A 120,255-nucleotide genomic window follows, 5' to 3' on the forward strand; every position below is an offset into this window, starting at 1 on the left:
CCTTTGGCCCTAAGCCTTTCAAATTCTTTGACATGTGGTCTTCCCATTCCCTTTTTCTTCCCTTTGTTCGTGAGGCTTGGTCCAAGCCTGTCCATTGTTTCTCTCTCCCTTTCCTTGCTTTTGTAAAAAAGCTTCGTAATACCAAAGCTGCTCTCAAAGTCTCCATCTTTGGTAATATTTCCTCCTGGCTTTCCTCCTGCCATTCCAAACTCTCTCTTGTCCAATCCCAAGTCCAATCGGGCATGCTCCACCCTTGGCTTGCTGAGGAAGAGAAAAGGCTCCCCTTTGAGCTATCCTCTCTCTCCTACCAAGAAGAGAGTTTTCTCCGCCAAAAATCCTGCATTAAATGGCTTGAGCTTGGAGACTCCAATTCGGCTTACTTCCATCATTCTTTGAAAGCCCGCTCCAACTCTAATTCCATTACCATGCTCTTGGGTTCGGATGGCTCCCCCATCACTGATGCCCTCAGCATTAAAAATCGAGTCATCTTCTTTTTCTCCTCTCTTCTGCCCCTCCTCTCTTCTCCTCCCCATCCCCCCTAATCTCATCAATAAATTTGTCCCCTCCTTTTTGGATCTCCTCCAATCCATTCCCTCGTATGATGAAATCCTTAAAGCGGTTCTCTCGCATAAATCCAATTGGGCTCCAGGTCCTGACAGGTTCAGTATGGGATTCTTCTCAGCTAGTTGGAACATCATTAAAGATGATCTCATTAAAGCCATCCACAGCTTCTTCTATAATCCCGGTCAGCTCCCCCGCATTAACCAAACATTCCTTTGCCTCATCCCCAAAATAGAGGGTGCCTCTTCCTTGTCGGACTTTAGGCCTATCTCCCTCTGCAATCTTCTTTACAAATTCATTGCCAAAATTCTGGCTAATCGGCTTCAGTTGGTGATTCCTTCTTTAGTTACCCCAAACCAATCGGCCTTCACCTCTGGTAGAAGCATTGCTGACAATCTCCTGTGTGCGGAGATTGTCCGGGGCTTTGACCACAAATCTATGGTGTCTTGCTGCAGACTTAGTTACAAAACAGAAAGCAGCAGATCCAATAAGGCAAGACATCTTAGTAAGCACCATGGCTTGAAAATGTAACTCGAATAATTGACTCGCTTAACAGCAATGAGATCAAGGGGTCCATCCCAGCTTGGACAGTAGCTGGGCAGTGCAATTCCTGCGCCTGTCTCTGCCATGTGGCATGTACAATTGGAAAAATTGGACCCATTTAATAGTACAGCATGTATTGGTCAGGTTTTAAATTTGGTGCCGTGATTCAATCATATGGCCCACCTTGTGTAATTTCATTCCACATTTTACTCTGTATTTTCAACAACCCAGAATTTTGCAAAGAATGTATTTTTCGCCAATTTTCTTTGCTTCAACCCTTTACAGTAGGAAATCCCAGATTGGACCAAACTTGGAGAATAAGTAAGGGACTGAAAAGCCACTAGAGCTGCACCAAGGTGCAAGTTCAGCAGTTCTGCACCTGTTTGACCTTGCAATAAAATAAAATGAAGTATGATTAACGATGACTTCATATGGCTTTGGAGAAAGTGGTAAATGCTTTGAGCACAACTTCCTGACTAAATTTCTGGATCTAAGGATACAAAAATGTATTAAGTCCCTACAACCCGTGCAAGAAAAAGACAAACCTTGATTAGGAAATGTGTTTACAATGCCTACAACTTCATCCCTGGATATCCCATCCTTCGCGTACATTTTATGGACAATATTTACAATATCTTCATGGGTTGGTAGCCTGCTTCACAAACAATATTTCAGGTAAGGAAGGTTATTGACCAAATAAACAATTTAGAATATCATGAAGGACATAATCGTGCCAAAAATCAGCAGTAAGAGAAGCATGAACATATGAAGAGGAAATTGGATACTTTCTACATATGACCAAATGGACATTTCTCCTTGAATGATAAGAAACTAAAAGGAGCGTACCCAGTGCACGAGGCTCCTACCATTGCAGGGTCTGGGGAGGGTCATAATGTATGCAGCTTTACCCCCGCTTCAAGGAGTGGCTGTTTCCTGACTTGAACTCGCGACCATTAGGTCACAATGGAGCAACCTTACCATTGAGCAGTTGCTAAAGGGCGTACCTAGTGCACGAGGCTGCCGCCACTGAGGGGTCTAGTGTAACGTCCCAAACCCAGGCAGGGTCTTAGGCACCACTCTCACGAGCTCCAACCCAGAAGGTTACAATCTTACATTAGTAGTAATAAATAAATCCCAGACTCGCTTACAACATAGCATAAGCTTTAGATATTAAATAACAGTTCAGTCAAATGTATACACTGGGGGCAATTATCAACAAAGTTCTACAACACCTCACCCACCCAAATGAGACCCTCTTCTCATACCAGTGTTTCTTCACAATCCTATCATTCAGCAGCATAAATACCCAAATCTCTCAATTGTTTTTATAACTTCACAGCAGCTCTCATCAAATCCCATTCTTTTTCTTTGATATCTAACCAGCAAATTACATGAAGAACCGAGAATACTTTTACCTTAATACCTCAGCCCAGGTGCACAGAACTCTAATTCAATCTTCAATTTCTCAAACAACCAACTAATCTCTCAGTTCCTCACTCAATTGGTAAACCCAGGATCAATTTCTTCTTATTTCTCCCATGATTTCAGCTATTAATTGTGAATTCCAGTCCCATTCTAATTCATACCCGAGAGGGTAAGCAAGCCAAGATTGAATCTGGAAGAGAATAGGTAGTATGAAAATAGATAGTTAGATTGTAGAGCTGGAGTCCCACCAGTCTACCAGCTGTAGGAGTCCCACCTGGGTTGCTGAGTCTCACAGCTCTTGTTTCTCATAAGGGTTCTCACAAGAGGAATTTTTTTTTTCTTCAAAATTCTGGGTTGCCTTTGAGAGCAGCCAGGACTTGCATTATATGGAGATGAAAATCTCGAGTACAACACAATGACATTAAGAGACTCTTAGAACCCCTGAACCCCTTTGGAATTCCCCATACATAGAGAACAATTCCTAGACATTTAAACTATCCCCAAGACCTAGAAAACTGTTCCTAGACATAGGAACTACAAATAAGATATAATAACTACTAAGCTAGGAAAACTAAAAGATTAATTAATACTACCTAGGAAAGTAAAACCCACTACATTAATTAACCTAGGAACATATAAAGACAAAATAAGAATACAAAAAGTCTTCTCCAGCAGTTGTTCCAAAATAATGGACTCAAGTGGACCCAAAAAGAACTATATTCAGCAGGGCCAGGTTGGGACAGCAAGGACCTGCCTGCGGCTTGGGTTGGTGCTGGCCTGTAGACCAGTATCTGGACCAGGTTCTGGAAAAGAACCTTTTGAGCCAATTTCTCCATGCATCAATTCTCCCCTTCTAGAAAAAACTCGAACTTGAGTTTTGGTCAAGGAAGAGATCAGCTTGAAGTGATGGAGATCAGACTTCAATCCAAAACAATGCTCTGGCAGCTCTCTGAAGTCGGGGATGTAGTCGTGCAATTGTGGTTCACATTCGCGGTTCGTCAAAACAGTTTGGCAGAAAAATAAAATCAATATTTTCAGTCTCCACCTTTGGTTCAATCTTAGTTACAAAGGAAGTAACCACATATTCTTTAGAAACTATTTCACTATTTTTTTTTTTTTTTTTGGGTTGAATAAAAGAATTCATTACCAAAGGGAGAAAAGAATTACAAGAACCCCCGAGGGAGAACAACAAAACAAAAACATAGCAAGCCAAGCCTCAGCTAAGAGGGGCTGGACCAACAAAAGAGACAGAAGAGAGACCCCAGGAGACAACAATGAGCCTATTCCTTGGGGTGTCAGAACAAGAAGAGGGAGGAGCTAACAAGAACTTTGCTTTAATTTCGAGAGAAATGGAATCCCAAATCTGCTGATAAGACCGAGAGTTGGAGGTCCATTTCTTGATATTACGCTCCATCCAAATATGGTTGAGAGTTGCACAAAAAGCCATATTTCTGACCGTATCAAAAATAGAGGAGCCAGCGAAAGTCATATCAATCCGAATCCTCTCTCTAGAGAAAGGAAGAATTCTTTTAGGGGCAGGGCAGCATTTGATCAAAATGCCTTTCCAATGGCAGCCGATGTAGGGCAGCCAAAAAATAGGTGATCAGAGTCTTCCATTGTTCTAGTAGAGGCAGCATGTGGGGGAGACTGAGATCTGGCGATTGCGAAGGAAGATCTGAGTTGGAAGACAATTGGTGAAGACCCTCCATGCCATGAAGCAATGGCGAGGAATGTGATGCTTGAACCAAAGAAGTTTCCTCCAAGTAACCATTTGGACTTTCTGACGAATGAAGTCCCAGGCTGCTTTAGAGGAGAAGGATCTTGAATTGTTTGACGACCAAGAAACACAATCACCTCTACCTGCAGGTCTTCTGGAGATGGAATGGAGATCATTCCAAATATGGTTAAGCACAGGGGTAGTAGAAGAGGGGGGGAGCCCAACCAGCCTGATCCATTATGTCAGCCACCAAAGAGAGCCTATGGAGGCCGGAAGCATAAATGATTCTACGGGTGACCGAGTGGAGGAGGATCCCCATTGGGTGCCAGTAATCTAGCTAAAGGAAAGAAGAGAGACCATCACCAATCTAAGAGTGAATGACCTGAAGCACCAACTGGTGGGTAGCAAGGATCTTGCGCCAAACCCAAGAAGCATCTGACAATGCTGAGGCAGTCCAAATGGAACCCTGACGAAGGAGGCCCGAGTAAATCCAATCAACCCAGATGCTTTTCTTTTTTGTAACAATCTTCCAGATTAGCTTGATGATGCCAGCGGAGTTCACTTCTTTGATTCTTCTAATACCCAAACCACCTTCCTTTTTAGGGAGACACACAACAGCCCAACTTAGAAGGTGACGAAATCTTGAAGATTTAGTACCCTTCCAAAGAAAGGAAGCCAAGAGGGATTCCAAGGATTTGATAAAAGGTTTGGGGGAGACCATAATTGCCAGACCAATAGATATAAGATGACTCCAAAACCGATTTGATAAAAACCAACCTGCCTGCATAAGAGAAGAGCTTACCTTTCCACAATTGAAGCCTTTTCCGAATAAGATCCAACATCGGGGTGCAATGGTGAGCTAAGAGTCTAGCAGGAATCAAAGGAAGCCCTAAGTATTGGACTAGCAGCTGCCCCTCTTGGAAACCTGATTTCTCTAAGAGAGCAACTTTGTCCAGCTCTGAGACCCCAACGAAGAATAAAGAGAATTAGATGAGTTGATGCGGAGACATGAAAGCTCATGGAAGATCTGGAAAAGAACCTTTTGAGGTAATTTCTCCATGCATCATATTCACTTCTTTCTTTCCTATTCTTCTTCTTCAAATGTTTGTGTGGAATTCTGTGAATACTGGCTCGATCCAAGTGATCACAGCCCAGCCTTTATTTATAATATTGAAATCATATGACAAGAATATAACTAAGTAATTTGGGACTAAAACCCATATTACAACACTCCCCCTCAAGTTGGTGCATACATATCAAACATGCCCAACTTGCTAATTATAGGAAAAAATAACTTAGGACTGATTCCTTTGGTGAGGATATCAGCCAGCTGATTACTAGACTGAATAAATGGGATACAGATTAGCCCTTGTTCCAACTTTTCTTTGATAAAATGCCGGTCAATCTCAACATGTTTGGTACGATCATGTTGAACCGGATCGTGTGCAATGCTGATTGCGGACTTGCTATCACAGTAGAGTCGCATAGGAAGATCAGTAGCCATCCCCAAATCTTGAAGCAGACCCTTGAGCCAAAGAAGTTCACAAATACCCTGGGCCATAGCTCGGAACTCAGCTTCAGCAGTAGATCGAGCTACAACAGCTTGCTTTTTGCTTCTCCAAGTAGTTAGGTTTCCTCCAACAAATGTGCAACACCTGGATGTGGATTTGCTATAATCAGGACAGCCAGCCCAATCTGCATCAGTGTATGCTTCTATCTGGAGGTGGCTATTAGGAGAGAATAAGATTCCTTTACCAGGAGATGACTTAAGGTAACGGAGAATTTTATACACTACTTCCAAGTGAGAAGAGTGAGGATCATACATGTATTGACTGACAAGGCTTACAACAAATGTGATATCCGGCCGAGTATGTGAGAGGTAGATCAATCGGCCAACTAACCTCTAATAACTGCCCTTATCCACCGGGTCACCATCCTTACTCTTCAAATGTGTGTTGGGCTCAAGGGGGGTATCTGCTAGTTTACACCCAAACATCCTGTCTCTTGTAACAAATCTAAGGTATATTTCCTTTGAGAGAGAGAGATCTGCCCTTAGCTGAATAGGCAACCTCAATCCCTAAGAAATACCTTAATCTACCCAATTCCTTGACTTCAAACTCAGTGCCCAAATAAGCCTTCAACTTCTGTATTTTTTGTGCATCACTGCCTGTGATCACTATATCATCAACAGAGACAATCAGCATTGTCACTTGCTGTCCTACATTCTTCACAAACAACGTATAATCAACATTGCTCTGCTTGTACCCATAAGCAATCATAGCCTTATGGAACTGGCCAAACCAAGCCCTAGGTGACTGTTTCAGACCATACAAGGCCTTCTTCAGTTTACATACCTTTCCCTGAGTTTTTGAAGAAGTAAAACCAGGAGGTATCTCCATGTAGACATCTTCTTCTAGATCTCCTTGCAAGAAGGCATTCTTCACATCAAGTTGCTGGAGTTCCCATCCTCGATTCACAGCACAAGAGATAATAACCCGTACAGGGTTCATCTTTGCTACAGGAGCAAAGGTCTTTTGGTAGTCAATACCTTGGGTTTGATTAAACCCTTTTGCAACAAGCCTCGCCTTGTATCTCTCTACTGAGCCATCAGCCTTGTGCTTCACTACAAAGACCCATTTACAACCAACAGGTCTTTTTCTAGGTGGAGGACTCACCAAATCCCAGGTCTGATTTTTTTCAAAGGTATGCATCTCTTCATTCATCGCATCCTTCCATTTCTGTTCGGCTATAGCCTCCTACCAGTTCTCAAGGACGGAAACAAAGGATAAAGAAGCTATGAAGGCATGGAAAGCAGGAGTTAGTGAGTTATATGACACAAAGCTGGAAATAGGATGCAATGAACAACTTCTCTTTGATTTCCGAATAGCAATGGGTAAATTAAGACTGGGATCAATAGGGGGCTTACAAGAAATCTGACTAGGAGCAAGACTCGGAGCAAGAGCAGATGCCGATTGAGTAGGATCAGTGGTGGTGGTCTCTTTGTATAGAGGGCCATCCATAGGAAAATCAGTTCCCCGAGTGTACAGAATTTTTTCTTGTTGTAGCTGTCCCACTTCTTGTTCTTGACTAGTAACCCCTTCTTCAAATTCAACAGAGGTATCCTCTATAGTAGGTATTTCAAAGTCTAGAGGAGCAATCAGCGGGACCTCTTCACCACTTATAATCTCCCCCTGCAGAGGTTCCGGCTGTTTAAAGTAAGCTTCAGACTCCCAGAACACTACATCCATAGTGACAAACGCTTTCTGGGTAGGAGGATGATAACATTTCTATCCTTTCTGGGTAGCAGAATAACCAAGAAATATGCATCGCAGTCCCTTGGGATCAAATTTTCCCTGTACACGATGATTCCTGGCAAACACGACACAGCCAAAGACTGTGGGAGACACAACAAAGGTTGATTTCCCACAGAGCACATCCAAGGGGCACCGACCATCCAAAACACGGGAGGAAGCCGATTGATAAGATATGTAGCTGTAAGAACAACATCAACCCAAAAGCAAGGAGGAACAGCCATAGTGAACATAAGAGAATGAGCAACCTCCAGAAGATGGCGGTTCTTGCGTTCAGCCACCCCATTTTGAGCAGGAATGTCAACGCAAGAGGTTTGGTGAATGATCCCATGGCTGTCCAAATAAGACCGAAAGGCACCGTCCATGTACTCCTTTCCATTATCGGACCTGAGAATCTTGACCGTGGCATCGAACTGTGTCTCGACCATCTAATGAAATAAAGTGAAACATGTAAAGACGTCACTCTTACTATGCATCAAATATACCCAAGTTGTCTGACTAAAACAATCAATGAAAGTGACAAACCACCGAAATCCAGAGCTAGACACACAACGGGCAGGGCCCCATACATCAACATATATCAAACCAAAAGGATGCAAGTTTCTATTGTCAGAAATGGGAAAAATACTTCGAGTTTACTTTGCCAAAGTGCAAGCATCACAAGAAAAATTATGTTTATTACATCTCTTCTCACCAAACTAGGAAATAAAGTAGACAAAACGCTAAACGGTGGATGGCCCAAATGACGATGCCAATTATTTAATTCAAAGAGTGCAGAATCAAAATCAAAAGATGCAAGCTGAGATGTCAAATCTGCCTGGGAACTGTCAAGCACGTACAGACCACCAACCACCTTACCACATGCAATCGTACTGTTCGTTTCCAAGTCCTGAAATAAACAATGGGTTGGAAAAAATGCTACTTTGCAGTTTAAATCCTTAGTTATGCTACTAATGGAAAGCAAATTAGTAGTAAACTTCGGAACATATAACACATATAAAAGGGTACGAGATGAAGAACACTGCACGGATCCCTTTCCCGAGGTAGGAGAAAGAGACCCATCAGTAACTCGAACCTTACTATGACCAGATAAAGGAAAATATGTGGAATAAAAAGAGGAAGAACCGGTCATATGGTCGGTTGCCCCTGAGTCAATTACTCAAGAATCAGGCATGACCGAGGTGCAATTCCCACCAAATCAAATACCTGTGGAAGAAGGTGTATTGGGATTAGTAGGCAAAGATAGAGCCGAGGCAGCCGCGGAAGGAAATACAGATGTCGAAGAAAGATGAGTCCAAACGAGTCACCATATCCCGCACATTTTGCAAATCCTCCATAACCTGTGACAGAGAATGGTCAGGCTGATCCTCAGTACTTGCCTGATGAGCACGGGTATTATTGGACCAATTGGAACCATCCCTACCACAGCCGCAAGTGTCTACAGCGCAACCATGACGTTTCCAACAGCGGTCCTTCGTATGCCATTCATTCCCACAGTAATCGCATTTAATGGGAGGCCGATCACCAGATGACCGATCAGTGCTAGCAGAACGGGAAGACCCCCCACGGGCAGACTATGACCCAGAAATAAGAGTAGATCTCTCCTGAGTAACTAGGTGAACCATGGCTGTTTGTCGACTGTCCTCAGCCGAAAGGATCGCATAGGCCTGTTCAAGAGTTGGGAGAGGTTCCCAATTCAAAATATTTGACCGAATATGATCAAACTCAATATTCAGCCCTGCCAAGAAATCAAATACGCGTAAAACATCTTCCCACTTGGTAGGCCGTGGCATCAACATCAGTGGTGGCAGTGAAGGTGCCCAGAAAATCCAACTGTTGCCACATCGTACACATGGTATTGTAATATAGAGAAAGTGTTAACTCCATCTGTTTGGTAAAATGAATTTTTTGACAAAGTTCATAGCATTGGGCAACATTCCCAACTTGAGAATAGGTATCTTTGCCTGTCTTCCATATTTTCTCGTAGCCGAGTCAAGAAGAAGATACCGCTCAGCAATGTCTTGGTCCATGGAATTAACCAAATATGGCATGACCAAGAAATTAAAATTCATCCAACGATCCTGTGTAGAACCAGTCTCTGTAGGCCTGACCGTGACACCCGTGATGTAGCCAAACAAGCCACGGGAACCAATCGCAAATAAATAGGAACGAGACCATATAAGATAATTGCTTTCCTTCAACTTGATGGTGTTCACAGGAAACGGAATAAAATCACGTTGCGACGAACCATCAGATCCAAAAGAAGCAGAGGTGATCTCCGAAGCGTCAAGCATGGTGGCTGGAAAAAATCGTAAAACTCAAAAAACAAGGCCTCAAAAATAATTAAATCATACAGAGGAAAAAAAGGACCCTTGGCGGGAGTCAACTCACCACCAAGGGTGGGAAAAAAATAACGGCAAGGTGAGGGAGATCCTCTCGCATCAAAGAAAGGAAGGCGAGAGGTGGGGGGGCTGGCAGTGGAGGCGGAAGAAGGGGGGTGGCCCTGGGAGGGCTGGCGGTAGTAGCGGAAGGGGTGGGAGGGCCGGCAGAGGTGGCGGAGGGTGGCTTGTGGTGGCGGAGGGCTGGCGGTGGTGGCTGGCCTTTGGGCAGAAACACGAAGGAGAAGAGAGAGAAAAAAAGAAAACAGGAAAAAAATTTTAATTCCCATATCCCCGGAATATTGTTGGCTCTGATGCCATGTGGAATTCCGTGAATACTAGCTTGATCCAAGTGATCGCAGCCCAGCCTTTATTTATAATATTGAAATCATATGACAAGAATATAACTAAGCAATATGGGACTAAAACCCATATTACAACAGTTTGATTCAGCAACTTCAAACCATGAATTTCTCATTGTCCCAGTACACACAGTTCATTTCTTAACATGGCTTGAATCCTCTATTCAGCAAGAATAGAACACCAGCAGCCTTTAACTCAATTCTCTTTTAAACTAGAACTTCAGCTCTTCAACATCCAATTTCATATTCCACATGGTGAAGTAACTCCTCAAGAACTCAAATCAGATTTTCATTCTAGCTCTTCATCTTCATTTTCATTTCCTTGAACCTAGATGCAAGCTCTCAATTTTCTTTCTTCAAATTCTGAAACCAGCAAAACACCCTTCCTCCAATTCCATATTCCTTTCATATTATATGATTCAGCCTCCAAAAACATCAATCTCTCATTAATTTCTACCATCTTCTTCTTCTTTTCTCTGTTTGAAACTCAGCAGTCTCCATTTCAGTTTCCATCGTCTCCTCTTCTTTTCCTTCTTCTTCTTTCTTCCTTATCTTCTCTTGTCTCAGCACTTCAGTAAACCCAGCAAGCTTAGACTGACTTAACCGAATGAACCTTTGCTCAATTAGAAAACCTACTTAGTCTAAATGCTAATCTAATGACTAACCCAATTTAGGATTTAATTGTTTTTGATTAACCAAGCAACTAATTGGTAAATAGACCAAGTTAACCTAATTAGCATAACTAACTCCCTTTCCTTCTTAGGACAGCTTATCCTTGCATGTGCTATGTGGCTGGTCTCTCCATTCCACCTCCTAGTAACCATACTAAGTGGCTGGCCCAGCCCTTGCCACTAGCTTCAAAGCCAGCAGCACCTTAGGCCACCACCACCTTGACAGGCCATATGGCTGGTCTCCCATTGCCACATCCTCCATACATAATCTACCTCCTACTTGTCTAAACATGTGGCTGGTTAAGCCTTGCCACCTCCACTTCTCCCATGCACATGGTGGCTGCCTCTATAGCCACCATGTGGTCCTATAGTAACTTGCCACCTCTAGGATCCCATTAGCACTAATCAGCCCAATTAACAATGATTGATGCTAATTAATATGACTACAACTAATCACGCCACCACCTACTTCACTATTCACATAGGACATAGCTATATATATACATACCATAGTATATAAAAATATATAACCTTAGTGTATTATAATGTAATCAAATCTTATAATATGTAGGGGTTACATGGAAAATAGTAGAATAATATGCCTTACATTATACTGATATAAATATCATGTTTCTCAATATAAAATATATAAACTGATAAAAACAGAAATAATTTTATTAAAATAATTCACATTCCCATACCATTGACCATGATTGAAATTACGATGATACCACTGCTCATTTAAATTATTAAAATAATAACAAGATCATATAATATAACATTAAATAGCGGTAAAGCAGACCCACTGTAATGCAAATATTATTAAAATATTTACAAAGACATTAAAATAATCAAGGACATCTAATATAATAATAAAGGGTGTTACATCTAGGGAGGGTCATAATGTATGCAGTCTTACCCCTGCTTTCACAAAGAGCTGTTTCCAGACTCAAACCCATGACCACTTTCTGTTTTTTTTTGTTAACCCGAATATTATCTGAGACCTGGGCCAGCCCCTAAAGCTTTATTAAATCCAGAAATAATCAAAGAATACAAGGGGGGGACATTCCACCTTACCCCTACCCACGGAACTCAGCCATACTAGGCCTCACAACAAAAGACCATGCCCCACCCAATAAATATGAGGGAACACATAGAATCCATCTCCTCAGCATAGGCACCCCAGCCTTGTCCTCCCGTAGGATACCCTGAATCGCACCCCTGGGCAGACCGTCCTGCTGAAAAGTATTAGAGGATCCAGAATCGCAAGCGAGATTTGCCAACTAATCAGCCGCCCTGTTGCTTTCACGATAAGCAAAGGACACATAAGCCCGGGTGGATGAGATGAGGTCCAAGACTTCCTGAAACCAATACCAACCCTTCCAAAGGTTACACCTCTTGTGGTTAACCACTTCGACAATGGCAGCAGAGTCTGAGTTAACCACTAGATCAAGGAAACCTAGTTCCTGGCAAAGATGCAAACCATCACTCAGAGCCCAGCTATCGAGTTGGTGCAAACACCATAAAAGTTACCAAAGGCCGCCAGAGCCACACCATTCGAGTCCCTAATGATCCCTCCACCACCTCAACAGCCAGAATTACCCGTACACACCCCATCCACATTAAGCTTTACAGTGGCGAACGGAGGACACCAATACACCGGAACAGGCCGAGCTGGCTTGGAAGCTGGAGCCACAAGGCCAAACACTGTAGTATTAGGGTTTCCCTAGAGGACTCCTTCCGACCCACCTTGGTTGGCAAGGGGGTCTCTTTCACCCAGACTTTAATGCGCTCAACTATTGTCATGGCAGTACGCCTGGCTTCCCCATGCCTTCTGTTGTTTCTCTCCTTCCACAACTCCCAAACTATCGAAGAGGGTAGGATTCCAGTGATATAGGCACTAAAGCTGTTCCAGCTAGCTGAATCCTTCCAGAGAGTAATTCGGCCTTTGACATCCTGTGAGGGAATAGAAACGACATAACAAATGCGAGTGAAATAGCCCCACACCTTGGAAGCTGTACCGCCAGAGATCAGGCAATGATCAGTAGTCTCTCTCCTTGGACTCCCACAGCAGCTACATTTAGAAGCCAAAGGGATGCCAACCACCATCAAAGAGTCATCAGTAGGGATTCTCCCATTGAGGAGCTGCCACGAAAAAAAGGCCACCTTCAGCGGCACCGACTGGTTCCAGATCCACTTAGCATAAGATACTACAGCGGAGCCATCCCGCACAACATTCCAAGCTGATCTAGTTGTGAAAGGACCATCACTAGAAGGGGCCCAAACTAACACAACTTCTCTGGCAGCAAGGGTAAAGTTACCCTGAGTAATGCTGTCTCTAATCACGACTGAATCAATGTGATTAAGAATGTCTTGCCTCCAAGTGCCATCCTCCTTCAAAGCATCCTTGACACACTACGTATCAACCAGAAGACCGTTATCAACACAGTCAAGCAGGGTCCCACCCCAGTCCAGTTATCAAGCAGAAGGAAATATTGCCAGAGCCAAGCAACCATCTAGAATTTTCCATCAACAACCCCTTGTAAGCCAGAGTGTTATGCCAGGATTTGGATCCAACCACAATCGGCCCAGCTAGAGCCACATGTAGCTTTTTGAAGAACTTAGCCCTGAAGTAGTCGCTCCAAAGGGAGCGATCAGAGAAAACTCGCCAAAGTCCCTTAAGCCCAAGTGAGAGGTCAACATCCTCCAGAAGCCTAGTCCCCAAGCCCCCTTCATCAATCGGCCTGCAAACCTTCCTCCAACACACCCAGTGCCTGCATTTTCCCCATTCCGAACTTCCCCAAAGGAAATCAGCAAGAATCCCATATAACCTCCTAATGACTGCCTTAGGTGGGTCCAGCGTTGAGAGAACATGAATGGGGATCGAAGAGAGAACATGTTTTAGCAGCGTAATCCATCCCCCTGAGGATAGGAGCCGGCCCTTCCAACCTGCAACCTTGTTTCTTATTTTATCAACTAGATCATCAAAGAAACAAATCCTGAGCCTTCCTGAGTGGAGCAGGGCCCCTAGATAGGTGATTGGTAGAGACTTCCTGGTGAAACCAGTAATCACCTCTACCATACGGGCTCTAGCCAATGACATCTTGTCGCCCAACACAAAGCAGCTTTTCTACCTATTAACCAGCTGCCCTGAAAAGCCTTCATATCTGCCAATGAACCCCATTATTTGTTTAAGCAAGCTCTTCAAACCCCTGGTGAAGATAATGGTGTCGTCTGCAAAGAGGCAGTGAGAGATCCCAGGGCAACCTCTCGGGAGCCTGAAAAAAGACGCATGCCCCTCCACAAAAAGCCTTTTGATGCCCCTGCTAAGCACCTCCTCTGCCAGAATAAAAAGTGCAGGAGATGGGGGATTCCCCTGCCTCACTCCCCTAGAAGACTTAAAGAAGCCAGATATGTTGCCACCCAACACAATTGAGAATCAACAATTCTCCACAGTCTTCCTGATCAAAGTAATCCAAGCCTCATAAAAACCGAACTTGGAGAAGACTAACCAAAGGAACTTCCATTCCAAGCGGTCATAAGCCTTCACCATGTCCAACTTGAGAATCACATTGCCCCCCTGGTCTTCTTGTTCAAGTCTAGAGCAACCTCTTAGACAATGGATATGTTGTCATGAATACACCTGCCCTGCACAAAAGCGCCTTGCTCCTCTATCACTAAGGATGGGAGCATCCCCGCAAGCCTAGACACAATGATCTTGGCAATACTTTTGTAAGAAAAGTTTCAAAGGCTAATAGGCCGGAGATCAGACATTACCTTAGGGTTGTCCTTCTTAGGAATGAGCACCAGATTGGCCGAGGTGAAGCTTCTAGGGAGGTCACCACCCTCAAAGAAGTCCTTTACCGCTGCCCAGACATCATTAAACACCACCTCCCAGCATGTCGTAAAGAAGTACCCCGAGAACCCATCAGGGTCAGGCGCACTGTCACAAGATAAGGCAAAGACCGCCTCCTTCACCTCCTCTAAAGAGGGAACTAATAGGAGAGAAGAATTCTCAGAATCAGTTACCACCTTGGGAATCAGAGATAGAAGCTCCTCATAAACTAAACAGCCCTGGGTAGCAAATATTCCAGAAAAATGGCGCACCGCCTCAGCCTGCACCCCCTCAGGGTCAGAGATCCATTCTCCATCCCCTCCTTTAATTCTTTGCACACTGGCCTGTCGTCTTCTAAGGTTGACCATAGAACGGAAGAACCTCGTGTTGTGATCCCCCTCTTTTAACCAAGTGACTCTGGACTTTTGCTTCCAGAATATTTCCTCCTGTAGCAACACCCCTTGCAATATATTCCTGGCTCCCACTAAAGCCTCTCTGGACTCATCAGTGGCGCAATGGTCAAAGTCCACCTCCGCCCTGCTGACCGAATCCTCTGCATCCCTAAACTTTTGATGTAGATTGCCAAAAGCCTCCTTGTTCCACTTCCGAAGCGCACAATGAAGACCTTTCAACTTCAGAAACAACACAACGAGGGGCGAGCCAAACACCGGTTCTTCCCACTGACCTTTAATAAAACCAAGAAACCCTGGGTGCAACAACCACATCTGCTGAAACTTAAAGGCTGAAAAGGAGAGGTAGTAAGCAACAGAGAACGATAGCCAAATAGGCGTATGATCAGAGTAGGTCCGATTAAAATGGGTGACCTCACACCTGGGAAAAGCACCAATCCATGCGGCGTTCACCAAAAACCGGTCCAACCTAGCCATGACCCTGTCCCAAACAGCCTGATTGTTCGACCAGGTAAACATATTACCTACATAACCCGCATCGATAAGGCCAGCACCACTCACAAAGCTTCTAAAATCCTCCAGCAACATCAAGCAAGCAAGCCTACCCCCCGCTTTTTCCAGAGGGGAGACAACAGCATTGAAGTCACCTCCTACTCTACTTGATCATCCAAAGCATTGAAGTGTGATTCTTCATCAAGCATTCAAGCACATTCCCTCACTAGCTCCTTCATCACACTTGGCATTAAGCTTCAAGTTGAAAGGTAGCAAACACTACTAAAGTTGAGGTAACTCTAATCTTTAGTACCCTTTATTTTAAATGGTAGTTTGAGTCCTCTTGCTCAGAATCAAGATTGGATGAGTCCTCTTGCTCAGAATCAAGAGTAGTTGGTTGTGTGAGTCCTCTTGCTCTCAATCAAGAGTAGTTGAGATAGACCTGGAGAAGAGTTCAAGCCTCTCCCACACCTCCCTCTTCTCACCCACCGAGCACAGTCCATGGACAAAGGTGATAAAAAACCTACCCACAGTGGCATCCACACATTCGAGCGTAACAAACTGCCGATGTTCCTCCTCCACTTTGACCTGTACCGCTGCCCTCCAGAACACCCAAATCCTCTTCAATGTATGCACCGACTACAAACCAATCCGTCTCCTTACCATATGCACCTTTGTAACTTGCGCTTTTGGCTCAGCAACAGCAGCAATGTCAACTTTATGCAAATTTACTAAGGTCTTCAAACGCCTAGATGTAGGCTTGTTGCCAATACCCCGAGCATTCCAAAACAAGCAACTCATTTGGAACCGTTAGGGGTAAAGTCCAGCGATCTCATAAACCTCGTAACACGCCGTAGAGTACCCTCCCTAGCAAGTCTTCCACACTTGGCCTTCATAATCTTCTTTCTCTTATAGACCTGAGCAGCACTAAAAAACACAGGCTGAGTAAACCGCCGGTTCCCTGCTCGATGACCTGTACGCACAGGGCCACTTATTTTCTCCCCCCGTTTCTCAAAGGTCCTGCGGATCCTTCCCTCAATCGAGGCACTAAAGGATTTAATATTCTCCAACATGGCCTTCCGGCCTAAAGTATGTGTGTCGGTCACACCTGCCACATGGCCGTCGTCTTTGGTCATGGGCCCAGCCCTGTCCTCAAAAAAAGAAGAGTAAGGCTCACTCACAGATTGCGAGCAATCTTTCCCTACACTACAACCAGCCACCGAACCATCTTCTTCAATAATCGGCTCCAGCCTTGACCCATCAAGCGTCTCCAACGTAACTTCCCTGCAGGCCACCCTTGGAACAAACACCCTATCACTGTTCCTGTTCCCAGCCTCCTTGTCCACCCTTGCGGTCCCTGAATCCGCAACTTCTTGAGCATTCTCCTCATCGGCATGGTCCGAGAACTAGCGAGATCTCGCCGAGATCTCACCGAGATTCTCGGTTTTTCGAAATACCGAGTCGAGATGGGCATCGAAACACAAAAGGGCAATATCTCGGCGAGATCTCAGGTCATGGGGCATAACTCGGGTCTCGGTTATGGGTTTTACCCATTTAACTTAATACATAAGGAGCCATCTCGACAGAACTCGTTAATCTCGACGAAATCTGTCAAGAAGCCCTCTGTTACCTCTCTTCTACTCTTCATTTCTTTCTTGGATTGAAAGCTTTAGAAGGTGATTTTGCTGCCAAACTGAAGATTGAAGTTCACTTTTGCAAGATTCATCAAGTTTTTGAAGGATTTTTGAAAGGTAAGCCATTTTTCCTAAATCTATTTTTTTGAAAAAAAATTGATGAAACCTTGGTAGATTCATGTGATTTTAAGTTATGTTACACAACTTTGGCCGATCTATCACTTGATGGGGGGTCTAAATTTTTTTCGGTTATTAATTTTTTTATTATAATTTCTGAAGAAAAAAATGAATTTTTCCAAAAAAAAAATTTGAAAAAAATAGGATAAATACTTATTGTTTGGATGTGATTTTCATACATGTTAGACAAGTTTGGATGATCTACAGCCTCATGGAGTCATTTTTTTTTTCACCCATTAAAAAAAAAAAATTTATTTTTCAGATTTAATAATAATATTATTAAACTATTTAAAAAATATATAAAATTAAGGAAACATATCCTGTTTGTGTTGGAAAATTATGCACAACATATGTACATAATGTCCAACTTCAAATGGTATCAAATACATCATTATATTATAATATTTTATACTTTAAGGTATAATTATTTTTAATAAAAATTATAAATATTATTTTTAATTAAGAAATAAATACTAGAGTTAGGGAATAAATAAGAGATAGGTATTCGATTGTTCTAGTAGCTTCACATTATGTTTAATAATTATGAATATAATACTTTAAGTGTTTAATACTTTATTTTAAGTCTGTAATAGTTACTAATACATGTTTTTTTATGTAACAGTGTAAAAAATAAGATATTTCTTACACAATGGAGGATATAGCATGGCTACATGGAGTCCCGATGTCCGAGGACAAAAAGAAGTCAAAGTGTAACTACTGTGGAAAGATTCTAAATTCTGGAGGAACAACTAGGTTAAAACAACATTTGTCTGGTACAGGTAAGGATGTTGCCTCATGCCGAAATGTTCCAAACCAAGTGAAACTGGCTATGGCACAAAACTTGAGAGGAGTACGAACAAAGAAAGCTGAGAGGGAAAGACAACAAATAGCTTTTGATGAGGCAGTTCTAGAGAGGCCTGGTGTACAGATTTGTGGAGGAGATGATACTGAATATAGGCCTACACCTGGTGAGTTCGAATCAGAGGCTGAATGGAGGATTTACCAACAAACTTTGGCAGAGAGTAGACAAAGTTTTTAGAATATGAGTGCATATGAGCAAGCAAGAGCAGCTGGTGGATCTGGCTCAGCTGCACCAGTGCAAGAAGCTGAGAGGAGGAGAAGCACTGGCACAAGAGATATCCCACGGCCCCAAGCCCGACCATGAGCACGTTCCCCAGATCCCATTTTTTAGCAGGATCCATCTACCTTTAGGCAACAAGATGCCTACCAGCCAACCATCCCGCAAGTGTTTGGTGGTAAACAAGAGGAAGCACGGAAAGCCTTCAGCAAGTTCATGCTATACAATGGCATTCCAGCTAATGTAGCACAAGAAACATACTATAATGCATTCCTTGATGCTGCAGGGAGGGCTGGCCCAAGATGGAAGGGGCCTTCACCATATGAGTTATATAATGTATATTTGCCTCATGAGGTAGAAGAGCTGAAAGAGTACATCGAGGGTCTGAAGCCAAGGTGGGACACATAAGGGGTTACTCTTATGGCTGATGGTTAGACTGGACCTACTAGACAATCCATTATAAATATCATGGTGAGTTATAATGGGAAGACTGTATTCTTGAAGTCTGTTGATGCATCAAAGCATGTAAAGGATGCATCATACTTGTATAAGCTACTGAAGCAAGTGGTAGAGGAAGATATAGGAGCAAAGAAAGTTATTCAAATTGTGACGGATAACGGTTCTAATTTTAAGATGGCTGGAGAGAAGTTGATGAACAAGAAGAGTAAGAGGATCCACCTCTTTTAGACTCCATGTGCAGCACATTCCATTGATTTAATGTTGAAAGACATGGGGAAAAAAGCTTTGGTGGCTAGTGTGGTCAATAGGGCAAGGCAAGTGACCAACTTTGTGTATAACCATAGTTATGCTTTAGCCATTATGAGGGAAAAATGCAACGGGGATTTAGTGAGGCATGGTGTCACTCGATTTGCCACCAATTACATTGCATTGAAGAGCTTTCAGACGAAGGTGATAGGTCTGAGGTCTATGTTTGCAAGTGAACAATGGTTTGGTTGGCAAGGTTCTAGGTCAGAAGAAGGGAAGGGAGCACAACAGACCATTGCAAGTGATCAATTTTGGAAGGACTTGCATAAAGTTGTTGCCATATTAGAGCTAGTGGTAGCAGTACTAAGGATGGTTGACACAGAGAAGAAGCCTACCTTGCCCTACATATATGCTGCCATTGAAGATGAAGCAAATGGTCCGAGCTGCAATACCCCGAAGTGCTCAGTCATACATTAACATCATTGATGAGCGGTGGGAGAAACACTTGAGTCATCAATTGCATAAAGCTGGTGAGCTCAACACTTCAACATACTTTAAACTTTATATGAGTTTTTACATTTACATATTCAAAACTCAAAAGTATTAAGTCACTAACAAGTTATATTTGTGGTTTCCCCTTTACTATCATTCTATTTGAATCCAAAGTACCAGTACTCGCATGATCTGGGGCTAGACACAGATTTGTTAGTGGTAGTTCAAACTGTTATTGAGAAGTTGGAGCCCAATGCCAAGACACAAGCTGACTGCAATGACGAGGTGAGAGTATGGGACTTTGGTACTTTTGTAGTAAGTAAAGGAATGTAATTACTAAATAGCAAATACTAATGCCTCTAACAATGTTTGAAATTTAAAATGAAAATAGATCAAATTCTTCAGAGAGGCCTCAGCAAGTCTCAGTCGAAAAGCTGCAGTGGAGGGTAGACAAAAGTCAGACCCTGGTAGGTGGCATAACAATACATTTATGAATTATAATTTTATCCCTTTAGAATGCACATAATCTTAATATTCTATGTTTATTATGCAGCTGACTGGTAGGTGCTTTATAGTACAAGTTCACCCAACCTGAAGAAGCTAGCAGTGAAAGTGCTCTCACAAACTTGTTCATCTTCTGGGTGCGAGCGGAACTGGAGTACAATCGCATTGATACACTCAAAGAGGTTGAACAGATTAGATAGTCAATGACTGGAGCAATTGGTGTATGTGCATTATAATATGAGACTAAGGATGAGGCACAAACGTGAAGAATTTGAGACCAATGACAAAGATCCCATCGAACTAGCCAACATATTCCAAGAGGACTGATGATGATGAGGATCCCCTATTCCAGTGGGTGAGGGATCGGGGTGCACCAGATATGGATGAGCCTGGAGGTAGGCCCGACTCCACCATTGCGTCCATAACCGATACAGATGTTGAGGATTATATGTCGCATGAGGGGCGTGCACATTTAAAGTCACAGAGACCTTTTGAGGCTGCAACAGGAACTGCTCCTGATAATGATGATGATGATGGTGATGATGATGACCCTGCTGGTGGTGATGACCTTGCTGGTGGTGATGCTGGTGGTAGTGCTGGTGGTGGTGGCATGCAGAGTGGTGGTTATTATGATGATCGTCATAAGAGGATGCGCGAGCAAAATCAACATGAAGTGGGAACGCAGGAGGACCCTGTGCGTTACACAGGTGAGTCTCAGTTTACACATGCCACACAAGATCAAGACCATTGTGGCCACAGTAAAACGTACAAGAGAAAGACGGATCGCAAACACAACCAACCTCAGCATGATGACAAGAGTATGAATACCATGCTAGCAAGTTTTGGAAGCATGAGTATGGGTACTGGAAGTGAGCATCAGTCGTGGCATTCATCTCAGCCTCATCATCACTATGATTATGGCCAAGAGAGCACCGGTTCTGAATATAGTACCTATGGTCAATTTGGCCAGTCAACACATGAGTATGACAACCAAAGCACTGGGTCTGGTATTGGGCCCAGATTCCCAGTCCCATACATGCCTCAATATGACAGTAGCAGAAGCAGTAGATCTCACACTTCATGGCAACCGTCTCACGCCACATGGCAACAGCTATACCCTAGGATAAGGGCCTTGCTATATGTGGATAACAACTCTTATATGAATGCTGTGGAGAACTATATGCAACAGTGGAGCAACAATATGTCATGGGAAGACTATGTGGGACAAGTGGGGAATGAATATGTGATTCAATCTCATTTTATGTGATGATAGTTGTAACTTGTAACGTTGTTAAACTTAAGCAATTTGATGTATCACTTTAACATTTGTAATGCTTATTAAGTTGTTTTACTATTAATTGAATGTTTTGCTAGCTTTCTATTACTAAATTATGTCTTTATGTATAGAGTATGGTATTTTAGTACGTCGTCGCCTACCAACTTAGGGTCCGATGTAAAAGTCCTATTTGGACTTTGTTTTTGCAAAATTTGACAATGCCATTGTGTTTAAATGGCCTAAAATAGACTGAATACCAACTTTCAGACCCAAAATAGGTCTAAAACCCACAGAGATGGGGTTTCGAGTAGGAAAAAAAAATGCGAAAACTCGGCGAGATCTCGATTCGACCTGATTTTTAGTTGGGCCGAGATGGCTCCGAGACCAAGTTTTCGAACCTTGCTCATCGGCAGACACTGGAATTTGATCGATACCCTTTCTCCTTAGAGGTCTACGACAGGCCTCCATTGAATGACCAAGTTTCGAGCAGTCCACGCAATAAGGGGGAAGCTTCTCATAGCTAACCCTCGGGTAAAAACCTTCTACTCCATAACCGATCCAAACCTTCGTCGGAAGCGTGGCTCTTAGATCAACCTCAACGCACAATCTGGCCTCCACAATACGTGTGCAGTTGGCCGTTGCTCCATCCACCTTCAGAAAACGCCCAATCCTGCCAGCAATAGACACCAAATAGTTCCCTTGATAGAAGTTTACTGGCAGCCCTGGTAGGGAAACCCAAACTGGCGCAAAGGGGGATTCCCAACCCGAGACAAACTCTGAAGTCCATTTCATGAAACGCAAAAGGAAACCCTGGACAAAAGTCTGCTCTTTCAACCAAACCTTCACGAAATCTGATTGAGAAGTAAATCGAAGGAGCACATGTCCCGGGTCCAGAGTTGAAACAATCACATCCCCTTGTAGGAATAAGGACTTTTGGAGGTAATTCTTGATCACAGAAAGAGAAGGCTTTCCATAGCTGCATTTTGCGATCAGCGCAGTCGAGAAAGCCTTCTCTGAAAGTTCCACCTCCTCCTTAGTAAAGAAAACCGCGGGCTCTCCAATCAGAAGGGGACAGAATCTGAAAGCAAATTGTTAGCTGTTCCACAGAAGGAGTTTGAGCACACCAGCCATGATTCAAGCTTGGTCCTTGCCATGGTGACTCAGGAAGTTGCTGCCCAACAAGAAGCACACTTAGCACAACCCATTAAGGATATGTTACACGATTTCTCTGATGTAGTACCAGAGGAATTGCCCAATGAGTTACCCCCATTGAGAGACATTCAACATGCAATAGACTTGGTGCATGGTTCTACCTTGCCAAATCTGTCCACCTACAGAATGAGTCCTACGGAGCATGAAGAGCTCAAGAAGCAAGTTGGAGAGCTGCTCCAAAAGGGATTCATTGAAGAGAATCTCAGCCCTTGTGCTGTTCCAGCTCTGTTGACTCCAAAGAATGATGGTTCATGGCGCATGTGCGTGGACAACAGAACCATAAACAAGATTACCATCAAGTATAGGTTCCCAATTCCTAGGCTTGATGATATGTTGGACATGTTGTCCAGCTCTATGATCTTCTCTAAGATCGATCTTCGTAGTGGTTATCACCAGATTCGCATCCGGCCTGGAGATCAATGGAAGACAGCTTTCAAGACCAAGGATGGACTGTTCGAATGGAAGGTGCCCTTTGGTCTGATGAATGCACCTAGCACATTCATGAGAGTAATGACACAGGTACTTCGTCCCTTTATTGAAAAATTTCTGGTTGTTATTTTGATGACATTTTGGTGTACAGCAAGCATCCAGATGACCATATTGACCATTTGAAACAAGTTCTAAGAGTACTCAGGCAAGAGAAGTTGTTTGTCAACTTGAAGAAGTGCTCCTTCATGCAGCCCAAGGTTGTTTTCCTTGGTTTTATTACATCTTCGAAGGGTGTTGAATCTGATCCGGAAAAGGTCAAAAGTATTGTTGATTAGCCCACTCCGAAGACATTCATTGAGGTACGAAGCTTCCACGGTTTGGTATCCTTCTATAGGCAATTTGTTGGCAATTTTATTGCCATAATGGCACCCATCACCGAATACACCAAGTAGAGCAAGGGAAAGTTTGAATGGATAGCAGTAGCCCATAAAGCTTTCCAAGTGATTAAGAAGAGGATGACTGAAGCTTGCTACGCCTGCCCAATTTTGACCATTTATTTGAAGTGGCTACTGATGCTTCCCATATTGGTCATAGTTATCAAGGCATCGCCATGGCGTCGCCTTGGCGTCCTGGAGGTTTTCAAGAGTCAAGGCGTTTAGGCGCCTTAGTGGAAAGGCGTTATTTTATTATTTTTATTATTCTATTTGCATTTTATTTTATTTCCTATATTTTTATTGGTTTTTTGTATATTATTTTCATACACTGCAATACACCGAATCATTTAAAAACAAAACAAAAATTAAAATATGTAGAATTTTATTCTATTTCTTATATTTTCATAGGTTTGTATAAATTATTTCTATACATTACGTTACATGGAATCACCTAAGCCAAACAAAAACGAAACAAAAACGAAAGTCTTAGACAAAATGAAACTCTCGACTTCCTGCTCCAGACTCTCCTGCTCTTGCTCAACGACTCCAATGCCTTCGATGATGATGTTTCACGACCATGACGGACTGCGACCTCGAATCTTCTCCCACTAAGTTTCTGCGACCTTGAATCTTCTCCCTAAGTTTCTGTTTCTTCTTGGTCTTTAAAGGAGAAAATAAAACCCTCGACTTCCTTCTTGTTTTCTTTATTCTGATTGTTTCATTTATTTTTCTGCTCAAGCTTCAGCTCCTGCTACTCTGGCGAAGATGAAGTCGAAGAGAAAGAAGAACTTAAAGGGGAACTCGATGGAGCATGACGCTGTTGCAACCGACGAAGATGACGCAGATGCCGCTGTTGAGTAGATTCTTTCAGGTATGTTTCTTCCTCCACCTCCTTTTTTTCCTTCTTCTTCGTCTGCTTTTCCTCCTGCTCCTCCTCTGTTTCCGGCTTCTATTTTTTTGTTTCTTTTTCTTCTACTTCTTCTTCCGGCCTACTCCTCGTATTTAGTTGTTCCCTTTTTTTCTTCTTCCGGTGTCCTCCTCTTCTTCTCCTTCTGGTTCCTGGTTTCTTTGTTTTTTTTTTTCTAATGCTTCTTCGGATACTTGAGTGGCTCCTCCCTACCACATATCCTCCTTGAAACCCCCTCTTCATCTTTTCTTTTTCTTCGGACAAGGAAACCCTCTTTCTCCCTGAACGTCTGAAGCTTCTTCTCCTCTACCTTCTTCTTCTAGCTTTGGCTGCTGCTGGAGTGGCTACTGCTGTAATTTCTGCGATTCAATGTAAATTGTGCATTTCTTAGTTTAATTTATGAAATGCATCTGTTATTATAAGTTATGCAATCTGTGATCAAGTAACTATTTATTTTGTGATTATGTGAGTCTGTAATTCTATCATTATGTGAGTAAGTAATTATGTGATTCATTGATTTTGTAATTATGTGATTCAATGATTTTGTAATTCTGTGATTATGCTATTTTGCAATTCCCTTGATTGTGTAGTTCAATTCTTTCATATTTATTTAGTATATAAGTAGCATAATACAAAAATTAATATGCTATTTGTGCCTAATAAAATGGTTACATAAAAAAAATAACACTAGAACGCCTTGTTCGCCAAGGCGACGCCTTGCAGCCGCCCTATCGCCAAGGTGCTTAGGAAGCCCCTCAAACACCATGGTCGCCTTGCTCCTTGATAACTATGGTCTAGGAGGAGTTCTTATGCAGAATGGGCACCCTATTGCCTTCTACAGTGAAAAGCTTAATGATGCCAAAACTAGGTATTCTACCTATGACATCAAGCTTTATGCTTTTGTTCAGGTATTGCAACATTGGAGGCATTATATTATTGGCAAAGAATTTGTCATGTACACTAATCATGAGGCACTCAAGCACCTCCACTCTCAGAAGTCCATTAGCACCAGGCATGCTAAATGGGTTGCTTAACTACAGGAGTTTAATTTTGCCCTCAAATATAAGTCAGTAAAGGAGAATATAGTGGCTGATGCACTGAGCAGAAAAGTCCTGACTTTAAACACGTTCTCAGCCCATGCACTTAGCATCGAGCAGATCAGAGAAGAGTATGCTAGTGACAAGGACTTTCAGGTCCTATATGCTGATTTGAAGCAGGGTGGACAGCACCCTAAGTATTCTTTACATGATGGTTACCTGTTCTTAGGAACACGACTCTGCATTCCCGACTCGTCCCTACGGCACCACATTATAAGGGAGTTACATGGAGGAGGCCTACGAGGACACTTTGGGAGGATAAAACCATCTTGCAGATAACTGATCGGTATTATTGGCCTTACTTGGCTAAGGATGTAGAGCATGTAATCAGGAGATGTCGAGTTTGCCAACTAGCTAAGGGTGCCAAGCAGAACACAGGTCTCTATTCACCATCGTTGATCCCTCACCAACCTTGGGTTGACATTAGTATGCATTTTGTACTTGGCCTGCCCCTACTAGAGAGAGATTCGATTCCATCATGGTGGTTGTTGACAGATTCACCAAGATGGCTTACTTTATTCCCTGCCGAAAAACACTTGATGCTTCCCACATCGCCAAGTTGTTTTTCAAAGAGATAGTTTGCATCCATGGGCTGCCGAGTACTATAGTCTTTGATCGAGATGTGAAGTTTATGAGCTACTTCTAGAAGACTTTATGGCTGAAGACAAACAACAAGCTTCTGTTCTCTACTACATTCCACTCACAGACTGATGGGCAAACAGAGGTGGTCAACAGGAGCCTTGGTAATCTATTGAGATATTTGGTTAGAGATTATGAGAAGACATAGTCCTCCATCCTTGACATTGCTGAGTTTGCTTACAATAGCTTGGTGAACAGGACCACTGGACGTACCCCTTTCGAGATTCTTCTTAGGATACAGCCCAAATGTCCCGTTGATCTTGTTCCTTTACCCCCTTAAGCTAGGGTAAGTGTGGAAGCAGATGAGTTCCTCCGCCACATCACCGTGGTACACGCTGATGTTCGAAGGAAGATAGCACTCAATACTGAACATTATAAAGCCACTGCTAACAAGCATCGCCGGTTCATTGAGTTCAAGCCTGGAGACATGGTCATGGTCAGAGTGAACCAGTAATAGAAGAAAATAATCTCCAAAAAGGAACAATCGATCTTCAAGGATAGAGGAGATCTGCCGGCAGAATTAGGTCACACCAATAGTCTTCAGTCTTCAATGAGGTAGGATTGAGGGCAGCATCTAAATCTTCATCAGATCACCTCATAGTTGCTAACCTGAATGAGAGAGAAGAGCCCAGAGTGATGGAGAAGAGAAAAACCAGAAACCGTGGAGAGGGGAAAGTGAAAAAAACCAGAAAAAAACTGAGAAAGCTGCTCTTAGATCAGAATTGGCTCTGATGCCATGTTAGCAGCCCTTAGAACTGAATGCTTGAGTGATCAATAGGATCACTAAGCCCTTTATTTATAATAAAAGAGAGTTACAAAATATTCAGACTATAACTAGGAATGCCCCCTTAGCCGACTCTAATCAGCAATACACTAATGAGCCGGCTATAGGGGAAAAAACCCTATAATGCCCCTATCGGGCTTACATAATTCAACAAGGTGAAATGTTAGTATCCATATAGATAGAGAACCTAACATCATTTTCTTGTACAATCCAAATAAGAACCAATTTCTAATTACTTCCACAACAAACTGGAAATCCATAGACCAACACAAGGTTTCTCAGCGTGTAAATACTCAGTATAGCCCATGCCAAAGAAATTGTTTTTGACCAGAAGCTTGATGATTCTAAATGCCATATTACCCATATCCTAAAGATTGCTCTCCATATCGTTATGCTCATGATAGTTGGAATTCTATAGAAAGATAATAAGTTAGTGAGAGAAAGAGTGATGTGGCTGTAAGTGCTATAATAGCTTCATAACATACTACAGTAATTTGTCATAGGAACCATCCAGTAAAATAAGATAGCATAGTAAAGAAATCCAAATTTTCCACTCACCAATAAAATTTTTCCATTCTTCCATCACGAATCAGAGGAGCATAAATGACAGAAAAATCATTCCCTGTTACGATGACAGGAATTCTATGTGTCACATCCGATTCTCTCCAGTCCTGTCCAATACTAACTCTTGTAGGATTATCTGCCAAATTCATCAGAGTCCCAACAACAATTTGGTTGTTGACGGTCATTTGAGTATTTCCTACATTAACATGAATATATTTAATAAAAGAATCAATAAATAAAATAGGCAAAAAGGATCCAGGTCCAGCAGTATAGATGTGGAATTGTGGATAGCTGTACCAGCACCTCAATTTTTTCCACAATGGCATGATAACTGCAAAAATCAGAAGTACTGAATAGGAAGAGGGATCATATATTTCTGTGTCAAATTTGGCCCCTAATTAAATCCTAAGGCCTACTTTTATCGGACATGTTCCCTTCTATTTTGAGAATTTCTGACTTGCTTAGAGTTTTGTCTTTCCACAACTTTTCTTTATTTAAAATATGGAAGAGTCGAATTGTGCTCAAACTTGGCACACAAGTAGATAGGGGAGGGTGGGGCCCATCTGCCACTAACTCTGAGATGCAGTGGTGAGCAGGCCTGCACCTGCTCACCCAATAAATAAATTTTTGCTTGCTGCTATTGCCTAAGATCACTAGATGAAGAGACACCAGAGAAAAAAGAGACCACAAACTTCACTTTTATAAAAACTTGTAGGTCAGGGTACGTAAGACAATGGAATATTTCTTTCTATTCATAATTTAATTCAAATTCTCCAAACCAAACCCGAGTAGCACTCACCAAATCTTCCTAGCCCAGCATCAATATCATTGATCATCAAACAACTGACTTTCCCCTGCATCAATCAAGGGAAATAAAACAAAACAGCATGAAAATCTAACAAACAGAAGACAACATTTCTTTCTAGCTGTCAAAAAGTTTAATTTATCATATCATATGAAAGAAGGATCGAACGGAAGATATAGATGATACTAGGATTAGAAAAATACCAAAGAAACAAAAAGAAAGGAGGACTGTATTCCTTTTGGGGCTTCGAAAGAGCTTCTGCATGTGTGGTCCTCTCACTCAACCTAAGGCAGAAGGCCTATTCAGGGTTTTAAGTATTGGTAAGTATTGTATCGTATCGTAATGGACGATACATATCAGTATCGGTGGGTATCAATATGATACTAACTTTTCAAAAAAATTGTATCAACCGATACGGGTTGATACAATTCGATACAGGACTGACACGGACCGATACAGGACCAATACAGTCCGATATGATCCGATACAAGTAAGATCATTTGTTACACCTCCTTTAAACCTTAAACACAGAAACTGTGAGATACAAAACTGAGAGCAACCAAAGGCCTTGGAAACTTGTTTTTCTCTTTGATATGAGTTGGAGGAAATCATCTAACATAAAAAAACAACCCTAATCTTCACTTCAACAAATTCTGGGGATTCACAGTGCTCAAATTACAGATTGAAACAGATTTTGGTGAAAAGTGATAAAGTTGCAGATCGTTTTTTCTTTTTTTCTTTTTTTTTTTTTTTTTTTTGTCTTTTTCATTTTATTTTATTTTATTGGTTCTTGAAACTCTCTTTTTTCTTTTAATGCATCACTAGATTAGGGAAAAACGAGTCAAATCCTTGGATCAATCTGATGCATATTTAGATATTGCATAATAAGGTGTTTATGCTTTAACAATGGATTTTACACATATCATAGGCACATCTATGCTCATGACAGAGTCCTTAGAGAGTTAATCTGGCAAGTACTAGAGAAGAAAAGTGTTTCAAGCATGTAGACATAATAATTAAAGATATGTATGATGGTGCGATGACAAGTGTAAGACCTGTGGGTGGGCCAAGGTGGTGAATTCCTAATGTAATCCTGGATTGGTAGAGGACCAACTAGGAGCCAATCAACCAGGATCTGTTATGAACAGGTGAATTGGCTAGGTCAAAACAAGACTTTTGGTGAAATTAGGGTAGGGTTTGTTTAGGGTTAGGTTTTGATGTATGGGTTATGTCAAGTGGAGGTAGGGGAATCTATCAGTGAAGGTACTGAGATGTTTAAATGGATGGAAGTGTGTAAACGTGATTGGGCAACAACTTAGGTTTAGTGTTTCAGGTTTTGGAAAAGAGGAAAAGAGGGGAATCTAGGGTTTAGAGTGGGAGGATGGAGCAAGGGTTTGGATCGAGTGCTATAGGGGCAGAGATGGTAATTCAGCTCTGGTTTGGTGTGGTTTTGATGGTTGGATTTGTCTGTGAAGAATTTGGGTAATGTGATGATCTCCAGAACTAGGTGGGATATTGTGGTTTGAATGGGGTAATGAGAAAACAGTTTGGTTCGAGTATTCCAATTGGGCAGGAGAATACTCGATCCAATTATGGGAAGGTGTTGTTAGCTGAATGTTTTGTTAAGAATTTTGGGAGATAGGTGGGAAAATTAGGGTTTTGGGGTGGTTTGGAGGATTAGGAGAAGAATGGGTATTGATGGGATGGATCAAACTTACTGTTGTAGCAGAGAAATCTTGGCAGCAACTTGTTGGTTGATGTTCTAGAATAAAGATTGAATCTTGATCTTGAACTTCAAGGTGATCTTCAAAGAACTGAAAAAAAGCTTCAAAAGAACCACTCAGGCTTCACATTGCAAGGTGCCGATTGGATCAAACACCAATTGTAACGTCCCCAAACCCAGTCAGGGTAAAAGGCACTGCTGCCCTTACGTGCGGCAGTCAAATGACCATCCATCATCCATACAATTAACACAACTCTCTTAGAACATACGTGTTGAGAATTAGGGGTATTTTAGTCTTACAACTTTGGGTTTTGGGTTTTTTATGTTTTTTCAGTTATTTCTTGTCCTTAGTTGTAAGGGTGTAATGTGTAATAGGTTATGGGTAATTTTGTACACCTCTAACTTATTTACACTTCTTTTTCATATTGAAGATATATATATTTGAGAGGAGGGCCTGCGATAGCTAATTCCAACCATTCTATCTTAGGCTGCCTTCTCCCTTCTTCCATCGGCAGTGTGTGTTCCCCCTTTCTCTTCTTCTACTTCTTCTTTCTTCTCTTTTCTGCTGATTAGTTAGGTTGTGTTTGTATCATGGTATCAGAAGATTCAGAACCATACTAATCAGTAGAAGAGATTCCTCAATCCTCTTCTGCTGATTCTCCTTTTTTGTTTCCCAGTGTTTTTTTTTTTTTTGCTTTGTGGTGTGCAGCCACTGTTGCTGTGGTTTTGTTCTGATGGATTAAAGACTCCTGTATTGATGAATGGAATACTAAATTAATCCTTGCCTGTGTTCCTGTTGCTGCTATGAGAATTCTGGTTGAAGCATGGAGGGTCTTTTCTTCACTGGAGATCGATTATTTTTTCTGCCCTATTTTTTTCTCGATTGTTGCTGCTGCCATGAGGGGTGCTGCTCGTATGCTTGATAATTGCTGCTAGTTCTAGTGCTGTTGAAGGAGTTTCTCATGCCTGATTAATGGTGACTTCAACTCAGGCCAAATTCAAGTGTTGTTTCCCAAAGTTTGTGAAATCGATTATTGTCAGGATTTTCTAAAACCCTGTAATCGATTTTTTTTGTGGTGTTAATCAAGTGTTGCTGCTTGTGGGTGGTTTGTGGAAGTCTTTCCTTCTGTGTTTACAATCCTAGGATTGGTGGTGGTTTCTTTCCTGAGGATTATTGGTTGCTGATTTGGTGGTGTTCTACCTGTGCCATTCTTCTTGATTTGGATCCTTTCAGTACAGTGAACAAATCGATTTACTTTGTGTTGGGATTATTTTTTTTGGTGATTGTTGGAAGACTATTAGTATTTTTTTTGCTGCTGGTTTTGATATTGTTACTATGCCTGGGGATAAAGATAAAGTTTCCACTGTAGCTACCACTTCAGCTACTCCTTCGACTGATACTGTGAATGTCACCATTACCTCCATCAAACTCAAGGGCAGTTCCAATTATTTGTTGTGGGCTCAGGCTGTGAAGGTGTATATCATTGCTAAAAAGAAGCTTAAATATATTACCATTGATCCTCTTGCCTCTGATTCTCGTGATTATGAAGATTGGATGCAAGAAAATGCAGTGATTTTGATATTGTTGTGGAACAGCATGGAACATGATATTGCTGCGAATGTGAAGTTTCATACTACAGACAAGGGTGTTTGGGATGATCTGAAGGACAACTATTCCCAAGAGAAAAGTATGAATCGGGCATATGATCTGATGGAATAATTGGCTGGCTTGTCAATATGACAGTACCCACATGATTTATTTATAATAGCTATGAAGAAGGTTCCATAATAGGAACAATAACAATAATGCCCTTAGGCAGAAACTAAAATAAGGAATAGAGAAAAGCCCCATTGGTCGACCTTATAACATGGTCGACCCATGTTACATTAATACCCATATTTCGACACTCCCCCTCAAGTTGGTGCATAGATGTCAGTCATGCCCAGCTTGCACACTAGAGGTTGAAAAGCTTTTCCACTTAACCCTTTGGTGAACATATCAGCCAACTGTTCCCCAGATTGAACATAAGGAACACAAACTGTCACATTATCCAGATTCTCTTTGATAAAATGACGATCAATTTCTATGTGTTTCGTCCGATCATGTTGAACTGAGTTATGGGCAATACTTATTGCTGATTTACTGTGGTAGTAGAGTTGTATTGGCAGAGTGATAGGAATATTCAAATCATGCAACAAGGTTTTGAGCCACAACAACTCACAAATTCCAAGAGCCATAGCTCTAAATTCAGCCTCTGCACTAGAACGGGCCACCAATGTTTGCTTCTTGCTACGCCACGTAACACAATTTCCACTCACAAATGTACAGTAACCTGTGGTGGATTTATGATCATGAGAACCAGCCCAATCTGAGTCAATGTAGGCCTCAATGTGCAGATGGTCATGAGGAGACAATAAAACCCCTTTACCAGGGGCTGACTTCAAGTATCTCAAATTCTAAATACGGCTTCCAGATGAGACAAATGAGGATCATGCATAAATTGACTAATGAGACTCACAACATAGGCAATGTCAGGCCTAGTGTGAGAGAGATAAATTAGTCGCCTTACTAACCTCTAATATCTCCCCTTGTCAACTAGTTCACCATCATTGCTCCGAAAAGAGTATTGGCCTCAATAGGAGTAGCCGCAGGAGAACATCCTAACATGCCTGTTTCCGAAAGAAGATCTAGAGTATACTTGGATTGAGATAAGAAGAGTCCCTTAGAGGAATGGGCCACTTCAATCCCGAGAAAGTATCGAAGTATTCCTAGATCCTTGGTCTCAAATTCCTTGGCCAAATAGGTCTTCAATTTGGAAATTTCAGCCGAGTTATTTCCAGTTACAACTATATCCTCCACATAAACGATGAGGAGAGTAATAATGCTGCCCGTCTTCTTGATGAACAAAGTGTGATTTGCGTTGCTTTGTTTATAACCAAATGTCTCCATTACCTTCTGAAAACGGCAAAACCATGCACGAGGTGCAAAACCATTCCTTCGCGTCCTCTTTTCTTTGGAAAGGCTCTGAGTCCTCCAGATTTCTTCGCCCAATCAGCTGAACTTCAGTTTGTCTTCCTCTGAAAGGAGGCTTGCGTATTAGGAGAATCAAAGAGGTGAACTTGGCTGGAATTATTAAGCTGATCTGGAAGATTGCCTCCAAAAAGGAGAAGTATCTGGGTTGATTGGATTTACTCGGGGTTGCTTCGCTCGGATTCCATTTGGTCAGTCCCTATCCCATCCGATGCCTCTTGGGTTTGGCGCAAAATAAATCCTTGCTCATCTTGTTAGCTCTAGAACTATTTACAGCTCTGGTCTTCCAAGGCAAGCTTTGGTGGCTGATATCTTAGATCCTGCTGGTTGGTCTCCTCCAACCTCTCTCATTCCTACGCTCACCAATATTTGGAGTGTCTTGCCTTCTATCGCTAGAAGACCCTTTGGGAGTGAAGATTGCGTTATCTGGTCTCCAAGCTCATTTCGTTCCTTTACATCCAAGCCGCTTGGGAATTTATCCGTTCTAGAGGCCCCTTGGCTCCTTGGAGGAACATTCTTTGGTTCAAGCATCACATCGCTAGGCACTGCTTCACCGCCTGGAGAGCTCTCTCTAACTGCTTTCCAACGCAGTCCTTTCTCCGTCACCTCCAGATCGCTGTTTCCCTTTTGTGTGGTCTGGGTTGGAATGCAGTGGAAGATACTGACCATCTCTTTTTTGTTTGCCCTCTCTCTGCTTCTATCTGGAAAAGCATCCTAGCAAAATGCTGGCCTAGAAGTAGGAGAATTCTCTCTTTTAACAGAGAATGGATCTGGATTGATATGACTTTAGCCGGTTTTACTCTATGCAACTTGGTTGGCAAGTTGGCTTTTTGTGCGATTATCAATCATATTTGGATGGAGCGTAATATCAGGAAATGGACTTCCAACTCCAGGACTTTGGTCCAGATCCGTGAGTCCATTTCTTTTGAAATTAAAGTCAAGCTCTCTTTGGCTGCCCCCTCTATTTGTAAAGACACCGCAAGGAACAGGATTATTGTTGCTTCTTGGGGTATCTCTTCTATCTATCTTCGAACCTCTGCCTCCTCTGTTTGAGGCTTTGGTCTTTTGTGTTTTTTATTCTTTTCTCTCCCCCTTTTTCTGGGGCTGTTGTTTTTTCTTCTTCTCTTTGGTAATGAATTATTCTATTAACAGAATTATTTCTCATACCAATCACAAAAAATGCCATCCTACACATTTTCAGTATTTCTGAACTGAGAACAGTGGTGCCTGAATTCTTGGATCGATTATTTGTATAATGTTGATTGTTTCTACAGCTGATATTCCTACAGTGAAGCTTCTATGGTATGAAACTTAATGGAGAATGGAACTTCAAATGTTGCATGACCATGCTGAAAGCTGTAATGATGTCGTCGATCTTTCACCTCTGCAGAAAATTTTTATAGCCATGAAGAAAGGCTGTTTGAAATTGGAATTCTGTTCCGCCGAGTGAACATAGGCCAGTAGCTTTATTATTGCTGTCACATGACAATAGTTGTAATTTTCCTAATGAAAGAAAACCTTTTCCCCCCCTGGTACTACTGGGTTACAAGAAACACCCTCCCAAGGTATTGGCTGGATTTAATCCCAAGATCATAGGACATGGCAAGTTCTATGAATGTCAAACAAGATTGGGTTGCATCAAGCTTTCTAGAGAGCCACCAGTTAGAAATGAGCTAGGATTGATTCAAGATAAAAAGTAAGAGGGTAAAGGCTGAGGAGAAGGAGAAGAGAAATGAACACAACCATATGGGAGAGAGAATTGATTTCTCTCCCCTATATTCTTTATTAATCAACTGCTGGAATTACATACACTTCCCTTGGGAGGTAAAAGGAAAAAGAAGAAAAACGAGACAAAAAACAACTTAAGGCACAATACAATAACCAGTTACAGAAATACCCCCAAAACATAAACTCTAACACACACCCCCTCAAGCTGGAGAATAAATGTCGTACATTCCCGGCTTGCATAGAAGAGTACTGAACTAGTGAGGAATGAGTCCTTTGGTGAAGATGTCTGCCAATTGATCACCGGTCTTCACAAAGGGAGTACAAATGTACCCAAAGTCAATCTTTTCTTTGATGAAGTGTTTGTCAACTTCAATGTGCTTTGTTCTGTCACGTTGCACAAGGTTGTGTGCTATGCTAATGGCAGCCTTGTTATCACAATAGAGTCTCATAGGTGCCTCAGTATCAAATCCCAACTCTTGGACCAGCCGTCTCAACTATAGGAGTTCACATACTCCATGAGTCATAGCTCTAAATTCTGCCTCTGCACTTGACCGAGCCACAACTAGTTTCTTTTTACTCCTCCATGTGACCATATTACCACCCACAAAAGTACAATAGTCAGATGTAGATCGCCTGTCAAAAACTGAACCGTCCCAATCAGCATCAGTGTAGCCTTCAATTCTCAAATGGTTGTACTTGGCATATAGGAGACTTTTTCCTAGAGAGGACTTCAAGTATTTGAGGATCTGGTAAACAGCATCCAAGTGCCCACTCTTGGGGGCAAGCATAAACGGACTCATCACCCCAACTGCATAGGTGATATCTGGGCGAGTCAAAGAGAGTTAAATCAACTTCCCTACAAGCCTCTGGTATTTCCCGCCATCAACAAGGGAAGGTCCACAGTCTTCTCCTAGCTTATGATTCTTATCAATAGGAGAGTTTGTTGGTTTGCAACCCAACATCTCTGTCTCTTTCAACAAGTCTAGGGCAAACTTCCTTTGACATATAATTATTCGCTTCTTAGACCTTGATACTTCAATCCCCAAGAAGTACTTTAAGAGACCCAAATCTTTAATCTCAAACTATTGAGCCAAGTAGGTCTTCAGCCTAGCTATCGCAGCCCTATCATCTCCAATCACTACAATATCATCAATACAGACAATAAGGGTTGTGATGGTACCATTACCTCGCCGGATAAATAAAATGTGGTTAGCTTGGCTCTGGGAATAACCATTTTTCAAAATGGCTTGTCTAAACCTCTCAAACCAAGCCTTCGGGGACTGCTTGAGACCATGTAGTGCCTTCTTGAGCAAGTACACTTTCCCTTCAGCTGAGGGACACTTGAAGCCAGGTGGAGTCTGCATGTACACTTCCTCTTTAAGATCACCATGGAGGAAAGCGTTCTCCACATCCAACAGATACAATGGCCAATCTTTATTAGCAACCAAAGATAAAATAACTCTTACTAAATTGTGCTTCGCCATAGGAGAAAATGTCTCCTGATAATCGATCCCATACACCTAACTGTAGCCTTGAGCCACCAACCGGGCTTTGTATCTCTCAACTGTACCATCTAATCGGTACTTGACTGTATAGACCCATCTGCATCCAATTGGAACCCTCCCCCTGAGAAGATCCAGCAATTTCCAAGCATAGTTCTTTTCAAGGGCCATCATTTCCTCAGACATGGCTTGCTTCCACTTTGGGTCAGACATGGCCTCAATGACATTTTTGGGAATGGAAATAGAAGAGAGAGTGGCAGTGAAGGCAACACCTGTAGGAGAGAGAGCATCATAGGAAACAAACTGGGCTACAGGATTAGTGCAAGCTCTCTTTCCTTTTCTAGCAGCAATAGGAAGGTTTAAATCAGAAGGAAGAGAAGGAATGTTACCTGACTGAGGAGGATGTATCTCAGGATGTGGATCCAAAGAGGTCTCTTAGCAGGTCTTCTTTCCTTTACTCTTCAAGTATTCACCTTTTTTGTACTAAATATGGTAATCTTTCTCATTACCTTTCTCATGACCAGGACCACTTTCAACAACAACCCCTTCTTTAGGTTTCCCAATATCAAACAAAAATGGGGAAGTAGGCAAAGGTGGGAGGAAAGGGATAGAAACAGCCTCTTCATTTCCACTATTCTCCCCCTGAAGAGGATGTTGGGAGGAGGTGAAGAAAGGTATAGATTCAAAGAAGGTAACATCTTTGGAGAGAAGTTGCCTTCGGGAAGAGGGATGATAGCACTTATACCCCTTGGTAGAGGAGGAATATCCAAGGAAAATACATTTGAGTGCCTTGGGGTCAAACTTAGTCTAAGCACATTTATTGACATAAACGTAGCAAACACACCCAAACACCTTGGGAGGAAGAGAAAGTAGAAGTCTGAGGAGACAACAAGCCTAAAGGAGAGCTGGAGCCAAGAAGTTTAGAGGGCTTGCGATTGATTAAAAAGGCAGCGGTAAGAAGGGCTTCAGACCAAAAGGTCTTGGGAGTTGGGAACATGCATGCCAAATAGAAGACTCCTAGTGAAGTCCAACAAATGGTGATTTTTCTGTTCAACCACCCCATTCTATTGAGAGGTGTCAACACAAGCAACTTGATGGATAATGCCATGATCAATAAACAATTGTTGGAGCCCCACATACATATACTCCCCCCCCCCTTTATCAAAACACACAATTTGAATTCGAGTACGAAACTGGGTATGAATGAGCAGATAAAAATTTTTAAAGACATCATAAACATCACTCTTTTGTTTCATCAAAAAGATCCAAGTTGACCGGGAATAGTCATCAACAAAAGAAACAAAATAACGATATCCAAACAAAGAAGTAGTGGGAGAAGGCCTTCAAACATCAGAGTGCACAATATGGAAAAGAGCATTGGATCTATTACCATGATAAGGATAAGAAGAATGACAATGTTTGGCAAACAAACAGGGTTCACACTGAAACACATGGGAAGACAGAATGTAAGAAAACAAGTGGGGCAATTTTGTCCTCATAACACCGAAAGAAGGGTGGCCCAAACGTTGATGCCATAACATCATAGAGTCAACAATACTATTGTCATCACGCCCACATGCGTAGGACTGAGCAGTAGGTAGAGGGGATGTTCCTTGATCAAGAAGGTAGAGTCCCTTTTCCTCACATCCTCAGCCAATTACCTTCTTTGTCATCAAATCCTGAAAAACACAATGAGATGGAAAAAAAAGTAACAGAACAATTCAAGGATTTGGTTAGGTGGTTCACAAATAAGAGGTTAGTATGAAACTGAGGAACATGAAAAACAAAGTCAAGGGAGATAAAAGAAGTAACATGAACACTACCTCTACCAAAAATAGAGGAAAGGGAAACCATCAACAACTCTAACCTTTTCCTTACCAGAATAGATAGAGTAGGAGTCATAACACTGAGATATGTCGGTCATATAGTTAGTAGCTCCAGAGTCAATGACCCACATAGAGGTAGTGGAAGGGCCAGATGTAGAGGCCTGTAAAGTGAAGTCTGAAGAATCTGGCGTTGTAGGTGTAGAAGTAGTAGGGCTATCCAGCTATGACAAAACCCTGCAAAATGCTGCAATATCATCCTAAGTAAGGGATGTGGTGTCTATCTGTAGTCCATATGGAGATCCCATAGGTGCAACCTTAGTCATCACAAAGCATGCTTTGGCTCCCCCTCTCATGCTGCCGTGCATACCAGGGGGACAGCCATAAAGTATCCAACATCTTTCTCTCGTGTGTCCAGACTTCCCACAATGGTCACAGCGGAACCTATCTCTATCATTTCCTTGGGGTGGACCCTAGCCTCTTCCTCCAAGAGCTGACATAATGTAGGAATACACAAAAAAAAGAAATGATACTCAAATCCAATGGGGAGTACACACTCTACCCAAACAGAGACAATTCTTATCAGGGAAGACTTCTCCAAACAACCTCTGTCGATTAACTTCTCCAAAGAACAGACTTACAAAAAGGGAATAATACCCAAAGTCAAATGGGGAGTATATTCTCTACCCAAAATGAACACAGTCCAACAGCCAAACAAGGCGAACAGCTCAAAGAAATTCAATACCACAACTGGAGAAGCTCAAACCACTTTCCTCATTAACACCAAGCAGTCCCACTTCGAAAAAGAAATAGCTTCATCACACAACCATTAGAGAAGCTCAAACAACATTCCTCACCAACACCAAGCTGGCCCTCTTCAAAAACAAAAAATTCTAGATGTGAAGAGCTCCACTCAAATAAACCTTTCGAAGGGTAGCAACATCTTAAGACAACTCAAGGATCCATATGAGCCATTCCACAACCATTTCATAACTGAAAAGCACGCTACCCAAAGAAACAAACCAGCAAACTAATACACCACTAGCACACAGATGAACAACAGTTTCTTAAAAAACAAATCAAGGACACCTTTGACAATGTAGCCTCATTCCATAGCAACAAATAACCCTCACAAAATCCAACTCTCCAATCAACAACAACCATTTAACAAACCACAAGGCATTTTAGACAAAACAGAGGAGAAACACTGAATCTGGTGGGTACCTGTGAGTATGTGAGGAAATGAGTTGTGCTCCCATAGCACATTATTCCAGCAACTGAGACTTGGTGGGTGAGAAACCCAACCTCAGGTCGATTCTAGAAAGCCTATCCACTTTTCATATGGTGGCTTGATGAGAGAGAGAGACACACATGAAAGAGGAGCTGGCGGTAACACTGTCTAGGGCTTTTTGTTCTTCAATCGAGCTTCACAGCTCCAAATCTTCCTCCATAATGTCTAGGGCTTGATGAGAGAGATACACACACATGAAAGAGGAGCTGGCGATAACACTGTCTAGGGCTTCTTGTTCTTCAAACGAGCTTCACAGCTCCAAATCTTCCTCCATAATGTCTTGTAGTTGATGGTAGAACTCCAATAGATCCTCTAAGAGTATTATCTTACATGGTATAGCCTCTATTGGAACCCTTCACTTTTCTAGGGTTCCAAAGAGAGGTAAAAAAGGAGATGCAAGCTTGGTCGACTCTCAAACCAACCTGGCTCTGATACCAAGTTAGAAATGAGCTAGGATTGATTCAAGATAAGACGTAAGAGGGTAAAGGCTGAGAAGAGAAGAAGAAGAGAAATGAACACAACCATATGGGAGAGAGAATCGATTTCTCTCCCCTATATTCTTCATTAATCAACTGCTGGAATTACATACACCTCCCTAGGGAGGTAAAAGGAAAAAGAAGAAAAAAGAGACAAAATACAACTTAAGACACAATACAATAACCAGTTACAAAAATACCCCCATAACATAAACTCTAACACCACCACCATGCTTACCATCCTTTCTCCCATTCTTGTTTTACCCCTCTCCCCATTAGTTCAAGCAAAAAATTGAAATTTAACAAGCTGGAGCCATCCACAGGGACCTCTAAGAGCTCAAACCCATCCAAGTGTACCCAATATAGATGAGGTGCATCACCAGTACCCCCAATATTCAAGCAAAAAATTCAAATTGAGGTTCAGCAGGAGCCATCCACAAGCAACCTAAGCGCTCAAACCCATCTAGAAGAAATGACCCCAAGTGAACAATCCAAACTAATCATCTCAGAAGATCAAACATGACGCAAGGGTCTCCAACTCACGCAGTCAAGTTTCAGTATGGAACAAAGCAAAGAGAAAACCCCAAGAATCTATACCTGTCCCACTAACTTTTGTGTAATGTACCAAATTAAACGGCTGTTTTGGACTGCATTTGAGGAACCCAACAATACCTACTGTACTTCGGTGCATAGTTCAAAATCTCGCGAAATCTCGATCGAGATTTCGGAAATTTCGGATATTTCGACCTCCTCGAAACGAAATGCCACCTCGAATCAAAAAAATACAAAAATTCGATCGAAATTCTCAAAATTTTGAGATATCTCGAGATTTTTTCAAAATATCGTGAGATTTCGAATTTCTCGAGAAATTACTTTATATAAATGAACATGTTTCGTCAGTCTCGGTTCGACTGAGACTGAGAAACAGCTCTGGTTTTACACTTTTGCTTGGTTTTCGAATTTCTTTTCCTACCCTGGCTACCCAACCCATCAGCCGCAGCCGTACAACCCGTACATGCTCTCAGAGCCGTCTTATGACTCATATCATAGTGGATCAGTGGGTAGTACTTCTTCACAGTTTGGTGACCTATATCCTAGGATAGGTTACCTTCAGCATGTTGATGATACAGTTTACATGGCCACTGTGGATGACTACACTCGTTTCTTCTCCCAGACTATGATGTGGCATGCATTTGTCCTATAGTCGGAGAGCAATACACGTCGGCTCCAGCGGACCATGAGTGGGGTTGATCCTGGACAGCAAAGTAGTTATTATTAGCAAATTTGTAACCATTTGAGATGAATGATGACTAGTTGACTACTTGACTTGTAGCCTTGTAGGGGACAATTGGGGATATTGTGATTTGGAATGTTTGATATCATCTTCTTAAATCTTAACTCTTAAGTTGTTATTTGTTAACTTGTTATTGACTTGATGTTTTATGTACTTAATATTATGATTTATGACTTAACTTATGAGTCATTATGTTTCCAACTTAGTTCCAAGTCAATTTACTTATTTAATGTACAATGTGTATGTGTAAATGTGTAATTAACTAAGTTATACAATATGGTTCGACCGTACGTTGCCAATCAATGGTGCACATCCAAAACACCATTTTGGGTGATTATTTTTGCAATTTGAACATTTAAATGTGTTTATATAGCCTAAAATAGGGTTTCCATGAAGTTTCAGGCCTTAACTTGGCCTAAAACCCACCGAAATGACCTATCGAAACATACCAGAAAAAATACAATATTTCTACCGAAATATCTGAAATTTCGAATATTTCGGATATTTCGATCAGCCCGAAATACCGAAACGAAACGAGTTCTTGAACTATGCTTCGGTGCAATGGTTAAGGTTGCTCTATTGTAACCAACTGGTGTTGGGTTTGAGTCTTTTTATATTTTACTTTTCATGAGTTCAACTCTCCTTGGGGCTCAACTATCAAAAAAAAAATCAACATTAAAATAAAAATCAATAACCAGAGACAAAACCCAGGAGTGATGTTAGAAGAAATCAGCAATCAAATAAACCCTAGGTACAGAAATTCTCTGTGAATGTCAAAAATTGAAACAAAAAACAGAATTTTCTGTCTCAAATTGTATGAGCAGCGACCAAATAAAACCTAGGTACCTGGGATTTGGTTGCTATGAGCAGTGACTTCAATTGGCGGACAAAAAAACAGAAGTTTTCATTTCAAATTGCAAAGACAGAACTCCATGGTTGCAGAGAGGGCTTCTTGTTGAACAAGGTTAAACAAGAAGATATATATAGAGAGTACTTTGTTCACTTGGCTTGAAGAAGAAGAGAGCTACAAAGATGGAGTTCTTCGCTTAACTTGGAGAAGAAGAAGAGGTAGCAGGAGTTGCAGAGCAAGCTTCAATGGAGTTCTACAGTTGAGGTCCTGTGTGTTCCCTTGCTATTGAGGTAACATCGAGTGAGGATAGATAGTCGAGTACCATCAAGCGTTGGGTTTTGTTTTAAGTTGTTAGCTGAACAGAGAATGGGAGAATGGCTTGAGTGTTTTTTCTTCACTCACAGTCTTTTCATTTATATCTTTTTACTAATGAGCAGAATTACAATACTGCCCCTGTATAGCCAACATGCTTATATCAAGGGAATAAACAAAGAACCAAAATACCCTTATCGGGTTACATAACTCAACACTCCCCCTCAAGTTGGTGCATAAATATCACACATGCCCAACTTAACTAGACTAGGGTGAAATAACTTTCCACTTAACCCTTTAGTGAATACATCTGTAAGTTGATTGTCGGATTTCACAAAGGGTATACAACTCTGCCCACTTTCTAAATTCTCCTTGATGAAGTGTCTGTCGATCTCCACATGCTTGGTACGGTCATGTTGCACTGGATTGTGCGCAATGCTGATTGCTGCTTTGTTGTCACAGTACAACATCATTGGACGACGAACCGAACAACCAATTTCCTGGAGTAAACTTTGAAGCCACAATAGTTCACATATGACGTGGGCCATGGCACGGAATTCCGCTTCAGCACTAGACCTAGCCACCACATTTTGCTTTTTACTTTGCCATATGACAAGGTTACTGTTAAATTATTTATCCACCTGTGTCCCCCTTTGGATAGTCCGCCATGTTAGATCTCCTGTACGATATACATATTGTTTCCTACCTTTCCTACAAGGTCGGCCTTTATCAAAGCAAGCAAGGGTCACAGTATCGAGTTACCCTGGGAGCGGGCAGGTGTTAAATTATTTATCCACCCGTGTCCCCCTTTAGATAGTCCGTCGTGTTAGAGCTCCTGTATGATATATGTATTGTTTCCTCCCTTTCCTATAAGGTCGGCCTTTTAGAGGAAGCGGTTTCTATAGTTACCTCCTACAAAGGTACAATAACCTGCAGTGGATTTTCTGTCTGGGTTACCACCCCAGTCAACATCTGTGTACGCCTCAATGCGAAGGTGATCATGCGGAGACAAGAGAATCCCTTTCCATGGAGCTGACTTCAAATAGTGGAGAATATGAAGAACATCGACCATATGGGTGGAGTAGGGATCATGCATGAACTGACTGACCAAACTAACAGCAAATGCAATGCCTGGTCTGGTGTGGGAGAGATACATTAGTTTTCCCACCAACCTTTGATAACGCCCCTTATCAACAGGATCACCGTCCTTCTCTTGTAGACGAGTAGTAGCCTCCAAAGGGGTGTCACATGGATGACATCCTAAGTCTTAACAAACCAGTCTCTGAAAGTAAAGCTAGAACATATTTCCTTTGGGAGAAAAAGATGCCTTTAGGAGAACGAGCAACTTCAACAAGAAAATACCTGAGCTGTCCTAGATCCTTTATTTCAAACTCTCATCCCAAGAAAGTCTTTAAGTGAGAGACAACATCTATATCATTGCCAGTCACCACTATGTCATTGACATAGACTATGAGAAGAGTAACTTTACCTCCATTCCGCTTGATGAACAAGGTGTGATTAGCATTGCTCTGTTTGTACCCCATAGAGATCATTGCCTTATAGAACCTGCCAAACCAAGCCCGAGGAGATTGCTTCAGCCCATATAATGCCCTCTTCAGTCTGTAAACCTTTCTATGAGTCTTGTCACAAGAAAAACCTAGAGGGATCTCCAATTGCTGCAAATCCCAGCCAAGATTGATAGCATATGATAATAAGACCCGAATAGTGTTCAACTTTACCACTGGAGCAAATGTTTCTTGATAATCAATTCCATAGGTCTGTAAATCCCTTGGCCACCAGTCTAGCCTTATATCTATCCACTGTTCCATTAGGCTTTTGCTTGACAACAAACACCCATTTGCAGCCAACTGTTTTCTTGCCTGAAGGAAGAGCCACCAGCTCCCATGTCTCATTCTTGGATAAGGCCATCAGTTCTTCCAACATGGCTGCTTTCCACTTTGGATCAGCCATTGCCTCCTGCCATTTCTGAGGAATAGAAACAAGGGAAAGAGAGGACATAAATGCATGGTAGGAAGGAGACAACGCATCATAGGAAACAAAATTGGTGATGGCATGTTGGGTGCAAGATCTAATGCCTTTATGGACAGCAATAGGTAAATCAAGAGAGGGATCCTTACCAGGAAATGCAGCGGAATCTGGATCTGGATCAAGTGCTGACGGTTGAAGAGATGGTATAGTAGAGGTAGTCTCAACCTGCTCTTTGTGCTTCTTGGTGTAGGTTTGATCAACAAGAACTTGACTCATGGGTCTGCGCTCCCCCTGATTAGGACAAGACCGAGAGGCTCAAGTTGTCTTATCCTGAATAGGAGCCGGAAGAGTAGAAGAAGGCTCCCCCTGAATAGAGGTTGGTAAAAGATCAGGCACATCTTCAAATACTAAGCCATGCTCCCCCCTGAAGAGGTGACTGAGAGTACTATACCAGGGATTCATGGAAGACAACATCCATGGTAACAAATGTACGCCAAGAAGGTGGATGATAACATTTGTATTCTTTCTGGGTAGGAGAGTAGCCCAAAAAGATACAGTGAATGCTCTGAGGATCAAGCTTACCATGAAGATGATGATTGCGAGCATAGCATACACAACCAAAGATTTTTGGAGGAACCACAAAAGAGGAGGAACTTTGAAGGAGGTCAACAGGAGTACGACCATCAAGGACCAAGGTAGGCATACGGTTGATGAGGTAGGTAGCGGTAAGAATAGCATCACTCCAATATTGTGGAGGAACCTGTCGTGCAAACATTATGGCCCGAGCAACTTCTAAAAGGTGCAGATTTTTTCTTTCGGCGACTCCATTCTGGGCAGGGGTGTCTACACAGCTAGTTTGATGGAGGATGCCATTCTCAGCCAGGTAGGATTGGAACTGACCCTCCATGTATTCTTTGCCATTAACACTCCATAGAATTTTCAATGTGGCATTGAATTGGGTCTGAATCATACAATGGAAGACCTGGAAACATCGAAAAACCTCACTTTTGTGTTGTATCATATACACCCAAGTGGTGCGAGTAAAGCAATCAATGAATGAAACAAACCATCTATAGCCAAAAATAGAAACACAACGAGCAGCGCCCCACACATCAGTATGAACTAAAGGAAAAGGAAAAATACTTCTTTTATTAACTGAAGAGTAAGTAGAACGAGTCTGCTTAGCCAAGACACAGGCTTCACATAAAAACTCATCCTTGTTACAACTTTGAACTAACTGAGGAAACAAGAAAGCTAAAGTTCGAAGAGGAGGGTGACCAAGCCGACAATGCCATAGATGAAGATCCGAGTAGGTGGCTGAATGTAACTGATAAGCCGAAGAAGAAGCTAATGGTGGAGTGGACGAACCCGTGTCAAGAAGATAGAGACCACCACATACCTTACCACCCCCAATCAGCCTTTCACCAGATCCTGTATGACACAATGAGAGGGAAAGAAAGTTATTTCGCAGCTCAAATCTCGGGTTAAACTACTAATGGAAAGAAGATTTGTAGGAAATGAAGGAACATGCAAAACAGAATTTAGGGTAAGGGTAGGAGAGCAATGAATGGAACCCTTTCTACATTGGCTACTCGAACAGTATATTTTTCAGAACAAGGGAAATAATAATGAAATGCAGGAGAAGAACCAGTCATGTGGTTAGCGGCTACCGGAGCCGATTATCCAAGGACTGGAGACAACCGATCCACACTGACGACCGACCGAAATATTTGAGGCAAAGTAAGAACCAGATGGGGGTAGCAGGCATAGGTGTAATGGAAGGTGCCGCGGAAGATGGCCGGAGCATGCTACGGAGGGCTAGTAGCTCATCTGGAGTAAAACCAGTGTCGGCAAAGGGGACTGTAGCAGTAGGAGCACCAGCTTCAGTCAGATTTGCCTTCGGTTTGGGCTTCCCCTGGCCTCGTTTAACCTCAAAATCAGCAGGTTTCCCATGTAACTTCCAACACTGGGCCTTGGTGCGATAGGGCCTATGGCAGTGCTCACACTTGACAGGCTCTCTAGAGGCAGCATTACCACTGTCAGTAGTGGCAATAGGAGTGGGGCTGGAAGTAGTCTGTAGGGCAGACCTAGTAATAGTACGGGCATGCAGCATAGCAGCCCGACGAGTCTCCTCAGTATGAATCATAGCAAAGGCCTGCTCTAGTGTAGGAAAGGGGGACTGGTTCAACACTTGCATCTGAATAGGGTCATACTCTACATTTAGACAAGCTAGGAAATCGTACACATAGTCACTGTTGAGGTGTTTACGGTAGGCACCAACATCAGTCGGTGTAGAGGGCTGATAAGTGGAGTAATGATCCAATTGCTGCCACAAGCTTTTGAGGGCAGCATAGTATGTAGAATCAGACAACACCTTCTGAGTGAGATAATGAGCCTTCTTGCGAATCTCATACCCTTGGGTAGCATTCCCAACACGCCCATAAGTCTTCTTGGCAGTAAATCTGATTGGCTGTGTCCAGAAGCATGAAATTGTCTGATAGATCTGGATTTATCGATTGCAACAAGTAAGACATGACCATGGCATCATTGGACAGCCACTTCTCTTGCAAAGACCCAGCTGTAGGCATGGGAATAGTCCCAAGTATGTGATCAGTCAGTCCTCGACCAGCAATGGTCAAATAGGTGGTCCGAGACCACTTAAGATTGTTGGAGCCATCTAGCTTGATTGGAGCTGAAAGTGGAAGAAGATCTGTTCGGTGCTGTCCATCTTGCACAGAGAGTGCAGAAGATGCATCTGAGTCTGCCATTGAAGCAGCCCAACAAGGAAGGAAGACCCTATGCAATCAGCCAAGAGAAACCAGGAACCTTGATTGATTAGGAAGACAATCGATCTCGATAGAGGGAAAAGAGAATCTCCAAGAAAAAACTCAGAAGTTGAGGCTGAAACTATGGACGAAGGAGGCCTTTGATGATAGAAATCAACTCTGAAAAAATCAACCTCAATCTAAGGAGGAGAGCTGAAAGAGGCAATTTATCAAACACTTGGTAGGTACTCATGAAAAAGCACAGAATCTGAGGCCGAAATTAAGGTCCAAGATGGCTCTTGATGGTAATAAGCAACTCCGAAAAAATCATCACCAACTAAAAGTCCAGCAGCTCCAATCAAGAAAAGTCGATTAGAGTTGAGGTTTTGAAAAAAAAAAAACTGAAAAAGAGGCTGAAAAGAGAAGATCGATTAGGGTAGGATCTTCAAGGGACTAATCAGAAAGGTTTTAAGGATGGACAGATGCAGCGAAGGAATTGCAGGTGAAGTTCCACTAAAGGGAAGAGGAGCCTATAAGGGAATGAAGGCGAAATCTTCAAGAATATGGAAGTTTTCAATACCGCGGGGAAGGAGCAGCATCTATCGAGAAAAAAAAAAATTCAAATCATTAGAAAGAAGGGAGGTAAGATTGAGGGCAGCAACTAGATCGAAAGATCACCTCATTAGTGCTGCCCTAAGGTGAAGAAGAGAAACCAAGAGAAGAAGGAGAGATGAGATCGAAGGTAGAAGGAGAAAGGAGAAAAGAAGAGAAGAGGTAATGAAATAACACAGTACCCAAACCCCCTATAAATAGCCCCTATCTTTGAATTTCATAGATAATCCTAATACTGTACCTATCCTAATGAATTGAGTAAACCTATTTTCTCAACCTGGACTAATTAGAAATCACCTAGCACTCTAACCTAAGTTCTCTAAACCCAGAATCCTGCTCTGTTAACTATAAACCCTTGGTGTCAGAAAATGCTACATCAACAATATTTGCTTCTGCTAGTTCAAGTTAGATTCTCATCATTTTGTTTTTAACAAAGAGAGCATTTTATGTCAGAAGCCAAAAACAACAGTTTTGTTTTCTATGTAAGCCTGTATGAATTTCATAGCAGCTGCAATATTGCCATCCTTGATGGCAAAAGTATTTTTTCCTTGTGCCTTTGTTTTGATATGAAATTTTAGGTCCCTTTCATTTGCCTACCTCAATGATAATCACTTTTGGCAGACCTTAATAAATAGAAGCACAGGACTGCTACTGTAAAATAAATCTTTTCTAAAGAATTATACAAATTGATGATTTCTTTCATTATTTTCCACCCAATAATTATAGCAGCCCGTACACACCATTGAGGTGTTGGTTACTACTTGGTTTACTACTTTATCATCTTTTTTTTCTTTTTTTTTTTTTGAATTCCACACTTCCACAGATATCTAATGAGGTCATCTTAGATTATTTGGATGCTTTCAAGAAGACAAGAAAGAGTAAAGAAAATAGAAGACCCTTGATGGTAAAATCACACAAAAGCTCCCTACAATCAATGATAATGTTTGTATGACTTCTTGAGCATACACAAATATTTATATGGTTAGATCAACTGAAACAAGTAATTAAGTCCTAAACTCATAATAGGAAGATATCAACAGAATATGAACAAGGTAAAAGGATTCAATGAATTAATTAAAGAAAAAATAAACATAAATTCAAAAACAAAATTCTGAAATAATCTAGACATACATATATCAATAATCAAAGAAGGAAGGCTTCTAACTTGGTTCTGGACTACTTGAGAAGCTGTCCTATACCGTTCACGTATGAGTTTTCCTGGTTCACCTGAAAAGTACAAGCAAACATCCAATAGAAAATAAACATTCCCCATGAAGTGTACAAAATAGACAGAATGAAGAACTAAATAACGGAAAAGGACAAACATGATATGTTTACAACGGATAGCTAGCAGAATATCAAGGTTTCGAGATTTCGATTTTGACCAGGGATTCAACCCTGGTCAAAACTGGAATGTATGGAGAAATGACTGAAATTTCGGTAAAAAAAAAAAAAAAAAGAAAATGGCCATTGTGGTGGTCAAACATTTGAGTTTTTCTCTAAAACTTCAGGGCAAACCTATTAAAGCATGATTATAAACATTCAAACCATTAGATTGGAAAACAAACACACCAAAAATGATAGTTTGGCTTCAGACCCAAGGTTGCTAGTGTACGTCATACCTTACTGTATCATTCCCCTTATATAACCTATTTTACATTTAATTTAGTTCTACAGCCATGGTTTAAAGTATCGGACTGTATCATATCGGCCGATATGTATTGGTATCGGTCGGTATCGACATGATACTGACCGATATGTCTCTTTTTTTTAAATGTATTGTATCGATATGTATCAACCGATACGTGTCGATACGAAACAATACGGTCGATACGTATTGATACACTCGATACGTACTAATATTACCATTTGTTTGGGTTTTTAAATGTATCGATACGTACCGATACGTATCAATACACATGCCTTTTTTCACATTTTATAGCAAGCACAAACTAAATCTCAACTTTTTCTCCCTTCGGGTTGCATCACAAAATATGTCGGGTCGGGTCGGATCCACATCACATTCGAATCCTTGGAATACAAGACATACTCAACACTTGAAGGGAAAGGTAGGTTTTTTTTCAAAAAACTTTATCTTTTGCTTCAAATCTTACATTTTAGTTCTTTTTTTTTGTTTTCTATGATTCAAGGAGAATAGGTTCAACTAACTATTAGATGCATGTTTTGTATACATTTGCAAAGATTTGAACTCAAATCCACCACTTTTCAACCAAAACCTAAAATGGCATCCTTAAGGGTCAGTATTGTGCTTATGTTCAGTCAGTACACAACATCATCCTAGTTGCTCTTATTCTTGAAGACCCTTACAGACATGAGTTTGATCCACCCCGACATTCTTCATGGCAATAGAGTGACTCTGCATGTAAGACATCTCATCTTTATAACAATTTCAAAGTGCCGCACTTGTATGGTTATACTTCACAATTCTTAGTGTATATCCATGATATATGTTAGTAAAACCGTGAGTTAGAAAGAGAGAATGAGAGAATAGAATGGCTTAATATCATTGATAGATAAAGCCCCTCTATTTATAATAGAGGGAAATATTACAAAGGGACATAAATAGACAAAAATACCCCTAACTAGCTGACTCAATAAGAACAGCAATCTAATCCTAATAACTTAACAACTAAGCAAGCCCAAAAGGACCAGAATACCCCCACGATATTCTAGATTACATATTCCAACACTCCCCCTCAAGCTGGATTACACATATAAGTAAAAAGAAGCTCTAGCTTGAACTAATAAGAATAAACTCCAACATTCTAACACTCCCCCTCAAGTTGGCACATATAAGGCACTAATGCCCAACTTGAATAAAATAAGAAGAATTGCAATAGAGTCCAGCTTGACAGATGAATGAAGCTCCCAAATAAACCTTCAAGAACTTGAAATAATTGATCTTCAAAACCAAGACAGGCATGATCAGCACACCGGGACTGGAATAGCTTCCAAAAAAGGCAGCTTATAGCTATCTTCAATAGCTATCCAGTGATGAATCTTAGATTGTCATAGTGACATAAAAACTTGAAGATAAACAACTAGGGCAGGTAAGCAACGGGAACAACTGAATCAGGCAGCGGAAAAAACAATCAACCCAATTGTAAGTCCTCAAATAGGCAAGCAACAACCAAATATCCAGTGATGATTTCTGGCAATAGATGTTGCCCTCAACTGCTTGAATGGATCTCCAATACGAACAACCAATCTCTTGTAGTGTTTGAGACTTGATCTTCAAGAGGGAGAAACACCAAAAAGTGTAGGAAAAAATAGGGCAACAGCTATCGTAGGTAAAAGTACTTCTTCAAGCCATGAATAGTTGAAGTAGATTGCTTCTCTTGATGGTAGAAAACACCCCCAAAAAACCACAGTAGCAGCAAACCTCCCTAACCCAATAATCGACTTGTGTCAAGGTTTTGGAAAACCCTGAAAAGTAGAGATCGATAGGGGTAGGGTCTTCAAAAAAAAACTTGGAAAGGTGCAATATTGAGGTCGAGTGGCCCTTGTAATGGAGGAAACCAACCCACAAAAAATCAGCATGAACAGAGAATAGTAACCCTAGTATCGATTAGAGTCAGGGTTTTGAAAAACCCTGAAAAGGTGAGATCGATTGGATGTACCAAGGCTGGAATGGTTAATGAAAGCTCGCGAAAAAAAAAAAAGGGAAAGAGAACAATGGAATAAGGTAGATAGGTGCTGGAAAAGAAGGCAGAGGGAGCTCTAATAATGGAAGATTAGCCTTCCATGGTGATAGGAATCTGATCTCCTAAGCTGGGAAACTCCAAATCGCAGAGATGGTTCCAGCAGTTTACGATTAGAAAATTGTAAAAAAGAGATAGGTAGGTTGTGGGAGGGCAGCCACTAAATCATTAGTTTAGGTTTTCCTCATTAGTGCTACCCTCTTACAAGGAAGAAAAGCTTAAAACCAGAAGAAGGAGAAACCGAGAGAGAAAGGAAGGCAAAGGTGATGGAGGAAAGAAAGGTTTTTTTTTTCTTCTTTCTAACCTAGATCAGAGTTGGCTCTGATACCATGTTAGCAAAATAGTGAGTTAAAACGAGAGAATGAGAGAATAGAATGGCTTAATATCATTGATAGGTAAGCCATAAATAGAGGGAAATATTACAAAGGGACATAAATAGACAAAAATACCCCTAACTAGCTGACTCAATATGAGCAGCAATCTAATCCTAATAATTTAAAAACTAAGCAATCCTCTATTCTGGATTACATATTCCAACACTCCCCCTCAAGCTGGATTATACATATAAGTAAAAAGAAGCTCCAGCTTGAGCTGATAAGAAAAAACTCCAACATTCTAACAATATATGACAAATTTTGCTTGTTTATATTGTTTTTTGTGTCCAAAAGCGTATTCCCATGTGTATTTTGATCATTGTCATGCATTTTTGCACCGATCGATACGTATCTCCGATACGATACTGTAGACGCTGAATTTTGTCACCACCCCCAACGATGACGACAACCAACCGTGAAAGACTGGCAATGCCCTTTGAAAACCCATTCAAAAACACCACCCTATTTCACCTTGAAAAACGCACCCAGCATTTGGCATGTGGCAATAGTGCTTGCACTGAGCCCCGCACACAAGCGGAAGACCTTGCGTAGGTCGACCCGCACGTGGCGGCGGCGCTTACGCGATGATCCCCCGCGATACGCAGCGGCCCCACGCGGCAGCCCAGTGTGCGCTGTGCGCACTGATGGCACTGCCACACGATGCTGCACGTGCTGCTCAACATGCCCCGTGGAGCTGCCGTGCAGCACTGCACGTTCTGTGCGGCGCTGCCACGCAGCATTGCGCGCGCCCAAAACCCCTTTTTTTGTTTTTTTCTCCCCTGCGGCGTTGTAGTACACCCCCGGCAGCGCTGCCAGGCGCAATTTTGCCTATAAATAGCCCCCCTCCACCCCTCACTTCCTTGTTTAGGGGCTTTTTCATAACCCGATTTCGGGCCTTCGCTCCAAGTCCCTCTGTCTGAAGTGCGGGCAACCCGAATCCGCCTTCCCCGACCACTTTCTGTCCAAGCCCCGGGAATCCCCCATAGCCTAGCCCCCTGTCCGACGTCCAAATACTCGTTTCCTAACGCCGTTATTCTGTCTGAGGTCCTAGCACCCGATATCCGTGAGCCGTTGCTCTGCCCGACACCCGAGTGTCTGGGTTTCGAAACTTTCCGACACCATTACTCTGTCTGAGGTCCTAGCATCTAACACCCGAGTGTCTGGACTCTGCAGCTATCCGATGCCATTACCCTGTCCGAGGTGCTAGCACTCGACACCCGTAAGCCGTTACTCTGCCCAACACCCGAGTGTCTTGACTCGGAAGCTATCCGACGTTGTTACTTTGTCCGAGGTCCTAGCACCGGACACCCGTAAGCCGTTAATCTGCCCGACAAAGGATAAAACCAGTCTTTTGCCTCTAGGGGACGCGATCCCTCTCGCATAATTGTGTTGGTTTAAAGCATACAGGTATTTACTTTCTTCATTAAACCTTAAATTTCGTAATAATGTGGACTTTAAACTATTCTCGTGTAGTGTACAGTAGTTAGTGTAAATTAGATTAATTTTAGTTAAGCTCTTTGTGCATCGTTTTAGCCATACATGTGGGAATAGGACATTCAAAAAGGGAGAATATTTGAAAACAAGCATCTAATAGAAGGACCAATTTACCGGGGAGATGTGGGTGCCTAACACTTTCCCACTCTCGTAACCTGATTACTTACCCCGAATCTCTGACCAGACCAAACGAAGTCCCGTAGCCCTTTACAGGGCTACACCAATGGGTACTAGGCCCTAATCCTAGGTGGCGACTCCATTTCATTTAATCACGACCCCCATCCCCTTAAAAATTGACATATATACCTGAGAAGACGCATTTCTTCTCTCTCCAATCGAGGAGCATAAAAACCACCCTCCGAACCGCCAAAAGCATCGGAAATGCGCAGGTTTCTCGGAACAGATCCTTACAATGGCGACTCCACTGGCGAAAGATGGTCAAGCTTTCAATACTAGATGCTACCGTTGGAAGCAAGAATATTCTCCCTTCTGCATTGTTTGATTGATAACATGTTTGGCTAACCCCTTTTGTTGTACTAACTGCATTATGCATCGTGTTCAAAGTGAAATCAAACGACGAGGGTACTCCCTATTGTGCCTCTAACCCCGGGGAGGTGGGGCACATCATACTAAGTACTCTGAGATCGGACGGTACCCGCTTCCGCCACCACTATCATGCACACACAACACTTTATGGGAACTCACAGCCCCGTGGTTAGTCGTTGGACCCCATGTGTAGTTATGGGTAATTTGTGGTGAAGCCACAGCCCTTGATATTTACTGTATGAGTTTAGAATCACCGACGAGAGTGTTCACTAGTGTGTCGTAGGGTACTCCGCTACTCAAAAAGGGCACTAGTTTGATTAGTCTGAGATCATGTGACCTACTCTCCAGGTATATCAAAAGAATCACGTACCTGCAAATCGCAAACACGAGCGATAGGTATATCGTTTTTGTCAAGGGTAACCTTATTCTGTCCTATCAACCTACCTATTGCATGCATCATGCAGGAAATTAGACTATATACGATTAGGATACACCACAAACTAACATAGTAGGGCTGAAAGCGAGATTCTCGGTGGTCTACCTTTCTTAATATGGATTGCCTGTCATAAGAAGGGGCTCTATCCGTCCCTTGATAGTCCCTCGTTAAAAATGACATATCCATCTGGGCTAGTGTTTTGGGAAAAAAAATGTTGCCTCGATTGTCCCTCGGAGTATGATACGCTATCCAGTATGGTAAGTTAATGATAGAGCTCTTATCGTCCCGCAATACGAGGCATCCAGTATTAGCAAAGGATAGACCGCTAAGGGATTCTCAATTAGGCCATTTTGTTTGCTACTGTGTAACGATTCCAATTTGACCTAAACCATCGAACAACAAAGGATTTATGGTGTCACTACATCAATTCTGAGATTATAAGGGCCTTCCCTGATTAATCCTGGGTGTTGGTATAAATACGCCATTAATTACCTAAGTAAGATGGAACCAAGAGGCCAAAGGTAAATTGTTGCACAGACTAACCTTGTTTGAATATATTTGTTTGTGTATATCTTCTAGTATAAATAAATAACAAAAATTTAAAAATATATATATAAAAAAAATCTTCTCAAGTCCTAAAATAAGTTTTATAAAGCACAATCCACGATAAGAAATATTCATGTTACTCGTGTGGGCCCGTCATGATAATGGGCTAACCAGAGTTGGTCCAATTTGATCCCCAGAGGTCTTAAGTACTTCCATTCCTCCACTTAGGCAAAGTCTAATAAGGTCATCACCCAGTGTGGGCACCATGGATCCGTAACGTCAACCTGTCAAATGAAGTATTGAATCAAGAAATGGTTAGCATGCTGAAGCAAATGACAGAGATGAAACAGTTGGTCACGTAGATGGTTCAGGCAATGCAACCTCAAGGAGACAATGCACAAACCCTTGGAGAACCCAGAGTAACACCGACACCCAAAGTGCAACCCGCAGTTGTGATAAAGGAGGAGGGAGTTGTGGTCATCAATACCCCACAAAATCCCCCTGAGACCGAAAGAGAAAGACAGATGAGAGAGAAGGTTGAAAAACTGGAGATCGCCGTGAAAGGCAAAGCGGTTGCATAGCCGGAAGATGATTTGGTCTTCTTTCCAACGGGAAAAATGCCCGAAGATTTCAAATGGAAGCTCGATAAGTTCGACGGGATAGGAGATCCCAAAGCCCACCTAAAGATCCTTATCACTGTGGCTAAGTCTTGGGAGCTTACCGGAAATCAAATGGGTCAGGCCTTCCTTTACTCACTGGCGGGATCGGCTCTGAGATGGCTCACCCTTAGTAAGAATGTCAGCTAACTGCTCACTAGACTGGGTAAACGGAACACAAATGACTCTTTGTTCCTTGATGAAGTGAGGATCAATCTCAACATACTTGGTGCAATCATGTTGAACTGGATTATGTGCAATACTTATTGCAGATTTATTGTCACAATAAAAACGCATGAGCAGATCAACCGCTACACAAAAGTCTTGAAGAAGCCCTTGAAGCCAGAGGAGTTCACATATCCCATGGGCCATAACCCCCAACTCAGCTTCAGCACGGAATCGAGCCATAATAGCTTGTTTCTTGCTTCGCCAAGTAACCAAGTTACCTCCAACAACAGAACAATAGCCTAATGTAGATCTTTTGTCATCTGGACTTCCTGCCAAGTCAACATCAGTAAAGGCCTCAACTTTAAGATGACTGTGAGGAGAGAAGAGTATGTCCTTTCCAGGTGATGATTTCAAATATCTCAAATATATGCTGCCTCCAAATGAGTAAAGCAAGGGTCATGCATATATTGGCTGACTACACTCACTGCAAAAGCTATGTCTGGTCGTGTATGGGATAGGTATATCAGATGCCCAACCAGTCTTTGACAGCTGTCCTTATCCACTAACTCTCCATCCTTACTCTTTAAATGAGTATTTGGTTCTAATGGTGTATCAGCAGGTTTACATCTCAACATGACAGTGTCAGATAAGAGATCAAGTGTATACTTTCTCTGAGAAAGTGAGATAACTTGTGCAAAATGAGCAACTCCGAAGCCTCCCTAGATCTTTTACTTCAAACTCAGTTCCCAAATAGGCCTTTAGTTTTCCTATTTCAACACTATCACTCCCAATGATGACTATGTCATCCACATAAACGACCAAGACTGTGATGTGCTGGCTCGTCTTCTTGATAAACAAAGTATGGTCAGCATTGCTCTGTTTATACCCAATGGACACCATAGCTTTATGAAACCGACCTAACCATACTCTAGGGGACTGTTTCAGACCATATAATGCTTTCTTCAACCAGCATACCTTTCCTTGTGTTTCTGGGTAAGCAAAGCCAGGAGGAATTTCCATGTACACTTCTTCTTTTAGCTCCCTGTGAAGAAATGCATTCTTTACCTCAGGTTGTTGAAGATCCCATCCTTGGTTAACCGCACAAGAAATGAAAATCCTAACAGTGTTCATCTTGGCAACTGGGGCAAACGTTTCCTGATAGTCAATCCCATAGGTTTGAGTAAAGCCTATAGCCACTGGATGTGCCTTGTATCTTTCCACAGATCCATCAGCCTTTAGTTGTACAACAAAGACCCATTTGCATCCAACGGGTTCTTTCCTGGAGGAAGGGACACTAAATCCCCAGTATCATTCTTTGTTAGGGCAGTCCTCTTCATTCATTGCTTCTTTCCACCTCAAGTTAGCTAATGCCTCTTGCCAGGTGTTAGGAATAGAAAAAGAAGACAAGGAGGAAACAAAGGAATGGAAAGCAGAGAGAATTATATATGAAACAAAGTTAGAAATAGGACTGTTAGAGAAGGGAATATCCCTCTCGGGATTAGTGTCAAACATTCTGGCGCTAATACCAAGAGAGGATTTCCTCTTTTTCTTTATTCTCTTTTTGTTTCCTATTTTGCCCCTGTACCCTATACTTATATATCATATTTTTCAGGCCCTCTCTTATTACGAGAGTGCTGCCCATCTTTGGCTCTCTTTCTCTTCTTCTTCCTCTTCTCCTTTGTCTTCTCTCTATCTATCTACCTAGTTCTATCCATTTACATGGTATCAAAGCAGTTTCATTGATTGGCGCACACTTCATTCCAGCTGTTCTTCGATTTGTTTTTTGTTCACTCACTCAGCAACAAGAGGTTCAAACTTCAAAGCTGTGATTGACTCATGAAGGCAATTCAGTTCATTCTCTGCAGTTGGGGGTGCTTTCACCCCAGTTTTTAAGTCTTCAAAAGTTTCTGTGATGGCTTGAAGACATCAAAGCATTATCCAAACAGGTTCGATGTCCCTATTCTTAGTTTTGGTTGCATTTTGAGTGAGTTTTAATCGACATTCATGGTCGATATTTCTGGAATCAATATGGGTTTTGATGAGAATATTAGGTCTGGTTTCTGAAATCGACATTTCTGGAATTGTTTTTTGATTGGTTGTTGGCTGGTGAATCAATGTTTGGGCATGTTTGTTATTTGTTTCAACTTGGTAGTGGTGAAGTTTCTATTTCGGATTGTTTGCTTTCAATTTCTGAGGCTGTTTGATGATTGTTTGAAGTTGGTTGCTAGTTTGTTTGAAGTTGGATGCTAGATCTTTTTTTTTTTAATTTGAAGGACTACTGTTAGACATGTCCAGGTACTTTATCCTTGCTGATTTGTGATGGGTGACTCACAAAAGGATCCTAAAATTGTGACTGAAGTTATATCCTCCTCTTCCAATTTTCTTACCACCAAGAAATTGGAAGGTAGCCATAATTTTCAGCAATGGCAAAAGATTGTGTCATTGGTTCTTACTGGAAGAGGAGATAAAAATCATTTGACTGGGCAGAAACCTGAGGGTACAGATGAGTCTGCATGGGAGATTGTAGATGCTCGCATTTTAGGACAAATGCTGAACTCAATGGACAGCAACATTGTTGATCTTGTGACACACATCAACACTGTTAAGGAATTGTGGGATTACTTGGCTGTATTGTATTCTGGTCACAACAATCTTTCACGGAGTTATGCATTGTCACAAGAGTTCTACCGGGTTGACCACAAAGGTCGTCCTCTTACACAGCACTTTGCCGACTTTAAACACATGTATGAAGAATTAAATGCTCTTCTGCCCATTACTTCTGATGTTACCCAAACGCAGAACCAACGTGAGCAGCTGGCAGTGATGAGTTTTCTTAGGCAGCTTGGGACCAGAATTTGAATCTGTCCGCTCTCAGATCCTTGGTGGTGACAAGGTTCCCTCTCTTGCGGATACCTTTTCTCGTGTTCTCCGTGTATCCCGTGGCACTACACAAGATTCTACTCCTAGTGATAGTACTGCTCTTGTGAGTGGTCGTGGTGGAGGACGTGGTACTGGTCATGGTAAGACCCCATCTTATGGTGCATCTCCGTCATTTGGTGCTCAGGGCTTTGTTGATAAGCCCGATAAACCTGGTCCAGTAAGAAACTGCCATCATTGTGGCAAGCCTAGTCATATCCAACGCTTTTGTTGCTTCAACCTTTGACCAAATTGCTTCAACCTTTGGCTGTATCAACGCTCAATAAAACAAGTCAATTGTTCATCCCACACAAGAAACACATACTCATAACCAAAATGTGGAACTGTTGAGATTGACTACTTTACCCGATAGGGGTAATTTAGTCCTTATTGTTTTAGTTATTTTATGTTTTAGTTTTTTCTTTTTTCTGTTTTTTTCCCTTCTATCCGATCTCTATTTGGAATTCCTAATAGGAATAGGATTGGGGGGATTCATATTTTGATTGTAATTTGATATTATTATAAATAAGGGGCTGGGTGATCGATCTAGGTCATTCAAGCACTCAATTCCTAAGGCTGTTAACATGGTATCAGAGCCAACTCTGATCTAAGAGCAGCCTTTCTCAGTTTTCTGGTTTTCTGGTTCTTCCCCTTCTCTCCTTTCTCAGTTTTTCTGGTTTTCTGGTTCTTCCCCCTCTCGGTTTCTGTTTTTCTCTTTTTTCCTTTTCTCTCCACCACTCTCGGCTTCTTTCTCTCCATCAGGGCAGCAACTATGAGGTGATCTAATGCAAATTTAGCTGCTGCCCTCAATGTCACCTCATTGAAGATCGAAGAACAGTGGTGTGACCTAAATCTGCCGGCAGGATTTTTTCCATCCTTGGAGATCGAGCTATCCTTTCAACTGAAGTTTGATTCTGCTTTTGTGGAGATTGGTTCCTACTCTTATCGGTCTACACCATTCCCTGTTTGAGGACTGCAGATCTGGATCAAATCCAATTCTGAATCAACTCTGCGATTTCTCTGCAGTCAGGTTTTCTTCCTAAATTTTGACAAATTTAGGGCTTTTTATTGGCTCATCAGAAAGAGCTAATTTTTGGAGGATATCTTCCCTACTATTAGAGGGAAACTCGACCTAAGTTTCAGCCCATTCTGATGGTTGAAAATTCTGCAATTTCAAAACCCATCATTCATACTAAGGCTCAGTGTTGGAAATTACATGGGAAGCCAGCTGATTTTGAGGCCAAACGTGGTCGTGCCAAGTCTAAAAACCAAGCCAATCACACTGAAGGTGTAGCTCCAACTCCCACTGCTGACATCGGTTTCTCCCAGGAAGAACTCCAGGCTCTACGTCATGCTGCCTCTACTACGTCTGCTGCCAATTCAGGTTCCTTCTTTGCCCGTACAGGTATTTCCTTTGCTGGTCATTGTGCATCAGTAGTTTCCACTCCATGGATCATAGACTCCGGTGCTACTTATCACATGACAGGTTCTTCCAGCCTTTTTAATACATATTCTCCTGCTTCTGGTAAGGATAAAGTCAAAATTGCTGATGGGTCCCTCTCCTCCATCTTAGGGAAAGGATCCATTGGTTGTTCTCCTTCCCTTACCCTGTCATCTATGTTGCATATTCCCAAATTTACAACTAACCTTCTTTCCATTAGCAGTATCACTAAATCCCTGAATTGTAAAGTGACTTTTTTTCCCATTCACTGTGTTTTTTAGGAACTGGACTCGGGGAAGACGATTGGATCGGGTAAAGTGCATGGCGGATTGTACCTGCTAGATGGCGATCCTACACCTACCCAGGCTTTACCTTCGGCATCTTTCTCTTCTGAATTACATAAATGGCACTCTAGGCTAGGCTATCCCCCTTTAGGTACTTTATCAAATTTATTACTAGCATTAGTTAAAGACTGTAATAAGGAAGACTTTTTTTGTGAGCCTTGTGTCTTGGCTAAACAGACACGTTCAACTTATCCTATTTCTAATAAGAGATCCTCTTCCTTATTTCATGTTGTTCATACTGATATGGGGGGTCCTAGTAAGAAAGCTTCCCTGTCTGGACATCGATGGTATGTCACTTTTATTGACTACTATTCTAGGTTCACTTGGGTCTACCTTATGCACACAAAAAATGAAGTTTTTTCATGTTTTCAGCACTTTCATCAATTGGTTAAGACCCAATTTAATGCCACTCTTCAAATTTTGAGGAGTGACAATGGGAAAGAGTATATGGAAAGTCAGTTCCAAAAATACCTTGCTGCCCATGGAATCCTCCATCAAACCAGCTGTGTCGACACTCCAGCCCAAAATGGTGTGACTGAGAGGAAAAACCGTCACCTCTTGGAGGTGGCTAGGGCTCTTATGTTTGCTCACAATGTTCCTTCTCTTTATTGGGGGGATGCTATCCTTACTGCAGCCTATTTAATTAATAGGCTGCCCAGTCGGGTTCTTCTTTCCAAAGGTCCTATTGAGCTATTACTTGGCTCTTCTTCCTTTATAGTCCCACCTAAGGTGTTTGGCTGCGTTTGTTATGCCAGGGATACAAGGTCCCCTGATAAACTTGACCCACGTAGTCTCCGCTGCATTTTCTTGGGTTACTCTGCTACACAGAAAGGGTACAAATGTTATTACCCTCTATCCCGCAGGACTTTTGTCAGCATGGATGTTGTCTTTCATGAAAGTGTTCCATATTATATGTCCCCACCTCTTCAGGGGGAGAGTGTTAGTGAAGATGTGCTGACTATTGACTATCCACCTCCACTTCAGTCTGTTTACCACGAGTCTGAACCAGTTCGGCCTGTCCCTAGTACTCCCCCTGAGTCAAGGGGAGAGGTTCCTATACAGGGGGAGACTATTTCTATTCAAAGGGAGCAATCTACCCTTGTCCAGACTCCTATCCAGAGGACTATTAGTGAATTTCAGAGGAGGATTGATGACAGTACTGTGAAGACCTATGCAAGGAAACATAAGTAGGTTCAATCAACTGTTGCTCCAGTACCCATCCAATTGCCGAACCCAGATCCAAAACCTGCCTCTCCACCTGGTAATATTCCTTCTACTGAATTACCTATTGTTCTTCGCAAAGGTGTCAGAACTTGCACTCAGCATCCCATATCTCATGTTGTTTCTTATGATTCCCTTTCCCCATCCTTTCGTGCTTTTGTTTCCTCTCTTTCTTCTGTTCATATTCCTAACAAGTGGCAAGAAGCTCTATCAGATGGAAAGTGGAAGGCAGCTATGATGGAAGAAATGGAAGCCTTGAAGAAAAATAACACATGGGAGCTTGTGGTTCTTCCACCTAGGAAGAAAACCGTTGGATGTAAATGGGTGTTTATGGTGAAACAGAAGGTGGATGGCACTATGGATAGGTATAAGGCACGACTCGTGGCCAAGGGGTTTACTCAGACATACGGCATTGATTACCAAGAAACTTTTGCATCTGTTGCAAAGTTAAATACTGTTTGTGTGTTATTATCTTGTGCAGTCAACCTTGGATGGGATTTGCAGCAACTAGATGTAAAAAATGCCTTCCTAAATGGAGCACTGGATGAGGAGGTGTATATGGACATTCCACCAGGGTTCTCTTGTGACAGAAACCAAGGAAAAGTGTGTAGGCTGAAGCGTGCACTTTATGGGCTGAAGCAATCACCTTGAGCATGGTTTGGCCGGTTCCACAAGGCCATGATTTCTGTGGGCTATAAGCAGAGTAATGCTGATCACACACTCTTTATAAAGAGGGTTGGTGAAAAACTCACTGTTCTTATAGTCTACATTGATGATATAGTGGTTACTGGCAATGATGGTGATGAGATCAGACGGTTGAAGACCTTCCTTGGACAAAAATTTGAGATTAAAGATCTAGGGAAACTACGATACTTTCTTGGGATTAAAGTGCCCAGATCTTCTAAAGGCATTTTTCTCTCTCAGAGGAAGTATGTCCTAGACTTATTGGCTGAAAACGGGTTGCTAGGCTGTCATCCTTCAGATACTCCTATGGACCCTACTGTTCAACTCAAGGAGAAAGAGGGTGAGCCTGTTGATAAAGGCTGGTACCAAAGACTTGTAGGGAAGCTGATTTATCTCTCACACACTCATCCTGACATTGCTGTTGCCATGATTACTGTGAGCCAGTTTATGCATGATCCCTACTCTTCTCATATAGAGGTTGTTCTTCGTATCTTGCACTATTTGAAGTCAGCTCCTGGAAAAGGAATTCTTCTGTCTATGCATGGTCATCTACGGATAGAAGCATACACTGATGCTGATTGGGCTGGTTCTGCAGATCGCAAGTCTATTTCTGGGTATTGCTCCTTTGTAGGTGGAAATCTTGTCACATGGCGTAGCAAGAAGCAGAATGTAGAAGCTGAGTTTCGAGCTATGGCACAAGGTATTTGTGAGTTACTCTGGCTTAAAGGTTTGCTACAAGATCTTGGTGTTCCTATTCGTCTTCCTATGATGTTGTACTGCGACAAGAAGGCTGCAATCAGCATAACACACAACCCAGTACAGCATGATAGTATCAAGCATGTTGAGGTAGATAGGCATTTCATCAAAGAGAAGTTAGAAGATGGGCTGATTTGCATTCCCTTTGTGACATCCACTGATCAACTTGCTAATATCTTCACCAAGGGATTGTCTGGGAAATTGTTTCATCCCAACCTAGTCAAGTTGGGCATGATCGACATCTTTGCTCCAACTTGAGGGGGAGTGTTGAGATTGACTACTTTACCCGATAGGGGTAATTTAGTCCTTATTGTTTTAGTTATTTTATGTTTTAGTTTTTTCTTTTTTCTGTTTTTTTCCCTTCTATCCAATCTCTATTTGGGATTCCTAATTGTAGTAGGAATTCCTAATAGGAATAGGATTGGGGGGGATTCATACTTTGATTGTAATTTGATATTATTATAAATAAGGGGCTGGGTGATCGATCTAGGTCATTCAAGCACTCAATTCCTAAGGCTGTTAACAGGAACTTCTGTACATCCAAACCCACTCACATCACTTGGCCAATTTCCAGCTAGAATTGCTCATTTAGGATGATAGAATCTTTACAATTCTCTTTTATGTCTATAGTAATTTGAACAAGCTAAAAATTCATTTTACCTGCTTTCTCTGATTCAAGCTCCCCAGCAGACATAATGACTGGCTCAATTCCCATTGCCTGGAATATAAGTTCTGTCTGAAATGATTTCCCTTGACCTTTTCCTCCCCAAATACCTATAAAATACATGCTAGTCTTAGAGCATATACGGTTCTGATATAATATGTTCAGAATTGAAACACAGTAGCAGAAATTCTAAATCGAAGTCACTAAAAGAGAAGGGTAGAAACAAATGAAAATTTTAAACAAAAAAGTCTACCTAGGATTAAAGGAACTTTGGTGTTGAGAACATGAGCAATATAATTCTTCACAATGTGACATACTGCAGAAAGTAAGAAAACATGTTACAAAGATGAGTGGGAGAGAGAGAGAGAACTTTCTCCATAAATTAGCATTTTTCAGAAAGAATCTTTACTCTCATTGAGTTTCATAGAACTTACCAACTTTCTCCTGTAGAAAAAACCCATAACGCATTTCAGATCCAGAAGGTTGGCATCGAGAAGACAAAATAAGAGCTACTCAGTTTCCACCTCATACTAATAAACTAAGAAGCAAGATTCTTGTAGCTCACCCTAAACAGGTCAGGGTAATACTGATAAAGAAATATGATAGCATCAGTGATCATGAACGGGAAATAATAAGACAAAAGTGCTAATATTGATAAATTCTAATAGTAGTTCACATGTGTTAAGTACGAGACACATGCACCAAATTGATACTTGGCGAATGTACATGATCTAATCAGATACTAATGGAAAAATTGATACCGAAGGAAAGTGTTATATGTGAATTTGAATAATTTTCCACCAACGAGATTGACTTTAAACAATTTATTTTTTTTTTTAAATCTTCTTAATAATATGGGGGAGGTTTTCATGCACGGCCGCATAAGGGGGAAGGGGTTACGAATTCTTCAAATAGGAGAGGCGCTTTTTGTCATTTCGGCATTCGGCCCCCTCTTGTGAGAGGGGGGACAGGACAATGCACAGTGCATGACCGTGCATGGATATATATATATTCGCTAAAGGATCAATTTTGTTAAAAAGAACGAAAGAATTACAAGAAAGACTGAAAACAAAATGAAAAGCAAGACCCAAGCCCCCACCTTCGGCATGGCAATCAGCAGGGGTGAAGGCAAGCTAAAAACTATCACCGGATACGAAATCTCGGTCTACATTGAGCGTCGATCAAGAGGTCATCATGAACTAACGAAGAAAAAGACAGCGAAGAGGAAGACACAATGGTCTTAGCTGCTTCCTTGGCCAAGAAGTACGCAATTGGGTTGGCTTCTATAGCAATGGGAGAGTTTCCACCGAATGGAGGATAAATATGGCTGAAGAAGAAGCCAATCTTTGTAAATGTACCAGGGAACAGATCCTCCATAGACAGCTATTATCACTGCAACAGAGTCACATTCAATCCAAAGTGCCTGAATCCCCAAGTCCTTGCAACTGAAAGAACTTTCACCGGAGCCTAAAATTCAGCCTCAATAGTTTGTACAGTGGCCAATAAACATACTAAAAGCAGCAACCACTATGGCTTGAAAGTCATGAATAACTCCACCAGTCCAGCTACACCAGCTTGACCTGGGTTACCAAGCGAACATCCGTCAACACTTAGTTTAACCCAAGGCCGAGATGGGGTACACCAGAAAACCTCCATTATGATCGGTACCCACTGTGGAGCAACTGGAATGCCAAGTCTTTTAGAGCAAATTAAACCAGCCACTGATCGGATATGACCTTTACTCATGGTTATTTGCTCTCTCAAGGCTCTCAATACCATACGCAAAGTTAGATCAGCCCTCTTGCTCTTCTCCTCAAAGTGCCTGCAATTTCTTTCATTCCAGATAAAGAATGGCACTAGGACCATCCCCGCACACCACACTTCTTTCAAGGCTAGGTCACTAGGCTTGCGCCGCCAAGGCACTAATTCATTTATAGATCCCTGAGGAGACCACACCACCTGAAAGCTAGAGACCGGCACACTCCCAGAAAAGGTGATTTGTCGATTTAGCTGCACAAAGACAAAGATCACATCTAGAGGGCAGAGCAAACCATATCATCCGAAGATAATTTTCCATGAATCATTTTCCAACCAAAAAATTGCCTTGGCAGCAAGGATATTTCCCAAATCAACAAAGACCACAGAACCTTTGGATTTCTTCTTCTAATCTCCTCCCAGGCAGATTTCACTGAAAGCAGGCCTGAGGAGGTAAGGCTCCAAAAACATTTGTTGTCCATCTGAAAGTGACAAATCTTCACCTCCGGCACTGGAAAAGACATCATTTGAAAAAGATGACTGAACTTGAAGGAACACCCAACTGAAGTTAGAAATAATATATTCCACATAACAGTTTGGATCGAACAAATTAGTCTCCAAGTGAGATCTCCTCTATTGAATGATTTCCCAACCACATGTCTTTCCATAATCAAATACGAACTCCACTAACAACCATCCATCTTTCCCTCTCTGCCACAAAATTCCACACTTTTTTCACCCCTGGCCAAATTGAAGAAGATTGGTAACTCCTCAACTCACCAGCTTTTGAGAGGAATCTAGCCCGACAGAAGATCGCCATATTTGAGTTCCCATGCTTTATGTGCCACGCCAACTTGCTAAGAAGGGCCTTGTTAACATCACACAAACTACGAATACCCAGCCCTCCCTCATCCTTGGGTTTGCATACATCTTTAATTTTTCTAACAGAGTCTACATCACCTGTCCAAATGAAGTTTCACATCCAACCTTCCATCTGCTTAATAAGGGAAGAAGGCCACCAATAAATTGAGAAATTATGTAGGGGCATTCCAAAGATTACCGAACAGACAAGCTCCACTCTGCCTTCCATGGACAACAGCTCTCCTTTCCAGCCCAAGAGTGACCTTATCCATCAAAGGGAAAAGAGTCTCCTTCTTTACTCTACCCTTAAAGATTTCCATCCCTAAATAGCAGGTCGGAAAATAACATATAGGAACCCCAAGGATATGAGATATCCGCTGCCGTCTCAGTAAGGCCACATTACCAAAGAAAAATTTACTTTTATCAAGATTAATTCACTGCCCTGAATAATCTTGATACAAAGATAGGAAGGACTTCAAATTTTTTACGTACCTGATGGCGGCGTTCATAAATATGAAGATATGACCAATGAAAAGCAGGTGACAGCTGATGGAGTTCTGATGTTCAGAGACAGACTGTGTATACCTGCTGATAGTAAGTTGAAAGATCTGATTTTGCAAGAAGCCCATCAATCTCCTTACTCTGTACATCCAGGTGGCACAAAAATGTACTGACATTTGAAACAGTACTTGTGGTGGCATGGAATGAAGCATGATGTGGCAGCCTATGTTTCTAAATGCTCTACTTGTCAGCAAGTAAAGGCTGTTAGACATTGACCACAGGGACTTTTGCAACCCTTAGCCATTCCAGAGTCGAAATGGGAGAACATAACTATGGATTTTGTCACTAGCCTTCCTCGCACTAAGAAGGGAATGGATACAATCTGGGTAATTGTAGACAAATTGACCAAAACAGCCCATTTTATTCCTATGAAGATCACCTATTCTATGGATCAATTGGCTAAGCTTTATGTGATAATATTATCAGGCTACATGGAATACCAGTGAACATTGTGTCTGACAGGGATCCCAGATTTACTTCTAGATTCTGGAAGAGTCTACAGTGGGCTATGGGTACTAACTTAAACCATAGTACAGCACATCAGCCTGAGACGGATGGGCAGACAGAGAGAACAATCCAGACTTTAGAAGATATGATCAGGGCTTGTGTGCTTGAGATGACTGGCAGCTGGGATGAGCATTTATCCCTGATTGAGTTTACTTATAATAATAGCTACCATGCATCTATTGATATGACTCCATTCAAGGCCCTGTATGGCAAGACATGTCGTACTCCACTGTGCTGGGATGAAGTTGGAGAGCGACATATGTTGGGTCCTGAATTGATTCAGAAGACTTGTGAGCAGGTGGATCTAATAAGAGAAAAGATTAAGGCTGCACAGTCCAGACAGAAGAACTATGCAGATAGAAGAAGGTAGCACATTCAGTTCAGAGTTGGTGAGAAGGCATTCTTGAAGGTGTCCCCAATCAAGGGTGTTGTGAGATTTGGAAAGAAAGGGAAGTTGAGTCCTCGATACATTGGCCCGTATAAGATTATAGCCAGAGTTGGTGCAGTGGCCTATCGGCTTGCACTACCCCCATCTCTTGCCGGTGTACACGATGTATTCCATGTCTCTATGTTGAGACAATACATCCCTGACTCATTACATCTGCTGCCTCAGCAACCAACCGAGCTCATTGCTGATCTGACCTATGAAGAAGTGCCTGAAGAGATTATTGATAGAAAAGAACACAATTTGAGGAATCGAACTATCTCTTTTCTGAAAGTCAGGTGGAGTAACCACTCTGAAGCTGACGCATCTTGGGAAAGAGAAGACTTAATGAAAGAGAGATATCCTTATCTCTTCGACCTCCCAGGTACGTCAATTTCGAGGACGAAATTCTAATAAGGAGGGTGGAGTGTGAAAACCGCAACAAATTTAAATTTTTGGAACTTGTATGATTTCAGGTTCCAGCTCTGAGTCTATGGTGGCTTCGATGCTATGGGCTGCGTCGGTCGAGGATACAGATGAATCGTTCAACACCCCTATGGAGGATTCCAGGGATTCTTCCCAACTTGCCCTTCTGGAGTCAGAGGACACCTATGGAACCCCGCACCGGACTTACCTATGTCGGATCTGCTACCGGGATGCCATTCACTGTCCCCATGTTAGCGATCCGCTCCGCTGTGGGATCAACAGTAGGGTTAGTCTTTGGGGGTCTACTAGAGTCCGATGGTTCATGCCGGAACTGATGGGTCTTCACCGTAGTAGAATGCTTTCGCTCGGGTGACCAATGGTTAATATCAGGACCGAGGCTAGTATGCTACTACAGTAGCACTTATACCCCATGCGACTTGGTATCCATGTTAGGAACATGCTTACTTAGGACATTCATCATGACTGTTGTGATCTGTTTGCATGCATTTCCTTACTAGGCTCAGTGGAGCTCACTCCCGTGGTTAACCTTATTTTTCAGCTGACACGTCCACTACTATTGCTTCTGGTGCTTCTATGGGAGTCTGCTCTACACAGGACTCTCCTCCAGCCCTTGGAGATGATACTCCTCTGACGATGGTGCACGATGTTTCGTGCTCGTGCGATGACTGCGCGTTCTCCTGAGTCTCTACTAGAGCAGTCTGCTTCCCCTCTTTTTGTTATACACTTTTATATAGATTGTATATAAGTCTTTCTTTTGGGTTTTTGGGTTACTTTTGAGAACTAACCTTGTAACTCAAAGTTTCTTTTGAATATATATACATATCACTATTCCGTTTAGATCTTCTTTATTATTGCATTATTCTTATATTAAATTGCTTCCGCTGCATTTAATTCTGTAATTGTGAATGAGACTTGCGAATAGAGTACAGCACTTGCGATCCTGGTGGGTTGGTTGGATGTGAGATACATCCAGTCACACTTGGACCTTATAAACCGGGCCGGGGTGTGACACATATCATCACCATCCAACATGTATTGAACATACTATTTTCAAAAAAAATAGTTTTAAAGAAAAAAGAATTACCTTAAATAATGAAAAATCCTTGGAGGATAAGCTTGGATGAGGCTCTGACGTATTTCCGGCGACAATCCGTCAAAAATGAAGAAGAACAATGTTTGGATCCAAGTTGGAATAGTGGAAGAAAGCCAAAAACTGCAGCAAATAGAGGTCTCTGCAGGTCTCAGTAGAGATTTCGATCAAGACTTGCGAGATTTTATATTTAAACCCAGGATCACGTTACTCTTTAAGTGAATGTAACATAATTCGGCAATATTTCGGTGACATACCGAAATATCACGAAATTTCGTCCAAATCTGTACTTTTTCCAATTCGTTATCCCATTTCATCTCCATACTCTCGAAATATCCAAAATTTACCGATATATCGGCGAAATTTCGCGAAATTTTGAACCATGATAAGGATGTGGCCAAATGCACACAAGTTCCTTATGCAGTGCAACAGCGCATGTCTAAACACTTGAAGGGAGGAAGATTAAAGAAAGCAGAAATGCAAAGGGCAAAGGAAGAGTTTCATGAGGCAGTCTTAGAGAGCACCCACAGCCACAAGATGATGTGCACATAGGTAGGCGGGAGGAGTTTAAGACACAGGTAGAGTGGAGACAATACCAGAGAGTCTTGGCTGATAGCCGAGTGACAACCGACATGGAAAGGGTTAGGGCTACAGAGATGTGCAGAGGAGCAAGTGGCTCTAGTTCTAGACCAGCTGTTTCAGATGCGCGACCAGCAAGGGAGAGGAGGAAGAAGCAAAAACAGGGGGATTTGCCTTTTAGGAGAACCTAGAGTGTGAGGGGAGCTGCATCCCCATCCCACCCCCATCCCTACCCCCACCCTTCAATCCTGATGATCCCATTGAGATTCTTTCATAAGATCCCCTTATATACAGTCAGCAGGACACCAAACAAAGAACTATAAAACAATCATGGGGTGGTTGGAAAGCGAAAGTTGGTGATGCAATGTCCAAGTTCTTCTTCTATCATAGCATCCCAACTAATGCTGCTCAAGGGACATATTACCATGCTATAATTGACACTGTTGGGAGGGCTGGCACAAGAGTGAAGGGGCACACTCCATGGGAAATGATGAATGTTTATTTGCCTAAGAAAAAGTAGGAGCTTTAGATTTACATTGATTCATTAAAGCCGAAATGGGAGCAGTATGGAGTCACTATTATGTGTGATGGTTGGATTGAACCCACTAGACAATCGATCATCAATTTCATGGTCTATTGTGATGGCAAGACCATCTTCTTAAGGTCAGTGGATGCATCCAAGGAGAAAAAGGATGCAATGTACATATAAAAATTGTTGAAAGAAGTTGTGGAAGAAGTAGGGCCAGCAAACGTTATTCAAGTAGTGACAAATAACGGGAGTAACTTTAAGAAGGCGGGAGAGAAATTGATGAATAGAAAAAGCAAGAGGATGCATCTTTTCAGGAATCCAAGTGCTGCCCATTGCGTTGACCTCATGCTTAAAGACATGGGTGAGAAATCCTTGGAAGCGGGTGTGATCGATCGAGCAAGACAAGTGACCACATTTGTATAAAACCATAAATATTCTTTACTATTATTGAGGGAGAAATGCGGAGGGGATTTGGTGAGGCCTGGCATTACTCGATTTGCCACCAACTTTATTGTATTGCAAAGCTTTCAGGATAAAATGGTTGGCTTGAGATCTATGTTTGCTAGCGAGGAGTGGTTTGGTTGGCGAGAGTCGAGTTCTACAGGGGGTAAGGTAGCACAGGCTAGCATCTCTAGTGACCAATTTTGGCATGATTTGAAGAGGTGACCCTTCTTATATTGGATCCAGTGGCAACATAGAACAAGAACTCACGAAATCTCGACGAAAATCTCACCTTTTTGTGAGCTCGAGACAAGATATTAGGCGATACCATATATTACCCCATCTCGGCAAGATCTCAGGTCGAGTCGAGATCTCGACCCAACCCAGATCTCGACCCAAAATCAAGCATATTAGTTCCAGAATCTGGCGAGATCTTGTGGTTTTGGTCATCTCAGTGGGAAATCTTGGTATACAGATACCTATTTTTGCAAACCTTGGTATACAGACACTTATTTTGGACATCAAAACAAATGAATATTTTGCCGCACTTTTGAATTTTAGCAATGTTTTACCATATTAAGATTTATAGAATTTTTAGATTTGAGAAAAACCCCAGCATTAGAAAGTTGAAGATTGCCCCTACCGTCGAAAATCTAGTTTTTGTTCTTGAACTGGGGGGTTAACTTTTTTTCCTTTTGGAATTTGATTTTATAACTATTTTTATTGGATTAGAATAAGGGGTATTTTCTTATTTATGAATATTATCTTAAGTACCCGAAATACAAAAACATTTACTTAAATGATATAAGGCATAAATTAGTGTCTGTCCTAGTTTCTGGCTCAAATAAGTGTCTGTATACCAAGATTTCCCACCGAGATGACCAAAACCACTGAGATCTCGCCTCTCGATCGAGATCTGGCACTCATATACATGTGTTTGGGTCGAGCTCTCGACCAAGATGGGGTAAAAAGAGATTTCGCCCTTCATCTCTTTTTGAGGTCTTGAAAAAGCGAGATATCTGCGAGATCTCGCGAGTTTTAGTTCCATGGTTAGGGGTAGGCCTGACTAGGAGATAGCTACTCAGATGGGTACTGACGTGGACATATGTCATCTCGCGAGGGCCATGTGCATTCACAATCACCCATACCTTTCGCGTCTCAGGCTGGTGGGGCTGACGATGATGGTGATGGGGATGGTGATGATACTGATAACAGTGATGGGGATGATGGGAATGATAGGGATGATGGGGATAATGGAGGTAATGGGGGTATACGCGATAGGTATCACTACCAGGAGCCAGAGCTGGAGTGTGAGCCTGAGCCAGTGCGCTTCACAAGGGAGACTCAGTTCACTCATGCCACAACAGATGAGGACCATGGTGGACTTGCCTACAAGATAGGCTCACATTGTCGATTCGCATAACCAGCTAGGGAGCAGCAAGATAGCATGGATGACACGATCAGGAGCTTGATTGATAGTATTGGAGGCATGAGTATGGAGAGTGGTATTGCTGGAATATGTAATCCAGAATCCCATTGGGGTATTCTGGTCTTTTTGGGATAATTTTATTCTTCTTATATTATTAAGTTTATGTCGGCTATGTGGGTTTTAGTCCCACATCGCCTAGTTTAGTCACTTTGTAATTTCCCCTCTATTATAAATAGAGGGGCTTACCTATCAATTAAATAACTCAAGCATTACAATCAATTCTTCTTCCATCTTCTCTTCTCTCTCAAATTACTGGTTACAGGTCCTAGGTTTTCTACATGGTATCAGAGCTAGGCAACTAGTGACTGATTCTCTCCAAGATTGCCAGTTTGAGAGTCGTTTCAAGGTTCTCCGATTTATGGAGAAACCCTAGTTCATAAAAGAAGGAGAACTAGGGTTTCGTTACTGTTTCGTTTTGGTTTCTTCTTAGGGTTGTTTCAGCACCGCAAGCTATCAGTCTGGTTCTGCATCTGCTGCTACTACTATCGATTGCCACTGCTATGATTATCAGGTGCTATTATGCCCTTATTTTGCTGCTGGAATTGACTCCAAAGGAGTTGATTGCAAAATATGGTTGAGTGGAGTCCCTGTGATCAAGCTGCTATAGCCAGATTCAGTGCAGGTTTTTTTCTTCTCCATCTTGCAGGGATTTCCAAACTCGATTTTGTCTTCCAGGTTTCCGATCTGGGTTTTTGGAGAACAGACGATTTGTTGAATTGATCTGTTGGAACTCTCGGTTTTGCTGCTTCCCCAACTCTTCCCTACTTTACCGTACCATTGGTTCGAAGACAAAGGTTTCTCGGTTCGACTAGGTCCTCTCCTCCTGAGAAGCAAGTGAACAGAGAAGAAGGTGTTCTTCAATTTCTAGTTTCCAGGGTTGATTATTGCTGTGGGAAATTTTATTTGGATCAATTCAATGATTGTCGCTGCTGTTGTTTACTTCGATTGCTGTCGAAGGTTTGTTTGTGGAATTAAATTCTGGACTTTTTCTACTGCTGAGACACCCCTACTGCAACTATTTGATTTCTGGGATTTACTCCTCTGCTGGCTTTATTTTATCTTTACTGCAACTATTTGATTGAAGACGAAGATATGCAGTTCCACCATATTGCTGATTTTATTGCTGTTTTCGTACATGGAACCATCTTGACTGCTATTTTAGTTACCGCTGCCTGGCTTTTCCCCTGAATTTCATAGTGTCGAATGCTGTATTCTCCGCTTCATCCTTGCACTTTGCCACTGCCTTTCTCTGGTTTGTGCCTCAAAAATTCCTTTCTCAACTGCCACTGTTTGCACCCTCTGGTTGCGTTTCAAGAAAGGAACTGATGGAGTCATCTTTTTACCCTCTACCATTCTCAACTCCTTATTGCTAAGAATCGTGGTTGAAGATGATGGTATTGAGGTATGCTCATGATTTTCTGCTTTATTTTATTTCCTGGTTTCCATATATGCCCCTGCCTTTATGTCTAATTCAATTAATATTCTCTTGAATTCCAAGGTTGCGTGACTCACAAGTCCTCCTCACTACTTTTCAAATCAGCCTTCCTTTTTACCATTCTTTTTTTCTTTATTTTATTACCCATATCACGTTTCCTTTCTTTTTCCTTTCAAGTTTTAACTTATTAGGTAACTAATACCCTACCCTTTAATTATTACCCATCCTTCTCATGTTTATTTGCATCTTGCCATTAAGAGTTTGCTCCTTCCAAGTGTGTCCCCCATCTATAAATCTAATTCCCTACATGACCCATTACTTTCTTATTTACCAAGGCCCCCTTGCAAAATTCTGGTTATTTACGGAACTGCCATTACTTTTTCATACATTCCCCTATTTGACTACCCAATTGACCCTTGAAAATTCTGGTTTATTACCAGTTTGCCCTTTGGCTTGGATTGTATTTAAAAGTGGATTTCCACCAAATTACAGCCATGCCGTCCTTTTTACCAACACCGTTCCCTTTCAATAATTCTAATTCCCTTCCTATCCCATACTTTTGGTATTTACCCATAACACCTTTGGAAACTTCTGGTAAATTATAATTTTGCTATTCCTTCCTTTTTAATTACCCATAGCACTTTTAGAAAATTCTAGAATATTTTGTTTTTGCCCTATCTTTTACATTATCTCTGTTATGTCCACGTGTACTACACGTGAGGGGGGATTATGTACAGTACACCTGCAGACATTGTAGAAGCAGAACTTGCAGGAACACTTGGTGCAAAGCATAGAAAATCAGAGTTTTCACCATTGCCAATGGGTATCTACTTTGTTATTGGGTTGAGTTTGCCGTAAGGGGGAGATTGAAGTATTGAAGTATTGAAGATATTTGGTTGTTGCCTATTTGAGGACTTTCTATTAGGTTGATAGAGTTTTTTTTCATTGCCGATTCGGTTTGTTTTTCGCTTGTTGCTCTAGTTATTTCACTTCAAGATTCTATGTCACTATGACAATCTGAGATTCATCACTGGATATCTATTGAAGATCGTTGAAAGCTACCTTTTTGGAAGACATTCCAGTCCCGATTTTCTGATCATGTCTGTCCAAGTTTTGAAGATCTATTTTTTCAAGTTCTTGAAGGTTCATTTGGGAGCTGCATTCATATGTCAAGCTGGATTCTGCTGCAACTTAGTTTTTCCCATTTTGTTCAAGTTGGGCATTAGTACCTTGTATGCGCCAACTTGAGGGGGAGTGTTAGCATCATTATGTAGTTCTTTTTTTTATTTAGTTCAAGCTGGATTTTCCTTCTTCTCTTATTTGTATAATCCAGCTTGAAGGGGAGTGTTGGAATATGTAATCCAGAATACCATGGGGGTATTCTGGTCTTTTTGGGGTAATTTTATTCTTCTTATATTATTAAGTTTATGTCGGCTATGTGGGTTTTAGTCCCACATCGCCTAGTTTAGTCACTTTGTAATTTCCCCTCTATTATAAATAGAGGGGCTTACCTATCAATTAAATAACTCAAGCATTACAATCAATTCTTCTTCCATCTTCTCTTCTCTCTCAAGTTACTGATTACAGGTCCTAGGTTTTCAACAGGTATTCATCATGGCAAGCAATGGCATACACCATCATCCATATATGGCACGGGGAGCACCGGTTCCGAGTATAGTCACTATACAGAGTATGGTCAGTTTGGGGGCTTTGGACAGGCTGGCTCTTCATCATCATTACCCTCTCCCTATGAGTATGAGGGTCAGTCACACTCACACTCTGAGTCAGGTTTTGTGGAAAGCATCTTGGGGGTCCCGGCCCCCCAACCATACATGTCAATGCCGGTTCTAGTTCCACGAGCACCATCTAGTAGCGGTGGCTCTCAATCGAGTTCCTTACGTTTCGGAGATATATACCCTACGTTAGGGTACCTCCAGTACGCTGATGACTCAGTTTATAGGGTTGTTGGGCATGACTTCAAGTGTTACTTCCCCCATCATATGTCATGGCTAGCCTTTGTGATGCAATCAGAGCAGAGCTTGATTAGACAACAACAACGTGGTCATTATGATGATCCGGCCCGACACTCATTTCAGTACTAGCTTGTATTTATTTAATCTATGTGGCTGTCTCTTTTCAAGTTTCTAACAATTATGAACAAACAGTCGAACCATCAATCCATCACTATGTATGATTATGAAATATGAATATGATGCCTAATGCTTAAATGGTTTATGGTTTAATGTATTTTAATTCCTAATGCCTATTTAAGTTGTTTTATACCTCTACTTCAATTATATGAGTTCTAAATATTGTATAGAATAGCCTAGGGTAGACCTCACGCATGCCATAGACTACCAACTTAGGGTCCGTAGTCAAAGTACCATTTTGGGTTTGAATTTGTAGAAACTAATTGTTCCACTCTTCCACTGTGCTTAGAAGACCTAAAATAGGGGGAAAGTCAAGTTTCACCCCCTATCTTGGCCATATGGCCACCAAAACCAACCATCGAGTTGAGGAAAAAAATACAAGATCTCGCCGAGATTTTGGTATATCCATGGTTCAAAATTCGGTAATTTCGACACTACCGAGACCAAATGGGCTTCCGAAATAAAAAAAAGTTCAAATTTCATAGGAATTTCGGTATATTTCGGTAAATTTCGTAGAAATACTGTGTATTGAGTACCATATTTCGGTAAATTTTGTAGAAACACTTTGTGTATTGAGTATTGAACTATTGACTATTATAGAGTGTATGAGTTATGATTTATGAACTTATACACTTATGACTTTATGAGTTTAAACTTTCAAGTTTAAACAAAAGGCTACATTTGACTTTATTTTTGCTTCATTACTTTGTATAAATTACTTATTATGTCTTTTAGTACTTAAACAATATGTATTTAACTATTTATAAATCAGGGTCGGCGACTGTATACTGTCAATCAAGAGTGCATACCCAAAATACCACTTTGAGTTCATTTTTTTTCCAATATGAAGGTTTAAATGTGTTTATTTAGCTTAAATAAGGGTATACATGAAGTATCAGGCCTTAATATGGCCAAAAACCCACCGAGATGGACTGCCGAAATATGGCAGAAAAAATACCATATTTCGATGATATTTCGGATATTTCGGTATATTTCGGCCATCTCGACAAGCCCGAGATACCGATATATCGCGAGATCTTAAACTATGGGTATATCTTGGTTTCGTGGCCTGGCGAAACCGAGATCTCAAACCGTGCGAACCCATGACCACTTGGTCACAATGGAGCGACCTTTACCATTGTACCAAGGCGCCCTCTGTTTTCAATTATAGTAAACAAAAAGAAATGCATCGCACCCAAAAATCTTCACTATAAAAAACACTATAAGGGTATACCTAGTAAACTAGGCTCCCGCTACTATGGGATCTGGGGAGGAGCATAATTTATACAGCCTTACCACAGCTTTCAAATAGAGGCTGTTTCCAGACTCTGACCCATGACCACTTGGTCACAATGGAGCAACCTAACCATTGCACCAAGGCAAAAAATAAAAATCTATTAACTATTATTTAAATGTAAGGGAAATTCCAACAAAAGAAAAGGTTAAATTAAGGAAAACTCTTAACAAACCATGAAAATTGGGGCAATGTAATAATCGCCTTGAAGGTACTCAAACGATCTAGTCACCTTTTGCCTGTAATCAAACACGATATCCGCTACAGACAGACAAAACAAATAAATAAAATTAACAGAATTAGCCAAAATCAGAGTCGTCAACAAAGCAATTCAAATTTAAATTCTTTAAAATTAAACGATAATTACAGTCTCTCCCAAGAAAATCCCCAACGAATAAATCATCAATGATGCCAGCCCTAGCTCCCACTGCGATATTCATATTATCAGCCTCTTTCCCCAGCCTGTAAAGATAATCTCTCCCCTCTGAGTCCTTTGCTTCCCAAGAAGACTGCTCGGAGAGTCTCCTTGATTGGTTCGTCTCCTCATCTCCTGCGCTGGACTCCTCATGAGTTCTACGAGAGCAAAAAAGCGTCGAAGCTGAATTCTTCTTAGAAGATAAAAATAAAAGATTTGCGGTGATGGGAAATTTCAAGGATGAATTGTAAGATTGAAAGGATAGGTTGGAGAATACGAGTTCGGGGCTGCAGTTGAAGAGAGCAGACATGGTCAGTTACTTGTTAAGGAAATAGTTTAATCGTTTCTCATTATCCTCTGCACTTAAGTTGGAAATATTTGGCGCCACAAATCTGAAAGGACAGAACAGAATCAGAAGCATCGTGAGTCTAGATCATCTCCTTGGCCAAGGAGAGCACTTATTCTCCTGCAGCATTAAACAGCCAACACGTGGCAGATATGAGACAGGCAACCTTGGATTCTGATCATCTACGGCCGGGCACGTAAATGCCCTTGGTGCCTACACCCAAGGGGGTAAGGACCACCCTACACATTGCCCGAGCACCTGTCCATGTGGGGTCCACACCCCTGTCTGAGTGTGGGCAGCACCAAGGCCACTATCTGGCTGGCAGTAGAAGATACAAATTGGGCAACCTCTCCTACTAAACCCTCATTTTTATCTTTTTAAACCTACAACCTAAGTGGGACCCACTGATGAATATTTTACATTTTTTTTTCTTTACAATTTTTTTGCCCACTTCTTCGTCGTCTTCTTCTTCACCTTCTCTGAACACTACAATCTACAACACCCACTCTCGCTTCACCGCCCTTTCCTTCCTCCCCTGTACCCACCCCTTTCCTTCCCTACCATCAAACTCCCTCAGCCCTCTAACCCTACCTTCTTCTTCTTTGAATACGAACAGCACCCACCCTCACCACACACACAACCGCCCTTTGCTCACTCCCCTATCCCCCCACCCCCTTGGTTAGGTTCTATTTTTTATTTTAGGGTAAATTATACGTCACCCCCTAGTTTTCAAACGAAACTCAGATCACCCTCTAGTTTTTGAAAAAACTCAAATCACCCCCGATTTTTAGAACCCCAATATGTCAAATTAGTCCCTACCATTAGTTTGATGCTATTAAGTGATGATGTCAGCCAGTTAAATAAATTTAAATCCCTAAACTACCCTTGACCAATGTTGAAGATGAAGGGAAGTATTGTAAATTTAATTCTAATGTTTTAGTACAAGGGTAAAATAGTCCTTTCACACCAATAACTAACAGTAGACTAACACCATTACTGTAGAGGGGGTGATTTGAGTTTTTTCAAAAACCAGGGGGTGACGTGTAATTTACCCTTATTTAAGGCTCTCTTTGGCATAGTTTATATTTATATTATAACATATTTATGCATAATCAATTATGATAATAGGTTATGGGCTTTAAACAATAATCGTTTGGTTACTACTAGACATAATAGATTATATTATGAAAAATGGGTTTAGTATTCTTAAGTCAATAATATATTCTGTAGGGAAATTTCTTGCACCCCTGTAATTGAATCGTATATCACGGACACCCCAAAAATTCCTAAAATGTCAACCTTCCCCCGGACGTTAAGCACAGTTTGCACCCAAAGTTGAAATGTCCATTTTAACCCCCTTAGTTATTTAAATAAAAACCTCTCATTCCATCTTCTTCCCTCTTCTTCCCACTTCATACCATTGTCTCTGCAACTTCGCATTCATTCAATGGCGTAACGAAAGCTCAAAATCCTTACGTCCCCAAAATCTGTAGTAGAAGAGAAGAAAGAGACGAAAACATTTTTTGTACGAGTTTTGAACCATATCTCCGCCATAGACTTTTGGGTGTGCAAAGATCAGTTACTACTATGTAATTCTTCCATGTTTATGAGTGATTTCTCCCCAAGTAATCCTGGGAAAGCCTGGAGAACTCTTCGGTGGTATCTTCAACTACATCCATGAGATCACCGCAGCTCTCACCTTCGCTAGGATGAGCGACTCCGCTTACAAAGTCGAAACCTCTTCGCATCTCGCTCAATGGAAGATCGACAACTTGACTTCTTTCACCTATAGAAAATCCAATCCCTTCAAGATCGGAAACTGGAATTGGTAAGTTTTCTCACTCCCAAATGTTTAATTTCTTCTTAATTTTCTGCTTGTTTTACCGATTCAAAATATTCTCTAAGATAAAAAAAATATATCATCTTTGATAGTGCCTCTTCATCTGCTTCGTTCTCAATGATCTCTTCTTTCGATCTCTTATTTCATTCCATTTTTTGGAATGAGCAAGAAATCATTTGCAAATCCCAACCCAATCCCACAAAAGGGAAAATTTTAGGGACACCCCCTATAAGTATATGAAATATCATTGACACCCCAAACTATGTCAAAATATCAACCTTCCCCCTAACGTTAAGCACAGTTACCAGCCAAAGTTGCAATGTCCATTTTAACTTTCAAGTAGCTATTTAAATAAATAAAATACAGAATAGAATCACATCCTCCCATGTTCTTCAACTTTCCTTCTTTTTTTTCTTTTAATTCTTAAAAGGGAAGCAGTTTTCTGTACGGGAGTGTGGCCTACGCCAGCACTCCCAAGTGTCTATCTCTCTCCTCCTTAAAACAAGGGTGAAAAGGTGTCTTTTCACATGGGGAGGAGAGAGATAGTGTCACGCCCCCATCCCGGAAGGGAATAAAATACAATAAAAGGGGTATGACTAGGATGACACGTGTCACCCCACATTGCCAGGATCTCAATTACAGTGTATTGAATCACAGTCAGGGCTAATATAATTATCACAAATATACTAGTAAACGGAAACAGAGAAATATTACATTCCCAAAGTGAAATAGAACGGCGGAAGCGTTAAATAACAGTTTCATAATGTTCATCTGCCTCGCGTTAGGTTATACAGTAATCCAGTGATTCTTCAAATGATCATTACATAACTATCAAAATATAGTCTATACAAGCATAATATAAAACTCAAAAGAAACAAAAGTAAATCTCAGAATTAGAATGCCTCTCATAGGCACAATCATCACATGGACACTCGTCGCCGTGTTCCTCGGTCAACGGCTCTGGGTCCACCACACCCACAAAATCATATTCAAACGAGTGAACGTCCGGGTTTGCAACAAATCCATCATCTGCAGCCATATCTAAAAAATTATGCACAAAAGGGGGTAAGCTCCACTGAGCCCAGTGAGGGGATGGGGAGCATACAAGCAGTAACATATATTCCATGATGCATGAATTATTATCCAATTATCCACCTAGCAAGCAAATCTAAGTCACTAGGTACTTGCGGCTGCAACAACTAGGGTAACATCGCGGATCACTTATCTTATCACCAAGATGAGACCTCAATTGTTACAAGGGAGCTCACGCCGGTAGAAGCCACTCACCACCAGGAGGCAAACCCCGATAACCAATGACCATCCCTGACCTGGCCTCGTATCACTCCTCAGGCACACAGGTAGCCTTGGTTACCCAACACCCCTGTTGGTAAGGGTCGTAGCAAGGGGATCAAAAATCCTAACCAGTCTATATGAACTATCGTGTCGAGAGGTATTCCGGGTGCATCAACGTCCCATACCATCTAGTACCCAGGTACCAACACAACACGGCGCATGACAAACCATACAATAGCACTAACCGTATGATGTCATATGATACTATCGTATCGAGAGGTATTCCGGGTGCATCAACGTCCCATACCATCTATCACCCAGGTACCAGCACGACACGGCGCATAACAGACCAATTATAACCATGATGAAGACATTAATAAGCCACATCCATAACGCATACATTCACAATTTCTACAAACATAGTTATAAAATGCAAAAATGAGTATGCATGAGAAATGGCATACAAGCATAACATAATGCAAAACACTCCCAAATTAAGTCAAATCCCAACCCCACTCACCTATTTGTTCACGATCTGTTACTAAGGTTTATTGCCGTTCAACGTAACGTAAGTTCCACCGTGCGAGTAATATAGCCTAGAGAAGCGTAACAATGTGAGTTTGGTGAGGTAAGAGGGGTCCCGAAATCTAGGCTTAAGGATAACGCAATAGAGTTTAGGTGGACTCTTGAGTGGAGGCATAGTGCCTGGGTCCACCCGGGGCAAAATACTCTAAAACCCAAGACTGGACTCTTGGGTGATCCTGGCCTGAGTCCACCACAGAGTCCAGCTGTAGGCAGAGAAGGGGTGGACCCTGGTTGTGATTTCTGGTCTGAGTCAACCATAGGGTCCAGCACCCTGCAGAATCCGAAATTCACCACAAGCAAGCTCCCGAATCCGATTTCTCTTGGGTTTCAGCTTACAAGGACTCGGAGAAAAGGTCTACAAGCCACCTAGGGTCATAATACCCTACCCTTATCATAGGGTTGTTGGGTTTAAAGGGTAATTTTGTCAAAACCCCAAATCTAGGGTTTCTCCACCAAGAATCCTAAATCAAAAAATAAAAATCCACAAAAGGGAAGAGGATAAACTCAAGGCTAGCTTCAAGCCTCCAAGTAGGGGAAATACCAATCCAAAAGCATCCTTGGGTTCCAAATGGAACCCTAGGTCCAAACCCCCAAACCTAAAAGGCTTCAACTCCAAACCCTAAAAGAAATTAAAGAAGAGAGAAAGAGAGAGAAAGATATGTATAAATTCAAGGACCTACCTTTTCCAACAATAATTCCTAGGTAGAGTAATTGCACAAACCCTAGGATCTTCAATGCCTTCTTCCTATTTCCTTCTTCTTCTCCTTTCCTTCTCTTTTCCTCTCTTTTCCTTTCTCTCCTCACCTCCACAGTTTTGGCTAGGTTAGAAGAGATTGTAGCAAGTTAGTGGGTGCTTAGTGAATAGGTGAGTGGATCAATGGATTAACACATGGCTTAGTTAGTGGATCATTTAATTAATCCACAAACTCCAAAATCCCCAATTAATCACTAGTGGGTTTTTAAGATATTTTAAGACCCAATTCACTAAGTTACAAAAGAGGTGAGTGGGGTCCACGACACCTTTCCCACAATATATCATATGGCAGGTGTGGACTCACCACCGGGTCCAGCTCACCTAAAATAGGTAAACCTAAGGCAATAAACCTCGGGCTTGGCCCACCTTTCGAGGGTTATCAAGGGAATCAAACTACTTCCTAAACAAGTTTAGAACGTACCCAAAATAGTTCCTTTGCCCCATCAAGGATTGACTTCCGGGATCCCGAAGAGTTTTCTTACTTCGACGTTCACTTCACCAGAGCTCATCATGTCGATGTGACAAGATACTGGGTGCTCTCTTCGGTACTCCTCGCCCTTGGGACTAGTGCTTGGAGGGTAGTCCATGAAGTCTTCATCTACGAATTTCCCCCAATCTCGATTGAGAAACCTTTCCTCAACCGCCAAGCCAGTGAACAGGTCAAAGATCTTATAACTTGGTTTGACCACCATTGCGAACAATTCACTGGCATAGACGCCAGCTCCATCTATGTGGCATAAAATAACATTATTAAAAGATGATCTCGGGTGGGGGGTCTAACATTCCTCCAACCTTACAACAAATTCCGTCCCCAAAATTTGATGTACCTTGTAATTTAAAAAGAGAGGGGTACTTCGTCCGCATTTCTACTTCAGCTTTCCAAGATGCTTCTTCTTCTATATGATTGCACCACTTTATCTTCACATAGAAGATTGGGCGGTTTCGAAGGTGAACAATCTTGCTGTCCAAAATCTTCTTAGGTTGCTCCTTATAAGACATATCAGTAGTGAGCTCCGATGGTTCATGTGTCAGAATATGACTCGAATCAGGAACGTGTTTCTGTAGCATGGACACGTGGAATACGTTATGCACACCTTCCAATGATGGAGGAATAGCCAACCGATAAGCCACTGGTCTGACTCTAGCCAGAATCTCATACGGACCGGTAAACCGTGGGCTCAGTTTACCCTTCTTATTGAAACGCATCACTCCTTTAGTGGGTGATACCTTGAGGAAAACCTTGTCGCCGACGATAAATTCCAAGTCCTTCCGTCTCAGATCTGCATAACCCTTCTATTTGGACTGGGCTGCCTTGATTCGCTCCCGAATCAGGTCCACCTTCTCACAAGTTGCTTGGATCAGCTCGGGACCTAGAATACGACGTTCACCAACCTCATCCCAATGCAATGGCGTTCAACATTTTCTCCCATACTGAGCCTTGAATGGTGCCATACCAATTGTGGCTTGGTAACTATTGTTGTAAGCGAACTCGATGAGCAAAATGTGCTCATCCCAGCTGCCTTGCATATCAATGGCACATGCTCGAAGCATATCTTCCAAGGCCTGTATGGTCCTTTCTGACTGTCCGTCTGTCTGAGGGGAAAGCTATACTAAAGTTTAGCAATGTGCCCATGGCCTTCTGGAAGCCACCCCAAAACTTAGAAGTGAACCTGGGATCTCTGTCGAACATGATACTAATAGGGACTCCATGTAAACGAACCACATTATCAAAGTACAACTAGGCCAGCTTGTTCATCGAGTAAGTGACCTTTATAGGAATGAAATGAGCCATTTTGGTTAATCTATCCACAATAACCCAGCAGGCATCAACACTCCTAGGTGTTCGGGGCAGACCAGTAATGAAATCCATGGTAATGTTCTCCCACTTCCATTCCGGAACAGGCAGTGTTTGTAATAGACCGTGAGGTCGTTGCCTATCAGCTTTCACCTCTTGACATGTAAGACACTTTGCTACATGTTCAGCCACATTCTTCTTCATTCCACCCCACCAGTAATAATTCTTCAAATCTTTAAACATCTTCGTGCTGCCTGGGTGGACTAAATAAGGAGAATTGTGAGCATCAATCAACATCTCCTTCCTTAACTGCTCGTCGTTGGGGATACACAGCCAGTTTTTGAACAGGAGGACAGCCTCCGCTGTCAATGTAAAGTCTAACTCACGCTGTGTTCCTTCACAAATTGCTGTAATGATCTTTTGGAAGTCTTCATCAGAGGATTGAGCTAATTGAATCTTCCCCATAAGAGATGGTTGAACTGACAAAGCTGCCATAGATATAGCTGTACCCTCTATCAACAACTCCAGATCCATCCTTCTTACCTCCTCAATAAGTTCCTCACTGACGGCTAGTGATGCAAGTGACAGTGACTATGACTTTCGACTCAAGGCATCTGCCACCACATTAGCCTTACCAAGGTGATAGTGGATGGTTCAATCATAATCTTTCAACAACTCCAACCATCGCCGCTGTCTCATATTAAGCTCCTTTTGTGTGAAGAAGTACTTGAGGCTTTTATGGTCGCTGTATATCTCGCTCTTCTCCCCATAGAGATAATGCCACCAGATTTTTAGAGCAAAGACCACAGCTGCAAGCTCCAAATCATGAGTCGGGTAGTTCTTTTCATAATCATTCAATTGCCGAGAAGCGTAGGCCACCACCTTCCCGTCTTGCATCAATACACAAACCCAAACCCATCTTTGATGCATCACTATAAACAACCATTCCTCCAGTGCCATTAGGAATGGTAAGCACTGGAATAGAAATCAGTCTTTGCTTCAATTCCAGAAAACTCTTCTCGCACTAACTGGACCACTCAAACTTCACTCCCTTTCGGGTCAGTTGAGTCATCGAGGTCGAAAGTCTTGGGAAGTTTTCAATAAACCTCTAGTAGTAGCCAGCTAAATTCAAGAAACTATGGATATCAACCACATTCTTGGGGGTTTCCCAATCAACTACCGACTTCACCTTGTCGGGGTCGACTTCTATACTCTTGGCTGAGACAACGTGCCCCAAGAAAGCCACTTGGGGTAGCCAAAACTCACATTTACTGAACTTACCATACAATTGCTTCTCTCTCAAGTGCTACAGCACAAATCGAAGATGCTCAGCATGCTCCACCTCATTCTTCGAGTATATCAAGATGTCGTCAATAAAGACAATGACATACTTGTTTAATACATCATGAAACACTCCGTTCATCAGCTCCATGAAAGCAACTGGGGCATTGGTCAACCCGAAGGACATGACTAGAAATTCATAGTGACCGTAGCGAGATCTAAAGGCTGTCTTGCTAATGTCACTATCTCTAATTTTCAACTGATGATACCCTGATCTGAGATCAATTTTCGACAACTTCTTAGCACCTTGTAGTTGATCGAACAAGTCATCGATCTTGGGTAACGGGTACCGATTCTTGATTGTCAGTTTATTGAGCTCACGGTAGTCGATACACATTCTTAGGCTACCGTCCTTCTTCACAAATAGTACTGGTGCTCCCCAAGGTGAAACACTTGGTCTGATAAACCCCTTCTTCAATAAGTCCATGAGTTGTTCCTGCAATTCTCTCAGCTCTGCAGGTGCCATCCTATAGGGTGCCTTGGACACTGGGGCAGCACCTGGGATCAAATCAATCATGAATTTGGTCTCACAGTTTGGTGGTAACCGTGTCAGATCTTTCGGAAAAACATCCAAAAATTCCTTAACCACATCGATCTCTTCAAGTGGCTTGACCTTTGCTTCAACATCCATTACTGACACCAATTAACACTGACATCCTTCCTTTATCAACTTCAGGACTTGTAGAGCAGAGATAGGAATTAGGTATTGGATTTGTCTGGCATAGGTCTGTACTACTGTTCTTACAAGGCTTTTACTCAACTTTAGAATGAATTGGCATATTGATGGAATCCCTACTGTTCGCTCCCAATCACGGAGGGGACATTCGGTGACCCATTACTCCACTCATATCCATTGTTGAGTAAAGTTTTGTCAAATCCTTCAGTTCCAGTCCCTACTCTTACCCACACAAGACTACAAACCAACACCCGACACAGTACCACAAGATTGACAATTTATCAAACACAACGTTAAGATTTAAAGGAAAGACAAAGGAGAAATCAACCTAAAGTCTTTCTCAAAGATGTGTAAGACAGTCAATAACCATGGGGAAATACACACAGAGGAGGGTGGAAAACACTGGAAAAAGGCTGGTTGCAAAACCGGTCCAAAAGCACCCTTAAAGCCCGAGTGGACTCAGGACTGGACTCTGGTCTGGGTGCACTCCCGGGTCCAGCGGGAAACAACAAGTAAGCGGACTCACAAGGTAGACTCAGGCTGGGTCCACCTCTGGGTCCAGTGAGAAACAGTAGGTGTGTGGACTTACAGGGTGGACTCAGACTGGGTCCACACCTGGGTCTAGGGGAAAAATAACTTAAACTTAAACCCCTAGAACTTAAAACCCATTCGCCCCTTTCGTTTTCTCCCTCTCTTGCGTGAAGAAGAGGACCAAGCCTCTGCTCCCCCTTGCTTCCACTCCTTTTCCTTGGTGATTTTGGGCACTCAAGCTTGCAGATTTCATCCCCAAACCAAGTTCAGGTAAGGTTCTTCTTCTCCAACTCGATTTCTTCAAGTTTTTCTCTCAAACTCAACCCTAGGTTGCTCTGTTTCGTTTTGCCAGTGAAGAAACTAGAAATAGGGTTTCCTAAGGTTTAAATCTCTACTTCAATCGCACAAAACAAGTGTGCTAACCACTCATCTTGCTCCCATTACCCTCATTCTAGGTTTTTGGGTGAAAATTGAAATTTTCCTTACCCCCAATTCGATTTTTATTACTGTATTTTTGGGGAAATTTGAAATGGGTTTTCCCAACACACTAGAATCTCCAACTTGCCCATAATAGGTGCTTAAAACACCACCCAAGCCATGGGATTCCACATTCCAAAGGTTGTTTGGCTAAGAGCAGATTTTCCCTCTTTTCTTTTTGTCCATTTGTGTTAGAATTTCTGGGTTTTAAATTGTCTTTACTGTTAAGCCTAGATTGAGAATAATTTTACCATGTTTCATATCATTTGAATGCCGGTTTCTTGGATTGAATAGAATTGATTCATCCCCATCCATCTATATGCAGTCATGGCTAAAATCATGGTGTTTAATTAGCATAGATGAATGTAGAACAATGTAGAAAAGAAATTTGCTGTTCTAAATGTGCAATGCATATCATTATTTCCTATAATTAGGTACAACCAATTGCTTCTCTTTTCTTTCTTTGTTTGCTTTCCATTACTATAAGTTTCCCCCAAATAACATAGGGTTATATCCTGTTTTGCTATATTATTATTTTTTTTTTTTTTTTTTTTGAAACAGGGGGAAGATCATTGAGTCTCTATAAGGGACTCAAAAAGGTTACACACCTCAAATTCCATTTTATAAACCCCCAATAATTCCCCATTTAAAGCCTATTTTGTATTTCTTTATTTAGGTTTCGTACTAGGATTTCTTCCCATTCCTTCCTATATTGTACCCTTCTTATTTACTTCCTTCTCTCATTGTTTTTTGTGTATAGGTACCCTTACAATGGTGGGAAATATGCGCTGGGCAAGAAGAGTTCCTATGGGCTATGATGTCAATTGCTTCAAATCAGTTGAGGCGCATGACATATATCAGGAGCGTTTTGCAAAGAGGTCCACACCGACAAAATCATGGCTGCCATAGCACAGTTGGGCACAAACATGGCCCAGGGCTTTTCAGAGATTAGAGGGGAGTTGAACAAGCACCATACCCACTTCGACATCCTAGAGGGGAAAGTGAAGGACTTGGACACCTACGTCCATGAGCATCTTTATGAAGATGACAGTGATAGAAACAACATGGAGGACTAGGCACAAGATTAGAGGACACAGTATTTTGTGACTTTGACTGTTTTCTGTTTCATCTCTTTGTTCTCTCTTTTGTTTTATTTATTTATTTATTTATTTATTTTGAAACAGTTTACTTAGACTTTAATCGTAGTTGTAGGTCTAGCATCAAAGTAACTCAAGCACAACTGACCCGAATTGTAATTTTGTTTTGGATTCTCACCAGGTGATTGTACAGTCAGTTGGACTAATGAAACAAATCTATATTTTCCTCATTGTCACCTTATCTTGTCTTTTATCAATCTTACCGGCTTCCACACCTAGCTAGTCTTCTCCCTAGGTCTTTACACAACAGTTTATTCTCTTGGAAGCTTTTATATCATTATTACTATTTGTGTGGAATAAATCGGGTTTCCGCAAGACAGTGACTCAATGCAGAGCATCATGCTCTGATACCACTCTGTCATGCCCCCATCCCGGAAGAAAATAAAATACAGTAAAAGGAGTACGACTAGGATGACACGTATCACCCCACACTGCCAGGATCTCGATTACAGTGTATTGAATCACAGTCAGGGCTAATATAATTATCACAAATATACTAGTAAACGAAAACAGAGAAATATTACATTCCCAAGGTGAAACAGAACGGCGGAAGCGTTAAATAACAGTTTTATAATGTTCATCTGCCTCGTGTTAGGTTATACAGTAATCCAGTGATTCTTCAAATGATCATTACATAAGTATCAAAATATAGTCCATACAAGCATAATTAAAACTCAAAAGAAACAGAAGTAAATCTCATAATCAGAATGCCCCATAGGCACAATCATTACATGGACACCCATCGTCGTGTTCCTCTATCAACGGCTCTGGGTCCACCACACCCACGGAATCATACTCAGACGAGTGAACGTCTAGGTTTGCCACAAATCCATCATCTGCAGCCATATCTAAAAAAATGTGCACAATAGGGGGTAAGCTCCACTGAGCCCAGTGAGGGGATGGAGAGCATGCAAGCAGTAACATATATTCTATGATGCATGAATTATTATCCAATTATCCATCTAGCAAGCAGATCTAAGGCACTAGGTACTTGCTACTACAACAACTCGGGTAACATCGCGGATCACTTATCTTATCACTGAGATGAGACCTCAATTGTTACAAGGGAGCTCGCGCCGGTAGAAGCCACTCACCACCCGGAGGCAAACCCCGAAAACCAAGGATCATCCCTAACCTAGCCTCGTGTCACTCCTCAGGCACACAGGTAGCCTTGGTTACCCAACACCTAAACCTCTGTTGGTAAGGGTCGTAGCAAGGGGATCAAAAATCCTAACCATTCTATATGAACTATCGTGTCGAGAGGTATTCCGGGTACATCAACGTCCCATACCATCTAGCACCTGGGTACCAGCATAACACGGCGCATGACAAATCATATAATAGCACTAACCGTATGATGTCATATGATACTATCGTATCAAGAGGTATTCCGGGTGCATCAACGTCCCATACCATCTATCACCTAGGTACCAGTATGACACAGCGCATAACAGACCAATTATAAGCATGATGAAGACATTAACAAGCCACATCCATAACGCATACATTCACAATTTCTACAAACATAGTTATAAAATGTAAGAATGAGCATGCATGAGAAATGGCATACAAGCATAACATAATGCAAAACATTCCCAAATTAAGTCAAATCCCAACCCCACTCACCTATTTGTTCATGATCCGTTACTAAGGTTTGTTGCCGTTCAACGTAACGTAAGTTCCACTATGCGAGTAATATAGCCTAGAGAAGCATAACAAAGTGAGTTAGGTGAGGTAAGAGGGGTCCTGAAGTCTAGGCTTAAGGATAACGCAATAGAGTTTAGGTGGACTCTTGAGTGGAGGTACAGTGTCTGGGTTCACCCTGGGCAAAATACTCTAAAACCCAATACTGGACTCTTGGGTGGATCCTGGCCTGAGTCCACCACAGTGTCCAGCTGCAGGCAGAGAAGGGGTGGACTCTGGTTGTGGTTTCTGGTCTGAGTCTACCACCGGGTCCAGCATCCTGCAGAATCCGAAATTCACCACAAGCAAGCTCCCTAACCCGATTTCTCTTGGGTTTCAGCTTATAAGGACTCAGGGAAAAGGTCTACAAGCCACCTAGGGTCATAATACCCTACCCTTATCATAGGGTTGTTGGGTTCAAAGGGGAATTCCGTCAAAACCCCAAATCTAGGGTTTCTCCACCAAGAACCCTAAATCAAAAAATCAAAATCCACAAAAGGGAAGAGGATATACTCAAGGCTAGCTTCAAGCCTCCAAATAGGGGAAATACCAATCCAAAAGCATCCTTGGGTTCCAAATGGAACCCTAGGTCCAAAACCCCCAACCTAAAAGGCTTCAACTCCAAACCCTAAAAGAAATTAAAGAAGAGAGAAAGAGAGAGAAAGATATGTATAAATTCAAGGACCTACCTTTTCCAACAATAATTCCTAGGTAGAGTAATTGCACAAACCCTAGGATCTTCAATGCCTTCTTGCTATTTCCTTCTTCTTCTCCTTTCCTTCTCTTTTCCTCTCTTTTCCTTTCTCTCCTCACCTCAATGGTTTTGGCTAGGTTAGAAGAGATTGTAGCAAGTTAGTGGGTGCTTAGTGAATAGGTGAGTGGATCAATGGATTAACACATGGCTTAGTTAGTGGATCATTTAATTAATCCACAAACTCCAAAATCCCCAATTAATCACTAGTGGGTTTTTAAGATATTTTAAGACCCAATTCACTAAGTTACAAAAGAGGTGAGTGGGGTCCACGACACCTTTCCCACAATATACCATATGGCAGGTGTGGACTCACCACCGGGTCCAGCTCAAGGTCCAGCTTAGGGTCCAGCTCACCTAAAATAGGTAAACCTAAGGCAATAAACCCCGGGCTTGGCCCACCTTTCGAGGGTTACCAAGGGAATCAAACTACTTCCTAAACAAGTTTAGAATGTACCCAAAATAGTTCCTTTGCCCCATCAAGGATTGACTTCCGGGATCCCAAAGAGTTTTCTTACTTCGACGTTCACTTCACCAGGGCTCATCGTGTCGATGTGACAAGACACTGGGTGATCTCTTCGGTACTCCTCGCTCTTGGGACTAGTGCTTGGAGGGTAGTCCATGAAGTCTTCGTCTACGAATTTCCCCCAATCCCAATTGAGAAGCGTTTCCTCAACCGCCAAGCCAGTGAGCCGGCCAAAGATCTTATAACTCGGTTTGACCACCATTGCGAACAACTCACAGGCATAGACGCCAGCTGCATCTATGTGGCATAAAATAACATTATTAAAAGATGATCTCGGGTGTGGGGTCTAATAGATAGACTCATGGGAGACGCCAGCACTCCCCGACAGAGAACTTTTTCCCTTCTTAAAATATCAACTTTAGATTTTGTAGGCACCGCGGACCGCAAATGGCAGAAAACTTGAACCGCCCTCGACCGATTGTCAAGTAACCACAAGCTAGTAGCTCTCTCAGCTACGGGTTGCAATGAGATTAACTGCTGCTGGCATGGATTGGGCTGCTTGTACGGGGTATGCCAGGGGTAAGAGAAAAAAATAGCCGTTGGCCAAACGGATCAGAGTATGAAACCTCTAGTCTCGAACTGATCACTTCTCTGAGATCAACAGGCATCTGTTGACTGACAAGCCATGTATCTGCCAAAACTTCCATATGGAAACACTCAAGCAAAGTTTTATTCAGTTCAACCATTTGTTGTGAGTATCTATCCTCACTGAAGCAGTCCCAGAATGAGATTTTCAAACAATTCCGCATAAGCTCTTTCCCTTTCTCCAACTCTGCCTTTAATTTCTTGATATGGATTCTTGGACGATGATGATGTTAATCTGTTGTTATCTGCTTATTCAAACAATCGCTTTCTTCGATCGAAGGAATTACGGTTTGGAGAGTGGATTGGAGATTCAATGATGACTCTATTTTTTGTTACTAAAATCGCATCCACTAATTCTTGCACTACTGGCCTCAGAAGAAGTCCTCTAACAATTTCCATCTTTTCTCCTTCTCTGCCTCTTTTTAAATTTCAAAACTTCCCAAAACCAAAATCCCCAAAATTAGAATTGCTTAATTAGTAGAGCTTCAAGAGGGAAAGACAAAGCTCTAAAGTGATTAAGATGAGCTTAATTTTCTTTGATCCTTGTGTGAACCTTCCTTGCACCCATTGTAATTTGTATAGTTGGTTTACCACAATTTCCCAGTTCTTGCTTCTTTTGCCTTAGACCAACGAATTGAAGACGATGAAGAGTGGTTTGTAGTTTGGAGTTTTACCCTTAAGGGTATTATGGGAAGTTCATCCTGTGGTAAGGGTAATTTCATCATTATAAAATAATTAACGATGACTTAACTGCATAGACCTAACGGAATGGACTCAGTAGAAATAAAATCAGAAAGTTTGGTTTATCTGTGATATTTTGACATAGTTTGGGGGTGTCCGGGAAATTTTCCCAAAAGAAAAAGAAAAGTCAATTCCTTTTCAAGATTCTCTCTTTCCTTTTAATGGCAACTCTACTGAAAGTTATTATAGTATTTAGAGACGATAAATTGGACTGATTTTCTTTGTCTTATTTGAGGTAAATGGAGAAGAATCGAACATTGTCTACTAACTTCCCCCACAGTTTCTCTTTTTTTTTTATTTGGTGAAGAAAGAAATTTTACTCATGAAACATAATACCTACATTCACATCAAGGTCATCAGAAGAAGAGCTGTTAAGTCTAGCATATCTAAAAAGTCTATCTACTGGAGTAATGTAAGGTCTAGGTTGTTTTAAAATTTTTACAAACTAAAGGGATGAAATCAGTTGGGAGATGTCAAATAACCAAGTATAGAGCTGGTATGGCCAGGGATGATCTGCCGAGTTCTCAAGCCAGTCCTTAACCTCCTATGAGTCAGTCCACACCATTACTTCTTTACAGTCTAATGGAAGTGACCTTTGGAGCCCTGCTTGGAGTCCTCGTAGCTCTACCTCTTGGGCTGACCCTACAGGACCACAATACATGGAAGAAGCAAAGAATTTGTTGTTATGAATAAGCAAAAAACCCCACCCCCCATAGGAGGTCGAGTGACAGAAGCTACCATCTGAGATAATAACACATGTTTCCTCCGTACACAGCTGCAAGTAACTAGATTTGGAGATGGGGGGTGGGGGAGATGGATGTGGGGAGGGTTGGCTAGGGACAGGGTCTTGTATGTCAAAGGGATAGAGGTGTAAATCATGAGTCCATCGCATGATATTAAGCATAATCTGGTGTGGGTTGAGTGGTCAGTTTCCAAATAAAATTTGGTTCCTATGAATCCAGATAAAATATAAGGTAATGCAGATGATGCTTAGGATGTAAGAATCGGTGGTGCTAATTGTTGTGCAAGTCTGAAAAAAGTTGTGCATGGCTTGCAGTGGTGAGTTACCAGTGATTCTTTCTGTGAGTAAACCAAGGGGTCCAGCAGCCCAAACCCTTTTAGTTATATCACACGAAAAGAAGAGGTGCCAAAGGGATTCATGTTCAGTCAAACAGAAAGGGCATCGATTGTGTGACTGGTCCTGCCAAAATAATTTAGGTTGTGTGGGGATTCCATCATGAATCAGTTTCCATGCAAAAAGAGTTGAGTAGTGTTGCAGTTTGTGAAGCAGTCTGGGATGCCAAAACAGCCGCTATTTTCTTAGTGGTGAGGTTCCCCGATTTGGATAAAGGTGAGAAAAGGAAATCCGCAAAGGGGGTAACTGAAAGTGGTATGGAGAGGATGGATGAGCAAATAACTGGGGGAAAGAGGGAGGCAACTAACGGTTTGTTCCATCCCCTATTAATTAGGAGCTCATTTACCGTTTTATAAAGAGGATTAGGTTGAACAACCTGATTCGGGGATGTGAAAGAATCGGTCGGTATCCAAGGTCCTCCCATAGAAGAACAGTTGAGCCATTACCAATTTTCCAGCGAGTCAGACTACGCAAAGTTAGGATTATGGTTCGAATACTATTCCAAGTCGACGACCCATGTCTCAAGGTTGATGTAGGGTAAAGAAGTGACTGCTTAGCAAAGTATTTGCCTTTAAGCAGCCGAGCCCATAAAGAGTTGGGTTCGGTAAGCAGACACCATCCTAGTTTAAGGATTAAGGCCCGGTTATGGTTCCAATGGGTGCGTAGACCTAGGCCACCTGATTGTTTGGGTTTGCAAATGGAGTCCCAAGCAATAAGGGGCAAATTCTTCTTTGTCAGGGATCCATAATTCCAGAAATTGGAGCTGATTGAGTCAAGTTTTGAGCACACAGACTTAGGAAAGAAAACAGGACATGTGATATGTTGGGATGGAATGGAGAACTGCCTTAATGAGGGTCAGGCGACCAGCCTGGTTTAAAAACTACGCTTTCCAACTGGATAACTTGTTTTGGACCCTAGAAATAATAGGTGAAAATGTTCAGGATTTTTAGGGGGCCGGAAACAATGTGGTACCCAATATTTGGAATCCAATCCCATTTCCTTCATATCAAGTGCATACAGATTTGCTTTTTAACACTAGAAGGTGTGTTTTTGCTGAACATGATGCTACTTTTGGTGATGTTGAGCTGTTGGCCAGATAGGGATTCAAAGAGGTTCAACACAACTTTAATAGTATGTACATCAGACAAAGTTGTGCGGCAGAACAGAATAGTGTCACTTGCGAAAAAAAGGTGAGTGAGTTTTGGGCCACTCCTAGAGATTTTGATGCCCTTGAACAAGTTCAACTGCCTATAAGTTTGCAGTAAACAGGAGAAGCATTCCATTGTGAGGAGAAAGAGATAGGGGCTAAGAGGACAGCCCTGGCGTAGGCCACGAGATGGTTCAAAGAAGTTGAAGGAGCTGCCATGAAGTTTGATGGAAAAAGTGCAGTGCAGAAGGGCAGACACAAGGTGATTCCAGTGTGGGTCGAATCCGAAGAATTTAAATAGGGCCAAGAGGAAGCTCCATTCGACCTTGTCATATGCTTTAGACATGTCGAGCTTTAAGGCCAAATATCCAGTTTTCCCTTTCCATTTATTCATTAGAAAATGAAAGATTTCCTGAGCAATGATGGTATTATCAGTGATCTGTCGCCCTTTGATGAAAGCAGATTGGGTTGGGGAGATAAAGAGGGGGAGAAGAACTCGCATCCTTGTGGCAAGGATTTTTTAAATGATCTTGTAGGAGACATTGCACAGACTAATCGGCCGATAATCCTCTACTTTGGTAGAGGAATTGTTTTTGGGTACTAAGGCTATAAGAGTATGATTTATGCTTTGTGGAAGAGAACCCTCTCAAAAAAATTGTTGAACAAAGTGAAGTATATCAGGTTGAAGGAAATCCCAACAAGTATGGTAAAACCCCGCCGATAACCCATCAAAGCCTGGTGCTTTAAAGGCCCCAATGCTGAAACTGCACTCTTGACTTCATCGAGTGTAGGGATAGAAATAAGGGAGGTAAGAGTTGGGGTTGGAGGCAGAGGATCAAATAGGCATTCTACAAAAGATGGATCAAGAGGATTAGAGGTGGTCATAATGGTTTGAAAGTGGGATGCAAAAAGGCGGGCCATTGCAGGTGGGTTGGAGATAAGTCGTCCCTCATGGTCTTTAAGGGTAACAATACGGTTGGACCAGAGATTTTGGTTTGCCACAGCGTGGAAGAATTTGGTATTTCTATCACCATCAATAGTGTACTTTTCCCTTGATTTTTGGAACCAAAAAATCTCCTCAGCGTGGAGTATTCTGGTTAAGTGGGAGTAAGCTTCACTGAGGAACTGTGAGACTTCCTAAGAAGGTGGGAGAGCTTCATGTTCAAAAATTCTGATAGTGATTTCAGACTTAACGGTATCTATTCGGCCGAATACATCAGAGTTCCATTTCTTCATTAAGTGGGTCAAAGCATTGATTTTAACCATGAAGTTGGTAGAGGCATTGGTTTCCCAGGCGGTTGTGACAAACCGAGTGAAATTAGGGTGAGAGATCCATGCAGCTTGGAAGTGAAAGAGTTTTTTAAAAGATTGGACAGGTGGATTGGTGTCTAAAAGGAGGGGGTTATGATCTGAACCCAAAGCCGGTAAAAGCCGCAGGGAGGCAAGGGGAAACAAGGGTGTCCAGGTTTTATGAACCAGGCATCGGTCAAGATGTTCCAAGATACAATTGGGTGGTTTACGATTATTTTGCCAGGTGAACCACCTGGATTGAGGCCGTAGTTCATCCAGGCAGTGGTCAAAAAGAAGGGAGGAAAGCTTCTCGGCTGAGGGGGAGGGAATTGAGACAGTTGATCCTCCAAATTTATCCTCTTGAGAGAGGATTTCATTTAAGTCCCCAATCAGGATGTATGGACACAAAAGGGAATCAAGAAAGGAACTTAAAGGGAATCAAGAGTTTGTGTGACCATAATATCACCTCTAGCCAGCACCCAAAGCGCCCCCCGCCAAAACCCCGGGACCCAGTACTACACTGGAAGGACAAGGATTTGAAGTGTTGAAGAGCCCTAGGGAGGACCAAATCATCAGGAGCCAAAAGTTTTGTCTCACATAGAAAAACAATATCAGGTTTATATTTAAAAATAAAATGCTTTAAATAAGTATGAGTAGATTTAGATCTTAACCCTCAAACATTCCAACTACAGATCTTCATTTTGAGATAGCTTTGGTAGTCAAAGTACGTAGGAGAAAGCAACAGCACAATAAAATTGTTGTAAAAACACTTAAAAAAGAAGAGAGAGCTTTGTAGGGTTATAGAAAATTACCGAAGTAGATGGAGTGTTGGAATCTCCACGGGACTGGCTGTGTACTGTCTGGTGGCCATCAACATTCTCAGATATGAGAATAGACCTCTTTTTTTGTGAAGAAACATGGAATTCCTTGTCAGAGTTGAGTTCACAAAGCCAAGACTTTAATTTGTTGGAGAGCTCAGCAGGGGAATCCACCAATTTAACAATGTCAGATGAGAAGTTGTGTATAATATCCAGTACAACCTGGTCTTCAGATCCAAGGCAATCGAACCCTGCCTCATGTCTCTTCCTTTTGCAACTGGAATGCTTCCCCGAAGGGGAAAAATATACCGGTCTTGGTGTTCTTCCTTCTTCCGCCTTTAGAGCATGGAAATGGGTCAAAAAATGGAGTTGATTACAGGTGGAGAAGTTCCCTGTTCTTGCTTCTTCCGCCTTTAGCTCAGTGAAAACAATGAAGAGAGAATGGTATTTATATTTGGGGTTTTACTGTTGAGGGTATTATGGGGAGTTCACCAAGGGTAATTTCGCCATTATAAAAGAGTTAACAAGGACTTGACTGCTAAGACCTAACGAAGTGGACTAAGTCGATATAAATAAAAAAATAAGTGGTGTCTGTGATAGTTTAAGATTTTTTGGAGTGTCCGTGATATACGATTCACTTACAGGGGGTGTCTATGAAATTTTTCCTATTATGTATTATGGTGGAGTGGGGTGGGGGTTGGAGAGAGAGAGAGGTGATAGAGAGGCCTTGTTCTAATTTTTGTCAATTTTACCAATTTACCCCACTTAAATAGCAATTCTGCACATGTTCATTAATGGTACCTGCTTAAACAAACTTTAACAGTTTATGATGATAAATCATAAACAACTCTCGAGCTGTTTATGAATTTATACTTATATTAATTTATTAATGAGAAATAGGGATCATAAATCATACCAAACACATCTATTTATGTTTATGTGTCAGATAAACATAAATTTAAACTATACCAAAGAGAGCAAAAGAAGGGGGTTGCAGCCATGCAACAGTTTAGTTTTTTTTTTTTTTTTCAAGTCCCACCCTCTCCGGCCATACCCTACCCTAGGCCACTCACCCTCTCCTGCTCTCACTCTATCTTCCCTACCCCCTCCCTCCCTACAATCCCCCTGTGAAAGACGAAGAAGAAACGTTAAAGTGCAAGTTGCAGGGAAGGGTGAATAAGAGGTAAAAAATAAAAAGTTGAGTAAAGAATCAGACTGAAATAAAAAATGGGAGGGATTCATCGTTGAATAAAAAAAAAAGGAAAGAGAATTAAAAAAAGAGATATAGAGAGTAGAAGGTTGGTGCTGGCGGTCAGGCTGAACTTGTGCTTGAAGAGGGTGGATTTCGTCTGAATCACCAAGCATTTCTATATGACAGTGAGTTTTACGTTGATAGCTAAAATTTTCTCATGTTTAATTTGTTAATTGAGTGGATTTTGTGGGAGGTTAATAGTTTAAGGTTGAAATACATGGTTTTGGAAGAGGTTTTGAGGTTCAGTGGGTAAGTTTTTTAAAGTTATATGGTTGTTATAAAAATGAAAAGTAAAATATTTATTTTTAAGCATTAGTGGGTTCCACTTAAAGTTGTGGGTGCTAAAGGAAAAAACAAAAAAAAAAAGGAGGGTTTGGGCTTTGGGGAGAAAAGGTTGCCGGTCTTACCTCTTCCACTTGCCGGTTCTTTAATGTTGTAGGAGAGTATCTACTCTCCTAGAACAAGGAAATGATCTGGACTCAAAGTGTCACACCCCCATCCTGACACGGGATAAAGTACAATAAAAGGGTATGATAAGGACGACACGCGTCATCCCACATCACCGCTAGGATCTCGATGCAGTGGCCAACTCACATTCATAAACCAATATTAAATCACAGTAATATCAGAATGCGAAAGAAATACTTTTACAATAAAAGCAAATGTAAAAACAAGAGTGTGGAAGCGTTTACAATAACATAAGGGTTCAAGTCTAAGTAATAGATAATTAAATATATTACCTTTTATCTCAAAAGATTAACTGAAACTAAAACAACAGTAGTATTGCCAGGTTTATACAATGCAAAATGATAAACAAAATAACAAAAGATAAAATTGTGCCCTAATGGCACAATCCTCAAATGTACGCCAGCAATCGAAGCCTTAGGTCACCGGCTCCAATCGGTTCACATCAAAAGTGGGGAACACCATCAAGACATCACCTGCATACAACTAAAAAGGTTGCGTATAGAGGGTAAGCTCCACTGAGCCCAATGAGGGGATGGAGAATGCACATACAAGCATTTCACATATAGTCCATGATGCATGTAATTATTATCCATTTTTCCACCTAGCACACAATTATAAGTCAATAGGTATATGCTATTGTAACAACTCGGGAGACACTGTGGGTTACTTAACCTATCACCACAAAGAAACCTCAACTGTCACCATGGGGCCTGTGCCTGTCGTAGCCCCAATAACACTTAGAGGCAGACCCCAATAACCAGTGACCAACCCTGGCCTGGCCTCTCTCACACTCCACAGGCGGCAGGTTTCCTGATTACCCAACATCTAAATCCCCTGTTGGTAAGGGTCGTAGCATAGAGAACGAAATACTAACAGCAGTTATACTACATGAAAACTTATCGTCACAAGAGGTATTCCGGGTGTATCAACGTCCCATTCCATCTAACACCAGGGTACCAACACGACATGGCACATACAGGCCAATATGACAATCAATAGCAATCTATTCTTTGGGGTTCAGGCACCGACATTCCCGGCACCATAACCCGGCATAAGTAATGAAATTCAAATCCATATAAATGATCATTACATCTCATCATAATTCATCAACCAAGATAAAGAATGCAAGTATGCAACATGCTCTAATGCAATTCAATATAATGATTGATATGCATAGATATAGTTAAACCCAAAAAATCACCCAAACCCACTCACCGATTGCTTGTTATAGATTTGTAACCGTGCAACGATTCCCATTCAAGGTCACCCTCGCATACGTATATGATGCCTAGGAAAGCGTGTAAGAGTGTTAGGAGAGGTAGGGAAGGCCTCATAGAGAAGCCCCCAAAGTTACATAATTTACAGGCTTTAGAATAGCATCAGATGCAAGGTCGGATTCACAGAGGGTCGTGCACCCGGCCCTGCGTTCGATCTTTCTTGCAGGCTCAAGCCTCATCAGATGCAAGGTCGGATGCACGCAAGACCCTGCATCCGATCCAGCCTAGGTATGAATTTTAGGGTTTTTAACAGCCCATTTTGCCACATTTGGTTCTTTAAGTTCTAAGGGGCTAGGGAGGGGGTGTCCTAGGGTCTATTAAGTTCTTAGAAATACAAACCATTCAAGGGTTAAGAGATTCCATAGATTCAAGGATCCAAAAGCTAGGGTTTCTCTTGGGTGTTTTAAACCCTAAGGTCAATGGGGTTCAAGGAGGGGTTTTAATGGATGCATTTAAAGATCATGGCACCACTAATGGGGCCCAACACATAGTTAAAATCATACCTTGGGTTCCAATGGAACCCCAAGTCAACTCCAAATTTCCAAGATTCCATATTCAAAACTAATGAGGGGAAAAGGGGTTTTAAGGGCATCAAGGGAAGACCTTGGCACCACAATAGGTTAATTAATAAGTATAGTTAGGGGGAACTTTAGGTTGTAACTAAACCCCATTAAACCTTAACAAGCTCTACTCAAACAGTCACGAAGTAGGCGAGGTCACCGAATTAAAATTCTGTCCTAACGTTACTGTTAAAACACAACCTCAGGGTTTGGGATCACTTTCGAGGGCTTTACACTCTAATTGGGTCAAAGATTCCATCGTAATAATTGTATCCCTTAAGTCTAATTACAACGCAACTTGAATCACGTTGATACAACACATATAGACCAAGTTATAGTCAAAACAGTGAGCAGAGCTCAAAGCTAGGCAGTTCCATGCAGGACTGGATGCAACATCGGATTTACTCAGGATGTTGCATCCGATGATACCCAAAATATGATTTTCTTCCCCGAAACCCAACCAAATCGATCCCCAAAACCATTAATGGCTCCAAGGCCTTGTAAGGATGATTTCTAAGGTTCATTAGGGTCCTATTAACCCTCATGGCACAATGAATCAATGCATCTATGGTCCATACCTAATTACCCAATCCAAACTTGGGTTTTTGGGTGAAAAACCTAAGTTTTCATGGATTGGGTTGAATGGTACTTCAAAGAGAGGAGCAAAGCTGTATAATGGAGTGCAAAGCCTCTTATAGAGCTCCTAATCATAACCTTATGAGCATCTCTCGGTATCTACCCAAATATTTCCCAAAATAGACAGCCCTAAAACCTATTTCTACATTAGGAAGGTGGAGAGAGAGATGAACTCACCAAGAGGATAGGGCTGAGCTTGAGGAAGGGTAGCTCGTCTCCTTCTTTCCTTCTTCTTCTTCTCCCCCTCTTCTTCTCCTTCTCTTTCTTCTCTTTTTCTTTTTCTTCTTCCTTCTCTCCACGATTTCTCTTCCCTTCTCTTCTTTTTAGATATTGTACATGAGAGGGAGAGATGAGGATGTTAGGTTAATAAATGACTTTAGGCCTTAGGGTTTGCTTGGGTTGGTCTAAACCCTTAGGTCCAATTAGTTAGGGTATGTTTGGCTTAGCTTAAGGCCCTAAGGTGTGTTTTAGTCTAGGGCTTGTTTGGTTGGCCATCTTTAGGACTCAAAACTCATTAAAGCCCATGTTGAGTAATGTGGGCCCACCATCTTGACCCTACATGGATGGAAGGATGGGGATGGGATCCACCATGCCCGAGAATACCAAGACGATGTCTAAGACATGGGGCAAGTGGGACCTCCATGAAAACTTATCCATTTAGGGGCTCAACAGTACCATCGGATGCAAGGCCGGATGTAACAGCAGTCATGCATCCGTCCTTTCAACTGACCCTTAGAAAAGGCCTTTTCACTTCCTGTTTAGCTCCAGGATTTGGCCTGCACTTCAAGTGCTTTAAGGGGGGGTATGAATACATAACATCTAGAGTTAAAAGCTCACCCTTGGGTGGTGACATTGACCATCAAGGCAAAGATTCCATCCTTTGGTCAAGCTTTCCCCTTGACTGCACGAAAACAGCTAAGAGGTTGCAAAAGCTGCTTGGACTTGCTCAAATGTTGGCTTTGCTTCTCAAGCCTTTTATCAGAAATCCTAGAATTGTTGGAAGGTTTTTTCAAAGTGGAATCAAGAAGTTTTTGGCAACATTCAAAAGAAGATTGAGGCCTATCTTCAGGAGCTTGAAGAGTTGCAGAATGACCAATCCTAGGTGTCTCAACACTGGAGGGAGGAAATAGAAAATTTGCTGGACCTAGAGCTTCAAAAGGAGAAGATGTTATGGAAGCAAAAATATCGTATTTAATGGCTTCAAAATGGAGACCGAAATACGAAGTTTTTTCATGTGACAATGATCAATCGTCGACTTCGTAACAAGATTATCATGTTGAAGCTAGCTTCTGGTAAATGGTCAAAGAACTCGAAGGAGATTGCCCAAGAAATTCTTAACAAGTACAGAGGAATTTACTCTTCTAAAGGCTTAGATGAAGAGGCATTGGGTTTTGTTATCCAGTCTATTACTCCATCGGTTACCTCCCTGATGAATGCTTCCCTTTGCAAAATTCCTGATGAAAAGAAGATTAAAACAGCCTTATTCTCCGTGTTTCCCTTGAAATCTCCTGGGCCTAATGGCCTCCCACCAACCTTTTTCCAAAGATACTGGGATGTGGTAGGAAAGGACATTTGCAAGTTTGTAGAAGAGGTATTTACTTCTGGTTCAGTTCCAAAGCCGTCAAATGCAACTTTTATTTGTCTCATACCTAAGACTGATATGCCTAAAACCATGGATCACTTTAGGCCTATCAGCCTTTGCAATGTTATGGTGAAGGTGGTGACTAAAGTAATTGCTTCTAGACTGAAGGAGTGTCTTGATGATATTATTTTGCCATCCCAATCTGCTTTCGTGCCAAATCGCCTCATCTCAAACAATATCCTCATTACACATGAAGCATACCACTACATCAATCAAAGGAAGAAAGGCAAAAAGAAGGTGATGACTATCGAGCTTGATATGGCCAAGGCTTATGATCGTTTGGAGTGGCGTTTTGTGGAAAGTGTACTCTTGAGGTTGGGCTTTAAACAATAATGGGTATCCCTTATGATGTCTTGTGTGACTTTGGTTTCATATAATGTTCTTATCAATGGAGCTATAAGTGGTTTTGTCACCCCCTCAAGGGGAATTAGACAAGGGGATCCCTTCTTCCCAACTTTGTTCATTCTTTGTTTACAAGCCCTCAGTTCTCTCCTCAATCAAGCAGAGTCCCTTGATCTCATTAGAGGTATTAAGGTGTGAAATCGATCATCTCCCCTGAGTCACTTACTTTTTGTTGATGATAGCTTGCTTTTCTATAAAGTTTCACTATCAGAAATTTCACAATTTGAAAGCATGTCTAAACCACTATTACCTTGCAATTGGACAAAAAATCAATGGCCAGAAGTCCTCTATTACTTTCACCCCCAACACCAATTCCAAGTTTAAGCGGTGGTTCTCTAGAATTCTCCAAATGCCTTACAATGATGACCCTAAAAAATATTTAGGCCTTTCGATGGAGTTTGAATTATCGAAGAAGCAGCTATTTAATGATATTTTGGAGAAAACTACCTCTAGACTTCAAAGTTGGAAGCGCATCCTTGCCGAAGTGACTGACACTTCAAGTTTTTGAGCTTCAACTCTGTTCGGTAGTCCAACTTCTGGAACAAATCGAGGGCCTCTTCCACGACGACCACCCCGGTTGGATCTTGTGTTAACCATGGTTGTTTCTCTCGAAAGGAACCTTGGGCATTAATAAATCTATATTTTCTAACTAAGGAAGATACTAATTTGTACTTATGCATACAAGCTAACATTTGCTATGATACGACATGATTGTAAAACATCGCACGTATAGAGATGTGTAGTTATAAACATGGGAAATTATAAATAATACAATGGAAGTAAGCCCTAAGATAGGATGGGATGTGTTCTTGGTACCTGCAACTAGAAGGCAAACTGTTCAAGTCTCTCTTATTTTTTTTTTTTCGTTAACAATTGTACTTTCCTTTCTAAGTTGTAGTTCGGAAGTAGTACTTCCAGTCTCAAACAAGGTGTAATGGCTTATGCTCTTTTGGCTTATAAAATCTTGTTATCTTCACATTATGTTAGTTCTTATGGTGTTTTATCCACAAGATTATCTCATTTTTGTTTATCTATTTGTTATCTTGATTCTATTGTTACTAGTTATCCTATCTCTGCTTTTGTGAGTATAAAAAGAGCTTCTCGCTCTGATACCACTCTGTCACGCCCCAAACCATCCCCTGGGAGGATTGGGCAAGTGACCCGAAATGTGTGACAACATCTGCCAAATCCCCAGGATCTAGAAGCAGTTAATATAACTCATAAACACACACACCCATAACAATGGAAAAAAAGAGATACAGAGTGTTGTAGAAGCTAAAGCTTATCATTAAACATTCAAAAATAAATAGTACATTGTTCATTGCTCCATTTCACCATTTGATTAGACAGCCAATAATTTTCTAACCAATAGCTTTACAAAATACAAAAGAGGGCTACAACATCAAGAGCCCAAGTAAGCTATACAAGATGAGGGGGGGTTTAGTATATCCTATCTACCCAAAGAGAGTCCCTAAAAGGTTAGATTAGGATGCTGCCCATCCCATAAGGATCATCCTCAAGGGCCACCCTGATCACCCGTACAAGAGGGATAACCTCCCTCGGGGTCCAAACCCAAAAGGTCATAATCACCATCATCCTCCTCAACGAAATGAGTCTCCCAGCTATCGAGATGTCCACCTGTAGTATTATCTAAAAAGAAATATACAAGAGTGTGAGCTCTACAGAGCCCGTGAATGAAATATATACCACGCATGCACATGAAAGCACAACCAAATGAATCCTATATGAAATGAGGTTCTTTATTATTATTAAGCCACCTAGCATCAAAACTAAGGCAGGAAAAAGTGCTACTACAATTCCCAATACACGTATCCGTGGTGCGGGCCTCTAACCCCTTCCCGCAATACACCCATTGAGTTGTCAGAGAAGACCAGTCGGCTCCAGCATCCCTTCCTAAGGTCAGCCCGACAGGCCCTCTAGGTTACCACTGTGCTACCACCAACCCTATTAACTAATGGACCAACAGACATCATCTGTCCTAGTGACCCGATGAGCCAACTTTCGAGCAATGCCCTTCAGGACATTGGCCTGACACTTTTATGGTATCCAACACCTAAACCCCTATTGGTAAGGGTTCGTAGCATGGGTGATGATTCCCTAGCCATATGCATTCTATAAGACATAGTATGAGTCAGGTGGTGTCAACCGTATCTCATTCTACGGGCTACCACTGACCTCATTTCCAAGTTGGCCACGACATCTAATTTAGCATTTTCACATGTATAACATTAGCATTCAATTCCAATAGCCACCAGATATGAATCAAAAAGAAAATAGGAATATAAGAAATTTAAATAAATAAAATAGTAAATATTGCCGTTGTTGTTGCCATGACTCTTCAGTCATGCTACACCTACACCCATGGTGTAATTCCACTCACCTTGTACTAGTTCAGCTTGCTCTTCAGTCAGCTCGGTCCCAGCCGGTATCTGACACTGCACCTCAAGTTCGGGGTTATAACCTAAGTTAATTGGACCATTAAAATATGTTAAACATGGTTTCCAATCAGGTTAATGTCCTAGGGTTGGTCTAGGTTTGATTGGATCTAGCTTTGAATACACGAACATTAATTATAATTCTCTTGGACTTGCATTGCGCCTTTGGGTCAAACTCCCTGTGCATAACCCAGAGATACAGAGCCCATGTTTTTAAGAGTTTAACAACAAAGTTTGCCTAAACATGGTCCTAACAATCCCATAAAACAGTGCCAAGGTTCCCAGTTCATGTTGGGCTAAGCCTGTGTGTGGGTTCTTGGCTCTGTGGGGTCCACTTGAGCATCCAAGGTGTGGATATCAGCAAGGATGGTTGAGGTAGGGTTTTTAGGTCATTTATAGGTTCCACACATTGTTCTAGACCCGTGGGTGATGTTCCAAAAGACAGAAATCAAATCTAAGCTTAAATGGCATCGTTGGGCGTTTGGGCTCATGGTCCCTCTTTGGATCAAGACCAATGGGGCTCATCGGTGCACCCAAAGTGAGGGCAGCAAGGTTGCATGGGGTAGGGGTTCATGATGGTTTTTATGTTATAAATACTATTTTGGGGCTGTGGGTGAAGTCCCATAAGGATTGGATTAGGTTTGGTCACAAATCAGCCACTGGGCCTTTCACTGGGCCTTTGGGTACAACTCTGGGCATTTGGGTCCATCACCCAGTGCATCGCCCAGTCACTGTTGAACTCGGGATTTTGGGTCTGAAACTGGTCTTGGCTGCTGGTTTCACTCCTATTTCGACCAGGGACGACCCCTTGTAGTATGTAGCACATAAAATCAAGTGGGTACAATGAATTTATAAGTTCCTAATCATGGTTTGCTAAGATGGGTATTGGATTGGGTTCTAGTATCAAAGAATCAAGGTTACAAGGCTGAAATCAGACTTGCAGGCATCATTAAACCACATAACAACATGAATTTTTGTTGCATTCACCCATATCAGTAGCCAATCCGAGCTCTAAGGTCAAAAAGATAGCATGCATGCAAGATCCTTAGCTCTAATCTAATGTTTATGGGCTATACACATATGTTAGCATATAATTAAGCTATAGACATGGCTAGAGCTTCAAGTCTGAGTGTTAACAGATTACAATTAGTGTAAATAGCAAACAAAACACATGGGATTGAACATGCATGGATGATCCATGCCTTCCCTAGTGTTCTAAGTGATGATTCTATGTCAAGCATACCAAGACATGGCCATGTGGCTGTGGTTTTTGGGTTCAAACACAGAGGACAGAAGTACAACATGGTGAAATGGGTAACCCAGGGTTTGCATGATATACCTTTAGGCTATGGAGAATTTGGCCAAGCTTCCCAACTCAATCCCTCTTCTCTTCCTTCTCCTTCTTCTTCCTCTCTTTCTCTCTTTCTCTTTTCCTCTCTAATGCAAGGAACAGTAGGGAAACAAAATAAGGGCTGGGCTCTCCTATTTATAGACTTTAAAGTACTAGGGTCTGTTTGGCCCAAGTTGTCCCATAGCTAAAATGTATTTTGAACTTGATTCTTTACCATTTTAGCTACATAGGTGGGGTCCACATGGTTCCAAAGGTAGGGAATGGTTCCTAAAATCCCAATGCACATGCATGAGGTGGTTACACACCAAGGAACTGGTTCCCAAAGTCTTGGAATGAAAAACACATGCTTCACCAACTCTGGGCCTTACACTAGCCATTTGGGTGCATCGCCCAGAGAATCCTGTTTTACTTGGATTGAAATGAAATTTCAGTTCATTTAGAGGCATAATTGGATAATGGTTCATTCTAAGAAAATGCAGCTCTATGAGTTTAGTTTCTAGCAAAATTGGAATCAAAGAAAATGAGGTTTGGATTATGGAGTTATGTTATTTTTATTAAACAAAGGTCAATCTGTCAAAACATAAGGAGTCGATTTTGGCAGCAACTTGAAATGAACTTTTAACTAACTTAGAGACATAACTAAGTAATGGTTTCTTCTAATAAAATGCAGCTCTATGAGTCTAGTTTCTAACAAAATTGAAACCAAGACAAATGGAGTTTGGATGATGGAGTTATATCATTTTAATTAAGAGGAGGTCAAATCTGCAGAGTAGCAGAATTTGATATTTGTGTTGGGATTTGACATGCATGTATGGAATTGAGTTCTCATCATCAAATCAAACATGCAAGTTAATGTTTAGTCTGAAAATGCTTTATCTAAAACATTCAAGGTGATGAGGGTCATCATTAGTTTAACCTAGAACTAGGATTAGGTCCTATGGTTGGGTTCTTTACCTTAGATTTTGGGAGCAATTTGATAGAATTCCAAGCTTGGCTTCTCACATTCAAACTAAATTTAGGAACCTAGGCCTCTCTTTTATTCTTCTTTCTTTCTTACTGAAATAGTGTCGAATCACCCCGTTGTTAATGTCTTCACGCATTAACCATCCCTAAATGTTTCATTGGCCAAATGTATCATGTATTCGGGTAGGGCCCTAGAAATCAAGAGATGGTACCTTCCTTAGGCTGTACATTTGGTGGTGAGCTATACAGTTGCAAGGAGTTGGTGTTAGCCTCCATAATGGTATGTAGGTCCTCACCAACGGGGCTACCTCATTAAGTTCAACCACAGGTTCAATGCACCACAGTGTACTGGTAGCTTTGACCTTGGATCCTGGACCTTCAACCAAAAATTCAAATTAGCCCGCATTTTTGGGCACGGGTTTAACAAATCTATTACCACAATTTAGATTTCCTTAATGATGTTGGACAAGTGTTTGTCCATCAAACCCGGTTCGGTCCGGTTCAACCCGGTTCACCTTTGTATTGAACTTTTATACATTTTAGTTTAATATTGTCACATGCGACATAAATTTTTTGAGCATTATGTGTCCGTAAGTTTTACTTAAAATGGTAGTCACCACTCGGGTTTGGGCTGGGCACCCTTATCATATGGTCGTCGCATTGGGTATGCCTAGACATGTGATGTCAGGGTACAAATGCGAGTGCTCACATGTTTGATGTGTGCATTGGCGAAGAATCTACTTTGTCGATTCCCTCATGTATTACTGCCAGATGTAGGAAGGGATAGACATGCGTCACCGATACCCTTTGCCTGAGGGAACCCTGTCGCTGCAAAGTGCGATCGTATTCTTTGGTTCATCAATGACTGAGACTCAAGCGAGTCAAAGCCGATGTTCTGGGAATGCGTGAACACTTTGTGAGTAAAGGAGTTATCCAACATGGTCACCACTACCCGATTGGGGAACACCAAGATTGAGACTGTCTGTATATGGTCAGATAAGAATCTGGATCTAGTGCGGTTTTGAAAATGGTTTGCAAAATTCTATTTTACATAAAATGATAGAATATATATAATTATTTGAACAAAGTGTTTTATCGAGTTTTGCGGGACCCGATCAGATGCATAGACGCTCTTAAATGGACATGTACTATGGATTGGGGTTTGGCAGTACATGTGTACATGCCCTAGATTCCAAAATGATGATGTTGATTAGTGGGAGGGATTGTATATGATAATTTGTTATCATATAGGGAGTTATTTAGAATTTTTTATTTTAATTGGTTCTTTATTTAATTAATGGATATGGTGCTAATTATAATTATCCATAAATATTAAATAAAGTAATTAATTAATACTTTCCCTATTACATTCTGCTTCTTCACCTTTGTAGCACTCTAAGTTTAAACAGAACTGCCAAACTGAGAGAGAGAGAGACTGACTCTCACTGGGATTAAAGTAATCCATTAGGGTTTTAATTAAACCCTCATCTATAAAAGGGGACCAAAACGCAGAGGGGGCACACAGTGCTCCACGTTTTTTGCTGGCCCGCTCTCTCCTGCGTTTTGGCCTCTCTCTCCCTCTTTGAGATCTCTTCTCCTTCTTCTTGTTTCTCTCACTTGTGATTGAGAGTTAGGGTTTTGAAATAACCCAGATCTGTATTTGAAGAATTTGAGAGTATCTGGGATTGGCTTGAAGAACCTTGGTAGCGCCACTTTGGAGGTTCAGATCCTTTTACTTGGAGCGCTCATTGGAGGAAGAACCATTGTCTATTGGAGGAGCAACACTTGAGGCTCACCAGGTTAGCAATTATTGATTAATTCTTTCAGTTATTAATTATTAATATTTATGGGATGCGAAAGAAACTTGAATTGATTTATTTTTGCTGCGCATTCGAGTATGGGATGGATCCCTCTTGCCATGTGATGGACTAGAGATGATTTTCTCTGTCCCTAATGTGTGTCATAATTGCTTGGGACAGATGAGGGAAGGAGAAACCCTAACAGGGATGCACCAGGGTTCCCATGGGCAACCATGGGAAACCCTAAAATTAAAATGGGGCACCCATGGGACACCATGGGATAACCCAGGGCGTGCAATATCCTAATTGGTTTATAATTGGTTTTCCTAGGGAACCATGGTTTGATCCTTAAACCGTAGTTTTGCCTACAGTATGGTATCAGAGCCACATTTCCCACCCATGAATATTGAATAATTAATGATTAATATGATTATCATGAGTGGGATGCAAGTTGGCATATGGGTGGTTAAAATATGGTTGTTGTAACAACCTTCCCATGTGCACATGGGTAGTTACAAGGTTGTTAATGTAACAACCTACCCATGTGATGATGGATTTGTTTTTATTTGTTAATTCCAATTATTGAAACATGTATCCAAATAGATGTGATTATTAATTTTTAATTAAAAATTTTTTAATCATGATTGTATGTTGGGTGGGGGGGGGAGCGCATGCTGCCAAGCCTCTACGCACGCCCTCCCCCTTGTTCCTGCCTATGTGCACAGCCCACATATGGGCTGCTGCCTGTGGGCAGCAAGCTTGCTTGCTGCGGCCTATAGGCTGTTGTCAATGGGTTGTGGCCTTAGGCTGCTGCCTATGGGCTTTGGGCCTATGGGCTGCGCAGGGAGTGCCTGCGGCCTGCTATAATGGGCTGCATCCACTCCCCTTGAATCCCCTCCAGTTTTTAATAAAAAAAAAAGGGTTATTTTTTCAAAACAGAATTTTAAACGTTTGTTTTGTTTTTGGAGGAAGAAGATGGGTGAAGGGATCCCTCCCTCCACCCACTTGTAATTAAAATTGTGATTTTAATTTTATAGGCTTGGATACATGTTATCACATGTGATGTGGTGGTTCAATGATTGAAGAGATCCATGTTAATTTTTATTGGTTATTTGCTTTAATGCCCACGCATGAAATTATATTATGATGTGATTATGGGAATGACATTCTAATAAAATGGATGGCTTGTTTATGTATGTGATACATGGGGTTATGGGTGGATGTGATGCTTCTCTCTCTTTCTCTCTCTCCCCCTATCTTTTTTATAAACAAATGTACTCCACCCCATGGGCAGCCCAAATGGTGGGTTGGTTTCTCCATGCGGGGTTTCTTTATTATTATGGAAGGAAAATGTATAGATTTTTCCTAGGTTTTCAGTGTAATTTTAGAGGAGCTAGGACTCCTAGGGCATGTTGATGATGATCCACATGTGGTGCTCAAAGTTTATGGAGATGCAAATCACCTACTTTGAAGACGTGATCGGGCAGAGGAGATGATCGAGGCGTGGCATCCATGACATGATTGATGCACCCAAGTTATTAGTTTTATTTTTATTGGGAGGGTTCTTTAATTATTTCTGATAAAAATGTCACCATCCCATAATCACTTTTAATTAATGTTGATTAATTATGTTGTTTAAATCTATCCATGATATATGAGAGTTGATTAATCCCTCTTTATTCATAATACATGTATGATATGGACTAGTCTTAATCGGTAGACATGTCCATGGTCTCCTATTGAAGATAAATGCAAAAAGTGTGTGACATGATCCCGCATAAGCCGATGGGCATTGCCAAAACCTCTATCAGACATTTATCTATATTTACCTCTATCTAGATACGTTAGGGTATGGATAGTGAGAGGGCACTGTGATAGTGGGCCATCTTTCATGATTCCATGATTCTAACTAATGCAATAGGTAAGTACATGACTTGGATGTATGTCAGCTGACAGGATCTAGACATGACACCCAGGTGGCCAAAAATATTGGAAGCCCATTAGGCGGATAGCTTAGTCCACACTACCACTGTGTGTATAATGACTCCCGACAGGGTAAGTTATGCATGCAAGGGTTCTAGGTATCCAATTCATCTTTTGGGTTATGGGGGAAACCCCAAATCATAAAAGACCATTGATGTATGTGTGGTCAATTCTTTTTCAATGGTTGTTAATTAGCATGTGGTTTTTACTTGTGTATGTGTAGATAACTATACAATGGCTGCCGTTAATTCCAACTTGTTAACACTCATTAGCGAATATAAACTTAATGGTACAAACTATGTCGATTGGTACCGGAGCATTAAGTTGCTCTTGACTGCTAAAGGACTGTACACAGTTCTATATGAACAAGTTCCTCCTCAACCCGACCCAAATGATTTTGAGACAAATGAAGAGATGTAGGATTTCCTCATGAGGGATTCCAAGGCATCACTTTATATCCTAGGATCGCTAAAAAAATCAGTTCTGGACTCGGTCAAGGATATACGCACTGCTGGGGGTAAGATGGATAAGCTTACTAAATTATTCAACAGGCAATTGACACACGCCCATTCTGATGTGGTGAGTCAAATCCACAACACTAAGATGTCCCAAGGGACTCTAGTGATGGATCATGTTATGAAAACGATCAATCTGTTTGAAAAATTGGAATCCATGGGGATTGATTTCAGCTTGCGATACAAAACCGATGTGATCTTAGCGTCACTCATCCCTGCCTATGCAACCTTTAAGATGTCCTAAAAGATGTCTGACGAGGAGATAGAGCTCACTGAGCTTGCTAACGCATTGGTAGAGGCGAAAGCATCCTTGAAAAAGGACAAAGTTGAGGTCAATGCAACTTAGGCAAAGCCTTCTTCAAATGGGAAGAAGAAGAAAAAGGGAAGTAAGGGTAAGACCCTGGAAACCAAGGGTGGGAAGTTTGGCAATAAAGGCAAAGGCAAGTGCTTCTATTGCAAGAAGGAGGGTCACTGGAAAAGGAACTGTCATGCTTACCTAGCGACTTTGAAAGACAAGAAGCTGGATGAAACAGAGGCTGCTAAAGAAGGTACATGTGATGTTTACGTTCTTTATGAGTCTAATTTATCTTTTGAACCGACCAATTCTTGGTTGGTGGATAGTGGTTCCACTGTTCACATTTGCAATGATTTGCAGGGGTTCAAGGAGACAAGGAACCTGAAAAGAAATAAGGTGTGTCTTCAGATGGGCACTGGAGCTGAAACCATGGCGATGGCTGTGGGAACTTTTATTTTGAATTTTAATTCTGCTAGTTTAGTTTTAAAGGATTGCTATTATGTACCCTTTTTTAAGAGGAAGATTATTTCAGTTTCAAAACTTGTTTTGGACGGATTTAGTTTCTCCTTTAATTCTAAATTAATTATTCATTTTAATAATTCCTTTGTGGCATCCGGATATATGCAAAGTGGTTTTTACTTTCTAGATTGCCCTATTAGAACGAATGTTGTTTCAAATGTTGATTTGAAACGAAAAGCAGGTCCAGTGAACTCAACATACCTGTGGCATCTAAGATTAGGTCACATTAACTTGGATCGAATCAGTAGATTGGTGAGGGATGGGCCTTTAGAGAGTCTGAGGGTGGTATCATTCCCCACATGTGAGTCATGCTTTCAAGGCAAAATGACCAAGAAACCCTTTAGCAATAAAGGTGCTAGAGCCACAGATCTGTTGGAGTTAATACACACTGATGTGTGTGGACCCATTAACATACAAGCAAGGTATGGGTATGGGTACTTTATCACATTCACCGATGATTACTCTAGATATGGATACATATACTTGATGCGTAGAAAATCGGAGGCCTTTGATAAATTCAAAGAATTTCAAGCCGAGGTCAAAAGACAGCTAGATAAATGCATCAAGTCCTTATGATCAGATCGTGGAGGGAAATATCTATCGGATGAATTTAAAGAATATCTCATATCACAAAGGATAGTTAGTCAACTAACTAATCCAGGCACACCACAACAAAATGGTGTATCCGAACGACGCAATCGGACTCTATTGGATATGGTCAGGACAATGCTCACTTATAGTGAGCTGCCTCTCTCTTTCTGGGGGTACGCTTTAGAGACGGCAATTTATATCTTGAATAGGGTTCCATCCAAGTCTGTAGCCAAGACACCCTTTGAGTTGTGGGAAGGTCGCAAGCCCAATATTCAACACCGTAGGGTATGGGGTTGCATAGGACATGTGCAAAAGCAACAGACAGACAAGTTGGAATCCAAGACTTTAAGATGCTATTTCTTAGGTTACCCTAAAGGTACGATAGGCTATTATTTCTATGACCCGGTTGACCAAAAGGTCATTGTAAGTAAACACGTCACATTTTTGGAGGTAGAAATGATGACCCAGAGGTCCGAACCAGTAATCATTAAAGAGCTATCAGATAGCTCAGAAACGTCACTTCCAGAAGTGAGACCAATTGACATACCCACTGAAATAACAACACCTGAAGAACCTCGACGCAGTGGGAGGACTATTAGACCACCCACCAGGCTTACTCTTCGAACCGAAGAGGAAACAATGGAAGAGTTCCACATGGTATCGGTTGAATCGGATGATGATCCGATGACATACTCTGAGGCTCTAAAGGATGTTGATGCCATTAAGTGGCTGGACGCAATGCGCTCTGAAATCAATTCGATGCATTCCAACAAGGTCTAGACTCTAGTCGATCCACCACTTGGTGTTAAGCCGATTAGATGCAAATGGATCTTCAAGAGGAAGAAGGACGCAGATGGAAAGGTCGAAAGATTCAAGGCGAGACTGGTGGCAAAGGGCTATACCCAGAAAGAGGGTGTAGACTATGAGGAAACCTTTTCACCAGTGGCGATGATGAAATCCATTAGGATTTTATTGGCTATTGCTGCACACTTTGATTATGAGATCTGGCAGATGGATGTGCAGACTGCATTTTTGAATGGGTTCCTGCAAGAGAAAATCTACATGGAACAGCCAGAGGGGTTCTCTTCCTTGGAGGAAGAAAGAAAGGTGTGTAAGTTGTAGAGGTCCATTTATGGACTGAAGCAGGCTTCCAGGAGCTGGAACATCAGGTTTGATCAATCAATCAAATTATTTGGTTTTGATCAAAACATGGATGAACCATACATTTACAAGAAGATCAATGGGAGGGCAGTATGTTTTCTTTGTTCTATACGTAGATGACATATTGCTGATTGGTAACGATGTAGGATTTCTTTCATTAGTAAAACAGTGGTTATCCACAACATTTTCGATGAAAGACCTTGGTGAAGCTAGCTATATCCTTGGGATCAAACTCATAAGAGATCGCCAGAGAAGGATGCTAGGCTTGTCACAGGCTACCTATATAGACAACGTCCTGGCCAAATTTAGCATGGAGAACTCCAAGAGGGGAAGTGTTCCCTTCCGACATGGAGTCTGTCTTTCTAGATCTCATTGTCCTCAATCTCAGATGGACATTGAAGAGATGAAGAGGATTCCCTATGCTTCAGCAGTAGGGAGTCTTATGTACGCTATGTTGTGTACAAGGCGAGCATTAGAGTGTTGTCAAGAATATTCTTAAGTGTCTGAGAAGGACTAAGGAATATTTCTTGGTTTTTGGATCTGATCAGTTGTCAGTATTGGGATAAACAAATTCGGATTTCTAAACTGACAAGGATGACAGAAAATCCACGTCCGGGATGGTATATCTAATGGGTCGAGGTGCCATTGTGTGGCGGAGTACGAAACAGAAGTCTACAATCGATTCTACCATCGAAGCAGAATACCTTGCAGCTTGTGATGCAGCAAACGAAAGTGTTTGACTGAGGAAATTCCTATCAGATTTGGAGGTAGTCCCTGACCTTTTCAAGGGCTCCATTCCCCTGTTATGTGACAACAGAGGGGCCATTGCACAAGCTAAGGAGCCTAGGGCTCATCAGAGGAACAAGCACGTGCAGCGGAAGTATCACCTCATCAGAGAGATTATCCAGCAGGGTGACGTGAGTATCTCCAAAGTGGACACAACTGAAAATGTGTCTGATGCCATGACAAAGGGTTTGTCTCCAGGAGTGTTTGAGAAACACATGGAAGGCATGGGTTTAAAATGTATGGGGAATTGGCTTTGATGTACAAGTGGGAGATTGTTGGACAAGTGTGTGTCCATCAAACCAGGTTCGGTCCGGTTCAACCATGTTCACCTTTGTATTGAACTTTATACATTTTAGTTTAATATTATCACATGCGATATAAACTTTTTGAGCATTATGTGTCCGTAAGTTTTACTTAAAATGGTAGTCACGACTAGGGTTTAGGCTGGGCACCCTTATCATATGGTCGTTGCATTGGGTATGCCTAGACATGTTATGTCAGGGTACGAATGCGAGTGCTCACATGTTTGATGTGTGCATTGGGGAAGAATCTACTTTGTCGATTCCCTCATGTATTACTGCCAGATGTAGGAAGGGATAGACATGTGTCACCAATACCCTTTGCCTGAGGGAACCCTGTCGCTGCAAAGTGCGATCGCGTTCTTTGGTTCATCAATAACTGAGACTCAAGCGAGTCAAAGCCGATGTTCTGGGAATGCGTGAACACTTTGTGAGTGAAGGAGTTATCCAACATGGTCACCACTACCCGATTGGGGAACACCAAGATTGAGACTGTCTGTGTATGGTCGGATCAGAATCTGGATCCAGTGCCATTTTGGAAATGGTTTTGCAAAAATCTATTTTACATAAAATGATAGAATATATATAATTATTTGAACAAAGTGTTTTATCGAGTTTTGCGGGACCCGATCAGATGCACAGACGCTCTTATATGGACATGTACTATGGATTGGGTTTGGCAGTTCATGTGTACGTGCCCTAGATTCCATAATGATGGTGTTGATTAGTGGGGGGGTTGTATATGATAATTTGTTATCATATAGGGAGTTATTTGGAATTTACTATTTTAATTGGTTCTTTATTTAATTAATGGATATGGTGCTAATTGTAATTATCCATAAATATTAAATAAAGTAATTAATTAATACTTTCCCTATTAGATTCTGTAATCCATCAGGGTTTTAATTAAACCCTCATCTATAAAAGGGGACCAAAATGCAGAGAGGGCACACAGTGCTCCATGTTTTTGGCTGGCCCCCTCTCTCTTGCATTTTGGTCTCTCTCTCCCTCTTTGAGATCTCTTCTTCTTCTTGTTGTTTCTCTCACTTGTGATTGAGAGTTAGGGTTTTGAGAAAACCCAGATCTGTGCTTGAAGAATTTGAGAGCATCTGGGATTGGCTTGAAGAACCTTGGTAGCGCCACTTTGGAGGTTCAGATCCGTTTACTTGGAGCTCTCATTGGAGGAAGAACCATTGTCTATTGGAGGAGTAACACTTGAGGCTCACCAGGTTAGCAATTCTTGATTAATTTCTTCAGTTATTAATTATTAATATTTATGGGATGCGAAAGAAACTCGAATCGATTTATTTTCGTTACGCATTCGAGCATGGGATGGATCCCTCTTGCCATGTGATGAATTAGAGATGATTTTCTCTGTCCCTAATGCGTTTCATAATTGCGTGGGACACATGAGGGAAGGAGAAACCCTAACAGGGATGCATCAGGGTTCCCATGGGCAACCATGGGAAACCCTAAAATTAAAATGGGGCACCTATGGGACACCATGGGATAACCCAGGGCGTGCAATACCCTAATTTGTTTATAATTGGTTTCCCTAGGGAACCATGGTTTGATCCCTGAACCGTAGTTTTGCCTACAAATGCTTCCTTGGGTTCTAAATCCTCTTGGGCATGGCACAGTATTTTTTAGGGTAGGAAAGTCCTTCTGGAAGGCCTCTTATGCTCTGTAGGAACTTGAGAGAGCATCAGTATTAAGGAGGATCGATGGCTCCCCACCACGGTAAATTTCAAGCTTCAACATCCTTTAAGGAATCAGCATCAATTGAATACTGTTGCAGCGCTTATTGACCAGGACTCTCGGTCTTGGAACTTGAATATTCTTCAAAACTGTTTTCATTAAGAGGATATGGACGCCATCTTAAGTATAAAGCTGGATCTTTTCCCAGAATCGGATGCTCTAGTAAGAATGGCATTTATACCGTGAAATTTGCATATCATCTATTATGCAACCTAAATGATATTAAGGACCGAGCAAAGCCCTCTTCCTCTGCCTCTTCACATGCCTCTACTCCTAATGGTGTCTGGAAAAGCATTTGGAGAAGTCATACTACCCCTAAAGCTCGCTCTTTCCTATGGTGAGCCTGTGCTAATGGTCTTGCAACAACTGAGGCCCTCTCCAAAAGAAAGATCCCTATTGATACCTCCTGTCAAAGGTGTGGAGCTTCCCTTGAATCGGTGGATCATATTCTCCTTGACTGCCCTTTTGCAAGGGTAGTCTGGTTTGGCTCTTCCCTATCCTTCTCAGTTCCTAACAGCCCAAGTTTCAAACAGTTTATCATAAATTGGGACTTCTTCTTCAAGCAAGGGAAGCAAATTGCTCGTACAACCATCTGCCTCATATCCTTTATCTGTTGGACTCTTTGGCAAGCTCGAAATGCCTTGATCTTCAATGGCTCCAACTTCACACCCCAAGATGTTATTAAATGGGCTGAATCTCTTGCACAAGAATTTTGTTCTGCAGCAGCTGGCACCAAAACTTCTCATTCAACTCAGCAAGCTTCCATAGCCCTGACAGCTCCTTGGCCACCTCCTCCTCCTCCTTCCTTTTTCAAACTGAACTCTGATGTAGCCATCTCCAAAGGTAAAGGAGGGATTGGGTATGTTATTTGAAATTTTCAAATGGAAGTTCAAGTGACAATATCAAAGCCTCTTCTGTTTGCATTTGTTCTTCAAGGTGAGGCTTTGGGTGTTTGTGATGGGCTGCTGATGTGCATCTCAGAAGGCTTTGATCGTATACAGGTCGAATCTGATTGTAAGGAATTGGTATCCATTTTGTCTTGCAACTCTTCCCCTCCCCCTTTGGAGTTTGGTTAGGTTGCAAAGGATATCCAATTCCCGGTACCCAACTTTATTACCTGTACATTGAGCCATATTTCTAGGGAGATTAACAGCATGGCTGACTCCCTAACTCGAAAAGCCTTGTCTGTAGCGTGTGAGATAAATTGGCCACCTTCCACTCCTTGGATCTGTTATCTTTGTAACTCAGACTCATTGCATTGGACACGCTTTAATAAATAAATTTGATTCCTACCAAAAAAAAAACATGTTCGTAATACCCACACTCCGACTCATAAAGGCACACTTTTGATGCGAAGTAATGCGGTTTCTTTTAACACCCCTGTTTGGCCTTTCGCCTGCTTTTAAATATTAGAAAACTGTTCGTCTGATGAGAGACGAAGTAAAATCCATTAGAGGGATCTGTTAACCCACAAACCAGTGAAATAAGAAGCGTTTTTAAGACCTTATCAAACATTGCTTTTACTTTATTTTAATCGTTCCCAATTCTTTTTTAAGGATTTTGATTAGTTTTCCTTTTTCTTTTTCTTTTTTTTTTTTTGAAACCACAATTTGATAAAATCGGTGGGCACTGAGTAGAACCAAAATTGGGACCTTTCAGTTCGATGTTCGATTGAACTAAAAAAAACTATGGTCGGAAGCATCTGGATATGCATAGATAACCAAGTCTTCATCATTTATTAAAGAACCTGCCACCCTATCATACGCCACCCTATCATACCTATTATACTCTCAAGTTGTATACCGAATATGCAATAGCAGTGGCTCAAACGGCAGCTTGTGTAGCTAGGGAAGGTAAGTTGTCATGCAATACAGAAAACAATATAACTAACTTCTTATTTTAGTTTATTTTCATCCCTTCTCTAAAAAAACTAAATTAGGGAAGAGGGTTAGGCATGCAACCAGCTTTCAGTAAGCTAACGGCATACACCAATCCCACGGGCCAAACACAGGAGGGTGAAAAGATATTTCTAATGATGGAGAGAAGATGACACATGCCCGAGTGCCTAGCCTTCTCCCAAAAAATTATAGTTTCAAATTGGTTCATAAAATTAGGGAGAAGGTTTTATGCACAGCCGTGTATGTATTCAGTCGTGCCTTTCCAATCATTGGATAGGGATGGGGGCAGAAGTGGAATAACACATCCCCTTCTCTCCCATCCAACAGTTGAAGGCATGACCGTGTACATAAACGGCTGCTCATGAAACCTTCTGCCAAAAAGTTATGCAA

General features: G+C 41.6%; 2 protein-coding genes across 2 annotated transcripts; both read right to left on the bottom strand.

The window, feature by feature from the left end:
* Nucleotides 1–1,368: 1,368 nt before the first annotated feature.
* On the bottom strand, nt 1,369–78,180 carry LOC122660157 (ribulose bisphosphate carboxylase/oxygenase activase, chloroplastic-like). The gene is made up of 9 exons (XM_043855343.1): nt 77,736–78,180; nt 77,544–77,629; nt 64,241–64,250; nt 64,060–64,122; nt 63,803–63,916; nt 49,004–49,065; nt 28,437–28,491; nt 27,632–27,833; nt 1,369–1,756 (listed from the first exon to the last, which is right to left on the bottom strand). Exons 1-9 carry the CDS (start codon nt 78,091–78,093, stop codon nt 1,384–1,386), a joined length of 1,323 nt encoding a protein of 440 aa, XP_043711278.1. The 5' UTR covers nt 78,094–78,180; the 3' UTR covers nt 1,369–1,383.
* Nucleotides 78,181–85,050: 6,870 nt separating this feature from the next.
* LOC122659337 lies at nt 85,051–86,368 on the bottom strand. Its single transcript, XM_043854460.1, has 2 exons — nt 86,108–86,368; nt 85,051–85,371 (listed from the first exon to the last, which is right to left on the bottom strand). Exons 1-2 carry the CDS (start codon nt 86,366–86,368, stop codon nt 85,051–85,053), a joined length of 582 nt encoding a protein of 193 aa, XP_043710395.1.
* Between the last annotated feature and the right edge of the window lie 33,887 nt (nt 86,369–120,255).

The sequence above is a fragment of the Telopea speciosissima genome, chromosome 4, assembly GCF_018873765.1.
Source record: "Telopea speciosissima isolate NSW1024214 ecotype Mountain lineage chromosome 4, Tspe_v1, whole genome shotgun sequence".
NCBI classification, from domain to species: Eukaryota; Viridiplantae; Streptophyta; class Magnoliopsida; order Proteales; family Proteaceae; genus Telopea; species Telopea speciosissima.

Excerpts from the sequence above, each read along its gene's own strand:
- LOC122660157 (XM_043855343.1), bottom strand. The coding sequence starts at position 78,093 with ATGTCTGCTCTCTTCAACTGCAGCCCCGAACTCGTATTCTCCAACCTA. Across the intron at positions 27,834-28,436 it reads TGCTGGGCTAGGAAGATTTG|GAAATACTCAAATGACCGTC; the intron begins GTGAGTGCTACT and ends ATGTTAATGTAG. Across the intron at positions 1,757-27,631 it reads AGAATGGAAAAATTTTATTG|GCTACCAACCCATGAAGATA; the intron begins GTGAGTGGAAAA and ends TTTGTGAAGCAG.
- LOC122659337 (XM_043854460.1), bottom strand. The coding sequence starts at position 86,368 with ATGGATGTTGAAGCAAAGGTCAAGCCACTTGAAGAGATCGATGTGGTT. Across the intron at positions 85,372-86,107 it reads TTTCACCTTGGGGAGCACCA|TGCTTACCATTCCTAATGGC; the intron begins GTACTATTTGTG and ends TTTCTATTCCAG.